Raw genomic sequence first — 144,179 nt, 5'->3', positions numbered from 1 at the left:
TTGGCCGACTCGAGGTTAATCAGATTCTTATGATCATTCAGGACCACAATGCGGTGCTTAGCTCCCTCAAGCCAATGTCGCCACTCCTCAAAAGCCCACTTCATAGCCAACAACTCCCGATTGCCGACATCATAATTGCATTCTGCAGGCGAAAACGTTCTGGAAAAAAAGCACACGGTTTCATCAAAGAACCATCAGATTCCCTCTGAGACAAAACGGCCGCTGCCCCAATCTCAGAAGCGTCGACCTCAACCTGAAAAGGAAGAGAAACATCCGGCTGATGTAACACAGGGGCAGAAGTAAATCGGCATTTAAGCTCCTGAAAGGCCTCAACAGCCGCAGAGGACCAATTCGTCACATCAGCGCCTTTCTTCGTCAAATCAGTAAGGGGCTTAACCACACTGGAAAAGTTGGCAATGAAACGGCGATAGAAATTAGCAAAGCCCAAAAATTTTTCAAGACCCTTCACAGATGTGGGTTGAATCCAGTCAAGAATAGCTTGGACCTTAACAGGATCCATTTCCATAGACGAGGGAGAAAAAATAAAACCCAAAAAAGAGACCTTCTTAACTCCGAATAGGCACTTAGACCCCTTCACAAATAAAGCATTATCACGAAGGATCTGGAACACCATCCTGACCTGCTTCACATGAGACTCCCAATCATCGGAAAAAATCAAAATATCATCCAAATATACAACCATGAATTTATCAAGATAATTGCGGAAAATATCATGCATGAAGGATTGGAACACAGATGGAGCATTGGAGAGCCCAAATGGCATCACAAGGTATTCAAAATGGCCTTCGGGCGTATTAAATGCAGTTTTCCATTCGTCACCCTGTTTAATACGAACAAGATTATATGCCCCTCGGAGGTCAATCTTAGTAAACCAACTAGCCCCCTTAATCTGAGCAAACAAATCAGAAAGCAAAGGCAAGGGGTATTGGAATTTGACCGTGATCTTATTAAGAAGACGATAATCTATGCAGGGTCTCAAGGAGCCATCCTTCTTAGCAACAAAAAAGAAACCCGCTCCCAATGGTGACGAAGACGGCCGAATATGCCCTTTCTCCAAAGATTCCTTAACATAACTCCGCATGGCGGCATGCTCTGGCACAGACAGATTGAAAAGTCGGCCATTAGGGAGCTTACAACCTGGAATCAAGTTAATAGCACAATCACAGTCCCTATGTGGAGGAAGGGAACTGGACTTGGGCTCATCAAATACATCCTGGAAATCCGACAAAAACTCAGGGACCTCAGAAGAGGGGGAAGAGGAAATTGACATCAAAGGAACGTCACTATGTACCCCTTGACAACCCCAACTAGTCACAGACATAGTTTTCCAATCCAGCACCGGATTATGTTCCTGTAACCATGGAAAACCCAGCACAACAACATCATGCAGGTTATGCAACACCAGAAAACGGCAATTTTCCTGATGTGCAGGAGCTATGTACATGGTCATCTGCGTCCAGTACTGAGGTTTATCCTTGGCCAATGGAGTAGCATCAATGCCCCTCAAAGGAATAGGGCTCTGTAAAGGCTGCAAGGAAAAACCACAGCGCCTGGCGAATTCTAAGTCCATTAGATTCAGGGCAGCGCCTGAATCCACAAATGCCATGACAGAAAAGGACGACAATGAGCAAATCAGGGTCACAGATAAAAGAAATTTAGGCTGTACAGTACTAATGGTAACAGACCTAGCGACCCTCCTAGTACGTTTAGGGCAATCAGAAATAACATGAGCAGAATCACCACAGTAAAAACACAGCCTGTTCTGACGTCTGAATTCCTGCCGTCCTGTTTTAGTCAAAATCCTATCACATTGCATAGGTTCAGGGCTCTGCTCAGAGGACACTGCCATATGGTGCACAGCTTTGCGCTCGCGCAAACGCCGATCAATCTGAATGGCTAGAGACATGGATTCACTCAAACCAGTAGGCATAGGGATTCCCACCATAACATCTTTAAGGGCTTCAGTAAGACCCTTTCTGAAAATAGCAGCCAGAGCATCCTCATTCCATTTAGTGGGCACAGACCATTTCCTAAATTTCTGGCAGTATAATTCTGCCACTTCCTGACCCTGACACAAGGCCAACAGGGTTTTTTCTGCATGATCCACAGAGTTAGGTTCATCATACAATAATCCGAGCGCTTGAAAAAATGCGTCTACATTCAACAATGCCGGATCCCCTGATTCAAGGGAGAATGCCCAGTCCTGAGGGTCACCACGTAGCAAGGATATGATGATTTTAACTTGCTGAATGGGATCACCAGAAGAACGGGGTTTCAAAGCAAAAAACAATTTGCAGTTATTTTTAAAGTTCAAAAACTTGGATCTGTCCCCAAAAAAACAAATCAGGAGTAGGAATTTTAGGCTCCAGAGCCGGAGTCTGGACAACATAATCTTGGATACTCTGTACTCTTGCAGCAAGCTGATCCACACGAGAAAACAAACCCTGAACATCCATGCCAGAGCACAAATCCTGCACCACCCAAAGGTCAAGAGGAAAAAAAAGGCAAAATAGAGCACAGAAAAAAAAATGGCTCAGAATTTTTTCCTTCTTTTGAGATGCATTTAATTCATTTTTGGCCACTTGTACTGTTATGATCTGGTGGTTTAGAAGCAACATGAAACGAGCTCTGAAGGAAGTGGTATCTGTACTGACCGCAGTCCCTAAGCTCAACACAACACTAGAAGTAGCCGTGGAATGCTCCTAACTCTCCCTAGGCACCTCGTCACAGCCTAAGAGCTAACTACCCCTAAAGATAGAAACAGGAAAACTATCTTGCCTCAGAGAAAATCCCCAAAGGATAGAATAGCCCCCACAAATAATGACTGTGAGAGGAGAGGGAAAAAGACATACACAGAATGAAACCAGGATGAGCACAGGAGGCCAGTCTAGCTAGATAGAAAGGACAGGATGGAATACTGTGCGGTCAGTATAAAACACTACAAAAGTCCATGCAGAGTTTACAAAAATCTCCACACCTGACTAAAGGTGTGGAGGGTAAATCTGCTTCCCAGAGCTTCCAGCAACAGAATTAAATCATACTGACAAGCTGGACAAACATAGCAAGCACAGAACGAATAAGTCCACAACCTGTAGACAGAAAAGAGCAAGCAAGGACTTAGCTTTGCTGAACTGGTCAGGATAACAGGGAAATCCAAAGAGATGTGAATCCAACCAGGAACCATATACAAGTGGCACTGGCAGAAGGAAAGAGCCAGGCATAAATAGCCGAGCAGAAAAGACAATCAGTGGAAGCAGCTGCTTACAGCTAAATCCAAGGAGCAGCCATACCACTTACAACCACCGGAGGGAGCCCAAGAGCGGAATTCACAACAGACTGAACCCTCAGTCACTCAGATGCCCCCTTGGAATCTGGATGCCCCACTGGGGGGATTGAATCTTCTTTTTATAACCCAAATACAGTTGCTTTAAACACCTTTGACTACCAGGTCATAGGCATTCTAGGAATCTCCCTGGGCAACCCAGCATTGAACCAGCCTTGACAGTGATTGGATGAACCGGTCCATAACCACTCGCTCCGCCATCTATACTGAAGCACAAGTCTTGGGCTGCAAGCATTTCTGCACCAAGTGCAGAAGGTCAAATATCTGAGATCGGTTAGGTTTATCCCTGAGATAGATCCAGTGGTGCCCTGACTGGCAGGGTTGCCAAGATTTTGCCATTGAGTTTGCTGTACTCTTTAGCATCCTTTAGAGCCAGGTCAAAGTACATCTTCTGTGGTTATCCAGGTAAATATGGTGCCAAATCCTCTGCCCACTGCTCCGAAGGCAGCTACTCCTGGTTTGCCACCCTCTAAAACCACATCTGGAATGTCTCAACAGTGTCACCCAGCATTATTTTCAGCAACGCCCCTCTTCCCATCTTTCTTTTTTTGGTTTGGGGAAGGTTCGGTTTGCCTGCCGTGAACCGACTCTGCCAGGATTTCAATAAGCTGATGATACTGCTGATTTTGCCGCTGTAATTATTGATGATGCAGCTGGAGCTGTTGTATAAACAATGTATTGGTTTCCTTCTGAGCTTGTTGCTCCTACTTACATTACTGTTGTTGCATATTGACCTCTACCAGCTGCTTAATCAGCTCATTCATGGTTTCAGACCATGCTTGCACTGATAGACCTGTCTTTACCCAGGACATACAGTCTTTCATTAATCGCCTGTACTTCTAGGGATTTACTGCTTGCATTCAAAACACCAATTGTAATGAATAGTGATGAGCCAGCACTAAAATGCTCGGGTGCTCGTTGTTCGGGTCAAGCAAATTGGAATACTCGGGTACTCGACCTGAGCAACGAGCCCAATATAAGTCTATGGGAAACCCGAATATTTTTACCGTGATCCCCCCGGGGTCTTTTTAAGGTCTAAAAAGTCTGAAAATGATGGAAACACTGCTCAAATGACATGGGAACATCATGGGGATTGCCTCTGAAAGCATTTCTGACTCCAAGGTCACAGCTGTAAGCAATGTTGTCAGAGTTTCACACCATATTTACAGGTGCACCAAAAAACATACAAAAATTAAATCAAAATGGATTTTGCTGGAAAATATGTTAAGGTACATCCTTTCCAGGATGATGACTTGTATATAAGGCAAAATAATTAACCCCAGACCAAAATGTTCCTCCACCATTTGGGCTATATTCCCACGCAGTGTTTTTGATGTGTTTTTCAACTTTTACATTGCTTTTAACCAATACAAATGCATTCACTGGGAAATGTCTTTGTGACTTTTAACTACTCTAGCTGGCCATGTGGTGTGTGACACATAAGGAGACACATCTTCTTTCATTTATGAAAGAGGGACTCAGTCTTAAAGTCTCAAAGCCTATTTTTAGAGGGGCATCAGGTGGCATTAATATTCTTAAAGGGCCATTATTAAACAGTGGGTCTTCTATGCTGTTAATGCCTATAAAGTGAGTGGCTGGGCTTCCAACAATTACAACGCACTCCAATACCCCCTTCACGAGAGGTACAGGAGGGTTTCCTAAAAAAATGTTGCATTGAATGCAAGGCCTGCTCTGCTATCAAGTTATATGCACCCTAATAAGCCTTTGAAACCAGGTACTGGATGGCCACAGGAAAACCCACTTCACATTCTTCAGTTGATCCTGCCATACTGTTTTCCTATGTATTACCTGCAAGTCCTGCCCTGCTATCAAGTCATATGCACCTCAATAAGCCTTTGAACCCAGGTACTGGATGGCCACAGGAAAACCCACTTCACATTCTTCAGTTGGTCCTGCCATACTGTTTCCTTATGCATTGAATGCAAGGGCCGCCTTGACCCAAATTTGCATGCACCCCAATTTCCCTTACAAGAAACATGGAGGAGGGCCTCATAAAAAAACTGTCCTATTACAAAGGAGTGGGTCTCCTAAACTCGCAATGCCCATACACTAATTGTACGGGCTGACAAACATTTCCCCATGGGGGTAAATTTTAAAAAATATTTAATGTCGATCACAGACACCCTTGCCAAAAAATGTAAAGGAGTATGTCTCCTAGACTTGTAATGCCCGTGGTCGCAGTGGACTGCCTGTAGCGGCACAGAGTACGTTAAGCCTGGTGATCTAGTGGTGGAGAATGAGGAGAAATGCTGAAGGCCTCATGAAAAATAGGCCCAATGTAAAGGAGTGTGTCTCCTAGTTTTGTAATGCCCATATACACAGTGCATGGGCTGACAAATATTTTCTCAAAGAAGATACATTTAAAAATATATACTATAGGCATCATAGACACCCTTGCCAAAAATTGGACTGCCTGTAGCGGCACAGAATTTTTTTAAGCCTGGTGATCTAGTGTTGGAGAATGAGGAGACATTGCCGAAGGCCTTATTTAAAATAGGCCCAATGTAAAGGAGTATGTCTCCTAGACTTGAAATGCCCATACACCCAGTGCATCAGCTGAAAATCATTTACCCAAAGGGGATACATTTTTAATAATATACTATGGGCATCATAGACACCCGTGCCAAAAATTGGACTGCCTGCAGCGGCACAGAATACCTTAAGCCTGGTGGTCTAGTGGTGGAGAATGAGGAGACATAAATCTTTCGGAAATAAAAAAAAAAGGATGTTAATCCACCAATGAACGTAAATAACAAAAGGGAGGGGCGAACACAGGTTCATATATATGATGCCAGATTGTGTCCAATGAGATTTGTTTGTCCCTAGCAACAGCTAAGAGATAGGAATATAAAAAAGATATATAATAGTATTTCAATATTTTCATATTGTAGAGGTATACACTGGGTCATAAAAGGATGGTGCAGAGATATTAAAAATGGAATATATAAGAATATATGTGAAAAATATACGTACATCTCATTTTTATGACATTTCCCCCTGGGGGAGTTTATTTTGGTTTCTAATTTGTAATGGGCATCATAAAAACACCCTTGCACAAAAATTGAGTGACTTTTGCATCGCGGAATATGTTCACCCTGGTGATGTACTGGTTGCGGATGAATAGGATGAGAATAAGGAGGAGGATAACACCAATCAGAAAAAATCAGGAAGCGGATAGCCATGTGTGGTTGGGGAGAGGTGCATGACAATACACCTCCACAAAAAAGACAATGTATTACAGGTTATGTTTAGCTATTTTCATTTGGTGGTGTACAGAAATCTTGCCCAATCCATACCTTCTTCATTTTTATAAGAGTCAGCCTGTCAGCATTTTCAGTTGACAGGCGGATGCGCTTATCTGTTATAATTCCACCAGCGGCACTAAAAACCCGCTCTGACAGAACGCTAGCAGTAGAGCAGGCCAGGACCTTCAAGGCATAGAGAGCCAGTTCATGCCACGTGTCCAGCTTGGATACCCAATAATTAAAAGGCACAGAGGAATCACGGAGGACGTTTGTACGATCTGCAAGGTATTCCCTCAGCATCTTCCCAAACATTGCACTTCTTGTGACAGCACCCCTTGCCTCTGTGCCAGCACGATGGGAGGGTCAGAGAAAACTGTCCCAGAACTTTGCCATTTTTCCCCTGCCTGAGCTGAATTGTACTTCTGTCTCTCTCGCTTGGACTTCTTGGTTGTACAACAAACTCTGACGTCTGCTGCCAGCTTTCTCAAATGAGAATTTTCTAAGTAATTCTGCTACAACGGCCCTCTGGTACTGCAACATTTTAGTACACCTCTCTGCCTCTGGCAAAAGAGATTGAAAAATCTCCTTGTAGCGTGGGTCTAGAAGTGTCACCAACCAGTAATGACTGTCAACAAAAATTTTTATAATATGCATCTCAACATAAAGTCAGCCAATGCGTGCCAAAGACTTTCGTGTCCTTACCAACAGGATGACTCACCATGCTGTCTTCCTCCTCCTCATCCTCCTCCTCCTCCTCCTCACTGTCCTCAGGCCATCCCCGCTGAACAGACGGTATGACAGCTGTGCTTGTAGTACCGTCTATAGCGCAAATGAGTAGCTCCTGTTCTTCCTCCTCCTCCTCATTGCCTACCAATCCACGTTGGGAAGACATAAGGCTGAGCTGAGTGTAATCCCCCTGTATGGTTCCTTGGTCCATGCCCTCGTGCTCTGCCTGTAATGCATTATCTTTAATTGTGAGCAGAGAGATTTTCAGAATGCTGAGAAGCTGATGGTGATGCTAATTATGACATCATCGCCGCTCACCATCTTGGTGCAGTCCTCAAATTTTTGTAGGATGTTACAGATGTCTGACATCCATGTCCACTCCTGAGGTCTGATGTGTGGAGTCTGAACTGAATATCGACTGCCATGTTAATGCTGGTAGTCAACAACTGCCCATCCTTTCCGACATATGCAGCATAGAGTTCCAACATGTGGGGACATCACAAGCCAGTCGGTTAGCCGGAAGCTGCAAATGCTGCTGAAGCACGGCAATGGCCGCTGAAGATGTAGCTGACTTTCTAAAATGGGCAGACAGATGGCGTACTTTCACTAGCAGATCCAGCAGCTCCGGGTAGCTTTTCAGAAATCATTGAACCATGAGGTTAAGCACATGGGCCAGTCAAGATACATGTGTGAGCTCACCTTGCCTCAGAGCCGCCACCAGGTTCCGGCCATTGTCACACAACCATGCCTGGCTGTAGGTTCAGCGGTGTCATCCAAAAATCTGACTGCTGTTTCAGCACTATCCGCAACTCTCCTGCATTGTGTGGTTTGTCACCTATGCAGATAAGCATCAGCACAGCCTGTTGCCACTTGGCTGAGGCAGTGCTGCCTTGCTTCCAGCTTCTGACTGATGTGTGGATTTCAGAGATGGCGGCTGAAGAGGAGGAAGAGGTGCAGGAGCTGTAGACTGTGGGGGCAACCCTGGTTCATCAGGAAGTCGGTGTCTCCAGCTGGGGCTGGTTTCTTTTTCAACCAGAAAAAGAGTGGGGAATTATGTCCCTATATTGATTATAGGGGTTCAAACTCTATCACCACCAAAAACAAATATCCTCTGCCGCTAATCTCCGAGCTCTTTGATAGGCTGCAAGGTGCTAGGAAATTTCCAAAGGTAGACTTGCGTGGGGCTTATAATTTAATCTGTATATGTAAGGGGGATGAATGGAAAACCACTTTAATACCCAGGACGGTCATTATGAGTACTTAGTCATGTCATTTGCTCTCTGTAATGCCCTCCCAGTCTTTCAAGACTTTGTTAATGACATCTTCCGGGAGATGTTATCCACATCTGTAGTCATCTAATTGGATGACATACTTACTTTTTCTTCTGATCTGGATCCTCATTGTAGAGATGTGGCCAGAGTCTTTGAACTCTTGCGTGCCAACTCTCTCTATGCCAAACTAGAGTAGTGTGTTTGAGCAGGAGTCCCTACCATTCCTTGGGTATGTCATTTCAGCCAAGGGTTTGGCAATGGATCCTGCTAAGGTGGAATCGGTATTGAACTAGCAGGAGCCACATTCCCTTAAAGTGGTGTAGCGCTTTTTGGGATTTATTAACTTCTACCGCCAGTTCATTCCCCACTTCTCAACTCTTGCAGATCCATTGTAGCCCTCACCAAGAAGGGAGCTAACCTGAGGTTTTTAAGTGCCTTAACCTCCATGAATTCCCATTTCACTAGGGCCCCAGTTCTACGTTGGCCCAATGTGGATAAGCCTTTTATCTTAGAGGTGGATGCCTCTTCCGTTGGTGCTGGAGCAGTCCATTACCAAAAGGATGCTCAGGGTCGAAAACATCCGTGTTTCATCTTCTCCAAGACCTTCTCTCCAGCGGAGAGGAACTATTCCATTGTGGCAGGGATTTACTGCTCATTAAATTGGCCTTCTTTGAATGGAGACATCGTCTGGAGGGAGTTCGGCATACCTTTAATGTCTTCATGGACCACAAAAACCTTCTCTATTTGCGGACGGCCCAGCGGCTGAAATTCTCACCAGGCCAGGTGGTCTCTTTTCTTCTCCTGGTTAACTTTAACATCCATTTCATGTCTGGAGAGAGGAATTTATGTGCCGATGCCCTGTCCCATTCTGTAGTCGCATTCGAGGAAGGTGACGAGCCATGTCTCATAGTCCAGTTGGAGAGTCTTCGAACGGTGGCACCAGTGTCATTGGAGCAGGTACCTCCGGGCAAGTCTTATGTACCACCTAATTTGCAGCCGGAGCTTCTCTCATGGGTACACACCTCCAAATTGGGTGGGCATTTTGGCATTAAAAGGATCACTGAACTTTTAGAGAGGTCATATTGGTGGCCTCGGATGGCGCAAGATGTCATGGAGCACCTGCAAGCCTGTGTCTCGTGTTCCAGGAATCAGTCCTCCAGGCAGAGGCTTGCTCTATCCTTTGCCTGTAGCAGATAGACCTTGGGAGATGGTGGGGATGAACTTCATAGTGGGCCTGCCTAAGTCCCATAACAACACAGTCATTTGGATAGTCTCCGACCATTTTTCTAAGATGGTACATCTGATCCCCCTTCCGAGCATACCCCCGGCATGGGTTTTGGCAGTACTTTTCTTGAAGCATATTTTCCACCTTCACGGGATGCCTGAGAAAATTGTTAGTGACCAGGGTCCCAGTTCGCCTCTTGGTTCTGGAGAGAGCTTTGTCGCTTGCTCAGTATTGAGCTCAATCTCTCTATTGCGTGTCATCGCGAGACAAATGGGCTGGTGGAGAAAGCCAATCAGACTCTGCTCACGTACCTCCAGCATTTTGTCTCTGCCAGGCATGATGAATGGGCATCCTTACTGCCTTGGGGGGAGTTTACTCTAAATGACGCTGTCTCCAATTCCATAGGGCAGACGTGGTTCCTCCTTAACTACGGTCAGCATCCGGGTGTTGCCATGCCCATGACCGTCACATCTTCTGACCCTAGGGTGGTGGACTGGGCAGTGGAGGCTCGTAAAGTCTGGGTCCGCACACAGGATGCCATTAGGGCTTCTAAGGAGAGAATGAGGATCTCTGTCATCCCGCTCCAGTCTTTGACCCTGGCGATTTAGTGTGGCTCTCGGCTCATAACATCAGGCTGCATGTGGAGTCCACTAACTTTGCTTCCCACTATCTAGGTCCTTTCAAGGTCCTGGAACAGGCGAACCCGGCAGTCTATCGTATCAGCCTTCCACCACATCTAAACATCAACAACACCTTCCTTGTGTCTTTGTTGCAATCTATATATATGAACAAGGCTTCTGAGACTCCTGTTGGGAGCTTAGATGCATCCCGGATGAATTTGAGGTCAGCACCATTGCTGGGTCCAAAGTGGTGTGTGGCAAAAACATTTTTTTGGGTGGACTGGAAGGGTCGTGGGCCTGAGGATAGGACCAGGGAGGCTATAGAGCACATTCGTGCACCCCAGGTTTTTGCAGATTCTCCCACTGCACAGGGTAGATCCCAAGCCTTGCCTGCTTCAACGGTCTCCCATTCAGCTTTGGCCGCTGCAGGTGCTGCTAAGCATAGATGTTGGTCTCAGAGTCTTGCTCAGGCTCGTGCTGTTCGTCTGGCTACTGCTGGTTCTTCAGCCAAGCCTATGGTAACCAGTGGTAGGCAGCAACGAACTAATGCTCTGAATACTAAGTCCAGAGATCACCCTACTGAGCATGCTCATGATGTGGCGATGTCTCATTGGTGGTCGGTTGTCAGCTGCTCTGGGGATGTGGCAGCTCCAGATTTGTCCATGAGCAAGGCCTTGTCCAACTGGACTTGAGCTGGACATTGCAACAGTGTGGTCTTTATCAGCATGTGCTCAGGGTCGGCAGTAAGCTGTTAGATTTCCAGTTCTTCAGAGAGGTGATTGGCTGAATGAATTCAGGGCAGGTGTCTAGCCATTAGAATTCCGTCACCTCTGGAGAGGAGTTGGTCGAGTGACTTTGCTGACTGTGTGACCACTGTTTGCTTCTTATCCAATGAGCAGGCTTCGTTCCCCTGTGAGGTTAACAGGGATCATATCTAGCGTCATTCCTATTTCGTTACTGTGAGATTGACACAGCTCTATAGCAGAGCATCTATTCCGTTACTGTGTGCGAGTGACACAGCTCTATTGCAGAGCATCTATTCCATTACTGTGTGCGAGTGACACAGCTTCATGTGCTGTTCACTGAGTGACCTTTAACTTAGTGTGTGCAAGCAATCGCTCACTGTGTGTTCCATCATTTTTCACACTACCTGCAATTTTACATCTCTGCACAGTGAACCCCCGGTTGAGATTGCACTTCTCTATTAAATTTATTTATTGCAATCCCCCAACCCTAACATCTACCTTCCTTTCTCGACAACTTGACATATTCTGCAAACATAATCAAGGCACTACACTACTCTACAGCTATACTAATTGCATACTTAATGCTAACCTATATAAGTCTACCGACCCCTAACCCCCAGCCCCCTGGATATCTCCTCTCTCTACAGATTCAGTTGCTCTTAACAAACTTCTCTCACAGCACCAATGAGTGGACCTATGGAGAGAACTGCACCACTCGGTGAAAGACTACACTTGCATCTCTCCATGCCACGCAGTTTTCACCAGAAAAAATCATATATTCAGCAATCCATCGTTCATACCTAATTCATCAAGCATTTCTATTCAGTCATCAAGTTGGTAAAACCACTTCCCAATCCACCTCACCTGCTTCATTCTACAACCACAAGTCTGCTCATTCAATTGGACTCTAAATGACTCTTTACTCTCCTACCCTGAAATTTCTCTTAGACTAAAGAACCACCTTGACGACTATTTTTTTCTTAACCAACAGACAGCATATTCACCAATCTCCCTTTGGGAGCTCATAAAGCAGTGTTGCGAGTCATCTGCATCCAAGAAGTTTCTCGCAAAAAGAAAGATTGATGTGCAAGAACAGCTGATTTGGAGAAGAGTGTGTCAGTATTGGAGTCCTAAATGAAGAACTCTCTCTCCTACTCAACATACTGCGTCCTCACACATGTACGCTATGAAAAAGACCTCTGTCTCTCAGAAAATGCAGATTAAGCTTTTCATTCGTCTCGACAATGTTTTTATGCCCTTAATAATAAAATTAATTCCCATCTTGCCCGAAATCTCAATTGCCTTCCAGCACCTTGTACTCCAATATGTCTACATACTGCCACGAGCCTTACATCCAACCTGCAACAAATTACCTGACTTTTCCAACAGCAACTTGAACAGCTATATAAAGATACCAATAATATATAAAAAATAGAAGCTTTCCTAAATTCTGTTTCTCTCCCAGCTCTCAATGATGATTGAACTCCTAAATCAGGCCATCACATCCTTTGAAATAGAAACAGCAATCCAGCATTTAAAACTTAACAAAAAAACAGGCCTAGATGGATTCACAGACGTTTACTTTAAGTACTCTTTTGCCCTAATCCCCCATTTCACTAGCTATTTTAGCTCTTTAAGAGATGGACATATGTCAGAAGTAACCTCTTTAATGGCAGCAATATCCGTGATACCCAAACCAAACTCAGATCACTCATTATGCTCAAACTACAGACCAATATATCTGATCAGCATAGACCTTAAACTCTTAGCCAAAATTCTTTCTCAATTCCTAAACTTGGGTCTGGGATCCCTTATACATAGAGATCAGGCTGGCTTTACACCTCAAAGACAAGTGTCAGATAACATAAAGAGAATCTCCCACCCTTTGTACCACTGCAAACAACGTAGTTTAGCAAGTATGCTATAATCACTCGACATTAAAAAAGTCTTCAAGTCCATCTCTTGGCCATATTTATTTGCAGTCTTGTGGAAATTGAAGTTCCTTGATTAATTTCTGTCATGGATCCATGCTTTATACAGTTCCCCATCGGCTCATGTCGGTTATATTGGCTTTTCCTCTGCATTTTTCCCATCAAAAGAGGTACTCGTCAAGGGTGTCCCCTATCACCACTACTATTCCTGCTTGCTTGAGCCATTTGCAATCGACCTCCTCCTCAACGCAAATATACCAGGTATAAAAATTACGTTGTTTCCCCATAAACTTTTTATGCTTGCAGACGTTATCTTGCTCCTCTTAACTGCTCCACAAACCTCTTTGCCTGCCCTACTCCAATCCCTTAGCAACTTCGAACATATTTCCGGCCTACAGAAAAACCAAACAAAATTGTATGCCATGAATATATCCCTTCCTGTTACTATTATCCCACAGCTCAAACAAGATTTCCCTTTTCAATGGGTCACTAATCATCTAGAGTATCTAGAATTGTAATTAATGGCAAACTTAGATCCCTTCTTCTTAGCTAATTACCCTCAAATGCTTCATAAACATTGCTTGCTACTTCAGAAATTAGAGAAGCTGCACCTCTCCTGGCTAGGCTGTATTTGGGGGATTAAGATGACCTTTCTTCCCAAATTATTCTGCTTATTTTGAATTTTGCCAATCCCTGTCCCAACTCTAACACAAACCCTAACCCAAACCCTTACACAAACCCTAACCATAGCCCTAACACAAACTCTAACCCTAACCCTAACACAAACTCTAACCCTAACCCTAACACAAACCCTAACCCTAGGGATCCTAACCCTAACCCTAACACAAACCCTAACCCTAACCCTAGGGATCCTAACCCTAACCCTAACACAAACTCTAACCCTAACCCTAATACAAACCCTAACCCTAACCCTAGGGATCCTAACCCTAACCCTAACCCTAACACAAACTCTAACCCTAACCCTAACACAAACCCTAACCCTCACCCTAGGGATCCTTACCCTAACCCTAACCCTAACACAAACTCTAACCCTAACCCTAACCATAAAACACAAACTCTAACCCTAGGGATCCTAACCCTAACACAAACCCTAACTCTAACCGTAACCCTAACCCTAGGGATCCTAACCCTATGGGTTAGGGTTAGGATCCCTAGGGTTAGGGTTAGGATCCCTAGGGTTAGGGTTAGGGCTAGGGTTAGGGTTGGGGTTAGGGCTAGGGTTAGGGTTACAGTTTGTGTTACAGTTTGTGTTACAGTTTGTGTTTTAGGGTTAGGTTTTGTGTTAGGGTTAGGGTTAGGATCCCCAGGGTTAGGGTTAGGGCTAGGGCTAGAGTTAGGGTTAGGGTTTGTGTTAGGGTTAGGGTGAAGATCCCTAGGGTTAGGGTTAGGGTTTGTGTTAGGGTTAGGGTTAGAGTTTGTGTTAGGGTTAGTGTTAGGATCCCTAGGGTTAGGGTTAGGGTTTTTGTTAGGGTTAGGATTAGGATCTTCAGGGTTAGGGTTAGGGTTAGAGTTTGTGTTACAGTTTGTGTTAGAGTTTGTGTTACAGTTTGTGTTAGAGTTTGTGTTACAGTTTGTGTTACAGTTTGTGTTACAGTTTGTGTTACAGTTTGTGTTTTAGGGTTAGGGTTAGGGTTTGTGTTAGGGTTAGGATCCCTAGGGTTAGGGTTAGGGCCAGGGTTAGGGTTAGGGCTAGGGTTTTGGTTAGGGTTAGGGTTTGTGTTAGGGTTAGGGTTAAGATCCATAGGGTTAGGGTTAGGGTTAGGGTTTGTGTTAGGGTTAGGGTTAGAGTTTGTGTTAGGGTTAGGGTTAGGATCCCTAGGGTTAGGGTTAGGGTTTGTGTTAGGGTTAGGATTAGGATCCTCAGGGTTAGGGTTAGGGTTAGAGTTTGTGTTACAGTTTGTGTTAGAGTTTGTGTGTTAGGGTTAGGGTTTGTGTTAGGGTTAGGGTTAGGATCCCTAGGGTTAGGGTTAGGGTTAGGGTTTGTGTTAGGGTTAGGGTCAGGATCCCTAGGGTTAGGGTTAGGGTTAGAGTTTCTGTTACAGTTTGTGTTAGAGTTTGTGTGTTAGGGTTAGGGTTAGGGTTTGTGTTAGGGTTAGGATCCCTAGGGTTAGGGTTAGGGTTTGTGTTAGGGTTAGGATCCCTAGGGTTAGAGTTTGTGTTAGAGTTTGTGTTAGAGTTTGTGTTAGAGTTTGTGTTAGAGTTTGTGTTAGAGTTTGTGTTACAGTTTGTGTGTTAGGGTTAGGGTAGGGGGATGGCTTATAAGTGTGTATTCTTGTGTTTTTCTATAAAAACGCATGCGTTTAAAAATGCGTGCAGACGCATGTGCTTAAAAACGCATGCGTTTACATAGACATCAATGGGTTTTTTTACCGCGAAAAAACGCATGCGTTTTTTTCGCGGCAAAAAAAACGCTGCTAAATGCCGCTAAAATTACTACATGTTGCATTTCTGCAACAAAACGCATGCAGAGAAAAAACGCATGCATTGCAAAAACGCGTCCAAACGCATGCAAAAAAAGCATGCGTTTTTAATGTTAAGTATAGGGGAAAAAACGCAAAAAAAAACGCAAATGTGAAACCACCCTTACTTGCTTGTTAATTGTTTAAATTCTCAATAAAACTCTATTGTTTAAAAACAAGTTACAGAAAGAACGGAGGATTAAATGAATAAAGGTACCGTAACACTCAGCGACGCCGCAGCGATATAGACAACGATCCGACCTAAACTAGATCGCTGGAGCGTCGCTGTTTAGGTCGCTGTAGAGACGTCAAACACAGCAACTCCAGAACGATGCAGGAGCGATCCAGTGACGTAACGGCGACTTACTTATCGTTCTCGCTCCATGTAAAACGTTGCTGGTGTCGTTGCTTTTGATGTCAAACATGACGATACACGCCGATCTAGCGACCAAATAAAGTTCTGGACTTCTAGCTCCGACCAGCGCTATAACAGCGGGATCCAGATCGCTGCTGCATGTCAAACACAACGAGATCGCTATCCAGGACGCTGCAACGTCACAGATTGTTGTCGTTCTCGTTGCAAAGTTGCTGAGTGTGACGGTACCTTTATACAGAGGTTAAATTGAATTTATTCTCACACAAGACAGACTTTCCCATTACTGAGATAGGAGGTGGCATTTGCTGCTGATAAGCTTCTATCTCGAAAGAAGGGAGAGTAGGAGGGAGGACCTCTGCCTGTAGCACCTCTTTCCTCCAGTCTACACAGAATTGTATTCCTAGTAACTGCCATCTCCTATCTCAGTAATAGGAAAGAATGTTTTCAATTAATAAAGATTTTGCCTCGAAATTGATCATTTTCATAAAGACTGATCAATTTTGGCAGAGAAACAAAACAAATTTTCCTAACAAGATATATTACAAAGTTGCTTATTTTCATGTGTAATTTTGATTTATGAAATTAAAATTACGGTTACTCTTTAAGTGCCAGAGAAGCAGGATCCTCCTTCAAGTGACCCCATTTTGGAAATAATACCCCTATGAGAATTTATATGTAGGTGAAGTGATGATTTTCATGAGAGATTTCAAGAAATCAGTACTGAATGTTATTGAGTGAAAATTGCAAATCTGTCAGTGAAGTGTCCAGCACATTGTAATGCCCAGTACATTGTTATGCTCATTCATGATGCCCAGCTTATGCTTCAGAGATATGCACCTGTAAATTAAGCGTTCTCTCATAGCTACAGTAATGTCAAATATGTGAACAATATATGTGGTTTAAGCAGACTGTGGGTCTCAGAGGGGGGGGGGGGCAGAATTAGCTGGGTTTATTTGGGGGCAAGGAGTGCTACTCCAAAGCCTTTGTGCTACCAGTAATTTGGAAGCCCCATATATTTTCATAGACAGATGATGGACCTCAGTGAGAACTGGCTTTTTTGTGGCTTGAGTTGAAGCTTTTATTGGGAACATTTTACATAATATTTTGGATCACATTAATGTTGCACTCCATACTGAGCACTTACATTGGGTTTCTATCTAAATCTTCGAAGGATGTGATTCAGATGAAACCATGAAGGGATCCATTCACTACAATGAGGCTGCAGAGTTACTGTGGACTCTGTCATTCTTTCATTTTGTGTTTTCATTGTGTCACCAGAAATTTGTCATCCCCAGAACAGAACAAAGTAAATCCTTCAGCAATTAGTAACTCAGGACAAAGACTTCCAGAAAAATGCTTTGGCACCAAGGACAGCTCCTCCATTAATTACCTTGTTAAGGATCTGACAATCTTCAAATAAAATGCTGTGAGTGGAATTCTGTCCTCATTTAAAGAAATTGTCCTCTACTTTCTCATTGATGACCTATTCCTAAAGGTCCAACACCTGGCACCACCACCAATCAGCTGTTCTCAGTGCCTGTCGCAAATACACAATTGAGATGTTCCATCTTCTGATACCGGATGCGGTTGGGTACTGATTATTCAAATCAATAGGAGGCAAATGTGCAGTACCCTGCTGTGGCCACCAACAGAAGATGAAGCAGATCCACAATTGAGCATTTCCGGTCAACAGCTACTGCCGCCGATACTGATGACAGTTGATCGGCAGGGGTGTCATTTGACGGACCCAAACAAATCAGACATTGATCACCTATCCTGAGGATAGGTCATCAATGAGAAAATATTGGACAACCTTTTTAATGTGAGGAGTACAGTTGAGCGACTTTTACATTTTTAGGATTGAGTTGGGTTTCGCGAAACCCGACTTTCTCCAAAGTCGGGTCGGGTGAAATCGGCCGATTATTGCGAAAAGTCGGGGGCTGACTGAAACACGAAACCCAATGCAAGTCAATGGGGAATCAAAGTCGGCAGTGAGTGGAGGCCAGGAAAACACCTACAGTGGCCATTTTAATGCCAAAAACATCAATTCTTGTTTCTTAACCTTGGCAATCTTAATTTACTTTATAATAATAGTTAGGCATTGAAAACAGGGGCTTATTTGGCTAAAGTTGTGTGGGGGTAGGGCTGGCTCAAGACTTTCGTGGGCCCAGGAAATGCGGAATACGTCACGGCGTTGGAGCAGGTAGAGGTAAGTATTTCAACTATGCAAGTGCTGTGATCCTGAGCAAGCAGGGGGGCCCACTAGTTGGCACTGGCACAGGGCCCCTCATAGTACGGCGGTGTGTTTGACGGCGGGCAGCGCCTCCCACTGCCAGAGACACTTTTGCATACTATGAGGGGCCCTGTGCCAGTGCCAATGAGTATGCCCCCTCACCTGATGAAAGAACCTGCACTTTCATCTGCACCTTCCTCTTCGTCCCCGTGTAATGTGGTATAGTATGCGGGAAGGGGAACCTGACTTTCAGCAGGGTCAGATTCTGGCTGTGTAGAGTGCAAGGGGAATGTAGTGGTCTGGGTCAATGTACCAGCAGACTCATCTAGCAGTGGCTGTGCAATGGGCAGAATGAGGAGGAAACACAGATATAGGCCCAAAATGAAAAAGTAGGCTAAAAGCAGTTCAAAATTGGTAACATGACTAAACAGGCGGCATTGCTTTGTTCAGCGGAGGACAACTGTAATGAGAGGCTCACACAGACTTAGTAGGCCTAAAATAAAAAAGTAGGCTAAATGCAGTTCAAAATTGGTAACAGGAGTGCACAGGTGGCATTGCTTTGTTCAGTGGAGGACGACTGTAATAAGTGGCTGACACAGTTGGAAGGCCAAAATAATAAAGTGGGCTAAATGTCTGCCAAAAAATTGTTCATAAATAAACTGTTGGCATAGCTAGGTACAGGGGTGGGCTCCTCTGCTGAGTAGCAGACAGTGGTAGTTGGCGCAAAGTATTAACTGGTCTAAATGAAGGCCACGGCCCCTGTATATTTTTACTATCATCTATCATTTCAACAAATTTGTATTGGCAGTGCCATTGAAGGATTTAACAGCACAGACAATACAGTGGTGGAGCAGGGAGGTAAGTTTTGCAAGTGGTAGAGCACGGTTCGAGCTGGGGGGAACACTCTCTCGTGGGCGGCGGTACTGGCCCAGGGCCCCTCATGTTATGATGGTGTGTCTGACATTGGTTGTGTACCACCACCATCAGAGACACTTCACTGTACTATGAGGGACCCTGTGCCAGTGCCGTCGCCCAAGAGTGGGCACACCTACCTGTCCAGGCAAACGGCACTCGCACGGGTGCTTGCGCCAAGTGGTGACCACAGCCATGTGGGGGGAGTCAGCCCATTTAGGGAGGTATAACAATGGCCTATGGTGGACATTCAGCAGCTGCAAATGGAGGAATTGGAGCAGTCAGTAAGAGGAGGCCAAAAGCAAGACATTTTTCAGGCAAGATACGTGTCAGCAAGGGAAGGTGGGGCAAAATAATTTGAAATCCATGATTGGTTCATTTTAATGAAGGCTAAATCATCAACATTTCGGGTAGCCAGACGTGTCCTTTTTTTGGTCAGTATTGAACCAGCAGCACTGAAGACTCTTTCTGATAGCACACTAGCAGCTGGGCAAGCGAGATCCTGTAATGCCTATTCTGCCAATTCAGGCCAGGTGTCTTTTTTAGATGCCCAGTAATCAAAGGGGAATGACCTGTGAGGGAGAACATCGATAAGGGATGAAAAATAGTTGGTAACCATAATGGACAAATGCTGTCTTCTGTCACTTTGAATTGATGCAGCAGTACCTGTTGTGTCTGCGGTCATTGCGAAATCACTCCACAACCTGGTCAGAAAACCCCTCTGTCCATTGCCACTTCGGATTTGTGCACCTCTAACACCTCTGTCATGTTGCCCCCTATAGCTCGTGTGAGAACCATCACCGCCGCAGTGTGCTGGGAATGCCTGAACCAAACGGTCTACAAGAGTTTCTTGTTTGGTAGCCAATATTTGCTCAAGGTTCTCATGTGGCATGATATTTTTTAATTTTCCTTTGTATCGTGAATTCAGGAGGCAGGCCAACCAGTAATCGTCATCAGTCATCATTTTGATAATGCGGGGGTCCCTTTTTAGGATATGCAAGGCATGTGGGCCAATGTCCCAGGTGTCAATTCACTGCTTGTGCTGGGTTGAGGAGCACTTTCTTGCAAATCAACATCACTTGTGGCCCGCAAAACCCTGTACCTGACCTTGCAACACCACCAGTTTCTATTGCCCCCTGAGAAGCATCCTACTCCCATAAATATTCATCCCCATCATCCTCCTCCTCCTCCTCTTTGTCCGCCACCTCGTCCAGGAGAGTTCCCTGACCAGACAATGGCTGACTGTCATCAAGGCTTCCCTCCTCCTCGGCAGCAGATGCCTGCTCCTTGATGTGCGTCAAACTTAGCATCAGCAGATGCATTAGTGGGATGCTCATGCTTATGATGGCGTCATCTGCACTTAACAGCTGTGTGCATTCCTCAAAACACTGAAGGACTAGACAGAGGTCTTGTAGCTTTGACCACTGCACACCAGACAACTCCATGTCTGCCATCCAACTGCCTGCCCTTGTATGTGTATCCTCCCACAAATAAATGACAGCACACCTCTGTTCACACAGCCTCTGAAGCATGTGAAGTGTGGAGTTCCACCTTGTTGCAATGTCGATTATTAGGCGGTGCTGTGGAAGATTCAGCGATAGCTGATGGTTCAGCATACGGCTGGAGTGTACGGGCGACCGGCGGATGTGCGAACAAAGTCTTCGGACCTTCAGGAGCAGGGCTGGTAACTCCCGAAAATTTTTCAGGAAGCACTGCACCACCAGATTCAAGGTGTGAGCCAGGCAAGGTATGTGTTTCAGTTCTGAAAGGGCTATAGCAGCTGTAAAATTCCTTTCGTTATCACTGACTACCTTGCCTGCCTCAAGATGTACACTGCCCAGCCATGACATAGTTTCTTGCTGCAAGTACTTGGCCAGTACTTCCGCGGTGTGTCTGTTGTCGCCCAAACACTTCATTTGTAGCACAGCCTGCTGACACTTACCACTAGCTGTTCCATAAAGGGACACCTGGTATGCAACACTGGCAGCTGTGGATGGAGTGGTCTTGCGACTGCGCTCTATAGACGAGCTTTCACTTCTGGAGGAGGAGGAGGAGGGGTGGCAAATGCCTACAGCAAACTGTTTCCTAGACCGTGGGCTAGGCAGAACTGTCCCACTATGGCTGTCCCCTGTGGACCCTGCATCCACCACATTAACGCAGTGCGCAGTGATGGACACGTAACGTCCCTGGCCATGCCTACTGGTCCATGCATCTGTTGTGAGGTGCACCTTTCTACTGACTGATAGCCTCAGTGCATGGACAATGTGGTCATTGACATGCTGGTGGAGGGCTGGGATGGCTTTTCTCGCAAATAAGTGGCGACTGGGTAGGTCATAGTCTGGTACTGCGTAGGCCATCAGGGCTTTGAAAGCTTCACTTTCAACCAACCGGTAGGGCATCATCTCTAACGAGATTAGTCTAGCAATGTGGGCGTTCAAACCCTGTGTACGCGGATGACAGGATGAGTACTTTCTTTTCCTAACAAGAGTCTCCTGTAGGGTGAGCTGGACTGGAGAGCTGCATATGGTGGAACTAGCGGGGGTAGTGGTGGATATGGCAGATTGAAAGGGTTGGTGATGGTAATCTTGATGTACAGTGTTTCCTATCAAGCACCTTGTGATTCCCTGACTGCTTTGGCCTTGCGACGATACCTCCACATTTGCTGCTGGTGGTATCCTAACCGGTGGGCTTACTGTGAGGGAAGCAATGTAACATTGCTGACTACCTTCATTCTGAGCAGGTGCACCAACGGTACGGGAAGTTTGGTAGTTAGTCCAGTCTTGCAAGTGCATGCTGGTTAAATGTCTTGCATGCAAGTTCTATTTAAATTTTGGAGATTCTTCCCTCTGCTAAAGGTCTTTGAGCACTTCTTACAGATAACTTTGCACTGATCATTCGGATCTTGGTTAAAAAATGCCCACACTGCACTCTTCCTACTATGGATTACCTTTTCAGGCATTTCACGCTGTGCTACTTTCACCGGATGGCCACGCTGTCCTAAAACTGTTTTTGGTTTTGACAAACATTTTTTGGCCAGATACGGGCCTGCCAGTTGAAAGCTGTTGCGATGTAGATGGCTGCTGCGGATCATCCTCCTCCACTTCCGAGCTACTGGCAGCGGCACCCTCTTCCCCCAGTGGCTGCCAATCTGGGTCAACAACTGGGTCATCTATCACCTCCTCTTCAATGTCATGTGCACCTTCCTCTGTGTCACCGTGTAAGGTGCTATAGCGTTCGTGAAGGGGCACCATAGTCTCATCAGGGTCAGATTCTGGCTCAGCACACTGCGAGGGCAATGTAGTGATCTGAGTCAATGGAACAGCATAATAATCTAGCTGTGGCTGTGCATCTGTGCACTCCATGTCCGATTCATCTTGTAATGGGCTTTCAACAATTTCCCTCTCTAACCCAGGCACGGTATGTGTAAAGAGCTCCATGGAGTAAACTGTGGTGTCGCTTGCCGCATCCTTCACTTTTAGTTTGGGTGAAGGACACAAGGAAGCGACTTGTTCCTGACCGGAGGAGCATCCACTCATGAATCGCTGCTTTTAGATTTTGAACCTTCTGAAGAGGAGGCATAAGAGCTAGAGGCTGAGTCAGCAAGGAAAGCCAAAACTTCTTTCTGCTGCTCCGGCTTTAAAAGCGGTTTTCCTACTCCTAGATAATGGAGCCTTCGAGGCCTTGTGTAGCCAGACGTTGATGCTGGCTCAACACCTCGAGCCTTAGGTGCTATTTTGCTTTTCCCACTACCACCAGATGCTCCACCACCACCACCACCATCATTACCAGCTGGCAACGACCGCCCACGGCCTCTTCCACCAGACTTCCTCATTTTTGGGAAAATATAACCAAAACAACCGTTATATGGTACTGTAAAACAAGGTAGAAGGTGTATATAAACTTGTTGAGAATTTAAATCTCCCTTTTTTTTGGGGGGGGGGGTGGGCTGCACCAAAACTCAGGCCCAGTGTATTACACTACACAATGTAAGTGGCAGAAATTGGCTGGTTGATATACGACAAACTAACTGAACTGACGTAGATCCACTTAGGGCCAATTTAAATCTCCCTTTTTTTGGGGGGAGACTGCAACAAAACTCAGGCCCAGTGTATTACACTACACAATGTAAGTGGCAGAACGTGGCTGTAAGATATACGGCAAACTAACAGAACTGACGTAGATCCACTTAGTGCCAATTTAAATCTCCCTTTTTGGGGGGGAGACTGCACCAAAACTCAGGCACAGTGTATAACACTACACAATGTAAGTGGCAGAACGTGGCTGGAAGATATATAAAAAAAATACAAGGACTATAGTACAATTTCAATCTCCCTACAATGATCTCAGGAAAAGTATGGCAGCAATAAAAAGGACTGCTGCACATAAAAGTGTGGACTAGGGTTGAGCGAAACGGGTCGTTCATTTTCAAAAGTCGCCGACTTTTGGCAAAGTCGGGTTTCATGAAACCCGATCCGACCCCTGTGCGGGGTCGGCCATGCGGTACGCGACTTTCGCGCCAAAGTCGCGTTTCAATGACGCGAAAAGCGCCATTTCTCAGCCAATGAAGGTAAACGCAGAGTGTGGGCAGCGTGATGACATAGGTCCTGGTCCCCACCATCTTAGAGAAGGGCATTGCAGTGATTGGCTTGCTGTCTGCGGCGTCACAGGGGCTATAAAGGGGAGTTCCCGCCGACCGCCATCTTACTGCTGCTGATCTGAGCTTAGGGAGAGGTTGCTGCCGCTTCGTCAGAAGCAGGGATAGCGTTAGGCAGGGTCCATTAACCACCAAACCGCTTGTGCTGTAGCGATTTCCACTGCCCAACACCACCTTCGGTGTGCAGGGACAGTGGAAGCTACATTTTTTTTTTCCCCCTCAGCGCTGTAGCTCATTGGGCTGCCCTAGAAGGCTCCCTGATAGCTGCATTGCTGTGTGTACGCCGCTGTGCAAACCAACTGCTTTTTTCAAAGCACAAATCCTCTTGTTCCTTCCTTTCTGCACAGCTATCTTTTTGGTTTGTACACACTTTTTATTTAATTTGTGCATCAGTCCACTCCTTATTGCTGCCTGCCATACCTGGCTGAGATTACTGCAGGGAGATAGTAATTGAAGGACACTCCCTGTTTTTTTTTTTTTTTTGTGGGAGATTAAGATTGACATTTCTGCTAGAGTGCCATCCCTGTCTGTGTCATCTCTCACTCAGTGGGCCATAGAAAGCCTATTTATTTTTTTGCTTGATTTGGGTTATAAAATCTACCTGAAAAAATCACTACATCAATCAGTGGGAGAAAAATATTGGCCTCAGGGCTTGTGTGCCACTCTTGACTCCTGTGTGCATCATCACTCACTCAGTGGGCCATAGAAAGCCTATTTATTTTTTTGCTTGATTTTGGTTCTAAAATCTACCTGAAAAAATCACTACATCAATCAGTGGGAGAAAAATATTGGCCTCAGGGCTTGTGTGCCACTCCTGACTCCTGTGTGCATCATCACTCACTCAGTTGGCCATAGAAAGCCTATTTTTTTTTTTTTGCTTTATTTGGGTTCTAAATTCTACCTGAAAAAATCAATAAATCAATCAGTGGGAGATTAATATTGGCCTTTGGGCTTGTGTGCCAGTCCTAAGCGTGCCATCTCTCTCTCTCAGATAGTGGGCCATAGAAAGCCTATTTATTTATTTTTTTTTTTTATTGGGTTTATAAATTTTCCCTGGAAAAAAAAAAAAAGTGGGAGATTAATATTGGCCTCTGGGCTTGTGTGCCAGTCCTGAGCGTGCCATCTCTCTCACAAATAGTGGGCCATAGAAAGCATATTTATTTTTTTTTTTTTGGTTTTATAAATTCTCCCTGAAAAAAAAAAAGGGAGATTAATATTGGCCTTTGGGCTTGTGTGCCAGTCCTAAGCGTGCCATCTCTCTCTCTCAGATAGTGGGCCATAGAAAGCCTATTTATTATTTTTTTTATTGGGTTTATAAATTTTCCCTGAAAAAAAAAAAAAAGTGGGAGATTAATATTGGCCTCTGGGCTTGTGTGCCAGTCCTGAGCGTGCCATCTCTCTCACAAATAGTGGGCCATAGAAAGCCTATTTATTTTTTTGGTTGATTTGGGTTCTGATTTCTACCTGAAAAAATCAATAAATCAATCAGTGGGAGATAAATATTGGCCTCTGGGCTTGTGTGCCACTCCTGACTCCTGTGTGCGTCATCTCTCACTCAGTGGGCAATAGAAAGCCTTTTTTTGTTTTATTTGTTTTCTAAATTCTCCCTGAAAAAATCATTTTATTTTATTTGGTTTCTAAATTCTTCCTGAAAAAATCATTTTATTCTATTTTTTTTTCCTAAAGTCTCCCTGAAAAAAAACAAAAAAAAAAACAAATCAGTGGGAGATTAATATTGCCCTTTCTGCTTGTGTGCCAGTCTTGACTCCTGGGTGTGCCATCTCTCTCTCTCTCTCCAATTGTGGGCCATAGAAAGCCTATTATTTTTTTTAGCTTGATTTGGGTTCCAAAATCTACCTGAAAAAATCACTACATCAATCAGTGGGAGATAAATATTGGCCTCTGGGCTTGTGTGCCACTCCTGACTCCTGTGTGCGTCATCTCTCACTCAGTGGGCCATAGAAAGCCTTTTTTTGTTTTATTTGTTTTCTAAATTCTCCCTGAAAAAATCATTTTATTTTCTTTGGTTTCTAAATTCTTCCTGAAAAAATCATTTTATTCTATTTTTTTTGTTCCTAAAGTCTCCCTGAAAAAAACAAAAAAAAAAAACAAATCAGTGGGAGATTAATATTGCCCTTTCTGCTTGTGTGCCAGTCTTGACTCCTGGGTGTGCCATCTCTCTATCTCTCTCCAATTGTGGGCCATAGAAAGCCTATTATTTTTTTAGCTTGATTTGGGTTCCAAAATCTACCTGAAAAAATCACTACATCAATCAGTGGGAGATAAATATTGGCCTCTGGGCTTGTGTGCCACTCCTGACTCCTGTGTGTGTCATCTCTCACTCAGTGGGCCATAGAAAGCCTTTTTTTGTTTTATTTGTTTTCTAAATTCTCCCTGAAAAAATCATTTTATTTTATTTGGTTTCTAAATTCTTCCTGAAAAAATCATTTTATTCTATTTTTTTTTTCCTAAAGTCTCCCTGAAAAAAAAAAACAAAAAAACAAATCAGTGGGAGATTAATATTGCCCTTTCTGCTTGTGTGCCAGTCTTGACTCCTGGGTGTGCCATCTCTCTCTCTCTCTCCAATTGTGGGCCATAGAAAGCCTATTATTTTTTTTAGCTTGATTTGGTTTCCAAAATCTACCTGAAAAAATCACTACATCAATCAGTGGGAGATAAATATTGGCCTCTGGGCTTGTGTGCCACTCCTGACTCCTGTGTGCGTCATCTCTCACTCAGTGGGCCATAGAAAGCCTTTTTTTGTTTTATTTGTTTTCTAAATTCTCCCTGAAAAAATCATTTTATTTTATTTGGTTTCTAAATTCTTCCTGAAAAAATCATTTTATTCTATTATTTTTTTTCCTAAAGTCTCCCTTAAAAAAAAAAAAAAAATCAAATCAGTGGGAGATTAATATTTACATTTGTGCTTCAGTGACAGTCCTGCGTGTGTGGCATCTCTCTCATTTGTTGCCACCAACAACAGAGTGTGTAACATTGTGCCTGATTTTCGTTGTGGTCTCACTCACCTGTAAAGGGGTAGCTAAATCATACTGAAGTTATAGCTCACCGTGTAATTTGTGTGACAGCAACAAATACCGTTAGTTTGTTTACGTTTTTAAAACAATGAGGAAGTATGGTGGAAGAGGTCGTGGCCGGGGGCGTTCATTGTCAGCTGGTAATGAGGGTAGTGGTAGTGGTGGAGCATCAGCTGGTCGTGGGAAAAAAAATATTGCACCTAAGTCTGGAGCTGTGGAGCCAGGTTCGTCGTCTGGCTACACAAGGCCTCGAACGCTCCCTTTTCTGGGAGTAGGAAAACCGCTTTTAAAGCCGGAGCAGCAAGAGCAAGTTTTGGCTTATCTTGCTGACTCAGCCTCTAGCTCTTTTGCCTCCTCTCGTGAAACTGGTAAATGTCAAAGCAGCGCGTCGTTAGTGGATGTTCACGGTCAGGGACAAGTCGCTTCCTTGTCCTCTTCAGCAAAAACAACAACAGAGAAGAATGCAGCAGGCGACACAACGGGTTACTCCATGGAGCTCTTTACACATACCGTCCCTGGCTTAGAAAGTGAAGCAGTTAACAGTCCATGCCCATTACAAGTTGAATCTGACATGGAGTGCACTGATGCACAGCCACAGCCAGACTACTATGCTGGTCCTTTGACTCAGACCACAACATTGCCCTCGCAGGGTGCTGATCAAGAATCAGACCCTGATGAGACTATGTTGCCCCATCACGAACGCTATACCACCGACCGACACGGTGACACAGACGAAGTTGCACACGAGCTACAAGAAGAGGTAATAGATGACCCAGTTCTTGACCCCGATTGGCAGCCATTGGGGGAACAAGGTGCAGGCGGCAGCAGTTCTGAAGCGGAGGAGGAGGGGCCGCAGCAGGCATCAACATCGCAACAGGTTCCATCTGCCGGGCCCGTATCTTGCCCAAAACGCGTGGCAAAGCCAAAACCTGTTGGAGGACAGCGTGGCCATCCGGTTAAAGCTCAGTCTGCAATGCTTGAAAAGGTATCCGATGCTAGAAAGAGTGCAGTCTGGCATTTTTTTAAACAACATCCAATTGATCAGCGCAAAGTCATCTGTCAAAAATGTTCAACTACCTTAAGCAGAGGACAGAATCTGAAAAGTCTCAATACAAGTTGCATGCATAGACATTTAACCACCATGCAGTTGCAAGCCTGGACTAACTACCAAACGTCCCTTAAGGTTGTAGCACCCTCGGCCAATGAAGCTAGTCAGCAACGCAACAACCCTTCCGGCAGTGTAGGGCCACCATTTTCCGCACCACCTGCAGTATCTGTGCAGGTTTCTTTGCCAGGCCAAAGCAGTCAGGGTCAGGGAATCACCAGTTTCGTAGTAGGAAACACTGCATCTATGGCACCGGTGGCAACAATACCATCTCCCACCGTCTCTCAGTCTGCCATGTCCACCGGCACCCCCGCTAGTTCCACGATCTCCAGCTCTCCAGTCCAGCTCACCCTACATGAGACTATGGTTAGAAAAAGGAAGTACTTAGCCTCGCATCCGCGTACACAGGGTTTGAACGCACACATAGCTAGACTAATCTCGTTAGAGATGATGCCCTACCGGTTAGTTGAAAGCAAAGCTTTCAAAGCCCTGATGGACTACGCTGTACCACGCTACGAGCTACTCAATCGACACTTTTTTTCCAGAAAAGCCATCCCAGCCCTCCACCAGCATGTTAAAGAGCGCATCGTCCATGCACTCAGGCAATCTGTGAGCACAAAGGTGCACCTGACAACAGATGCATGGACCAGTAGGCATGGCCAGGGACGTTACGTGTTGTGAATTCTGTTGCTGAATTCACTCCTGTGGTCACAAGTGGTACTGCAGCTTCTGAGCTTCCTCCCTCAGGTGTTCTGGTGAGCTCGTTAACTGCTTCATTACTTAACTCCGCCTGATGCTGCTATCCTTGCTCCTTGTCAATGTTTCAGTGTTGGATCTGAGCTTCTCCTGATTGTTCCTGTGACCTGCTGCTCTGTATAGCTAAGTGCTTTTTGCTTTTTTGTTGCTTTTTTTCTGTCCAGCTTGTCTTTTGTTTTGCTGGAAGCTCTGAGACGCAAAGGGTGTACCGCCGTGCCGTTAGTTCGGCACGGTGGTTTTTTTTTGCCCCCTTTGCGTGGTTTTGCTTTAGGGTTTTTTGTAGACTGCAAAGTTCGCTTTACTGTCCTCGCTCTGTCCTAGAATATCGGGCCCCACTTTGCTGAATCTATTTTATCCCTACGTTTTGTCTTTTCATCTTACTCACAGTCATTATATGTGGGGGGCTGCCTTTTCCTTTGGGGAATTTCTCTGGGGCAAGTCAGGCCTATTTTTCTATCTTCAGGCTAGCTAGTTTCTTAGGCTGTGCCGAGTTGCCTAGGTAGTTGTTAGGCGCAATCCACAGCCGCTTTTAGTTGTGTTTAGGATAGGATCAGGTGTGCAGTCTACAGAGTTTCCACGTCTCAGAGCTCGTTCTTGTATTTTTGGGTATTTGTCAGATCACTGTGTGCGCTCTGATCGCTAAGCACACTGTGTTTCTGGATTGCCTTCATAACACCTGTCATTAGCAAACATAACAGTACAAGGAGCCTAACTAATGATTCTCAATAGAGGGAAAGAAAAAGTTCTGACATCATTTTTTTTTTTTTTTTCTGCTCTGTGTTCACTTTTTTTTTTCCCCTAGACATTTGGGTGATTCTGGACACAGGTGTGGACATGGATATTCAGGGTCTGTGCTCTTCAATGGATAATCTCGTTATAAATGTACAAAAAATTCAAGATACTATTGATCAGAAATCTACGTTAGAACCAAGAATTCCTATTCCTGATTTGTTTTTTGGAGATAGAACTAAGTTTCTAAGTTTCAAAAATAATTGTAAGCTATTTCTGGCCTTGAAACCTCATTCTTCTGGTAATCCTATTCAACAGGTTTTGATTATTATTTCTTTTTTGCGCGGCGACCCTCAAGACTGGGCATTTTCTCTTGCGTCAGGAGACCCTGCATTGAGTAGTGTCGATGCGTTTTTCCTGGCGCTCGGATTGCTGTACGATGAGCCTAATTCAGTGGATCAGGCTGAGAAAAATTTGCTGGCTTTGTGCCAGGGTCAGGATGATATAGAAGTATATTGTCAGAAATTTAGGAAATGGTCAGTACTCACTCAGTGGAATGAATCTGCGCTGGCAGCTTTGTTTAGAAAGGGTCTCTCTGAGGCTCTTAAGGATGTCATGGTGGGATTTCCTATGCCTGCTGGTTTGAATGAGTCTTTGTCTTTGGCCATTCAGATCGGTAGACGCTTGCGCGAGCGTAAATCTGTGCACCATTTGGCGGTACTGCCTGAGGTTAAACCTGAGCCTATGCAGTGCGATAGGACTATGACTAGAGTTGAACGGCAGGAATACAGACGTCTGAATGGTCTGTGTTTCTGCTGTGGTGATTCCACTCATGCTATTTCTGATTGTCCTAAGTGCACTAAGCGGTCCGCTAGGTCTGCCGTCATTGGTACTGTACAGTCCAAATTCCTTCTGTCCATTACCTTGATATGCTCTTTGTCGTCGTTTTCTGTCATGGCGTTTGTGGATTCGGGCGCTGCCCTGAATCTGATGGATTTGGATTATGCTAAACGTTGTGGGTTTTTCTTGGAGCCTTTGCGGTGTCCTATTCCATTGAGAGGAATTGATGCTACACCTTTGGCCAAGAATAAACCTCAATACTGGGCCCAGCTGACCATGTGCATGGCTCCTGCACATCAGGAAGTTATTCGCTTTCTGGTGTTGCATAATCTGCATGATGTGGTCGTGTTGGGGTTGCCATGGCTACAAACCCATAATCCAGTATTGGATTGGAATTCCATGTCGGTATCCAGCTGGGGTTGTCAGGGGGTACATGGTGATGTTCCATTTTTGTCGATTTCGTCATCCACCCCTTCTGAGGTCCCAGAGTTCTTGTCTGATTATCAGGATGTATTTGAAGAGCCCAAGTCCGATGCTCTACCTCCGCATAGGGATTGTGATTGTGCTATCAATTTGATTCCTGGTAGTAAATTCCCTAGAGGTCGATTATTTAATTTATCCGTGCCCGAACACGCCGCTATGCGCAGTTATGTGAAGGAATCCCTGGAGAAGGGACATATTCGCCCATCGTCATCACCACTGGGAGCAGGGTTCTTCTTTGTAGCCAAGAAGGATGGTTCGCTGAGACCGTGTATTGATTACCGCCTTCTTAATAAGATCACTGTTAAATTTCAGTATCCCTTGCCATTGTTATCTGACTTGTTTGCTCGGATTAAGGGGGCTAGTTGGTTCACTAAGATAGATCTTCGTGGTGCGTATAATCTGGTGAGAATCAGGCAAGGAGATGAATGGAAAACTGCATTCAATACGCCCGAGGGTCATTTTGAGTATCTAGTGATGCCGTTCGGACTTGCCAATGCTCCATCTGTGTTTCAGTCTTTTATGCATGACATCTTCCGTGAGTATCTGGATAAATTCCTGATTGTTTACTTGGATGACATTTTGATCTTCTCAGATGATTGGGAGTCTCATGTGAAGCAGGTCAGAATGGTTTTTCAGGTCCTGCGTGCTAACTCTTTGTTTGTGAAGGGATCAAAGTGTCTCTTCGGTGTGCAGAAAGTTTCATTTTTGGGGTTCATCTTTACCCCTTCTACTATCGAGATGGATCCAGTTAAGGTCCAAGCCATCCAGGATTGGATTCAGCCGACATCTCTGAAAAGTCTGCAAAAGTTCCTGGGCTTTGCTAATTTTTATCGTCGCTTCATCTGTAATTTTTCTAGCATTGCCAAACCATTGACCGATTTGACCAAGAAGGGTGCTGATTTGGTTAATTGGTCTTCTGCTGCTGTGGAAGCTTTTCAGGAGTTGAAGCGTCGTTTTTGTTCTGCCCCTGTGTTGTGTCAGCCAGATGTTTCTCTTCCGTTCCAGGTCGAGGTTGATGCTTCTGAGATTGGAGCAGGGGCGGTTTTGTCACAGAGAGGTTCTGATTGCTCAGTGATGAAACCATGTGCTTTCTTTTCCAGGAAGTTTTCGCCCGCTGAGCGTAATTATGATGTGGGCAATCGAGAGTTGCTGGCCATGAAGTGGGCATTCGAGGAGTGGCGTCATTGGCTTGAAGGAGCTAAGCATCGCGTGGTGGTATTGACTGATCATAAGAACTTGACTTATCTCGAGTCTGCCAAGCGCTTGAATCCTAGACAGGCCCGTTGGTCGTTATTTTTTGCCCGCTTCGACTTTGTGATTTCGTACCTTCCGGGCTCTAAAAATGTGAAGGCGGATGCTCTGTCTAGGAGTTTTGTGCCCGACTCTCCGGGTTTATCTGAGCCAGCGGGTATCCTCAAGGAAGGAGTCATTGTGTCTGCCATCTCCCCTGATTTGCGGCGGGTGCTGCAAAAATTTCAGGCGAATAAACCTGATCGTTGTCCAGCAGAGAAACTGTTCGTCCCTGATAGGTGGACTAATAAACTTATCTCTGAACTTCATTGTTCGGTGTTGGCTGGTCATCCTGGAATCTTTGGTACCAGAGAGTTAGTGGCTAGATCCTTCTGGTGGCCATCTCTGTCACGGGATGTACGTACTTTTGTGCAGTCCTGTGGGATTTGTGCTAGGGCTAAGCCCTGCTGTTCTCGTGCCAGTGGGTTGCTTTTGCCCTTGCCGGTCCCAAAGAGGCCTTGGACACATATTTCGATGGATTTCATTTCTGACCTTCCCGTTTCTCAAAAGATGTCAGTCATTTGGGTGGTCTGTGATCGCTTTTCTAAAATGGTCCATCTGGTGCCCTTGGCTAAATTGCCTTCCTCCTCTGATTTGGTACCTTTGTTCTTTCAGCATGTGGTTCGGTTGCATGGCATTCCTGAGAATATTGTTTCTGACAGAGGTTCCCAGTTTGTTTCAAGGTTTTGGCGAGCCTTTTGTGGTAGGATGGGCATTGACCTATCCTTTTCCTCGGCTTTCCATCCTCAGACTAATGGCCAGACCGAACGAACCAATCAGACCTTGGAAACATATCTGAGATGTTTTGTTTCTGCAGACCAGGATGATTGGGTGTCCTTTTTGCCGTTGGCTGAGTTCGCCCTTAATAATCGGGCCAGCTCGGCTACCTTGGTTTCTCCATTTTTTTGCAATTCTGGGTTCCATCCTCGTTTCTCTTCAGGACAGGTTGAGTCTTCGGACTGTCCTGGTGTGGATTCTGTGGTGGATAGGTTGCAGCAGATCTGGACTCAGGTAGTGGACAATTTGATCTTGTCCCAGGAGAAAGCTCAACTTTTCGCTAATCGCAGACGCCGTGTGGGTCCCCGACTTCGTGTTGGGGATCTGGTTTGGTTATCTTCTCGTCATATTCCTATGAAGGTTTCCTCTCCTAAATTTAAACCTCGTTTTATTGGTCCGTATAGGATTTCTGAGGTTCTCAATCCTGTGTCTTTTCGTTTGACCCTCCCAGACTCCTGTTCCATACATAATGTATTCCATAGGTCGTTGTTGCGGAGATACGTGGCACCTATGGTTCCATCTGTTGAGCCTCCTGCCCCGGTTTTGGTGGAGGGGGAATTGGAGTATATTGTGGAGAAGATTTTGGATTCTCGTGTTTCTAGACGGAAACTCCAGTATCTGGTTAAATGGAAGGGTTATGCTCAGGAAGATAATTCCTGGGTTTTTGCCTCTGATGTTCATGCTTCCGATCTTGTTCGTGCCTTTCATGCGGCTCATCCTGGTCGGCCTGGGGGCTCTGGTGAGGGTTCGGTGACCCCTCCTCAAGGGGGGGTACTGTTGTGAATTCTGTGGCTGAATTCACTCCTGTGGTCACAAGTGGTACTGCAGCTTCTGAGCTTCCTCCCTCAGGTGTTCTGGTGAGCTCGTTAACTGCTTCATTACTTAACTCCGCCTGATGCTGCTATCCTTGCTCCTTGTCAATGTTTCAGTGTTGGATCTGAGCTTCTCCTGATTGTTCCTGTGACCTGCTGCTCTGTATAGCTAAGTGCTTTTTGCTTTTTTGTTGCTTTTTTTCTGTCCAGCTTGTCTTTTGTTTTGCTGGAAGCTCTGAGACGCAAAGGGTGTACCGCTGTGCCGTTAGTTCGGCACGGTGGTGTTTTTTTGCCCCCTTTGCATGGTTTTGCTTTAGGGTTTTTTGTAGACTGCAAAGTTCGCTTTACTGTCCTCGCTCTGTCCTAGAATATCGGGCCCCACTTTGCTGAATCTATTTCATCCCTACATTTTGTCTTTTCATCTTACTCACAGTCATTATATGTGGGGGGCTGCCTTTTCCTTTGGGGAATTTCTCTGGGGCAAGTCAGGCCTATTTTTCTATCTTCAGGCTAGCTAGTTTCTTAGGCTGTGCCGAGTTGCCTAGGTAGTTGTTAGGCGCAATCCACAGCCGCTTTTAGTTGTGTTTAGGATAGGATCAGGTGTGCAGTCTACAGAGTTTCCACGTCTCAGAGCTCGTTCTTGTATTTTTGGGTATTTGTCAGATCACTGTGTGCGCTCTGATCGCTAAGCACACTGTGTTTCTGGATTGCCTTCATAACACCTGTCATTAGCAAACATAACAGTTACGTGTCCATCACGGCACACTGGGTAAATGTGGTGGATGCAGGGTCCACAGGGGACAGCAAGTTTGGGACAGTTCTGCCTAGCCCACGGTCTAGGAAACAATTGGCTGTAGCCGTTCGCACCCCCTCCTCCTCCTCTTCGTCCTCCTGCAGAAGCGAGAGCTCGTCCACAGACCGCAGTCGCACAACCACTCCATCCGCAGCTGCCACTGTTGCACACCAGGTCTCCCATTATGGGGCAGCTACTGGCAAACGTCAGCAGGCTGTATTGGCTATGAAGTGTTTGGGCGACAACAGACACACCGCGGAAGTTCTGTCCGAGTTCTTGCAGAAAGAAACGCAGTCGTGGCTGGGCACTGTAGATCTTGAGGCAGGCATGGTAGTGAGTGATAACGGAAGGAATTTCATGGCTGCCATCTCCCTTTCCCAACTGAAACACATTCCTTGCCTGGCTCACACCTTAAACCTGGTGGTGCAGTGCTTCCTGAAAAGTTATCCGGGGTTATCCGACCTGCTCCTCAAAGTGCGTGGACTTTGCTCACATATCCGCCGTTCGCCCGTACACTCCAGCCGTATGCAGACCTATCAGCGTTCTTTGAACCTTCCCCAGCATCGCCTAATCATAGACGTTGCAACAAGGTGGAACTCAACACTGCACATGCTTCAGAGACTGTGTGAACAGAGGCGGGCTGTTATGTTTTTGTGGGAGGATACACATACACGGGCAGGCAGTAGGATGGCAGACATGGAGTTGTCAGGTGTGCAGTGGTCGAAGATTCAAGACATGTGTCAAGTCCTTCAGTGTTTTGAGGAATGCACACGGCTGGTTAGTGCAGACAATGCCATAATAAGCATGAGCATCCCCCTAATGCGTCTGCTGATGCAAAGTTTGACGCACATAAAGGATCAGGCGTCTGCAGCTGAGGAAGAGGAAAGCCTTGATGACAGTCAGCCATTGTCTGGCCAGGGCAGTGTACAGGACGAGGTAGCGGGCGAAGAGGAGGAGGAGGACGAGGAGGATGATGGGGATGATTATATTTTTAATGAGGAAGCTTTTCCGGGGCCACTGGAAATTGGTGGCGCGGCAAGGCCGGGTTCTGGTTTTTTGAGGGACACAAGTGACGTGGATTTGCCTGAAACTGCCCCTCAACCAAGCACAACCGCAGATTTGAGAACTGGAACTTTGGCCCACATGGCGGATTATGCCTTACGTATCCTCAAAAGGGACACACGCATAACTAAAATGATGAATGATGACGATTACTGGTTGGCCTGCCTCCTTGATCCTCGCTATAAAGGTAAATTGCAAAATATAATGCCACATGAGAACTTGGAACTAATATTAGCAACCAAACAATCAACTCTTGTTGACCGTTTGCTTCTGGCATTCCCTGCACACAGCGCCCATGATCGTTCTCACACGAGCTGCAGGGGCCAGCAGACCAGAGGAGTTAGAGGGGCAGAAATCAGAAGTGGCGTTGGCCAGAGGGGTTTTCTGACCAGGTTGTGGAGTGATTTTGCTATGACCGCAGACAGGACAGGTACTGCAGCATCAATTCAAAGTGACAGGAGACAACATTTGTCCAGTATGGTTACAAACTATTTTTCATCCCTTATCGATGTTCTCCCTCAACCGTCATTCCCATTTGATTACTGGGCATCAAAATTAGACACCTGGCCAGAATTGGCAGAATATGCATTGCAGGAGCTTGCTTGCCCGGCAGCTAGTGTCCTATCAGAAAGAGTATTCAGTGCTGCAGGTTCAATACTAACAGAAAAAAGGACTCGTCTGGCTACCCAAAATGTAGATGATCTAACCTTCATTAAAATGAACCACAACTGGATTTCGAAATCTTTTGCCCCACCTTGCCCGGCTGACACCTAGCTTTCCTATGAAAAGGTCTTGCCTGTGGACTATTCTGAATGCCTTTTCCAATCTCGTAATTTTCTGCACCTGATTGTCCAGCATACGACATGTTTACACCTCACTAAATGGCCAAACTCCCCATACGGGGCCGTGGTATCGACACTTGGCGACAGCACCCGTGAGAGTGCAGTTTGTCTGAAGAGGTGGGTGAGCCCGCTTTTGGTCGACGGCACTGCCACTGGGTCCCTCCTAGTACAATAAAGTGTCTCTGGCGGTGGTGGTGCGCACCCAACGTCAGACACACCGTTGTAATATGAGGGGCCCTGGGCCTGTACCGCCGGCCACAAGACAGTTTCCCCCCACCCCAGCTCAAACAGTGCTCTACCACTTGCAAAATTATCTCACAGCTCCACCAATGTTTAGTCTATGCGCTGACATCCTTCAATGCCTGCCACTGACAATACCATTGTATTGACATTTTTGTTATGTTAGGCATTCGATGCCTGTCTGTGGTCACTCCTTCCACTAGGCCTCCACTGACCACACCACTGCTGCCCGTGTACCCCTGTAACCAATTTAAAATTGCCTACAGCCATGTGTTATTATTTTAGGCCTTCGATGCCTGTCTGCGGTGACTCCTTCCACTAGGCCTCCACTGACCACACCACTGCTGCCCGTGTACCCCTGGAACCAATTTAAAATTGCCTACAGCCATGTGTTATTATTTTAGGCCTTCGATGCCTGTCTGCGGTGACTCCTTCCACTAGGCCTCCACTGACCACACCACTGCTGCCCGTGTACCCCTGGAACCAATTTAAAATTGCCTACAGCCATGTGTTATTATTTTAGGCCTTCGATGCCTGTCTGCGGTGACTCCTTCCACTAGGCCTCCACTGACCACACCACTGCTGCCCGTGTACCCCTGGAACCAATTTAAAATTGCCTACAGCCATGTGTTATTATTTTAGGCCTTCGATGCCTGTCTGCGGTCACTCCTTCCACTAGGCCTCCACTGACCACACCACTGCTGCCCGTGTACCCCTGGAACCAATTTAAAATTGCCTACAGCCATGTGTTATTATTTTAGGCCTTCGATGCCTGTCTGCGGTCACTCCTTCCACTAGGCCTCCACTGACCACACCACTGCTGCCCGTGTACCCCTGGAACCAATTTAAAATTGCCTACAGCCATGTGTTATTATTTTAGGCCTTCGATGCCTGTCTGCGGTCACTCCTTCCACTAGGCCTCCACTGACCACACCACTGCTGCCCGTGTACCCCTGGAACCAACATCAGAAAATATAAAAATAAGTATTTTGCTTATAAAAAAGAAAATACTGGAGAGATATCAAATGCAGACATTTTAACATTAAAAACAAACACATACAACAAAAATCTGGTACAGTACTAAAAATGGCCACCAGCTACAATAACTTTCTCCTGCAAGTAGTTAACTGAAAGGTTTTTTCAATTTTAAACACAGATATGGCATCCACCGAGTGTTGTCCTGTCGCGTCTTCTTTATATTATTGCCAAGAAGATGCAAAACAATGAAAATAATAAAATCATTATTTACCAAAAAAATAGAGTAAGTCAAAACCACATTGCAAATAAACATTCATTACAAATAAAGAAGCAGGACGCGTCCGAGGGTGAGTATATACCTAATAAGAATATAATCACCCTCGGACGCGCCCTGCTTCTTTCCGACAGCCTTCCTTCCTAAGAATCAGCCCTTCCGTGGTGTAGAGAGAGGGTTTGTTACACTCCAAGGTGTTCCCCAGGTTGCCTTTCCTGAGCTTCGATCTTCCGGCTCTCGTTTAGTAGTTGTTGGAAACTACGCTGCATTGGGCCTACAAATTGGGTATGGGGTGTAGAGAGATGGTGTGTTCCACTCCAAGGTGTTCCCCAGGTTGCCTTTCCTGAGCTTCGATCTTCCGGCTCTCGTTTAGTAGTTGTTGGAAACTACGCTGCATTAGGCCTACAAATTGGGTATGGGGTGTAGAGAGATGGTGTGTTCCACTCCAAGGTGTTCCCCAGGTTTCCTCGCCAATGCTTCGATCATCATGCTCTCGTTTAGTAGTTGTTGGAAACTACGCTGCATTAGGCCTACAAATTGGGTGTGGGGTGTAGAGAGATGGTGTGTTACACTCCAAGGTGTTCCCCAGGTTTCCTCTCCATTGCTTCGATCTTCCGGCTCTCGTTTAGTAGTTGTTGGAAACTACGCTGCATTAGGCCTACAAATTGGGTATGGGGTGTAGAGAGATGGTGTGTTACACTCCAAGGTGTTCCCCAGGTTTCCTCTCCATTGCTTCGATCTTCCGGCTCTCGTTTAGTAGTTGTTGGAAACTACGCTGCATTAGGCCTACAAATTGGGTATGGGGTGTAGAGAGATGGTGTGTTCCACTCCAAGGTGTTCTCCAGGTTGCCTTTCCTGAGCTTCGATCTTCCGGCTCTCGTTTAGTAGTTGTTGGAAACTACGCTGCATTAGGCCTACAAATTGGGTATGGGGTGTAGAGAGATGGTGTGTTCCACTGTAGAGAGATGGTGTGTTCCACTCCAAGGTGTTCCCCAGGTTTCCTCGCCAATGCTTCGATCATCATGCTCTCGTTTAGTAGTTGTTGAAAACTACGCTGCATTAGGCCTACAAATTGGGTATGGGGTGTAGAGAGATGGTGTGTTCCACTCCAAGGTGTTCCCCAGTTTTCCTCTCCATTGCTTCGATCTTCATGCTCTCGTTTAGTAGTTGTTGGAAACTACGCTGCATTAGGCCTACAAATTGGGTATGGGGTGTAGAGAGATGGTGTGTTCCACTCCAAGGTGTTCCCCAGGTTTCCTCTCCATTGCTTCGATCTTCCGGCTCTCGTTTAGTAGTTGTTGGAAACTACGCTGCATTAGGCCTACAAATTGGGTATGGGGTGTAGAGAGATGGTGTGTTACACTCCAAGGTGTTCCCCAGGTTTCCTCTCCATTGCTTCGATCTTCCGGCTCTTGTTTAGTAGTTGTTGGAAACTACGCTGCATTAGGCCTACAAATTGGGTATGGGGTGTAGAGAGATGGTGTGTTACACTCCAAGGTGTTCCCCAGGTTTCCTCTCCATTGCTTCGATCTTCCGGCTCTCGTTTAGTAGTTGTTGGAAACTACGCTGCATTGGGCCTACAAATTGGGTATGGGGTGTAGAGAGATGGTGTGTTCCACTCCAAGGTGTTCTCCAGGTTGCCTTTCCTGAGCTTCGATCTTCCGGCTCTCGTTTAGTAGTTGTTGGAAACTACGCTGCATTAGGCCTACAAATTGGGTATGGGGTGTAGAGAGATGGTGTGTTCTACTGTAGAGAGATGGTGTGTTCCACTCCAAGGTGTTCCCCAGGTTTCCTCGCCAATGCTTCGATCATCATGCTCTCGTTTAGTAATTGTTGGAAACTACGCTGCATTAGGCCTACAAATTGGGTATGGGGTGTAGAGAGATGGTGTGTTCCACTCCAAGGTGTTCCCCAGGTTTCCTCGCCAATGCTTCGATCATCATGCTCTCGTTCAGTAGTTGTTGGAAACTACGCTGCATTAGACCTACAAATTGGGTATGGGGTGTAGAGAGATGGTGTGTTCCACTCCAAGGTGTTCTCCAGGTTGCCTTTCCTGAACTTCTATCTTCAGGCTCTCATTAAATTGTGGTTAAACGGAACAACTGCATTTGGCGTACTAGTTGGTTTGGGGCCTACTATCGGTGTCTGCCGCTCCTTGCTGTTCTCCTGGTTTCCTGTCCTGAAATTCCGTTTTCAGGCGCTCGTTAAGTAGTTGTTAATGTTAGACTGCATTTGGCCTACTAGTTGGGTTGGGGCCTACTATCGGTGTCTGCCACTCCTTGCTGTTCTCCTCCACTGAACAAAGCTGTGCCGCCTGTTTACTACTGTTGCCAATTTTGAACTGCATTTCGACTACTTACTGATTTGGGCCTACTCTCTGTGTCAGCCTCTCATTCCAGTTGTCCTCCACTGCAATGCCCCCTGATTAGTCCTGTGTTACCAATTTTGAACTGCATTTAGCCCACTTTATTCTTTGGGCCTATATCTGTGTTTCCTCCTCATCCTGCCCATTGCCCAGCCACTGATAGATGAGTCTGCTGGTACATTGACCCATAACGCAACATTTCCCGTGCACGCTACACTGCAAGATTGTGACCCTGCTGAAAGTCATGTCCCCCTTCCCGCATACCATACCACCTTACACGGGGACAAACAGGAAGGTGCAGATGAAAGTGCAGGTTCCTTCATCAGGTGGGGGGAGGAATACTAGTTGGCGACGTCACTGGCACAGGGCCTCTCATGGTACGCAAAAGTGTTGCTGCCGGTGGGAGGCGCCCCCGCCGTGCAAACACACCGCTGTACTTTGAGGGGCCCTGTGCCAGTGCCAATGCCAACGAGTGGGCCCCCCCTGCTTGCTCAGGTTCACAGCACTTGCAAAGTTGAAATACTTACCTCTCCCTGCTCCACTGCCGTGACGTGGTCCAGATTTCCTGGGCCCACTAATTACTTGAACCAGCCCTACCCACCACAACTTTAGCCAAATGACCCCCAATTTCAAATGCCTTCCAATTATTATAAGGTAAATTACGCTTGACAAGCTTCATTAAGAAGAATGGATGGTTTTGACATTAAAATTGGCACTCTAGGTGTTTTCCTGGCCCCCACTCACTGCCGACTATGCTGCCCCATTGACTTGCATTGGGTTTCGTGTTTCGGTCGATCCCGACTTTACGTCATAATCGGCCGATTTCACTCGACCCGACTTTTGAGATAGTCGGGTTTCGCGAAACCCGGCTCGACTCTAAAAAGGTCAAGGTCGCTCAACTCTAGTGTGGACAAATAAACAATATAACTGTGCAGAAAGGAGCAACAGGATTTTTGCTTTTAAAAAAGCAGGTGGTTTGCACAGCGGGGTACAAACAGCAATACAGCTATCATTGAGCCTTTTAAGGCAGCCTAATAAACTACAGAGCTGATGTAGAAAAATATAAACTCCACAGTCCCTGCAAAGAAAAGGTGGTGTTGGACAGTGGAAATCGCTACAGCACAAGCAGTTTGGGGGTTAATCTTCCCTCCCTAACGATATCCATTCTTCTGATGAAGCTGCAGCAACCTCTCCCTATGCTAAGATCGGCAGAAGTAAGATGGCAGTCGGTGTACACGCCCCTTTATAGCCCCTGTGACACCGCACAAAGCAAGCCAATCACTGTAATGCCCTTCTCTAAGAAGGTGGGGACCGAGACCTATGTCATCACGCTGCCCACACTCTGCGTCCTCCTTCATTGGATAAAAAATGGCACTGAAAATGTCATACGAAATGCGACTTTGGCACGCTGATCGCCGACCTCATGGCCAATCCCACACTAGGATCGGGCCGGATTTCACGAAATCCGACTTTGCCGAAAGTCGGTGATTTTTCAATTTGTCCGATCCATTTCGCTCAACCCTAGTGAGGAGCTGATTCATTTTGATAGTTTCAAGGTCAGGATAGCTACCCTGCTTGAGAAAGCATGACTATGGAAAGCACTGCACACATATGCGCTACCGTAGTGGAAAATTAACCTTTACATTTAAGAAGAAAGTATCTCTTATACAAACTTATTTATTTACATATGTGGCAGAAATGTATATGTAATGCTTTAATACTTATCACAGATTTTTATATAACCAGAGGTGTATCAAGGATTTCTGGCACCCAGGGCAAGAATTCAGTGATCAGTGAAGAACTGAGAGAAGCAGGAAGAGAAGCTCATTGTCAGGACCACTAGTATGAAAGTCGCATATGAGTGAAGTGTCCATGTGATGACTACTGGAACCTGCAGAGCTGAATCCTGACATTGCAGACTTCTGAACTCTCACAACTAATGCACTGAACACTTTTAGAATTCTCCCTTGCCTGTGGACAGTCATGTCAGCACAAGCATGCAATTTGTATACCTCTGGCCACACTCCGACTAGACGTGCCCGGCCTCACTCAGTTCATTTTCATAGAGTGAGGCCACACATGTCTTGTCAGTACGTGACCACATGTATCTAAATCGTCAGCACAAGAGACTCCTGACAATGTGCAGGGCGCACTGTGAGAATTCAAAATTCTGCAGTCACAAATAATAACTGCAGACTCATTACAAACCTGGACATCCCCTTAAAAGCTCCTAACATAAATAAAAACATGAGAGTTATCATCACACATAACATTTACATCGAGGTACCTTATACATGACGTCGTCTCTGGAATCATTCTCCTTCTTTTCTTCATCTTGTCCAGATCCCATGATGAGTTTTCTCATCCACAGCCGTCTCTGCAGACTTTCATCTTCTCCGCTCTTTCGCAGAAAATTTCCACATGATGCCCTTAAAGATACAAGTGTCATTAAAATGCTACTGAATAAAAAATTGCCCCTCACTATATTTTCTGCACAAAATATGACCCCCACACTGTCCCTCTTATGGTACATGCTCTTCACACTGATCTCTCCTTTCCATACCGGCCCCCTCTTCACACTGTCCTCTCTTATTGTGTCCCCCTATAGGTCCCAGCATATATACTGTACTCTATCATCACACTCCCCCTTCCTGGTATACTGTCCCCTCCTGGCTATGCCCTCACACTGTCCCTCCATGCTACACCCCCACTATTCAGTTTCTGTTCTGTGCCCATTCACTTTTGTCCCCCCATACTGTCTCCTCACACTATTCCCCTCCCTCCTCATACTGTCTCCTCTCTCATCTCTCTGTTCACCATACTGTCTCCTCATATATTTACCCCCTGGCTTTCTATACTACCTGCTCACCTAACTCCCCATACTGTGTCCGCACACATCCCCATCAGCCCCATCATTGCCCTCTTCTCCCCCACCATCCCCACCATTGCCCTTTCCCAGTCAGCCCCATCATTGCCCTCTCCACCCTCTCCATCCCCATCATTGCCCTCTCCCCATCAGCCCCATCATTGCCCTCTCCCTGTCAGCCCCATCATTGCCCTCTCCTCCCCCTACACACACACACCATTTACTTCTCTGCACATTCCCCTGCAGTGCATCACACACACAAGCAAATACACACGCACACACCCCCCTCTCACCTCTCCTAGAGCTCTGCCGCAGCATCTCCATCGCCTTTCTCTGACACAGCCGGCCGCTGAATGATGGCGGCATCTAGTGGCGCGTTTGTTTGAGAGGTAGCGCGGGCAGGAAGCAGGAAGACAGATCGCTGCAGCTCCGCTGCTAATTTCTCTTGTATGCAGCTGAGCTGCAGGGATTTCTCCTTGCCCGCTGCAGCCACCCAGCAGGGGCACCCCTCCACATCCACACATGTTGGAAGCCGGCGCTCTGCAGCTTCTCTGTGCCGGCTGTCAGCTTGACAGTTGGCACAGAGAACAGCGGACTCCCAGACTGGGGGCGGCAGAATGCAGCCACCGGGGGAGACACTGCAGACCCCCACATTAGGTGGCCCGACTGCGCCCCCCTGCCGGCTGCGCCCGGGGCACTTGCCCCAGCTGCCGCCCCTAGATACGTCACCATATATAACAATGCTTTTTTATGGAGTTACATGTAACTGCAGGTAAATATATTGAGTTATCACAATGCAAAAAAGATCTGCATCCTCATCTTATGTATGAATTTATGACAAAGTAGAGTTTTGAAGAGCAAAATATGTTTCCTGCAAGATAATATTTTTCAGATTCTTTTGCAATATACAGTATGCTTCTTATTGTCATTTTCTTTCTAACTATATATTAATTCCTGTTCCAAAAAGATTGCTACTTCCCATGCTCCATCAGTCCTCATATCAGCAGATGTGTGCATGGCCAATCATTCCTCCAGCTGTCTTTATACTTAACTGCACACATTGACCATCATGAGCTGTTAAAAATGTAGTAGTAATGTGTATCTCCCTATTCAGATGCTAATGTGATGACTACATGCACACATCACACAGCATGTTCTAGTCGCATTAGTTATGACTCTTAAGGTACCGTCACACTTAGCGACGCTGCAGCGATACCGACAACGATCCGGATCGCTGCAGCGTCGCTGTTTGGTCGCTGGAGAGCTGTCACACAGAAAGCTCTCCAGCGACCAACGATGCTGGTAACCAGGGTAAACATCGGGTAACTAAGCGCAGGGCCGCGCTTAGTAACCCGATGTTTACCCTGGTTACCATCCTAAAAGTAAAAAAAAAAAAACACTACATACTTACCTACAGCCGTCTGTCCTCCAGCGCTGTGCTCTGCACTCCTCCTGTACTGGCTGTGAGCACAGCGGCCGGAAAGCAGAGCGGTGACGTCACCGCTCTGCTCTCCGGCTGACCGACGCTCACAGCCAGAGCAGGAGGAGTGCAGAGCACAGCGCTGGAGGACAGACGGCTGTAGGTAAGTATGTAGTGTTTGTTTTTTTTACTTTTAGGATGGTAACCAGGGTAAACATCGGGTTACTAAGCGCGGCCCTGCGCTTAGTTACCCGATGTTTACCCTGGTTACCAGTGAAGACATCGCTGAATCGGTGTCACACACGCCAATTCAGCGATGTCTGCGGGGAGTCCAGTGACAAAATAAAGTTCTGGACTTTCTTCCCCGACCAGCGACAGCACAGCAGGGGCCTGATCGCTGCTGCCTGTCACACTGGACGATATCGCTAGCGAGGACGCTGCAACGTCACGGATCGCTAGCGATATCGTCTAGTGTGACGGTACCTTTAGAGATATTTAGCACCAAGGTTATAATCATAGGATACAACATAACTTGTTAACTATACCTTCTCAAGGAAAGATATACATTGGCTTGCAATCGTATTCATTCCCGCTTGGCATTTGTTTGTGTTTTGCTACCTCTCAACCGGGAATTTCACATCAGTTCATGTAAAGAACATGCCTACAATTGTGATTACTTGTTTTTCTTTTGATTGTGAAGCTAACAACAAATAGGACAAAATAACTAAACTTCAGTGTGCATAATTATTCACCCCATTAAGTTAGTACTTTGCAGAGCCTCCTTTTGTAGCAATTACAGCTGCAAGTCACTTTGGATAAGTCTCTATGAGCTTTCCATATCTGGTCACTGGGATTTTTGCCCATTTCTGATAGCAAAAATGAACCAGCTCCTTCCAGTTAGATGGTTTCCTCTAGTGACAGCAATATTCAAGTCTGACCACAGATTCTCAACTTGATTAAACTCTAGGCTTTGACTAGACCACCCCAGAACATTTGCACATTTTCCTTTAAACCACTTGAGTGTTGTTTTAGCAGTATGCATTGGGTCATTGTCTTGTTGGAAGATGGACATTTGTTCCAGTCTTAAATCAGTATCAGACTGAAACAGGTTTGCTCAAGAACATGCCTGTATTTTTCACATCCATCTTCCCCTCAATTATTTTCCCTGTCCCTACTGGGGAAAAACATCCCCACAGCATGATACCGCCAACACCGTGTTTTACTGTGGGGATGGTGTTCTTGTGGTGATTAGCTGTGTTGGTTTGCAGTCAGACATAGCATTTACTTTGATGGGAAAAAAGGTACATTTTTGTCCCATCTGACCACAGTACCTACCTCCATACATTTTGGGAGTCTTCCACATGACTGTTGGCAAACTCAAAACTAGCCTTACAATTTTTGAAAGTAAATGCTTTTTTTGTGCCAACTCTTCTAAAAGTCCATAGAGGTGGACTCTGTTTGGCTGTTGAATGTTTGGCTTTTTGTGGTAGTATGGAAAGATACTCAAGTCTCTGCTTGGTAACTCTGCAGCTCCTTCAGGGTTACATTTGGTCTGCCTCTCTGATTAATTCCCTCCTTGCCCGGACTGAGAGTTTTGGTGGGTGGCTCTTTCTTTGCAGGTATGTTGTGGTACCATGTTCTTTCCATTTGCTGATAATGGATTTAAACCCAACCCTGACTTGTACTGCTCAACTATATTTATGTTCTTGCACATTTTTATTTATTTCATTGCATAAATTTGATTTATGTCTATATTCCTTTCACTTCACGTCATCAACTTTGACTATTCAGTGCTGATGCATCACACCCAAATTGGATTACAAAAAATATTTAACCACTGGTTGTAATGTAGCAAAATAGGTAATATACCAAGGTTGTGAATACTTTAGCAAGCCACTGTATTGATTCAGGAAGTTGAACATGGACACCCAACGCAGCAAGTCACAGGTCAAGTTGCATGTTGAGATACCCTGTTCTGCAATAAGATATCTAGCAACATCATGATAGGAAATGGTAGAACTGTATAAATTCTTTTAAAAAATAATATTTCTCCAGAGAGATTTCTTGTAATTTCATTGTGACTCAGGTTTGTAGCATTCTCTTAATCTGAATAAAGTGAGGATCAGCTTTCTACAATACAACTCAGGTTCAGCTCATGGACCCAACATCCCTGTTATAAACCTTTCAATTGTTTAAATATACATTAGTTATCATCAGAAATCATGAAATTTGACAGTAAACTAATTCAACCTATTAATCTGTAATGTATTTCTGTTTTAGCATAGACTAAGTATGGGCCAAAATATCCCAGGGAAATCCACTTTTAGACTAAGTGATTTGACATTTTCCATCTAATTATTCAACTCACATTATCATAATTATTTCATTTTACATTTTTTCTAAGTAGATTTTCAAGAGTTCAGTGACATTTATCTGAGAATATAATACCAAAATGAACTGTGATATACTGTAATCTTGAGCCAGCATAATATTCATGTCTGAAACCCCTTCGATGATATTTGAAAACTCATAGATTAAAGGGAACCTGGCACCTGAATTTGGCAGGACCGGTATCCGGTCTTGCGCAGGCGTGTACTACGGAGGACAGATAATGAACTTCAATCCAATATTGCGGCCAGCATGCAGCCAGCGTGTAAGGAAAGGGTGAATCAAACACCTGAAAACTCTGCCCATATGACCAAAAACCGGTCCCGCCAAATTCAGGTGACAGGTTCCCTTTAATAATAAAATATATCAGTTAGTTAAATTGTCTCCAGTGTTGTAATTTGTAAAATCTTTTCTGTAGAGGTATGTGAATTGCTGACAACAAATGTACAGTAGGTAACACTTTCCACTTTCTTCAGATATGACGCAATCCCATTTTTCTCAATGGTTATAGTCATAAGTTGCATGTAAGGTTCTACTTATTGCAATTCTTCTGGTAAAAATGGCATAGCTATAAGGAAAGAGAGGCGTGATCTAATCAAAAGGCTGATACATAAGCCTTAAACTCGGACTAAAAATGCAAATGACTAACCTTGTCTCATACTTACTTCACTCATCAGTTCTAATGGATCACTACTATGGGGATCTTGGCTGTAGGTTGTAGAAAATCTCAGCTCTTAAGGTGTTAATTATGTCAATAGATCAAATTGCCCGGAAGTATGGTTTTTTGCAGCCAATTTCTGAAGGGCACGGAAGAGGTTGTGATGACATAGACAAGACAGGAAGGCATTACAGGTGATAAAAGCATTGAAAGAAGATTCCGTTCTTTATCAAATGAAAATGCATTAGAGTATACAGTTCCAGATTGTTACTGATATTGGATGTTATGTAACATGACTCCCCAGTGTTTTGGTTAGTTATCTCAGTACAAAATCCTATAATTGCATTTTGTAAATGTAGATTTGGAAGCCAAGCTGATTAAATCTTCTTGCCAATAGAAGGTACCGCAATGAGATACTTACAAATTAGAGAGTTGTCAGGGGACGGATCAAAATGCGTTTTGCAGAGGTTTAGAAGGATCCATACAGGAGAAATGATCTCGATATTTCTGTAATGTGGGTCAGACTCATGAAGCAGGGGGAGATTATAGGTGATGCTTAACACAGCCAGTGTTTTCCTACTGATGATAAGTACCTTTAAATTGCTGCTGAGGAAGAAAAGATTCCTTCTTTATTACACAAAATGTATGTATGAACAATGTGTATCAAGGGACAAAATATCTCATAAGAGAGGATAAACATTGTGGGTGTCTTTTACAGGTTTATGAGAATGTGGAGTTGGTTAGACGAATTGAAAACGAGAAATATTTTTTTTAACCAGAAACAGTGACCTTATGGCATGGTCACAAAACTAAGACAGGATTGTGGATAGCGGCACACATCATAGTTACCTAATGTAGCTGTTGCAAGTCATTATTCAAGCAAATTTATTTTGTTGCATCCATTTCCATGGGTTTTCACCTTTGTTTTTGCTTGAGACGCAACACGCCATTGTTGCTGATAGGGCAGCAGTTTTGGTTTAATCTTGGACTAGTGATACCTGCCAGTCTGAGAGCTTGAGGGATAACTCCTAATTTGTTAGCTAAATTGCTGCGGGGTTCAACACTATTTAATTTCCAGACTTTCACCACTAGTTGCCAGTTATAGGCTTCGCGTTCTTGTTGCTTGGGATCTACTGCCTCAACTCTGTTTTGACTTCTGGCCATATTTCATGACCTGTCTGCCCGACATTTCTATTCTTCCAAGTATTGATGTGGTCTCCCATCCATCCATTTTGAGCTTTTTCCAGCCATTAGTCTGTCTGTAAATCCCTTTTCATCATCCGCCTGGCTACCATGCGATGTCTGTGACATCTTTCTTTTGCAATATGTATTTGAGTAGCATGTTAATGATGCAGCTACTCCAATTTTATTTCTTTTGACATTTGGCGCCATGTTGCCTAAAAGTTGTAGTCATCTGACATTTTTTGGTAACAGCTTATTTATATTGCATATATTGAGTAATCTGAGTAATCCAATGCCAACCTGTGAAACATGACATTATACATGACATTATATAACAGCAGCTGTCAGAGAGCATTGCTGTATCCTCTACTCATTGTTCTCAGAATCCTTTCAGATAGTTTCTTTAAAATAACCTAATGTAGGCTGACTGTAATCTTTTTATCACTTCTAAAAAGTAAGCTATAGAATTCACACCAACACTGCAATGTTTCGTACTGTAAAGGTTTGGACAAAAGCACATTCATGTATAGTAAACGGAGAGTCATTTTTGGTATTGCCAGGATCTGTTCATTTTCTAATATATGAGTGGTATGAATAGTTTAGGAGTACTTGCATATAGAAATAATTTACTAGTAGATAAACGCAGACTTTTCTGTATTATTTGGATCTAATTGACTTCATTGGCTGAAGCTAATTTGCTCACAAATGTAAATGAGCAACAAAGTATATGGAAGCAGAGACTTTTACTGATGAGAGTGTCCTCTAATCAATGCTGCTACATAAAATGGGAGAGATTTTTTCTGGCTTATTCATTCCTAATTACGGCACTGTGCTATATTTCTTCAAGTATCACACTTAGGGCTATTCTTTTGCTTTCGGTTTGGCTTTTAGCAGAACATAAAGATTAATACTGTAATAACATAAAAAGCAATGGTGTAATGCAAACAATTATGGTAGAAATGGAAACAAACTTTTAAGAGAATATATATATATCTACTATATAATTGTCTAAGGGTCACTTCCGTCTGCCCTTCTGTCTGTCTGTCACGGATATTCATTGGCCGCGGCCTCTGTCTGTCATGTAATCTAAGTCGCTGCTTGGTCGTGGCAAAATGCCCATGACCATTGCCATGACCAATCAGCGACGGCCACAGTCTGGCGGCAATATGGCCGCTCTTTCCTCCCCGCAGTCAGTGTCCCCTCCATACTCCCCTCCAGTCATCCAGTCAGCCCTTACACAGGGTTAATGCCAGCGTTACCGGAGCACAGTGCAACGCACTCCGGTTACACAGTTTTAACCCTGTGTGACCAACGTTTTACTATTGATGCTGCATATCATGCTGTCATGCTGTCATGACCGCGACATCATCACAGGTCCTGCGCTCATACCAACCCTGGGAATGGAAGCTGCCGCGTGCACAGCACACAGGCGACAGGACTACAAGGGACCCTCAGGACTACAAGGGGCCCTCGGAAGGTGAGTGTATGCTTCTTTTTTATTTTTTAACCTGTTACATATGTGGCTGGGCAATATACTACGTAACTGGGCAATATACTACATGACTGGCCAATATACTACGTGACTGGGCAGTATACTACGTGTCTGTGCTGTATACTACATGGCTCTGTGCTGTTTACTACGTAGCTCTGTGCTGTATTCTACGTGGCGCTGTGCAATATACTACGTGGCTGGGCAATATACTACGTGTCTGTGCTGTATACTACGTGGCTCTGTGCTGTATACTACGTGGCTGGGCAATATACTATTTGGCTGGGCAATATACTACGTAGCTGGGCAATATACTACGTGGCTGGGCAATATACTATGTCACTGGGCAATATACTACGACGCTGGCAATATACTACGTGGCTGGGCAATATACTATGTAGCTGGGCAATATACTATGTAGCTGGGCAATATACTATGTGGCTGTGCAATATACTACGTGGCTGGGCAATATACCACGTGGTTGGGCAATATACTACGTGGCTGGGCAATATACTGCGTGGGCTGTGCAATTCTAGAATACCCGATGCATTAGAATCGGGCCACCATCTAGTGTGTGTGTGTATATATATATATATATATATATATATATATATATATATATATATATATATATATATATATAAAATCTCAAATATGTACTGTAAAAATGATATCAAGAGTTATTAAGTGTTGTATAAAAGCAAACAAAATATCAGCTTAGTTGGTTTACTAGAAGCTTTTTTTCCTTCAAACCTGGACAACAAGAAATAACACCATATTGACTATATTTCATGGCATTGTTCTCCAACGTGTGGATGTCCTACAAGCTATCCCAGTTATGGTGGGAGGTGTAGTAATTAACCATTAGTGGAGAATCACAGGTTGGAGCAGATGCATCTATCAATTGCAGCAAATAAAATGAATCAAAAGTTTCTGCTGAGGTGTAAATACCTATATATGTGAATTAACCCTGTGTTATTACATTTCATAAATATTATAAAGACAATAATAAGGTAATATAGCCCTAAGAGAGCAAAGCTATTTAATTTCCAGCAAAGCTTCCTGTCTGGATTTAAAGGGAACCTGTCAGCAGGATTGTGCACAGTAACCTACAGACAGTGTCAGGTCGGCGCCATTATACTGATTAAAATGATACCTTGGTGATGGAATCCATTTTGTGGTTGTTGTTTAATCTTTATTTTCACTTTAGAATTAATGATGCGCTCGTGCTCAGGGGCGGTCTCTGGCGGGTCTTCATGTGGTGCTCTGATTAGCTATTCATAATGAAGAAAGCTTACAGGTCACTGATCCCTCAGTAACCTGCCCCCTAGTTTACATAATGAATATTATATATACATTTTGAAAAAAAGAAAACCTTCTGCTGGAAGGCACCAGCCGTGGCACCTGCTCTGGAGCATAATCGCATATGTACTGTGTATAGAGTTAACATGGTTGAAATTATCCTGATATTCCAAAAAAATCCATTTGAAAATGGTGCCCACTGCGCCTGCGCAGTAGCAGCTATCGGTGATCGCCCATAGCTGCTACTGCGCAGGCAGCACCATCTTGGAGGAGGAGTTTTTTTTTCTCTAGCAAGATAGAGAAGCGCAGTACAATGCTACCGGATCACCTATAGCTGCTATTGCACAGGTGCCATGGCTGGCGCCTTCCTGCAGAATATTTTTTTTGTGCTATTTTTTATAAAAAAATAGTATTACTAAAAACTCTGTGTTATTTAAATGCACTTTTGCTTTTTTACTTAGTTACATCAGGGTTTTCATTTACTTTTTTCTCTTGTAGTTTTCAATGTTTTGTGGCCAATGTGAACATGTGTTTAACCTCTGCATGTGTACCAACTCAATTTAAGCTCAATTTTGTTTTTTGTTTTTTTTTTCTCTGTATTGCATTCTGTGCAACCCGGGGTGTGGCCTCCCTGTTTCTGAGCTAGAGACTATATAAGGCTTCCCCAGTCTAGTGTTTCACTGGTTGGGCCCAGTCCTTTTGTCTGCCCTTATTCACACTGAGGTCAACATTGACACAATGTAAGGTTTTAATATTAGACAGTGTAGGACTGTCCCGATCAGAGTTACCGTGACGAGGTGGGATGGCTTTTGTGCTATTTTTTTAATCAAAAAACAGTATTTCTAAAAACTCTGTGTTATTTAAATGCACTTTTGCTTTTTTACTTAGTTACATCAGGGTTTTCATTTACTTTGTTCTCTTGTAGGTTTCAATGCTACCGGATCACCTATAGCTGCTACTGCACAGGTGCCACAGCTGGCACCTTCCTGCAGAATTCTTTTTTTTAAATATGTAGATATATAATATTCATTATGTAAACTAGGGGGCAGGTCACTGAAGGGTCAGTGACCCACCAGAAGCCATACAGATGATAAGCTAATCAAAGCACCTCATGAAGCCCCCCCCCCCCCAAAGTCCTCCCCGGAGCACGAGCATATCATTAACTTAAAATTGAAAATAAAGAGTAAACAACCACAAGACGGATTTCATCAACCGAGGTATCATTTTAATCAGTATAACGGCGCCAAACTGACACTGTCTGTTGGTTACAGTGCGCAATCCTGCTAACATGTTCCCTTTAAGGTGCTATAAGAAGAGCTAAAATAGATTGTAACTCATTTTAGAAAGTATCTACACCCTGGACACAACATGAAAACCTCTTGTTGAAGAATCAAAATTGTATGAGAATAAACAGTATGTCAGGCTTATGGTCAGAAAGGGTCCATAGCCCCTTTGTCAGGTGTATTAATGCTTAGCTTAAAGGGGTTGTCCCAGAATCTTTTATTTTTTTTTATAAATTCCTTGTAGTCTAGAAACCTCTCTAAAATAATCCAACCATGTCTTGAGATACTGACTGGCTAATTTCTTACGTCTTTATCTGGCTTCAGGTCCTCCAATGCTGCCCATGTGACCACTTTAATTTACATTTCCCACCAACCCTCTGCTTTATCTCCAGGCTCCCTGCACCACCCGATTCACAGTTAATGTTAGATACTCCTCCAACTGATATGGGATCTGCTGATAGCCCCAGGATAGAGCTGAGAGTAGGAGACATGGGTTGTGCATAGTTTCAAATATTGTATCAATAAGTGACATTCTTCTCTGTCCCTACCACACTATATAAATCTTTCTAATCATTCATCCTCTAATTTGTATGTGCTTTAGACAAATCCCCCCTATGCATCCCCTCCTTGTTCCAAAACCAGTCTTTGTTGCCCATTGCAACCAATCACAGTACAGCTTTCATTTGACCAGAGCTGATTAAAAAATGAATGTTGCACTGCGATTGGTTGTTGTTTCTACATTAGATATTACAGATAAAGGTCCAGTTGGGTTTATATTGTATTGTATATACAAATGTGGACAGAAATATTCAGACTTTTAATGAGGAAAAAAAACATTGATGGTTTAATAGCTAGTGCTCTTGCAATGCTTGGTTTATCTCAAAATGATGGAGATGATGGCAGTGAGAGAGAAGTAGTAGTCCTATCCCTTTGCATAGTGCCCATGTCTACCTCGTGCAATAAGGATAATGCAATCACACATGTGCTGTGTCACTGCAAGTAATACAACATACGGAAAAGGTATTAAATTTTGGATTTTCCATGCTGCTGATCAGCAATGTAAATCCAAAAAATATGATGATGGTATAGCAGTTTCTATTGATGTTATTTGATGCATTTTGAAGTTATTCCAAGCTTTTTCTTCAGGACATAACCACATGTACAGGCAGAAACATGAAAACACATGTACACATGTGAGATTAAAAAAATAGGTGCCAAGAAGAGACAACCTTACCAGTTAAGCATGTGTGATCTCAACCTTACCAGTAGGGTTGAGCGACCTTGACCTTTTTAGAGTCGAGCCGTGTTTCGCGAAACCCGACTATCTTAGAAGTCGAGTCGAGTGGAATCGGCCGATTATTGCGAAAAGTCGGGTATCGCCCGAAACACGAAACCCAATGCAAGTCAATGGGGGAGCATAGTCGGCAGTGAGTGGAGGCCAGGAAAACACCTACACTGCCCATTTTAATGGCAAAAACATCCATTCTTGTTAAAGAAGCTTGTCAATCGTAATTTACCTTATAAAAATTGGAAGGCATTTGAAATTGGGGGTCATTTGGCTAAAGTTGTGGGGGGTAGGGCTGGTTCAAGTAATTAGTGGGCCCAGTAAATCTGGACCACGTCACGGCAGTGGAGCAGGGAGAGGTAAGTATTTCAACTTTGCAAGTGCTGTGATCCTGAGCAAGCAGGGTGGGCCCACTCGTTGGCATTGGCACTGGCACAGGGCCCCTCAAAGTACAGCGGTGTGTTTGCATGGCGGGGGCGCCTCCCACCGGCAGCAACACTTTTGCGTACTATGAGAGGCCCTGTGCCAGTGACGTCGCCAACTAGTATTCCTCCCCCCACCTGATGAAGGAACCTGCACTTTCATCTGGACCTTCCTCTTTGTCCCCGTGTAAGGTGGTATGGTATGCGGGAAGAGGAACCTGACTTTCAGCAGGGTCACAATCTTGCTGTGTAGCGTGCACGGGGAATTTTGCGTTATGGGTCAATGTACCAGCAGACTCATCTATCACTGGCTGGGCAATGGGCAGGATGAGGAGGAAACACAGATATAGGCCCAAAGAATAAAGTTGGCTAAATGCAGTTCAAAATTGGTAACACAGGACTAACCAGGGGGCATTGCAGTGGAGGACAACTGGAATGAGAGGCTGACACAGAGAGTAGGCCCAAATCAGTAAGTAGTCGAAATGCAGTTCAAAATTGGCAACCGTAGTAAACAGGCGGCCCAGCTTTGTTCAGTTGAGGAGAACAGCAAGGAGTGGCAGACACCGATAGTAGGCCCCAACCCAACTAGTGGGCCAAATGCAGTCTAACATTAACAACTACTTAACGAGAGCCTGAAAATGGAATTTCAGGACAGGAAACCAGGAGAACAGCAAGGAGTGGCAGACACCGATAGTAGGCCCCAAACCAACTAGTACGCCAAATGCAGTTGTTCCGTTTAACCACAATTTAATGAGAGCCTGAAGATAGAAGTTCAGGAAAGGCAACCTGGAGAACACCTTGGAGTGTAACACACCATCTCTCTACACCCCATACCCAATTTGTAGGCCTAATGCAGTGTAGTTTCCAACAACTACTAAACGAGAGCATGAAGATCGAAGCATTGGCGAGGAAGCCTGGGGAACACCTTGGAGTGGAACACACCCTCTCTCTACACCCCATACCCAATTTGTAGGCCTAATGCAGTGTAGTTTCCAACAACTACTAAACGAGAGCCGGAAGATCGAAGCTCAGGAAAGGCAACCTGGAGAACACCTTGGAGTGGAACACACCATCTCTCTACACCCCATACCCAATTTGTAGGCCTAATGCAGTGTAGTTTCCAAGAACTACTAAACGAGAGCCGGAAGATCGAAGCTCAGGAAAGGCAACCTGGAGAACACCTTGGAGTGGAACACACCATCTCTCTACACCCCATACCCAATTTGTAGGCCTAATGCAGTGTAGTTTCCAACAACTACTAAACGAGAGCATGAAGATCGAAGCATTGGCGAGGAAACCTGGGGAGCACCTTGGAGTGGAACACACCATCTCTCTACACCCCATACCCAATTTGTAGGCCTAATGCAGTGTAGTTTCCAAGAACTACTAAACGAGAGCCGGAAGATCGAAGCTCAGGAAAGGCAACCTGGAGAACACCTTGGAGTGGAACACACCATCTCTCTACACCCCATACCCAATTTGTAGGCCTAATGCAGTGTAGTTTCCAAGAACTACTAAACGAGAGCCGGAGGATCGGAGCTCAGGAAAGGTAACCTGGAGAACACCTTGGAGTGGAACACACCATCTCTCTACACCCCATACCCAATTTGTAGGCCTTATGCAGCGTAGTTTCCAACAACTACTAAACGAGAGCCGGAAGATCGAAGCTCAGAAAGGCAACCTGGAGAACACCTTGGAGTGGAACACACCATCTCTCTACACCCCATACCCAATTTGTAGGCCTAATGCAGTGTAGTTTCCAAGAACTACTAAACGAGAGCCGGAAGATCGAAGCTCAGGAAAGGCAACCTGGAAAACACCTTGGAGTGGAACACACCATCTCTCTACACCCCATACCCAATTTGTAGGCCTAATGCAGTGTAGTTTCCAAGAACTACTAAACGAGAGCCGGAAGATCGGAGCTCAGGAAAGGTAACCTGGAGAACACCTTGGAGTGGAACACACCATCTCTCTACACCCCATACCCAATTTGTAGGCCTAATGCAGCGTAGTTTCCAATAACTACTAAACGAGAGCCGGAAGATCGAAGCTGAGGAAAGGCAACCTGGAGAACACCTTGGAGTGGAACACACCATCTCTCTACACCCCATACCCAATTTCTAGGCCTAATGCAGTGTAGTTTCCAAGAACTACTAAACGAGAGCCGGAAGATCGAAGCTCAGGAAAGGCAACCTGGAGAACACCTTGGAGTGGAACACACCATCTCTCTACACCCCATACCCAATTTGCAGGCCTAATGCAGTGTAGTTTCCAAGAACTACTAAACGAGAGCCGGAAGATCGGAGCTCAGGAAAGGCAACCTGGAGAACACCTTGGAATGGAACACACCATCTCTCTACACCCCATACCCAATTTGTAGGCCTAATGCAGCGTAGTTTCCAACAACTACTAAACGAGAGCCGGAAGATCGAAGCTCAGGAAAGGCAACCTGGAGAACACCTTGGAGTGGAGCACACCATCTCTCTACACCCCATACCCAATTTGTAGTCCTAATGCAGTGTAGTTTCCAAGAACTACTAAACGAGAGCCGGAAGATCGAAGCTCAGGAAAGGCAACCTGGAGAACACCTTGGAGTGGAACACACCATCTCTCTACACCCCATACCCAATTTGTAGGCCTAATGCAGTGTAGTTTCCAAGAACTACTAAACGAGAGCCGGAAGATCGAAGCTCAGGAAAGGCAACCTGGAGAACACCCTGGAGTGGAACACACCATCTCTCTACACCCCATACCCAATTTGTAGGCCTAATGCAGTGTAGTTTCCAACAACTACTAAACGAGAGCATGAAGATCGAAGCATTGGCGAGGAAACCTGGGGAACACCTTGGAGTGGAACACACCATCTCTCTACACCCCATACCCAATTTGTAGGCCTAATGCAGTGTAGTTTCCAAGAACTACTAAACGAGAGCCGGAAGATCGAAGCTCAGGAAAGGCAACCTGGAGAACACCTTGGAGTGGAACACACCATCTCTCTACACCCCATACCCAATTTGTAGGCCTAATGCAGTGTAGTTTCCAAGAACTACTAAACGAGAGCCGGAAGATCGGAGCTCAGGAAAGGTAACCTGGAGAACACCTTGGAGTGGAACACACCATCTCTCTACACCCCATACCCAATTTGTAGGCCTAATGCAGCGTAGTTTCCAACAACTACTAAACGAGAGCCGGAAGATCGAAGCTCAGGAAAGGCAACCTGGAGAACACCTTGGAGTGGAACACACCATCTCTCTACACCCCATACCCAATTTGTAGGCCTAATGCAGTGTAGTTTCCAAGAACTACTAAACGAGAGCCGGAAGATCGAAGCTCAGGAAAGGCAACCTGGAGAACACCTTGGAGTGGAACACACCATCTCTCTACACCCCATACCCAATTTGTAGGCCTAATGCAGTGTAGTTTCCAAGAACTACTAAACGAGAGCCGGAAGATCGGAGCTCAGGAAAGGTAACCTGGAGAACACCTTGGAGTGGAACACACCATCTCTCTACACCCCATACCCAATTTGTAGGCCTAATGCAGTGTAGTTTCCAACAACTACTAAACGAGAGCATTAAGATCGAAGCAATGGCGAGGAAACCTGGGGCACACCTTGGGGAGGCAGACACCGTTAGTAGGCCCTACCAAAGTTGTACCCCCAATGCAGTTTTAAAATTCCTAGAGGCTGAAAACAAGACTATTGACGCTCAGCTTTTTTCAAAGGAACACAGCTGAATTGAGTGGCGCAGACAGACACAGGTAGTAGGACTTAACCCAAAAATGTGGCTCACTGCAGCTTAAAAAAGTTACAGGGGTACACAAGCAGCAGTGCTCTGGGCAGTGGAGGACAATTTCAATAGTGGACCGCAGACAGACTTTGTACGCCTACTATTAAAAAAAGGATGCTCTATGCAATTAAAAATAGGTTCCAGGGGTCCACGGGCAGCAGTGGTGTGGTCAGTGGACGAGTATTGGAAGGAGGGACCGCAGACAGGCGTAGTAGACCTAACATAACAAAATTAGGCTGTAGACACTGTAAAATTGGTTCCAGGGGTACACGGGCAGCAGTGGTGTGGTCAGCGGAGGAAAATTGGAATTAGGGACTGCAGACAGACTTTGTAGGCTGTCCCCTGTGGACCATGCATCCAACACATTAACCCAGTGCGCCGTAATGGACACGTAACTTTTTGTGGACATGCCTACTGGTCCATGCGTCTCTTGTCAGGTGCACCTTTCTACTGTTTGATTGCCTGAGTGCTATGACAATGCAGACTTTTTCATGCCGGTGGAGGGCTGGGATGGCTTTTCTCGCAAAAGAAATGTCGACTGGGTAGCTTGAACCGTTGCACAGCATAGTTCATCTGGGCTTTCTAAATATAAAACAAAGAAAAAAAGGAGGCTACATGCACTTTCAGCTGGGTTCCAGGGGTACACGGCCAGCATTGGTCTGGTCAGTGGAGAACTATTGGAAGGAGTGACCGCAAACAGGCATCGAAGGCCTAACATAATAACACATTGCTGTTGGCAATTTTAAATTGGTTCCAGGGGAACACGGGCAGCAGTGGCCTGGTCAGTGTAGTAGTAGTAGAAAGAACGGACCGCAGACAGGCATCGAAGGCCTAAAATAAAAAAATTGGGCTGGCTGTAGGCAATTTTAAATTGGTTCCAGGGGTACACGGGCAGCAGTGGTGTGGTCAGTGGAGGCATATTGTAAGTAGTGACCGCAGACAGGCATAGAAGGCCTAAAATAATAACACATGGCTGTAGGCAATTTTAAATTGGTTCCAGGGGTACACGGGCAGCAGTGGTGTGGTCAGTGGAGGCCTAGTGGAAGGAGTGACCGCAGACAGGCATCGAAGGCCTAAAATAATAACACATGGCTGTAGGAAATTTTAAATTGGTTCCAGGGGTACACGGGCAGCAGTGGTGTGGTCAGTGGAGGCATATTGTAAGGAGTGACCGCAGACAGGCATCGAAGGCCTAAAATAGTAACACATGGCTGTAGGTAATTTTAAATTGGTTCCAGGGGTACACGGGCAGCAGTGGTGTGGTCAGTGGAGGCCTAGTGGAAGGAGTGACCGCAGACAGGCATCGATGGCCTAAAATAAAAAAATTGGGCTGGCTGTAGGCAATTTTAAATTGGTTCCAGGGGTACACGGGCAGCAGTGGTGTGGTCAGTGGAGGCATATTGTAAGGAGTGACCGCAGACAGGCATCGAAGGCCTAAAATAATAACACATGGCTGTAGGCAATTTTAAATTGGTTTCAGGGGTACACGGGCAGCAGTGGTGTGGTCAGTGGAGGCCTAGTGGAAGGAGTGACCGCAGACAGGCATCGAAGGCCTAAAATAAAAAAATTGGGCTGGCTGTAGGCAATTTTAAATTGGTTCCAGGGGTACACGGGCAGCAGTGGTGTGGTCAGTGGAGGCCTAGTGGAACGAGTGACCGCAGACAGGCATCGAAGGCCTAAAATAATAACACATGGCTGTAGGCAATTTTAAATTGGTTCCAGGGGTACACGGGCAGCAGTGGTGTGGTCAGTGGAGGCCTAGTGGAAGGAGTGACCGCAGACAGGCATCGAAGGCCTAAAATAATAACACATGGCTGTAGGCAATTTTAAATTGGTTCCAGGGGTACACGGGCAGCAGTGGTGTGGTCAGTGGAGGCCTAGTGGAAGGAGTGACCGCAGACAGGCATCGAAGGCCTAAAGTAAAAAAATTGGGCTGGCTGTAGGCAATTTTAAATTGGTTCCAGGGGTACACGGGCAGCAGTGGTGTGGTCAGTGGAGGCCTAGTGGAAGGAGTGACCGCAGACAGGCATCGAAGGCCTAAAATAATAACACATGGCTGTAGGCAATTTTAAATTGGTTCCAGGGGTACACGGGCAGCAGTGGCCTGGTCAGTGTAGTAGTAGTAGAAAGAACAGACCGCAGACAGGAATCGAAGGCCTAAAATAAAAAAATTGGGCTGGCTGTAGGCAATTTTAAATTGGTTCCAGGGGTACACGGGCAGCAGTGGTGTGGTCAGTGGAGGCATAGTGGAAGGAGTGGCCGCAGACAGGCTTCGAAGGCCTAACATAACAAAAATGTCAATACAATGGTATTGTCAGTGGCAGGCATTGAAGGATGTCAGCGCATAGACTAAACATTGGTGGAGCTGTGAGATAATTTTGCAAGTGGTAGAGCACTGTTTGAGCTGGGGGGGGGAACTGTCTTGTGGCCGGCGGTACAGGCCCAGGGCCCCTCATATTACAACGGTGTGTCTGACGTTGGGTGCGCACCACCACCGCCAGAGACACTTTATTGTACTAGGAGGGACCCAGTGGCAGTGCCGTCGACCAAAAGCGGGCACACCCACCTCTTCAGACAAACAGCACTCTCACGGGTGCTGTCGCCAAGTGTCGATACCACGGCCCCGTGTGGGGAGTTTGGCCATTTAGTGAGGTGTAAACATGTCGTATGCTAGACAATCAGGTGCAGAAAATTACGAGATTGGAAAAGGCATTCAGAATAGTCCACAGGCAAGACCTTTTCATAGGAAAGCTAGGTGTCAGCTCCCTGGCTTTCTAGGTAATTTCCCACGATCTATGAACAGCCAACAGAGGGCGCCTCACCGCAAATGAAGCTAAATATAGATCATTGATCTATTTTTAGCCTCATTCCCTGGGGTTTTGCAGCGAGGAGCAGCCTGCATTAGCACAGCTCCTTGCTGCAAAATGTTTTAACCCCTTCAGAAGGATTTACATCGTTGGACGTTACAGATCTGCGGAGGGTAAGTATATTGTTGGTTTATTATGTTTTTTTACTCACAGAACGAGGGTCTTCAGTGACTGGATTGGGCGTTGAATAAAATACTGCAACAACCATTGTTTTTATTTCATTAAAATAATTTTAAAAAATGTGTTTGTGTTTTATTTAACCCTTTACTAGTATTGGATTAATAATGGATAGGTGTCATAATTGACGCCTCTCCATTATTAATTAGGCTTAATGTCACCTTACAATAGCAAGGTGGCATTAACCCTTCATTACCCCATATCCCACCGCTACACGGGAATGGGAAGAGAGTGGCCAAGTGCCAGAATAGGCGCATCTTCCAGATGTGCCTTTTCTGGGGTGGCTGGGGGCAGATATTTTTAGCCAGGGGGGGCCAATAACCGTGGACCCTCTCCAGGCTATTAATATCTGCCCTCAGTCACTGGCTTTACTACTCTGGCGGAGAAAATTGCGCGGGAGCCCACGCCAATTTTTTCCGCCATTTAACCCTTTATTTTAAGAGCTAGAACGGCCAAATTTTGCAGATACACACTACTGACATTAGTAGTGTGGAATCTGCAAAAAAAATGGAGAGAAGACATGGTTTACTGTATGTAAACCATGTCTCAAATCATGTCGGGTTTTAGGAAGGAGAAGGAAAAAGCCGGTAATTGAATTACCAGCTTTCAAGCTGTCTAGCGCTGGAATAAATATTAATATATATACATATATGTGTCTCACTGACATATGTGTCTCACTGACATATATATATATATATATATATATATATATATACCTATTCTATGTGTACACATTTATTCTACCTATTCTACTGTAAGCTGTCAGTGTGATTTTACTGTACACCGCACTGAATTACCGGCTTTTCTCTCTAACAGCGCTGCGTATTTCTCGCAAGTCACACTGCTTGTCCGTTTGTAATCCGTATTTTTCACGCTTCCATAGACTTTCATTGGCGTATTTCTTGCGCAGTACGGTGACAAACGCAGCATGCTGCAATTTTGTACGGCCGTAGAAAGCCGTATAATACTGATCAGTAAAATACGGCAAATAGGAGCAGGGGCATAGAGAATAATTGTGCCGTATTTTTTGCGAGTTTTACGGACGTAGATTCTGCGCTCTTACGTCCGTAAAACTCGCATGTGTGACGGCGGCCTTAAGTAATACAACATAACTACTTTATACAAATAGCCAGAACTTACTGTATGTGCGACATGCAGGACATATCCATGGGCAACTAGGTAGGTAAAAGGCTCTAACATGCTAGTTTGCAGTGGGTGATATTTGGAACAGCATGCACTTTTGGATATTGATTGCATTTGACAACTTCATTGTCGAGACATAGCGGGTCAGTGGGTGCCCTAGTCCGCTAGCTGAAACCACATGGACCGGTGATCATTCTACTGAGTGCCCGCTCTCCTTTTAATGTGGGGGTAATGCTACTCAGACAACACAGACTGAGCATAAAACTGTGTGGCAATACTTTATTGAACCACAGAACAGGCAGATAACAGATAGAACAGTCTCAGTAAAATACCCAAGATGGTGCAAATTACAGTCTGACCTTTCTGCTGACTCACTGGGGTAAGAAAAGCTGTTGCTTCAGAGCTTCCATAGCAGACTACCCCACCTGTGGCAATCACAGAGAGAGGAGGTAAAGAAAAGCTTAGGAAGATGACAGTCCATTAAAGCACAAGGCCAGTTGACTGGGGGGTCACAAACTGGCTTCTCCAAACATCTGCATGGAGCCAGGTGACGGTTGGGTCCCATTTCTGGCCCCCACAGACGTATCCATGGAGCTCAAGCGACCGGTGGGTCCAAATCCTGACTACCCCAAACGTATCCATAGATTAACGATGATCAATGGAGCAGATTTGTGTTCTTCCAGCCAAGGACGAGGTCCTCTAAGCTGGCATCCTGTAGAATGACAAATCTGTGTCTCTTGTGATGGAGCCATGATGTCTTGGCTGCTGTCCTGTAGAGATTCTCTGGTTCTTTGGATTTCTTTGCTGTCTAGAGGAATTGGCTGAATCTCTGTCTATGAAGGTATCTATCCTTTTTATAGTTAACTAATGTACTTCAAGCCAGCATTCACAGATAAAGGGGAAGAATGATGATGAGACCAACTCACATTGTTTGATTATGTAATGTTATTTGCATATTTTTTTCTCCTCTGTTTGTTTTGCAAGTCAGCAAACTAGCTGATCTTTAAGAAACACCAAAAAGACCCTTGGTGTAAGGTCTCGAGTTCTCGCTTCTGCACAGGGGGAATCTCGAGCCATCTCCGCTGCGGTCTCCCATTCTAATCCAGCCGCAGTGGAGTCTGCTCAGCAGGGACGTCGGTCCCAGCGGCTTGCTCAGTCTCACTCTGTACAGAGAGTTACTGCTGCTTCTTCAGCCTCTGCCATTAAAGCCAGTGCTGGTCAGCAGCGAGCGGACTTCTCTGGGACTAAGTCCTTGTCTGCACACACTGAGCATGCCCAGGGCAAGATCTCCCATTGGAGATCGAGGGTCATGTGCTCAGGCTCTGCAGCACATTCCATTGGTCCTCTTGGCAGGTCTTGGAAGGGCAAAGTTTCTGTGGCCACTTCCTGTGCTGCAACTATATAAACTGCGCATGACCGCACGGCCATGCGCTAGTGTACATTTGCATACGTGTGTTTGTTGTGAGTGCAAGTCGTCCTTGGATACCCCTACCCTATTGAATGTCTGTTCGCGGAAGGTGTATGTCTGCTATCTAGCGCCCGACTTAGCCTACAGCACGAATCACACATTTCAGCGTCCAGTTGCTGTGACCGCCAGTACGGCGCCGTGCACTTCCTCTGTGCTTTCCTTACCCAAGCCTGGGTGGTTAGTGGCGTTCGTCAGTGCGGCACCGCATGCACTCTTGTGCCTTAATATTGTTATTCAGTTTCCTTACACACCCAGTTGCGGTGTTGTGCCAGCAAGGGTCTAATCGGACTTCAATCCTAGTTGGGGTTGAGTTCGCTGACTACTTGCTCGCGCTCTATGTGCGGTACCGCGGTCCTGTGACGCAACAGGATCGCTTCCTTCACGCTGGGTGAAGTTTAACCCACGTGTGTATACTTATGAGTACCGCCATATAGTCCGTCATTACTTGGCAGCAGGTTCCATCTCTGCACGGTGGACCCCGGGCTGCGAACGCACCATACTCTATCTGTCTTATTATTTGGTGCGTTCCGCTAGCCCTAACACTTGGTCATATGTATCATAGAAAAAAAGTAATATATATTTTATTTTTTGCGAAAGGGTTAAATAGTACATTTTTATTATGATAAATGTAAAACACCACAAGGGTTATAAAAACCTGAAAAAACTAATTTTCAGAAAAGAACAAGAAAATATGGGGTGGGTATGGCTAGAAGTAAAAAGGCATATCTACTATATAAAGCTGAATGTGTGTGTGTGTGTGTGTGTGTGTATGTATGTATGTATGTCCGGGATTGGCATCTGCACCGTCGCAGCTACAGCCACAACATTTTGCACAGTCACACGTCTGGGCCCCGAGAGCGTCATAGGCTATGTTGTGAGGCGAAATTTTAACCCCGCGCTTTCCAATTCACCAAACAATTTTGCCCCTATCTACATAATGGGGAAAAAGTGAAAGGAAAAGTGTTGGAGGCGTCGCAGCTACAGCCACAAAATTTTGCACAGTCACACGTCTGGACCCCGAGAGCATCATAGGCTATGTTGTGAGATGAAATTTTAACCCCACGCTTTCCAATTCACCAAATAATTTTGCCCCTATCTACATAATGGGGAAAAAAGTGAAAGGAAAAGTGTTGGAGGCGTCGCAGCCACAGCCACAAAATTTTGCACAGTCACACGTCTGGACCCTGAGAGCATCATAGGCTATGTTGTGAGATGAAATTTTAACCCCACGCTTTCCAATTCACCAAATAATTTTGCCCCTATCTACATAATGGGGAAAAAGTGAAAGGAAAAGTGTTGGAGGCAAATTGACAGCTGCCAGATGTGAACAAGGGGGACTTAAAGAGTGAGAGCGATGGCGCCAAAGAGTATATACCGTACAGTTGCTAAGGTGGGGCCCCGACATGGGATACTCACCACACACGGGGATATGGACACACACAAAATGCGCCACACACTACCACGTGCTTGAACACATATACCACCCTCAGCACACATTTCACCACACATACACCAACCTCGCCACATAAAAGTCGAAACACAAAAGTCGCCGCTCAAAACTCGCCACGCGCAAAACTCGCCACATGCAAAAACTAGGCTCACGCAAAACTCGCCACATGTGCAAAACTCACCTTATGGAAAACTCGCCACACGCAAAAGTTGCACACGCGGAAAAATTGCCACATGTACAAAAGTTGCAGCACATGCAAAAGTTGCCTCACACACAACTTGCACATACTCAAAAGGCACCACACATAAAACTCGCCATGCGCAAAACTCGCCATGCGCAAAACTTGCTGCACACAACTTGCTACACTAACCTGTCACATGCAACTCGACACACAAAAAGTTGCTACATGCATGTTGCCACACAAAACTCATATCACAAAAGTCGCTACATGCATGTTGCCACACGCAACTCAACACACACAACTTGACAAACGAAACTCGCCCTAAAACACACACAAGTCTGGTATTATCCTTCAAAAATAAAAATTAGATTAATAAGCAGACAAACTACAAGAGCAACAAATGTACCATATAGGAAATACGGCAGCTGTCAGTCACATGACCTGTCTATTATGTGTATGTGTGAGCTAATATATACTGCTGGCTTCCTGTTGGCTGGGGATTTATCAGGCTGCCAATTTAGCTTACAAATACTGAGGTAAAAATACTGAGCAAATAATGTATGAACGAGGTCTAATACTGGAGGAGATGACACACAGGTATATACTATATACAGGGGAGATGACACACAGATATATACTATATACAGGAGAGATGACACACAGGTATATACTATATAGAGGAGATGACATACAGGTACATACTATATACAGGAGGAGATGACACACAGGTATATACTATATACAGGAGCAGATGACCTACAGGTATATACTATATACAGGAGGAGATGACATACAGGTATATGCTATAAATAGAAATGACATACAGGTATATACTATATACAGGAGGAGATGACACACAGATATATACTATATACAGGGGAGATGACACACAGGTATATACTATATACAGGAGGAGATGACATACAGGTATATACTATATATAGAAGGAGATGACATACAGGTATATACTGTATACAGGAGGAGATGACATACAGGTATATACTATATATAGGAGGAGATGACATACAGATATATACTATATACAGGAGGAGATGACACACAGGTATATACTATATAGAGGAGATGACATACAGGTACATACTATATACAGGAGGAGATGACACACAGGTATATACTATATACAGGAGCAGATGACCTACAGGTATATACTATATACAGGAGGAGATGACATACAGGTATATGCTATAAATAGAAATGACATACAGGTATATACTATATACAGGAGGAGATGACACACAGATATATACTATATACAGGGGAGATGACACACAGGTATATACTATATACAGGAGGAGATGACATACAGGTATATACTATATATAGAAGGAGATGACATACAGGTATATACTGTATACAGGAGGAGATGACATACAGGTATATACTATATATAGGAGGAGATGACATACAGATATATACTATATACAGGAGGAGATGACATACAGGTATATACTATATACAGGGGAGATGGCACACAGGTATATACTATATACAGGAGGAGATGACATACAGGTATATACTATATATAGGAGGAGATGACATACAGGTATATACTATATATACAGGAGAGATGACACACAGCAGGTATATTATATATACAGGGGAGATGACATACAGGTATATACTATATACAGGAGATGACATACAGGTGTATACTATATATAAGGGAGATGACAAACATGTATATACTGAGGTGAAAATGAAAAGGTGTGAGTGCAAAATGAGAGGAGTGAAGGAAAATAGTGGAGTGATCGGAAAATGACAGATGTGGGGTCGAAAGAGGAGTGAGGGAAAATAGTGGAGTGATCGGAAAATGACAGATGTGAGGTCGAAATGACAAGTGTTAGGGGGGAATGAGAGGAGTGAGGGAGAAAATGAGAGGTGTAAGGGAGAAAATGAGAGATATGAGGGGGAAAATGAAAGATGTGATTGGGAAAATGAGAGGTGTGATGGGAAAATAAGAGAAGTGAGGTGCTATAACTAACCACAGATATTTACTATGCCCAGGCAACGCCGGGCTCTTCAGCTAGTCTAATATATAAAGCTGAATGTGTGTGTGTGTGTGTGTATGTATGTCCGGGATTGGCATCTGTACCGTCGCAGCTACAGCCACACAATTTTGCACAGTCACACGTCTGGACCCTGAGAGCGTCATAGGCTATGTTGTGAGGTGAAATTTTAACCCCATGCTTTCCAATTCACCAAACAATTTTGCCCCTATCTACATAATGGGGAAAAAGTGAAAGGAAAAATATTGGAGGCGTCGCAGCTACAGCCACAAAATTTTGCACAGTCACACGTCTGGACCCTGAGAGCGGGAAAAAGTGAAAGGAAAAGTGTTGGAGGCAAATTGACAGCTGCCAGATGTGAACAAGGGGGACTTAAAGAATGAGAGCGATGGCGCCAAAAAGTATATACCGTACAGTTGCTAAGGTGGGGCCCCGACATGGGATACTCACCACACACGGGGATATGAACACACACACAAAATGTGCTTGAACACATATCACCCTCAGCACACATTTCACCACACATACACTAACCTCGCCACATAAAAGTCGAAACACAAAAGTCGCCGCTCAAAACTCGCCACGCGCAAAACTCGCCACATGCAAAAACTAGGCTCACGCAAAACTCGTCACAAGTGCAAAACTCACCTCATGGAAAACTCGCCACACGCAAAACTTGCACACGCGGAAAAATTGCCACATGCACAAAAGTTGCAACACATGCAAAAGTTGCCTCACACAAAACTTGCACATACTCAAAAGGTACTACACATAAAACTCACCATGCGCAAAACTCGCCATGCGCAAAACTTGCTGCACACAACTTGCTACACTAACTCGACACACAAAAAGTTGCTACACGCATGTCGCCACACAAAACTCATCTCACAAAAGCCGCTACATGCATGTCGCCACACGCAACTCAACACACACAACTTGACAAACGAAACTCGCCCTAAAACACACACAAGTCTGGTATTATCCTTTAAAAATAAAAATCTGATTAATAAGCAGACAAACTACAAGAGCAACAAATGTACCATATAGGAAATACGGCAGCTGTCAGTCACATGACCTGTCTATTATGTGTATGTGTGAGCTAATATATACTGCTGGCTTCCTGTTGGCTGGGGATTTATCAGGCTGCCAATTTAGCTTACAAATACTGAGGTAAAAATACTGACCAAATAACATGTGAATGCGGTCTAATACAGGCGGAGATGACACACAGGTATATACTATATACAGGAGAGATGGCACACAGGTATATACTATATACAGGAGGAGATGACACACAGATATATACTATATACAGGAGGAGATGACACACAGATATATACTATATACAGGAGGAGATGACATACAGGTATATACTACATACAGGGGAGATGACATACAGGTATATACTATATACAGGAGCAGATGACCTACAGGTATATACTATATACAGGAGGAGATGACACACAGGTATATACTATATACAGGAGCAGATGACCTACAGGTATATACTATATACAGGAGGAGATGACACACAGGTATATACTATAAACAGGAGCAGATGACCTACAGGTATATACTATATACAGGAGGAGATGACATACAGGTATATGCTATATAGAAGACGACATACAGGTATATACTATATACAGGAGGAGATGACACACAGATATATACTATATACAGGAGGAGATGACATACAGATATATACTATATATAGAAGGAGAAGACATACAGGTATATACTATATGGAAACAGGAACACATGGGCTACTTGCACAGTGAACAAGTCTGTATGATCATGTTCACACACCACCAAGAAACCTGAAGACACAAAAGAGAATAGTAAAACCAAAAACACTCAGTTTGAAAAAATGTTGCAGTAATCCACAAGTGCTAGTAAAAGATGTAAAAAACAGGGTATTTGGTTGATACGTTTTTTGCAAAAAATGTATACTAAGCTGCTCTACCAATCTTCACGGTATACCCTTATCAGAGCAGTCCTAACTAATGTATGCAATCCCTATCTGATGTATTTAAAAACCTGATCATCTGTATATAACTTGTGTGAACAGGGTTCAGAGAGGAAAAATCCATGTGTGCATACAGGGTAGAACAGCTTTTGTGCAGATAGCCCAAGAGGAGTGGTGGAACTCCCCAGTCTTGTAGACACAAGAGAACAATTATGGAAACAGGAACACATGGGCTACTTGCACAGTGAACAAGTCTGTATGATCATGTTCACACACCACCAAGAAACCTGAAGACACAAAAGAGAATAGTAAAACCAAAAACACTCAGTTTGAAAAAATGTTGCAGTAATCCGCAAGTGCTAGTAAAAGATGTAAAAAACAGGGTATTTGGTTGATACGTTTTTTGCAAAAAATGTATACTAAGCTGCTCTACCAATCTTCACGGTATACCCTTATCAGAGCAGTCCTAACTAATGTATGCAATCCCTATCTGATGTATTTAAAAACCTGATCATCTGTATATAACTTGTGTGAACAGGGTTCAGAGAGGAAAAATCCATGTGTGCATACAGGGTAGAACAGCTTTTGTGCAGATAGCCCAAGAGGAGTGGTGGAACTCCCCAGTCTTGTAGACACAAGAGAACAATTATGGAAACAGGAACACATGGGCTACTTGCACAGTGAACAAGTCTGTATGATCATGTTCACACACCACCAAGAAACCTGAAGACACAAAAGAGAATAGTAAAACCAAAAACACTCAGTTTGAAAAAATGTTGCAGTAATCCGCAAGTGCTAGTAAAAGATGTAAAAAACAGGGTATTTGGTTGATACGTTTTTTGCAAAAAATGTATACTAAGCTGCTCTACCAATCTTCACGGTATACCCTTATCAGAGCAGTCCTAACTAATGTATGCAATCCCTATCTGATGTATTTAAAAACCTGATCATCTGTATATAACTTGTGTGAACAGGGTTCAGAGAGGAAAAATCCATGTGTGCATACAGGGTAGAACAGCTTTTGTGCAGATAGCCCAAGAGGAGTGGTGGAACTCCCCAGTCTTGTAGACACAAGAGAACAATTATGGAAACAGGAACACATGGGCTACTTGCACAGTGAACAAGTCTGTATGATCATGTTCACACACCACCAAGAAACCTGAAGACACAAAAGAGAATAGTAAAACCAAAAACACTCAGTTTGAAAAAATGTTGCAGTAATCCGCAAGTGCTAGTAAAAGATGTAAAAAACAGGGTATTTGGTTGATACGTTTTTTGCAAAAAATGTATACTAAGCTGCTCTACCAATCTTCACGGTATACCCTTATCAGAGCAGTCCTAACTAATGTATGCAATCCCTATCTGATGTATTTAAAAACCTGATCATCTGTATATAACTTGTGTGAACAGGGTTCAGAGAGGAAAAATCCATGTGTGCATACAGGGTAGAACAGCTTTTGTGCAGATAGCCCAAGAGGAGTGGTGGAACTCCCCAGTCTTGTAGACACAAGAGAACAATTATGGAAACAGGAACACATGGGCTACTTGCACAGTGAACAAGTCTGTATGATCATGTTCACACACCACCAAGAAACCTGAAGACACAAAAGAGAATAGTAAAACCAAAAACACTCAGTTTGAAAAAATGTTGCAGTAATCCGCAAGTGCTAGTAAAAGATGTAAAAAACAGGGTATTTGGTTGATACGTTTTTTGCAAAAAATGTATACTAAGCTGCTCTACCAATCTTCACGGTATACCCTTATCAGAGCAGTCCTAACTAATGTATGCAATCCCTATCTGATGTATTTAAAAACCTGATCATCTGTATATAACTTGTGTGAACAGGGTTCAGAGAGGAAAAATCCATGTGTGCATACAGGGTAGAACAGCTTTTGTGCAGATAGCCCAAGAGGAGTGGTGGAACTCCCCAGTCTTGTAGACACAAGGGAACAATTATGGAAACAGGAACACATGGGCTACTTGCACAGTGAACAAGTCTGTATGATCATGTTCACACACCACCAAGAAACCTGAAGACACAAAAGAGAATAGTAAAACCAAAAACACTCAGTTTGAAAAAATGTTGCAGTAATCCGCAAGTGCTAGTAAAAGATGTAAAAAACAGGGTATTTGGTTGATACGTTTTTTGCAAAAAATGTATACTAAGCTGCTCTACCAATCTTCACGGTATACCCTGATCAGAGTAGTCCTAACTAATGTATGCAATCCCTATCTGATGTATTTAAAAACCTGATCATCTGTATATAACTTGTGTGAACAGGGTTCAGAGAGGAAAAATCAATGTGTGCATACAGGGTAGAACAGCTTTTGTGCAGATAGCCCAAGAGGAGTGGTGGAACTCCCCAGTCTTGTAGACACAAGAGAACAATTATGGAAACAGGAACACATGGGCTACTTGCACAGTGAACAAGTCTGTATGATCATGTTCACACACCACCAGGAAACCTGAAGACACAAAAGAGAATAGTAAAACCAAAAACACTCAGTTTGAAAAAATGTTGCAGTAATCCGCAAGTGCCAGTAAAAGATGTAAAAAACAGGGTATTTGGTTGATACGTTTTTTGCAAAAAATGTATACTAAGCTGCTCTACCAATCTTCACGGTATACCCTTATCAGAGCAGTCCTAACTAATGTATGCAATCCCTATCTGATGTATTTAAAAACCTGATCATCTGTATATAACTTGTGTGAACAGGGTTCAGAGAGGAAAAATCCATGTGTGCATACAGGGTAGAACAGCTTTTGTGCAGATAGCCCAAGAGGAGTGGTGGAACTCCCCAGTCTTGTAGACACAAGAGAACAATTATGGAAACAGGAACACATGGGCTACTTGCACAGTGAACAAGTCTGTATGATCATGTTCACACACCACCAAGAAACCTGAAGACACAAAAGAGAATAGTAAAACCAAAAACACTCAGTTTGAAAAAATGTTGCAGTAATCCGCAAGTGCTAGTAAAAGATGTAAAAAACAGGGTATTTGGTTGATACGTTTTTTGCAAAAAATGTATACTAAGCTGCTCTACCAATCTTCACGGTATACCCTTATCAGAGCAGTCCTAACTAATGTATGCAATCCCTATCTGATGTATTTAAAAACCTGATCATCTGTATATAACTTGTGTGAACAGGGTTCAGAGAGGAAAAATCCATGTGTGCATACAGGGTAGAACAGCTTTTGTGCAGCTAGCCCAAGAGGAGTGGTGGAACTCCCCAGTCTTGTAGACACAAGAGAACAATTATGGAAACAGGAACACATGGGCTACTTGCACAGTGAACAAGTCTGTATGATCATGTTCACACACTACCAAGAAACCTGAAGACACAAAAGAGAATAGTAAAACCAAAAACACTCAGTTTGAAAAAATGTTGCAGTAATCCGCAAGTGCTAGTAAAAGATGTAAAAAACAGGGTATTTGGTTGATACGTTTTTTGCAAAAAATGTATACTAAGCTGCTCTACCAATCTTCACGGTATACCCTTATCAGAGCAGTCCTAACTAATGTATGCAATCCCTATCTGATGTATTTAAAAACCTGATCATCTGTATATAACTTGTGTGAACAGGGTTCAGAGAGGAAAAATCCATGTGTGCATACAGGGTAGAACAGCTTTTGTGCAGATAGCCCAAGAGGAGTGGTGGAACTCCCCAGTCTTGTAGACACAAGGGAACAATTATGGAAACAGGAACACATGGGCTACTTGCACAGTGAACAAGTCTGTATGATCATGTTCACACACCACCAAGAAACCTGAAGACACAAAAGAGAATAGTAAAACCAAAAACACTCAGTTTGAAAAAATGTTGCAGTAATCCGCAAGTGCTAGTAAAAGATGTAAAAAACAGGGTATTTGGTTGATACGTTTTTTGCAAAAAATGTATACTAAGCTGCTCTACCAATCTTCACGGTATACCCTGATCAGAGTAGTCCTAACTAATGTATGCAATCCCTATCTGATGTATTTAAAAACCTGATCATCTGTATATAACTTGTGTGAACAGGGTTCAGAGAGGAAAAATCAATGTGTGCATACAGGGTAGAACAGCTTTTGTGCAGATAGCCCAAGAGGAGTGGTGGAACTCCCCAGTCTTGTAGACACAAGAGAACAATTATGGAAACAGGAACACATGGGCTACTTGCACAGTGAACAAGTCTGTATGATCATGTTCACACACCACCAGGAAACCTGAAGACACAAAAGAGAATAGTAAAACCAAAAACACTCAGTTTGAAAAAATGTTGCAGTAATCCGCAAGTGCCAGTAAAAGATGTAAAAAACAGGGTATTTGGTTGATACGTTTTTTGCAAAAAATGTATACTAAGCTTCTCTACCAATCTTCACGGTATACCCTTATCAGAGCAGTCCTAACTAATGTATGCAATCCCTATCTGATGTATTTAAAAACCTGATCATCTGTATATAACTTGTGTGAACAGGGTTCAGAGAGGAAAAATCCATGTGTGCATACAGGGTAGAACAGCTTTTGTGCAGATAGCCCAAGAGGAGTGGTGGAACTCCCCAGTCTTGTAGACACAAGAGAACAATTATGGAAACAGGAACACATGGGCTACTTGCACAGTGAACAAGTCTGTATGATCATGTTCACACACCACCAAGAAACCTGAAGACACAAAAGAGAATAGTAAAACCAAAAACACTCAGTTTGAAAAAATGTTGCAGTAATCCGCAAGTGCTAGTAAAAGATGTAAAAAACAGGGTATTTGGTTGATACGTTTTTTGCAAAAAATGTATACTAAGCTGCTCTACCAATCTTCACGGTATACCCTTATCAGAGCAGTCCTAACTAATGTATGCAATCCCTATCTGATGTATTTAAAAACCTGATCATCTGTATATAACTTGTGTGAACAGGGTTCAGAGAGGAAAAATCCATGTGTGCATACAGGGTAGAACAGCTTTTGTGCAGATAGCCCAAGAGGAGTGGTGGAACTCCCCAGTCTTGTAGACACAAGAGAACAATTATGGAAACAGGAACACATGGGCTACTTGCACAGTGAACAAGTCTGTATGATCATGTTCACACACTACCAAGAAACCTGAAGACACAAAAGAGAATAGTAAAACCAAAAACACTCAGTTTGAAAAAATGTTGCAGTAATCCGCAAGTGCTAGTAAAAGATGTAAAAAACAGGGTATTTGGTTGATACGTTTTTTGCAAAAAATGTATACTAAGCTGCTCTACCAATCTTCACGGTATACCCTTATCAGAGCAGTCCTAACTAATGTATGCAATCCCTATCTGATGTATTTAAAAACCTGATCATCTGTATATAACTTGTGTGAACAGGGTTCAGAGAGGAAAAATCCATGTGTGCATACAGGGTAGAACAGCTTTTGTGCAGATAGCCCAAGAGGAGTGGTGGAACTCCCCAGTCTTGTAGACACAAGAGAACAATTATGGAAACAGGAACACATGGGCTACTTGCACAGTGAACAAGTCTGTATGATCATGTTCACACACCACCAAGAAACCTGAAGACACAAAAGAGAATAGTAAAACCAAAAACACTCAGTTTGAAAAAATGTTGCAGTAATCCGCAAGTGCTAGTAAAAGATGTAAAAAACAGGGTATTTGGTTGATACGTTTTTTGCAAAAAATGTATACTAAGCTGCTCTACCAATCTTCACAGTATACCCTTATCAGAGCTGTCCTAACTAATGTATGCAATCCCTATCTGATGTATTTAAAAACCTGATCATCTGTATATAACTTGTGTGAACAGGGTTCAGAGAGGAAAAATCCATGTGTGCATACAGGGTAGAACAGCTTTTGTGCAGATAGCCCAAGAGGAGTGGTGGAACTCCCCAGTCTTGTAGACACAAGAGAACAATTATGGAAACAGGAACACATGGGCTACTTGCACAGTGAACAAGTCTGTATGATCATGTTCACACACTACCAAGAAACCTGAAGACACAAAAGAGAATAGTAAAACCAAAAACACTCAGTTTGAAAAAATGTTGCAGTAATCCGCAAGTGCTAGTAAAAGATGTAAAAAACAGGGTATTTGGTTGATACGTTTTTTGCAAAAAATGTATACTAAGCTGCTCTACCAATCTTCACGGTATACCCTTATCAGAGCAGTCCTAACTAATGTATGCAATCCCTATCTGATGTATTTAAAAACCTGATCATCTGTATATAACTTGTGTGAACAGGGTTCAGAGAGGAAAAATCCATGTGTGCATACAGGGTAGAACAGCTTTTGTGCAGATAGCCCAAGAGGAGTGGTGGAACTCCCCAGTCTTGTAGACACAAGAGAACAATTATGGAAACAGGAACACATGGGCTACTTGCACAGTGAACAAGTCTGTATGATCATGTTCACACACCACCAAGAAACCTGAAGACACAAAAGAGAATAGTAAAACCAAAAACACTCAGTTTGAAAAAATGTTGCAGTAATCCGCAAGTGCTAGTAAAAGATGTAAAAAACAGGGTATTTGGTTGATACGTTTTTTGCAAAAAATGTATACTAAGCTGCTCTACCAATCTTCACGGTATACCCTTATCAGAGCAGTCCTAACTAATGTATGCAATCCCTATCTGATGTATTTAAAAACCTGATCATCTGTATATAACTTGTGTGAACAGGGTTCAGAGAGGAAAAATCCATGTGTGCATACAGGGTAGAACAGCTTTTGTGCAGATAGCCCAAGAGGAGTGGTGGAACTCCCCAGTCTTGTAGACACAAGAGAACAATTATGGAAACAGGAACACATGGGCTACTTGCACAGTGAACAAGTCTGTATGATCATGTTCACACACCACCAAGAAACCTGAAGACACAAAAGAGAATAGTAAAACCAAAAACACTCAGTTTGAAAAAATGTTGCAGTAATCCGCAAGTGCTAGTAAAAGATGTAAAAAACAGGGTATTTGGTTGATACGTTTTTTGCAAAAAATGTATACTAAGCTGCTCTACCAATCTTCACGGTATACCCTTATCAGAGCAGTCCTAACTAATGTATGCAATCCCTATCTGATGTATTTAAAAACCTGATCATCTGTATATAACTTGTGTGAACAGGGTTCAGAGAGGAAAAATCCATGTGTGCATACAGGGTAGAACAGCTTTTGTGCAGATAGCCCAAGAGGAGTGGTGGAACTCCCCAGTCTTGTAGACACAAGAGAACAATTATGGAAACAGGAACACATGGGCTACTTGCACAGTGAACAAGTCTGTATGATCATGTTCACACACCACCAAGAAACCTGAAGACACAAAAGAGAATAGTAAAACCAAAAACACTCAGTTTGAAAAAATGTTGCAGTAATCCGCAAGTGCTAGTAAAAGATGTAAAAAACAGGGTATTTGGTTGATACGTTTTTTGCAAAAAATGTATACTAAGCTGCTCTACCAATCTTCACGGTATACCCTTATCAGAGCAGTCCTAACTAATGTATGCAATCCCTATCTGATATATTTAAAAACCTGATCATCTGTATATAACTTGTGTGAACAGGGTTCAGAGAGGAAAAATCCATGTGTGCATACAGGGTAGAACAGCTTTTGTGCAGATAGCCCAAGAGGAGTGGTGGAACTCCCCAGTCTTGTAGACACAAGAGAACAATTATGGAAACAAGAACACATGGGCTACTTGCACAGTGAACAAGTCTGTATGATCATGTTCACACACCACCAAGAAACCTGAAGACACAAAAGAGAATAGTAAAACCAAAAACACTCAGTTTGAAAAAATGTTGCAGTAATCCGCAAGTGCTAGTAAAAGATGTAAAAAACAGGGTATTTGGTTGATACGTTTTTTGCAAAAAATGTATACTAAGCTGCTCTACCAATCTTCACGGTATACCCTTATCAGAGCAGTCCTAACTAATGTATGCAATCCCTATCTGATGTATTTAAAAACCTGATCATCTGTATATAACTTGTGTGAACAGGGTTCAGAGAGGAAAAATCCATGTGTGCATACAGGGTAGAACAGCTTTTGTGCAGATAGCCCAAGAGGAGTGGTGGAACTCCCCAGTCTTGTAGACACAAGAGAACAATTATGGAAACAGGAACACATGGGCTACTTGCACAGTGAACAAGTCTGTATGATCATGTTCACACACCACCAAGAAACCTGAAGACACAAAAGAGAATAGTAAAACCAAAAACACTCAGTTTGAAAAAATGTTGCAGTAATCCGCAAGTGCTAGTAAAAGATGTAAAAAACAGGGTATTTGGTTGATACGTTTTTTGCAAAAAATGTATACTAAGCTGCTCTACCAATCTTCACGGTATACCCTTATCAGAGCAGTCCTAACTAATGTATGCAATCCCTATCTGATATATTTAAAAACCTGATCATCTGTATATAACTTGTGTGAACAGGGTTCAGAGAGGAAAAATCCATGTGTGCATACAGGGTAGAACAGCTTTTGTGCAGATAGCCCAAGAGGAGTGGTGGAACTCCCCAGTCTTGTAGACACAAGGGAACAATTATGGAAACAGGAACACATGGGCTACTTGCACAGTGAACAAGTCTGTATGATCATGTTCACACACCACCAAGAAACCTGAAGACACAAAAGAGAATAGTAAAACCAAAAACACTCAGTTTGAAAAAATGTTGCAGTAATCCGCAAGTGCTAGTAAAAGATGTAAAAAACAGGGTATTTGGTTGATACGTTTTTTGCAAAAAATGTATACTAAGCTGCTCTACCAATCTTCACGGTATACCCTGATCAGAGTAGTCCTAACTAATGTATGCAATCCCTATCTGATGTATTTAAAAACCTGATCATCTGTATATAACTTGTGTGAACAGGGTTCAGAGAGGAAAAATCAATGTGTGCATACAGGGTAGAACAGCTTTTGTGCAGATAGCCCAAGAGGAGTGGTGGAACTCCCCAGTCTTGTAGACACAAGAGAACAATTATGGAAACAGGAACACATGGGCTACTTGCACAGTGAACAAGTCTGTATGATCATGTTCACACACCACCAGGAAACCTGAAGACACAAAAGAGAATAGTAAAACCAAAAACACTCAGTTTGAAAAAATGTTGCAGTAATCCGCAAGTGCCAGTAAAAGATGTAAAAAACAGGGTATTTGGTTGATACGTTTTTTGCAAAAAATGTATACTAAGCTGCTCTACCAATCTTCACGGTATACCCTTATCAGAGCAGTCCTAACTAATGTATGCAATCCCTATCTGATGTATTTAAAAACCTGATCATCTGTATATAACTTGTGTGAACAGGGTTCAGAGAGGAAAAATCCATGTGTGCATACAGGGTAGAACAGCTTTTGTGCAGATAGCCCAAGAGGAGTGGTGGAACTCCCCAGTCTTGTAGACACAAGAGAACAATTATGGAAACAGGAACACATGGGCTACTTGCACAGTGAACAAGTCTGTATGATCATGTTCACACACCACCAAGAAACCTGAAGACACAAAAGAGAATAGTAAAACCAAAAACACTCAGTTTGAAAAAATGTTGCAGTAATCCGCAAGTGCTAGTAAAAGATGTAAAAAACAGGGTATTTGGTTGATACGTTTTTTGCAAAAAATGTATACTAAGCTGCTCTACCAATCTTCACGGTATACCCTTATCAGAGCAGTCCTAACTAATGTATGCAATCCCTATCTGATGTATTTAAAAACCTGATCATCTGTATATAACTTGTGTGAACAGGGTTCAGAGAGGAAAAATCCATGTGTGCATACAGGGTAGAACAGCTTTTGTGCAGATAGCCCAAGAGGAGTGGTGGAACTCCCCAGTCTTGTAGACACAAGAGAACAATTATGGAAACAGGAACACATGGGCTACTTGCACAGTGAACAAGTCTGTATGATCATGTTCACACACTACCAAGAAACCTGAAGACACAAAAGAGAATAGTAAAACCAAAAACACTCAGTTTGAAAAAATGTTGCAGTAATCCGCAAGTGCTAGTAAAAGATGTAAAAAACAGGGTATTTGGTTGATACGTTTTTTGCAAAAAATGTATACTAAGCTGCTCTACCAATCTTCACGGTATACCCTTATCAGAGCAGTCCTAACTAATGTATGCAATCCCTATCTGATGTATTTAAAAACCTGATCATCTGTATATAACTTGTGTGAACAGGGTTCAGAGAGGAAAAATCCATGTGTGCATACAGGGTAGAACAGCTTTTGTGCAGATAGCCCAAGAGGAGTGGTGGAACTCCCCAGTCTTGTAGACACAAGAGAACAATTATGGAAACAGGAACACATGGGCTACTTGCACAGTGAACAAGTCTGTATGATCATGTTCACACACCACCAAGAAACCTGAAGACACAAAAGAGAATAGTAAAACCAAAAACACTCAGTTTGAAAAAATGTTGCAGTAATCCGCAAGTGCTAGTAAAAGATGTAAAAAACAGGGTATTTGGTTGATACGTTTTTTGCAAAAAATGTATACTAAGCTGCTCTACCAATCTTCACGGTATACCCTTATCAGAGCAGTCCTAACTAATGTATGCAATCCCTATCTGATGTATTTAAAAACCTGATCATCTGTATATAACTTGTGTGAACAGGGTTCAGAGAGGAAAAATCCATGTGTGCATACAGGGTAGAACAGCTTTTGTGCAGATAGCCCAAGAGGAGTGGTGGAACTCCCCAGTCTTGTAGACACAAGAGAACAATTATGGAAACAGGAACACATGGGCTACTTGCACAGTGAACAAGTCTGTATGATCATGTTCACACACTACCAAGAAACCTGAAGACACAAAAGAGAATAGTAAAACCAAAAACACTCAGTTTGAAAAAATGTTGCAGTAATCCGCAAGTGCTAGTAAAAGATGTAAAAAACAGGGTATTTGGTTGATACGTTTTTTGCAAAAAATGTATACTAAGCTGCTCTACCAATCTTCACGGTATACCCTTATCAGAGCAGTCCTAACTAATGTATGCAATCCCTATCTGATGTATTTAAAAACCTGATCATCTGTATATAACTTGTGTGAACAGGGTTCAGAGAGGAAAAATCCATGTGTGCATACAGGGTAGAACAGCTTTTGTGCAGATAGCCCAAGAGGAGTGGTGGAACTCCCCAGTCTTGTAGACACAAGAGAACAATTATGGAAACAGGAACACATGGGCTACTTGCACAGTGAACAAGTCTGTATGATCATGTTCACACACCACCAAGAAACCTGAAGACACAAAAGAGAATAGTAAAACCAAAAACACTCAGTTTGAAAAAATGTTGCAGTAATCCGCAAGTGCTAGTAAAAGATGTAAAAAACAGGGTATTTGGTTGATACGTTTTTTGCAAAAAATGTATACTAAGCTGCTCTACCAATCTTCACGGTATACCCTTATCAGAGCAGTCCTAACTAATGTATGCAATCCCTATCTGATGTATTTAAAAACCTGATCATCTGTATATAACTTGTGTGAACAGGGTTCAGAGAGGAAAAATCCATGTGTGCATACAGGGTAGAACAGCTTTTGTGCAGATAGCCCAAGAGGAGTGGTGGAACTCCCCAGTCTTGTAGACACAAGAGAACAATTATGGAAACAGGAACACATGGGCTACTTGCACAGTGAACAAGTCTGTATGATCATGTTCACACACTACCAAGAAACCTGAAGACACAAAAGAGAATAGTAAAACCAAAAACACTCAGTTTGAAAAAATGTTGCAGTAATCCGCAAGTGCTAGTAAAAGATGTAAAAAACAGGGTATTTGGTTGATACGTTTTTTGCAAAAAATGTATACTAAGCTGCTCTACCAATCTTCACGGTATACCCTTATCAGAGCAGTCCTAACTAATGTATGCAATCCCTATCTGATGTATTTAAAAACCCGATCATTGGTGGTGTGTGAACATGATCATACAGACTTGTTCACTGTGCAAGTAGCCCATGTGTTCCTGTTTCCATAATTGTTCTCTTGTGTCTACAAGACTGGGGAGTTCCACCACTCCTCTTGGGCTATCTGCACAAAAGCTGTTCTACCCTGTATGCACACATGGATTTTTCACACATTTTTTGCACACATAAGAACAGTGCACGGCATACACTAAGAACAGAGCAGAAATAAAATTAGCAAACAGTGGATATGAACTTATTATCAAAATCACAGTGTACTCCTCATTTTTCCCTCAGCGCTGTAGCTCATTGGGCTGCCCTAGAAGTCTCCCTGATAGCTGCATTGCTGTGTGTACGCCGCTGTGCAAACCAACTGCTTTTTTCAAAGCACAAATCCTCTTGTTCCTTCCTTTCTGCACAGCTATCTTTTTTGTTTGTCCACACTTTTTATTTAATTTGTGCATCAGTCCACTCCTTATTGCTGCCTGCCATACCTGGCTGAGATTACTGCAGGGAGATAGTAATTGTTGGACACTCCCTGTTTTTTTTTTTTTTTTGTGGGAGATTAAGATTGACATTTCTGCTAGAGTGCCATCCCTGTGTGTGCCATCTCTCACTCAGTGGGCCATAGAAAGCCTATTTATTTTTTTGCTTGATTTGGGTTATAAAATCTACCTGAAAAATTCACTACATCAATCAGTGGGAGAAAAATATTGGCCTCAGGGCTTGTGTGCCACTCTTGACTCATGTGTGTGCCATCTCTCAGTCAGTGGGCCATAGAAAGCCTATTTATTTTTTTGCTTGATTTGGGTTCTAAAATCTACCTGAAAAAATCACTACATCAATCAGTGGGAGAAAAATATTGGCCTCAGGGCTTGTGTGCCACTCCTGACTCCTGTGTGCATCATCACTCACTCAGTGGGCCATAGAAAGCCCATTTTTTTTTTTTTGCTTTATTTGGGTTCTAAATTCTACCTGAAAAAATCAATATATCAATCAGTGGGAGATTAATATTGGCCTTTGGGCTTGTGTGCCAGTCCTGAGCGTGCCATCTCTCTCACAAATAGTGGGCCATAGAAAGCCTATTTATTTTTTTGGTTTTATAAATTCTCCCTGAAAAAAAAAAGGGAGATGAATATTGGCCTTTGGGCTTGTGTGCCAGTCCTAAGCGTGCCATCTCTCTCTCTCAGATAGTGGGCCATAGAAAGCCTATTTATTTATTTTTTTATTGGGTTTATAAATTTTCCCTGAAAAAAAATAAAAAGTGGGAGATTAATATTGGCCTCTGGGCTTGTGTGCCAGTCCTGAGCGTGCCATCTCTCTCACAAATAGTGGGCCATAGAAAGCCTATTTATTTTTTTGGTTGATTTGGGTTCTAAATTCTACCTGAAAAAATCAATAAATCAATCAGTGGGAGATAAATATTGGCCTCTGGGCTTGTGTGCCACTCCTGACTCCTGTGTGCGTCATCTCTCACTCAGTGGGCCATAGAAAGCCTATTTTTTGTTTTATTTGTTTTATAAATTCTCCCTGAAAAAATCATTTTTATTTTATTTGGTTTCTAAATTCTTCCTGAAAAAATCATTTTTTTTTTCTTATTTTTTTTTCTAATGTCTCCCTGGAAAAAAAAAAAAAATCAAATCAGTGGGAGATTAATATTGCCCTTTCTGCTTGTGTGCCAGTCTTGACTCCTGGGTGTGCCATCTCTCTCTCTCTCTCTCCAATTGTGGGCCATAGAAAGCCTATTATTTTTTTAGCTTGATTTGGGTTCCAAAATCTACCTGAAAAAATCACTACATCAATCATTGGGAGAACAATATTGGCCTCTGGGCTTGTGTGCCACTCCTGACTCCTGTGTGCGTCATCTCTCACTCCGTCGGCCATAGAAAGCCTATTTTTTCTTTTATTTGTTTTCTAAATTCTCCCTGAAAAAATCATTTTATTTTATTTGGTCTCTAAATTCTTCGTGAAAAAATCATTTTATTCTATTTTTTTTTTTCCTAAAGTCTCCCTGAAAAAAAAAAAAAATCAAATCAGTGGGAGATTAATATTGCCCTTTCTGCTTGTGTGCCAGTCTTGACTCCTGGGTGTGCCATCTCTCTCTCTCTCTCCAATTGTGGGCCATAGAAAGCCTATTATTTTTTTAGCTTGATTTGGGTTCCAAAATCTACCTGAAAAAATCACTACATCAATCAGTGGGAGATAAATATTGGCCTCTGGGCTTGTGTGCCACTCCTGACTCCTGTGTGCGTCATCTCTCACTCAGTGGGCCATAGAAAGCCTTTTTTTGTTTTATTTGTTTTCTAAATTCTCCCTGAAAAAATCATTTTATTCAATTTTTTTTTTTCCTAAAGTCTCCCTGAAAAAAAAAAAAATCAAATCAGTGGGAGATTAATATTGCCCTTTCTGCTTGTGTGCCAGTCTTGACTCCTGGGTGTGCCATCTCTCTCTCTCTCTCTCTCCAATTGTGGGCCATAGAAAGCCTATTATTTTTTTAGCTTGATTTGGGTTCCAGAATCTACCTGAAAAAATCACTACATCAATCAGTGGGAGATAAATATTGGCCTCTGGGCTTGTGTGCCACTCCTGACTCCTGTGTGCGTCATCTCTCACTCAGTGGGCCATAGAAAGCCTTTTTTTGTTTTATTTGTTTTCTAAATTCTCCCTGAAAAAATCATTTTATTTTATTTGGTTTCTAAATTCTTCCTGAAAAAATCATTTTATTCTATTTTTTTTGTTCCTAAAGTCTCACTGAAAAAAAAAAAAAATCAAATCAGTGGGAGATTAATATTTACATTTGTGCTTCAGTGACAGTCCTGCGTGTGTGGCATCTCTCTCATTTGTTGCCACCAACAACAGAGTGTGTAACATTGTGCCTGATTTTCGTTGTGGTCTCACTCACCTGTAAAGGGGTAGCTAAATCATACTGAAGTTATAGCTCACCGTGTAAGTTGTGTGACAGCAACAAATACCGTTAGTTTGGTTACGTTTTTAAAACAATGAGGAAGTCTGGTGGAAGAGGTCGTGGCCAGGGGCGTTCATTGTCAGCTGGTAATGAGGGTAGTGGTAGTGGTGGAGCATCAGCTTGTCGTGGGAAAAAAAATATTGCACCTAAGTCTGGAGCTGTGGAGCCAGGTTCGTCGTCTGGCTACACAAGGCATCGAACGCTCCCTTTTCTGGGAGTAGGAAAACCGCTTTTAAAGCCGGAGCAGCAAGAGCAAGTTTTGGCTTATCTTGCTGACTCAGCCTCTAGCTCTTTTGCCTCCTCTCGTGAAACTGGTAAATGTCAAAGCAGCGCGTCGTTAGTGGATGTTCACGGTCAGGGACAAGTCGCTTCCTTGTCCTCTTCAGCAAAAACAACAACAGAGAAGAATGCAGCAGGCGACACAACGGGTTACTCCATGGAGCTCTTTACACATACCGTCCCTGGCTTAGAAAGTGAAGCAGTTAACAGTCCATGCCCATTACAAGTTGAATCTGACATGGAGTGCACTGATGCACAGCCACAGCCAGACTACTATGCTGGTCCTTTGACTCAGACCACAACATTGCCCTCGCAGGGTAATGATCAAGAATCAGACCCTGATGAGACTGTTGCCCCATCACGAACGCTATACCACCGACCGACACGGTGACACAGACGAAGTTGCACACGAGCTACAAGAAGAGGTAATAGATGTCCCAGTTCTTGAGCCCGATTGGCAGCCATTGGGGGAACAGGGTGCAGGCGGCAGCAGTTCTGAAGCGGAGGAGGAGGGGCCGCAGCAGGCATCAACATCGCAACAGGTTCCATCTGCCGGGCCCGTATCTTGCCCAAAACGCGTGGCAAAGCCAAAACCTGTTGGAGGACAGTGTGGCCATCCGGTTAAAGCTCAGTCTGCAATGCCTGAAAAGGTATCCGATGCTAGAAAGAGTGCAGTCTGGCATTTTTTTAAACAACATCCAATTGATCAGCGCAAAGTCATCTGTCAAAAATGTTCAACTACCTTAAGCAGAGGACAGAATCTGAAAAGTCTCAATACAAGTTGAATGCATAGACATTTAACCACCATGCATTTGCAAGCCTGGACTAACTACCAAACGTCCCTTAAGGTTGTAGCACCCTCGGCCAATGAAGCTAGTCAGCAACGCAACATCCCTTCCGGCAGTGTATGGCCACCATTTTCCGCACCACCTGCAGTATCTGTGCAGGTTTCTTTGCCAGGCCAAAGCAGTCAGGGTCAGGGAATCACCAGTTTCGTAGTAGGAAACACTGCATCTAGGGCACTGGCGGCAACAATACCATCTCCCACCGTCTCTCAGTCTGCCATGTCCACCGGCACCCCCGCTAGTTCCACGATCTCCAGCTCTCCAGTCCAGCTCACCCTACATGAGACTATGGTTAGAAAAAGGAAGTACTTAGCCTCGCATCCGCGTACACAGGGTTTGAACGCCCACAAAGCTAGACTAATCTCGTTAGAGATGATGCCCTACCGGTTAGTTGAAAGCGAAGCTTTTAAAGCCCTGATGGACTACGCTGTACCACGCTACGAGCTACCCAGTCGACACTTTTTTTCCAGAAAAGCCATCCCAGCCCTCCACCAGCATGTTAAAGAGCGCATCGTCCATGCACTCAGGCAATCTGTGAGCACAAAGGTGCACCTGACAACAGATGCATGGACCAGTAGGCATGGCCAGGGACGTTACGTGTCCATCACGGCACACTGGGTGAATGTTGTGGATGCAGGGTCCACAGGGGACAGCAAGTTTGGGACAGTTCTGCCTAGCCCACGGTCTAGGAAACAGTTGGCTGTAGCCGTTCGCACCCCCTACTCCTCCTCTTCGTCCTCCTGCAGAAGCGAGAGCTCGTCCACAGACCGCAGTCGCACAACCACTCCATCCGCAGCTGCCACTGTTGCACACCAGGTCTCCCATTATGGGGCAGCTACTGGCAAACGTCAGCAGGCTGTATTGGCTATGAAGTGTTTGGGCGACAACAGACACACCGCGGAAGTTCTGTCCGAGTTCTTGCAGAAAGAAACGCAGTCGTGGCTGGGCACTGTAGATCTTGAGGCAGGCAAGGTAGTGAGTGATAACGGAAGGAATTTCATGGCTGCCATCTCCCTTTCCCAACTGAAACACATTCCTTGCCTGGCTCACACCTTAAACCTGGTGGTGCAGTGCTTCCTGAAAAGTTATCCGGGGTTATCCGACCTGCTCCTCAAAGTGCGTGGACTTTGCTCACATATCCACCGTTCGCCCATACACTCCAGCCGTATGCAGACCTATCAGCTTTCTTTGAACCTTCCCCAGCATCGCCTAATCATAGACGTTGCAACAAGGTGGAACTCAACACTGCACATGCTTCAGAGACTGTGTGAACAGAGGCGGGCTGTTATGTTTTTGTGGGAGGATACACATACACGGGCAGGCAGTAGGATGGCAGACATGGAGTTGTCAGGTGTGCAGTGGTCGAAGATTCAAGACATGTGTCAAGCCCTTCAGTGTTTTGAGGAATGCACACGGCTGGTTAGTGCAGACAACGCCATAATAAGCATGAGCATCCCCCTAATGCGTCTGCTGATGCAAAGTTTGACGCACATAAAGGATCAGGCGTCTGCAGCTGAGGAAGAGGAAAGCCTTGATGACAGTCAGCCATATTCTGGCCAGGGCAGTGTACAGGACGAGTTAGCGGGCGAAGAGGAGGAGGAGGACGAGGAGGATGATGGGGATGATTATATTTTTAATGAGGAAGCTTTTCCGGGGCCACTGGAAATTGGTGGCGCGGCAAGGCCGGGTTCTGGTTTTTGGAGGGACACAAGTGACGTGGATTTGCCTGAAACTGCCCCTCAACCAAGCACAACCGCAGATTTGAGAACTGGAACTTTGGCCCACATGGCGGATTATGCCTTGCGTATCCTCAAAAGGGACACACGCATAACTAAAATGATGAACGATGACGATTACTGGTTGGCCTGCCTCCTTGATCCTCGCTATAAAGGCAAATTGCAAAATATAATGCCACACGAGAACTTGGAACTAATATTAGCAACCAAACAATCAACTCTTGTTGACCGTTTGCTTCTGGCATTCCCTGCACACAGCGCCCGTGATCGTTCTCACACGAGCTGCAGGGGCCAGCAGACCAGAGGAGTTAGAGGGGCAGAAATCAGAAGTGGCGTTGGCCAGAGGGGTTTTCTGACCAGGTTGTGGAGTGATTTTGCTATGACCGCAGACAGGACAGGTACTGCAGCATCAATTCAAAGTGACAGGAGACAACATTTGTCCAGTATGGTTACAAACTATTTTTCATCCCTTATCGATGTTCTCCCTCAACCGTCATTCCCATTTGATTACTGGGCATCAAAATTAGACACCTGGCCAGAATTGGCAGAATATGCATTGCAGGAGCTTGCTTGCCCGGCAGCTAGTGTCCTATCAGAAAGAGTATTCAGTGCTGCAGGTTCAATACTAACAGAAAAAAGGACTCGTCTGGCTACCCAAAATGTAGATGATCTAACCTTCATTAAAATGAACCACAACTGGATTTCGAAATCTTTTGCCCCACCTTGCCCGGCTGACACCTAGCTTTCCTATGAAAAGGTCTTGCCTGTGGACTATTCTGAATGCCTTTTCCAATCTCGTAATTTTCTGCACCTGATTGTCCAGCATACGACATGTTTACACCTCACTAAATGGCCAAAATCCCCACACGGGGCCGTGGTATCGACACTTGGCGACAGCACCCGTGAGAGTGCTGTTTGTCTGAAGAGGTGGGTGTGCCCGCTTTTGGTCGACGGCACTGCCACTGGGTCCCTCCTAGTACAATAAAGTGTCTCTGGCGGTGGTGGTGCGCACCCAACGTCAGACACACCGTTGTAATATGAGGGGCCCTGGGCCTGTACCGCCGGCCACAAGACAGTTCCCCCCCCCCAACTCAAACAGTGCTCTACCACTTGCAAAATTATCTCACAGCTCCACCAATGTTTAGTCTATTTGCTGACATCCTTCAATGCCTGCCACTGACAATACCATTGTATTGACATTTTTGTTATGTTAGGCCTTCGAAGCCTGTCTGCGGGCACTCCTTCCACTATGCCTCCACTGACCACACCACTGCTGCCCGTGTACCCCTGGAACCAATTTAAAATTGCCTACAGCCAGCCCAATTTTTTTATTTTAGGCCTTCGATGCCTGTCTGCGGTCACTCCTTCCACTAGGCCTCCACTGACCACACCACTGCTGCCCGTGTACCCCTGGAACCAATTTAAAATTGCCTACAGCCATGTGTTATTATTTTAGGCCTTCGATGCCTGTCTGCGGTCACTCCTTACAATATGCCTCCACTGACCACACCACTGCTGCCCGTGTACCCCTGGAACCAATTTAAAATTGCCTACAGCCAGCCCAATTTTTTTATTTTAGGCCTTTGATGCCTGTCTGCGGTCCGTTCTTTCTACTACTACTACACTGACCAGGCCACTGCTGCCCGTGTACCCCTGGAACCAATTTAAAATTGCCTACAGCCATGTGTTATTATTTTAGGCCTTCGATGCCTGTCTGCGGTCACTCCTTCCACTAGGCCTCCACTGACCACACCACTGCTGCCCGTGTACCCCTGGAACCTATTTATAATTGCATAGAGCATCCTTTTTTTAATAGTAGGCGTACAAAGTCTGTCTGCGGTTCACTATTGAAATTGTCCTCCACTGCCCAGAGCACTGCAGCTTGTGTACCCCTGTAACTTTTTTCTGCTGCAGTGAGCCACATTTTTGGTTTGAGTCCTACTACCTGTGTCTGTCTGCGCCACTCAATTCAGCTGTGTTCCTTTGAAAAAAGCTGAGCGTCAATAGTCTTGTTTTCAGCCTCTAGGAATTTTAAAACTGCATTGGGTGTACTACTTTGGTAGGGCCTACTAACGGTGTCTGCCTCCCCAAGGTGTTCCCCAGGTTTCCTCTCCATTGCTTCAAAATTCATGCTCTCGTTTAGTAGTTGTTGGAAACTACGCTGCATTAGGCCTACAAATTGGGTATGGGGTGTAGAGAGATGGTGGGTTCCACTCCAAGGTGTTCCCCAGGTTTCCTCTCCATTGCTTCGATCTTCATGCTCTCGTTTAGTAGTTGTTGGAAACTACGCTGCATTAGGCCTACAAATTGGGTATGGGGTGTAGAGAGATGGTGTGTTCCACTCCAAGGTGTTCCCCAGGTTTCATCGCCATTGCTTCGATCTTCATGCTCTCGTTTAGTAGTTGTTGGAAACTACGCTGCATTAGGCCTACAAATTGGGTATGGGGTGTAGAGAGATGGTGTGTTCCACTCCAAGGTGTTCTCCAGGTTGCCTTTCCTGAGCTTCAATCTTCATGCTCTCGTTTAGTAGTTGTTGGAAACTACGCTGCACTAGGCCTACAAATTGGGTATGGGGTGTAGAGAGATGGTGTGTTCCACTCCAAGGTGTTCCCCAGGTTTCATCGCCATTGGTTCGATCTTCATGCTCTCGTTTAGTAGTTGTTGGAAACTACGCTGCATTAGGCCTACAAATTGGGTATGGGGTGAAGAGAGATGGTGTGTTCCACTCCAAGGTGTTCCCCAGGTTTCCTCTCCATTGCTTCGATCTTCATGCTCTCGTTTAGTAGTTGTTGGAAACTACGCTGCATTAGGCCTACAAATTGGGTATGGGGTGTAGAGAGATGGTGTGTTCCACTCCAAGGTGTTGTCCAGGTTGCCTTTCCTGAGCTTCAATCTTCATGCTCTCGTTTAGTAGTTGTTGGAAATTACGCTGCATTAGGCCTACAAATTGGGTATGGGGTGTAGAGAGATGGTGTGTTCCACTCCAAGGTGTTCTCCAGGTTGCCTTTCCTGAGCTTCAATCTTCATGCTCTCGTTTAGTAGTTGTTGGAAACTACGCTGCATTAGGCCTACAAATTGGGTATGGGGTGTAGAGAGATGGTGTGTTCCACTCCAAGGTGTTCCCCAGGTTTCATCGCCATTGCTTCGATCTTCATGCTCTCGTTTAGTAGTTGTTGGAAACTACGCTGCATTAGGCCTACAAATTGGGTATGGGGTGTAGAGAGATGGTGTGTTCCACTCCAAGGTGTTCCCCAGGTTTCCTCTCCATTGCTTCGATCTTCATGCTCTCGTTTAGTAGTTGTTGGAAACTACGCTGCATTAGGCCTACAAATTGGGTATGGGGTGTAGAGAGATGGTGTGTTCCACTCCAAGGTGTTCCCCAGGTTTCCTCTCCATTGCTTAGATCTTCATGCTCTCGATTAGTAGTTGTTGGAAACTACGCTGCATTAGGCCTACAAATTGGGTATGGGGTGTAGAGAGATGGTGTGTTCCACTCCAAGGTGTTCCCCAGGTTTCCTCTCCATTGCTTCGATCTTCATGCTCTCGTTTAGTAGTTGTAGAAAACTACACTGCATTAGGCCTACAAATTGGGTATTGGGTGTAGAGAGATGGTGTGTTCCACTCCAAGGTGTTCCCCAGGTTTCGTCCACATTGCTTCGGTCTTCCGACTCTCGTTTAGTAGTTGTAGAAAACTACACTGCATTAGGCCTACAAATTGGGTATGGGGTGTAGAGAGACGGTGTGTTACACTCCAAGGTGTTCCCCAGGTTTCGTCCACATTGCTTCGATCTTCCGACTCTCGTTTAGTAGTTGTTGAAAACTACACTGCATTAGGCCTACAAATTGGGTATGGGGTGTAGAGAGATGGTGTGTTCCACTCCAAGGTGTTCTCCAGGTTGCCTTTCCTGAACTTCTATCTTCAGGCTCTCATTAAATTGTAGTTAAATGGAATAACTGCATTTGGCGTACTAGTTGGTTTGGGGCCTACTATCGGTGTCTGCCACTCCTTGCTGTTCTCCTGGTTTCCTGTCCTGAAATTCCATTTTCAGGCTCTTGTTCAGTAGTTGTTAATGTTAGACTGCATTTGGCCTACTAGTTGGGTTGGGGCCTACTATCGGTGTCTGCCACTCCTTGCTGTTCTCCTCAACTGAACAAAGCTGGGCCGCCTGTTTACTACGGTTGCCAATTTTGAACTGCATGTCGACTACTTACTGATTTGGGCCTACTCTCTGTGTCAGCCTCTCATTCCAGTTGTCCTCCACTGCAATGCCCCCTGGTTAGTCCTGTGTTACCAATTTTGAACTGCATTTAGCCCACTTTATTCTTTGGGCCTATATCTGTGTTTCCTCCTCATCCTGCCCATTGCCCAGCCAGTGATAGATGAGTCTGCTGGTACATTGACCCATAACGCAAAATTCCCCGTGCACGCTACACAGCAAGATTGTGACCCTGCTGAAAGTCAGGTTCCTCTTCCCGCATACCATACCACCTTACACGGGGACAAAGAGGAAGGTGCAGATGAAAGTGCAGGTTCCTTCATCAGGTGGGGGGAGGAATACTAGTTGGCGACGTCACTGGCACAGGGCCTCTCATAGTACGCAAAAGTGTTGCTGCCGGTGGGAGGCGCCCCCGCCGTGCAAACACACCGCTGTACTTTGAGGGGCCCTGTGCCAGTGCCAATGCCAACGAGTGGGCCCCCCCTGCTTGCTCAGGATCACAGCACTTGCAAAGTTTAAATACTTACCTCTCCCTGCTCCACTGCCGTGACGTGGTCCAGATTTACTGGGCCCACTAATTACTTGAACCAGCCCTACCCCCCACAACTTTAGCCAAATGACCCCCAATTTCAAATGCCTTCCAATTATTATAAGGTAAATTACGATTGACAAGCTTCTTTAACAAGAATGGATGTTTTTGCCATTAAAATGGGCAGTGTAGGTGTTTTCCTGGCCTCCACTCACTGCCGACTATGCTCCCCCATTGACTTGCATTGGGTTTCGTGTTTCGGGCGATACCCGACTTTTCGCGATAATCGGCCGATTCCACTCGACTCGACTTCTAAGATAGTCGGGTTTCGCGAAACACGGCTCGACTCTAAAAAGGTCAAGGTCGCTCAACCCTAGTCACCGCTCTGCTTTCTGGCCGCTGTGCTCACAGCCAGTACAGAGAAGCAGAGCGCCGAGGACAGACAGCGGAAGGTAAGTATGAAGCGTTTGTTTTTTTTACTTTTAGGATGGTAACCAGGGTAAACATCGGGTTACTAAGTGCGGCCCTGCGCTTAGTAACCCGATGTTTACCCTGGTTACCGGCATCGTTGGTCGCTGGAGAGCGGTCTGTGTGACAGCTCTCCAGCGACCAAACAGCGACGCTGCAGCGATCCGGATCGTTGTCTGGATCGCTGCAGCGTCGTTTAGTGTGAAGGTACCTTAAGACATACAAGTGCAAAACAAGAAAAGGAGACTGTAATGTGGAATAAAACCTCAAAACACCACAGATGAATCGCCATCCAGATAAAGTTATTCCTTCCGCCTCAGCTATATAGTGATCCACTGTACAGGGTGAAATAAGCAGATTTTGGCACAAATGACATAAAATCAACCTACCATATGTATGAGGAAAGATTAAGGAACAGTGATATAATTAAAACTAGCCATCAATCAGTCGAAGATCAATATGTGACATATATACAATTTTATAATATCACTACATGGAATAAGAATTTACCATATGAGAAAAAATAGTGGCCTTATTGTTAATGAGTATAAGGGCAGAGTCAAAATACTCCAATCTTTGCATTCCAGTCCGTGATTTTGTTGTGGTATTGCTGCTTTGTGTCAAACAAGTTAGACAGTCTAACTTACAGCACTACTGAGGGGGTGCATTGTCACTGGGTTTTGTCCAGATGTTTTGGGGAGCCTTACCCAGTGATTGTGGATCCGAGGAGGCAGAGATGAATGTGGGTACATCCGCTTTTGATGTGACGGCTGACTAAAGGTAATTTCCACTGTCTGTATGCTTCTCTGTGCAACCATCTTGACAAGATCTACCAATATTGTCGGATGAGCGTGCCCACATTTGACATTCTGCTGGCGACTGTGCACCCTGGGATGACCTTTAAGGACATCAAGATGCGCAAATGTATTTTACATAGTAACATAGTAACATAGTTAGTAAGGCCGAAAAAATACATTTGTCCATCCAGTTCAGCCTATATTCCATCATAATAAATCCCCAGATCTACGTCCTTCTACAGAACCTAATAATTGTATGATACAATATTGTTCTGCTCCAGGAAGACATCCAGGCCTCTCTTGAACCCCTCGACTGAATTCGCCATCACCACCTCCTCAGGCAAGCAATTCCAGATTCTCACTGCCCTAACAGTAAAGAATCCTCTTCTATGTTGGTGGAAAAACCTTCTCTCCTCCAGACGCAAAGAATGCCCCCTTGTGCCCGTCACCTTCCTTGGTATAAACAGATCCTCAGCGAGATATTTGTATTGTCCCCTTATATACTTATACATGGTTATTAGATCGCCCCTCAGTCGTCTTTTTTCTAGACTAAATAATCCTAATTTCGCTAATCTATCTGGGTATTGTAGTTCTCCCATCCCCTTTATTAATTTTGTTGCCCTCCTTTGTACTCTCTCTAGTTCCATTATATCCTTTCTGAGCACCGGTGCCCAAAACTGGACACAGTACTCCATGTGCGGTCTAACTAGGGATTTGTACAGAGGCAGTATAATGCTCTCATCATGTGTATCCAGACCTCTTTTAATGCACCCCATGATCTTGTTTGCCTTGGCAGCTGCTGCCTGGCACTGGCTGCTCCAGGTAAGTTTATCATTAACTAGGATCCCCAAGTGCTTCTCCCTGTCAGTTTTACCCAGTGGTTTCCCATTCAGTGTGTAATGGTGATATTGATTCCTTCTTCCCATGTGTATAACCTTACATTTATCATTGTTAAACCTCATCTGCCACCTTTCAGCCCAAGTTTCCAACTTATCCAGATCCATCTGTAGCAGAATACTATCTTCTCTTGTATTAACTGCTTTACATAGTTTTGTATCATCTGCAAATATTGATATTTTACTGTGTAAACCTTCTACCAGATCATTAATGAATATGTTGAAGAGAAAAGGTCCCAATACTGACCCCTGCAGTACCCCACTGGTCACAGCGACCCAGTTAGAGACTATAACATTTATAACCACCCTCTGCTTTCTATCACTAAGCCAGTTACTAACCCATTTACACACATTTTCCCCCAGACCAAGCATTCTCATTTTGTGTACCAACCTCTTGTGCGGCACGGTATCAAACGCTTTGGAAAAATCGAAATATACCACGTCTAATGACTCACCGTGGTCCAGCCTATAGCTTACCTCTTCATAAAAACTGATTAGATTGGTTTGACAGGAGCGATTTCTCATAAACCCATGCTGATATGGAGTGAAACAGTTATTCTCATTGAGATAATCCAGAATAACATCCCTCAGAAACCCTTCAAATATTTTACCAACAATAGAGGTTAGACTTACTGGCCTATAATTTCCAGGTTCACTTTTAGAGCCCTTTTTGAATATTGGCACCACATTTGCTATGCGCCAGTCCTGCGGAACAAACCCTGTCGCTATAGAGTCCCTAAAAATAAGAAATAATGGTTTATCTATTACATTACTTAGTTCTCTTAGTACTCGTGGGTGTATGCCATCCGGACCCGGAGATTTATCTATTTTAATCTTATTTAGCCGGTTTCGCACCTCTTCTTGGGTTAGATTGGTGACCCTTAATATAGGGTTTTCATTGATTCTTGGGATTTCACCTAGCATTTCATTTTCCACCGTGAATACCGTGGAGAAGAAGGTGTTTAATATGTTAGCTTTTTCCTCGTCATCTACAACCATTCTTTCCTCACTATTTTTTAAGGGGCCTACATTTTCAGTTTTTATTCTTTTACTATTGATATAGTTGAAGAACAGTTTGGGATTAGTTTTACTCTCCTTAGCAATGTGCTTCTCTGTTTCCTTTTTGGCAGCTTTAATTAGTTTTTTAGATAAAGTATTTTTCTCCCTATAGTTTTTTAGAGCTTCAATGGTGCCATCCTGCTTTAGTAGTGCAAATGCTTTCTTTTTACTGTTAATTGCCTGTCTTACTTCTTTGTTTAGCCACATTGGGTTTTTCCTATTTCTAGTCCTTTTATTCCCACAAGGTATAAACCACTTACACTGCCTATTTAGGATGTTCTTAAACATTTCCCATTTATTATCTGTATTCTTATTTCTGAGGATATTGTCCCAGTCTACCAGATTAAGGGCATCTCTAAGCTGGTCAAACTTTGCCTTCCTAAAGTTCAGTGTTTTTGTGACTCCCTGACAAGTCCCCCTAGTGAAAGACAGGTGAAACTGCACAATATTGTGGTCGCTATTTCCTAGATGCCCAACCACCTGCAGATTTGTTATTCTGTCAGGTCTATTAGATAGTATTAGGTCTAAAAGTGCTGCTCCAATTGTGAAAGATAATTTTTCTTGGTTATTAGCAGAAACCTGTTGCCTTTATGGGTTTCACAGGTTTCTGTTTCCCAGTTAATATCCGGGTAGTTAAAGTCCCCCATAACCAGGACCTCATTATGGGTTGCAGCTTCATCTATCTGCTTTAGAAGTAGACTTTCCATGGTTTCTGTTATATTTGGGGGTTTGTAACAGACCCCAATGAGAATTTTGTTACCATTTTTCCCTCCATGAATTTCGACCCATATGGACTCGACATCCTCATTTCCTTCGCTAATATCCTCCCTTAAAGTGGACTTTAGACAAGACTTTACATAGAGACAAACCCCTCCTCCTCTCCGATTTTTACTATCCTTTCTAAACAGACTGTAATCCTGTAAGTTAACTGCCCAGTCATAGCTTTCATCTAACCATGTCTCGGTTATTCCCACTATGTCAAAGTTACCTGTAGATATTTCTGCTTCTAGTTCTTCCATCTTGTTTGTCAGGCTTCTGGCGTTTGCGAGCATGCAGTTTAGAGGATTTTGTTTTGTTCCAATCTCCTCGCTGTGGATTGTTTTAGAAATGTTCTTACCTCCCATCTGAGTATGTTTTCCTGGGTCTTCTTTGTTCAACTCTAATGTTTTTCTTCCCGTCCCCTCTTCTTCTAGTTTAACGCCCTCCTGATGAGTGTAGCGAGTCTTCTGGCGAATGTGTGTTTCCCAGGTTTGTTGAGGTGTAGTCCGTCTCTGGCGAGGAGTCCATCGTACCAGTAATTCACACCGTGGTCCAGGAATCCAAATCCTTGTTGTCTGCACCATCGTCTTAGCCAGTTGTTTGCATCAAGGATCCTGTTCCATCTCCTGGTGCCATGCCCGTCTACTGGAAGGATAGAAGAAAAAACTACCTGTGCATCCAGTTCCTTTACTTTCTTCCCCAACTCTTCAAAGTCTTTGCAGATTGTCGGTAGGTCCTTCCTTGCCGTGTCATTGGTGCCAACATGTATCAGAAGAACTGGGTGGACGTCCTTGGAGCTGAAGAGCTTTGGTATCCTATCGGTCACATCCTTGATCATCGCACCTGGAAGGCAGCATACTTCTCTTGCAGAGGAGCGCCTTTTACTTACATTACAGTATGTCTTCATCATCTATGTTGCGGACATGTTTATGTTATTTTTCAAAATCTTTAATTCTTCCATTATGGGTCAGCACAATAATGAGTTGGACCTCCCACCCCCACATCAGCTACCAGGTTCACTATGTAAGAGGTGCCTTATATGCTAGTTTCAGATGAGGCCTTTCAATTAACACGCAACATCATGAGGCTCTATCCACGTAGAGTGCTGGACCACCGGCGCAGAATATTTAATTACCGCCTATCCTGAGCACGATGATTTAAGGAGTGTTCCTTTGGCATATTCTGTGCAAAATGGCGGGTCCTGCAGTCAACCCTTCAACTTAGTGAAGGGAATGTGAATGAGGTAATAAAAGCCTGTGTGATACTTCACCACTTCACCAGAATCCATGACTGTGCATCATGTGATGGTGATGAAGTTGTTGTTGGAAATGTTGGCAGGGCTAATGCACATGTCATTCATCCATGTCGTCATCCCTCTAGACTTAAAGTCCGGGATGTGTTTACAAATTATTTTGTCTCACCAGAGGGATGTACTCCATGGCAAGACAATGCAGTTTTGATTTTTGTTTGTTGAGTTGTTCAAAATAAACTAATGTTAAGTTTTGAAGTGTGTGTTGTGTTTGCTTAATAATGTGTTAAATATGTAACTGTACACATCATCTAGCTCGATTTAACATCACATACACACTTACATTGATATAACTTTTTTTAATCAAAATACTTTTTTGTTTTAAAGAAAAATACCATATTGTAGCCATATGGCATATTGGGCCTGGATAAATTACCCTATATCAAATGTAAAAAAGTAAAACACACACAAAAGGACAAAGGGCAAATCAAACTACAAGCTATGGTAGGTTGGGGTGGTGATGGCGGGACAACAGCCTGTGAGGTTTGCCTTGTTTGTTGGCCAACCTAAGTTTCCCCCTGTCGGATGGCAGATGCTGTGCCAGGACGCTGTAACATGGAGGGATGAGGTTGTGTAGGATAGTAGTGTGAAGTTGAGTATTATAGATGGTACTTCTGGGTTGGTGGGTGCACAATTTGCTCATACCCCATGTTGACCATACCCATGTTGGGACCAGCCTCCAACAGTGGGTCTGATCAAGTGGCCATTTTGGGCAGGTTCAGTAGGTTCATAAACTTGAACCTGTGTAGGCAAATGTTGGGTTGGGGGGGGGGGCTGTGGCTAAGGTGTAGGCATCCAGGGAAGAGGTGGCTCAGATCCTGATTGAGCCTGCAATTCTGGTTCTCCCTGCATTTGCAGTATGTTACTGCTTGACAGCTGCCACCTTTCCAAAATTGCAAATATAGGGATTGGGTTATTACGTGGCGTGCAGGCATCAATCAGGATCTGAATGATCCCCTTTGGCGCACAGCCTCATTTCACGGAGAATTGGACGTAGGTACCAGGCCAGACTGTGAGCATAAGCCTCTTCCCCTTCATCATTGACAGTCCTGGCCAGATAGTCCAACACCCCCTGTCCACTTGCTTTCTAGTGCCTGTGGCTGGTAGCTGCCTGGGGTGAGGTATCCAGAGGCAAGGTAGGGCTGCCCCTGTCCTCCTCTTGATTTTCCTTCTGTGCTGCAGATGCTGCTGGTGGTGTTGGTGGTTGGGTGCAGCTTGAAGGTGCAGAAGATGGGCCAGCCACTTCTTGAACTTCCCCCACTGGATCAATATTCACCTCGAAGTCTGATGCAGTCTCCCTCTCTGTAAGGCTTGACTCACTTTTGTATGTATGATTAAAAAAAAAAATCTGTATTAGGACGTAAGAGCTTGTGTAAAATGGGGTGTCATGCATGTACTTACGGTCTCAGATCCATAGCCGGAGCTAGAAAATTGAGCTAGTCATAGTGTACAACATATTTTCTTTTTTTTTGAGCTGCATCTCCACTCCTGGCCCGCTGCTATTGCTCCCGCCGATACTGGTTCCAGCAGCTGCGCCACCGTCTTGTGACATCAGTGACTGGAAAGTAACACAAAACAAGTTTAAACATTCAAGCAATGTTTTTGTACAGCAAAATGTAGTTAACACTGTAATGTGGCCTGCTACTTGGCAAATGCAGAAAACGAAAAAGAGAAAAAGGCCACGTATTTGAAATCAAACATCACAGATATTCTGCTCATATTTGAACACATGTGTAACTTTTATTACTATTACTTTAGAAACACCCTGGTTTAGGGAAAGAGGAAAAAGACACAAGTGCGGTGCTTCCTCTGAGCGTAATACGTTTTTACCAACAGTTAAAAAAATATTATTTTAATTGTGGTTATGCTCACCTTTTATCGGTAAGAAATGCATGTTGAGATTCTCAAGGAATCAATTCTTTAGACAACTCTTCTCTGTATGTTGTATAATCCAATAAGGTGTGCAGCTCACTTTGGAGAACTATGTGTTGATCCTGCTTCCGATCCACATAGGTGGCGACTTCAAAGGAAAAATAAACTCCAAGCAAGTGTAGCGCTAAGCACCTACGGATTTTTCGAATGCATCCACTTCAGATCAGAGTGAATCATATTTATAATTATATGTATACCTTTACCTATACTTATAATGTTATGTTTGTTCGTAACAATGTAACAACATGTATTTAAAAGCTCATTTTGGATAGAATAGAAGTACTAAGTTGCTCATATATATATATATATATATATATATATATATATATATATATATATATATATATATATACTAGATCGTGGCCCGATTCTAATGCATCGGGTAATCTAGAATATGCATGTCCCCGTAGTATATGGACAATGATGATTCCAGAATTCGTGGCAGACTGTGCCCGTCGCTGATTGGTCGAGGCAACCTTTATGACATCATCGTCGCCATGGCAACCATTATGACATCTACGTCGATTCTGTGCCCGTCGCTGAATCAGAAACGTGAGATGTCTACGTCCTTTATGACATCATCGTCGCTGTGCCCGTTGCTGATTGGTCGAGGCCTGGCGGCCTCGACCAATCAGAGACGCGGGATTTCTACGTCGATGCTGTGCCGGTCTCTGATTGGTCGAGGCCTGGCAGCCTCGACCAATCAGAGACGCGGGATTTCCAGGACAGACAGACAGACAGATAGAAAGACAGACAGACGGAAAAACCCTTAGGCAATTACAGTATATATATATATATATATATATATATATATATATATATATATATATATACTAGATCGTGGCCCGATTCTAATGCATCGGGTATTCTAGAATATGCATGTCCCAGTAGTATATGGACAATGATGATTCCAGAATTCGCGGCAGACTGTGCCCGTCGCTGATTGGTCGAGGCAACCTTTATGACATCAACGTCGCCATGGCAACCATTATGACATCATCGTCGCTGTGCCCGTTGCTGATTGGTCGAGGCCTGGCGGCCTCGACCAATCAGAGACGCGGGATGTCTACGTCCTTTATGACATCATCTTCGCTGTGTCGGTCGCTGAATGGTCGAGGCCTGGCGGCCTCGATCAATCAGAAACGTGGGATCTCCAGGACAGACAGACAGACAGAAAGACAGACAGACAGACAGAAAGACAGACAGATGGAAAAACCCTTAGGCAATTATATATATATATATATATATATATATATATATATATATATATATATATAAGAATAATGAGTCTCTTTATATGCTACCATGTAGTTATTCATCAGGAAAGGAGGACATGATCCCCGGTACCACCCTGCTTATCCCTTCTAGGAACCCTCATAAATAAGAAAACTTGGAGGTTGTAACATCATTTTATAGTGCTTATTGTATGTCTGTTTTTTTTTTGTTTTTGCTACCTGATGAAGGCTGCACTGTAATATTAGCAGCCGAAACGCGTTGTACTGTATTTTAAAAATATTTTACAAATATATTTTATTTTTTTATTTTGAGAAAATAAATTAATTTTTATTAACATTTTTTCACTCGAAGTGGATGCATTCGAAAAATCCGTGCTTGCACTTTATTAACCCCTTAGTGACAGAGCCAATTTGGTACTTAATGACCGAGCCAATTTTTGCAATTCTGACCACTGTCACTATATGAGGTTATAACTCTGGAACGCTTCAACGGATCCCGCTGATTCTGAGATTGTTTTTTCGTGACATATCGTAATTCATGGTAGTGGTAACATTTCTTCAATATTACTTGCGATTATTTATGAAAAAAACGGAAATATGGCGAAAATTTTTAAAATTTTGCAATTTTCAAACTTTGTATTTTTATGCCCTTAAATCAGAGAGATATGTCACAAAAAATAGTTAATAAATAACATTTCCCACATGTCTACTTTACATCAGCACAATTTTGGAAGCAAAATTTTTTTTTGTTAGGGAGTTATAAGGGTTAAAATTTGACCAGCAATTTCTCATTTTTACAACACCATTTTTTTTTAGGGACCACATCACATTTGAAGTCATTTTGAGGGGTCTATATGATAGAAAATAACGAAGTGTGACACCATTCTAAAAACTACACCCCTCAAGGTTCTCAAAACCACATTCAAGAAGTTTATTAACCCTTTACGTGCTTCACAGGAACTGAAACAATGTGGAAGGAAAAAATGAACATTTAACTTTTTTTTGCAAACATCTTAATTCAGAACCATTTTTTTTATTTTCACATGTGTAAAAACAGAAATTTAACCATAAATTTTGTTACGCAATTTCTCCTGAATACGCCAATACCCCATATGTGAGGGTAAACCACTTTTTGGACGCACCGCAGAACTTAGAAGTGAAGGAGCGCCGTTTGACTTTTTCAATGCAGAATTGGCTGGAATTGAGATCGGACGCCATGTCACGTTTAGAGAGCCCCTGATGTGCCTAAACAGTGGAAACTCCCCACAAGTGACACCATTTTTGAAACTAGACCCCTTAAGGAACTTATCTAGATGTGTGGTGAGCACTTTGAACCCCAAGTGCTTCACAGAAGTTTATAACGTAGAGCCGTGAAAATAAAAAATCGCTTTTGTTTACACAAAAATGATCTTTTCGCCCACAAATTCTTATTTTCACAAGAGTAACAGGAGAAATTAGACCACAAAAATTGTTGTGCGATTTCTCCTGAATACGTCGATACCCTATATGTGAGGGTAAACCACTGTTTGGGCGCACCGCAGAGCTTGGAAGAGAAGGAGTGCCGTTTTACTTTTTAAACGTAGAATTGGCTGGAATTGAGATTGGACGCCATGTCGCGTTTGGAGAGCCCCTGATGTGCCTAAACAGTGGAAACCCCCCACAAGTGACACCATTTTGGAAACTAGACCCCTTAAGGAACTTATCTAGATGTATGGTGAGCACTTTGAACCCCCATGTGCTTCACAGAAGTTTATAACGTAGAGCCGTGAAAAAAAAAATCACATTTTTTCTACAAAAAATGATCATTTTTCCCACAAATTTTAATTTTCACAAGGGTAACAGGAGAAATTAGACCACGAAAGTTGTTGTGCAATTTCTCCTGATTACGTCGATACCCAATATGTGGGGGTAAACCACTGTTTGGGCGCACCGCAGAGCTTGGAAGAGAAAGAGTGCCGTTTTACTTTTTCAATGTAGAATTGGCTGGAATTAAGATCGGACGCCATGTCGCGTTTGCAGAGCCCCTGATGAACCTAACCAGTAGAAACCCTCCACAAGTGACCCCATTTTGGAAACTAGACCCCCCAAGGAACTTATCTAGATGTGAGATGAGAACTTTGAATGCCCAAGTGCTTCACAGAAGTTTGGAATGCAGAGTTGTGAAAATAAAAAATATTTTTTTTTCCACAAAAAAGATATTGTAGCCCCCAAGTTTTTATTTTCACAAGGGTAACAGGAGAAATTGGACTGCAATAGCTGTTGTCCAATTTATCCCGAGTACGCTGATGCGCCATATGTGGGGTAAACCACTGTTTGGGTGCACGGCAGAGCTCGGAAGGGAAGGAGTTCCGTTTTGGAATGCAGACTTTGATAGAATGGTTTGTGGGCATTATGTTGCGATTGCAGAGCCCCTGATGTACCTAAACAGTAGTAACCCCCCACAAGTGACCCCATTTTGGAAACTAGACCCCCCCAAGGAACTTATCTAGATGTGTGGTGAGAACTTTGAATGCCCAAGTGCTTCACAGAAGTTTAGAATGCAGAGTCGTGAAAATAAAAAAATTTTTTTTTTCACAAAAAAGATATTGTAGCCCCCAAGTTTTTATTTTCACAAAGGTAACAGGAGAAATTGGACTGCAAAAGTTGTTGTCCAATTTATCCCAAGTACGCTGATGCACCATATGTGGGGGTAAACCACTGTTTGGGCGCACGGCAGACTTCGGAATGGAAGGAGCGCCGTTTTGGAATGCAGACTTTGATAGAATGGCCTGTGGGCGTTATGTTGCGTTTGCAGAGCCCCTGATGTACCTAAACAGTAGTAACCCCCCACAAGTGACCCCGTTTTGGAAACTAGACCCCCGAAGGAACTTATATAGATGTGTGGTGAGAACTTTGAATGCCCAAGTGCTTCACAGAAGTTTAGAATGCAGAGTCATAAAAAAAAAAAAAAAAAAAAAAAAAAATTTCCACAAAAAAGATTTTGTAGCCCCCAAGTTTTTATTTTCACAAGGGTAACAAAATAAATTGGACCCCAGAAGTTGTTGTCCAATTTATCCCGAGTACGCTGATGCCCCATATGTGGGGGTAACCCACTGTTTGAGCGCACGGCAGAGCTCAGAAGGGAGGGAGCACCATTTGACTTTTGGAGTGCAAAATTGGCTGTCGTGTTTGGAGACCCCCTGATGTACCTAAACAGTGGAAACCCCCCAATTCTAGCTCCAACCCAACTCCAACACACCCCTAACCCTAATCCCAACCTGATCCATAATCCTAATCACTAACCCTAACGATAATCACAACCCTTACCCCAAAACAACCCTAATGTCAACCCTAACCATAACCCTAATCAAAACCCTAAATCCAACACACCCCTAATCCTAATCTCAACCCTAACCTCAAACCTAACCCTAATCCCAATACACCCCTAATCACAACCCTAACCTTAACCCTAATCCCAAACCTAACCCTAATCCCAAGCGTAACCCTAATGCCAACCCTAACCCTAATACCAACCCTAATCCAAACCCTAACCCTAATCCCAACTCTAACCCTAACTTTAGCCCCAACCCTAGCCCTAACTTTAGCCCCAACCCTAACCCTAGCCCTAAGGCTACTTTCACACTTGCGTCGTTTGGCATCCGTCGCAATCCGTAGTTTTGGACAAAAACGGATCCTGCAAATGTGCCCGCAGGATGCATTTTTTGCCCATAGACTTGTATTGCCGACGGATCGTGACAGATGGCCACACGTCGCGTCTGTCGTGCACTGGATCAGTTGTGTTTTGGCGGACCGTCGGCACAAAAAAAGTCCAATGAAACGTTTTTTTGTACGTCGCATCCGCCATTTCTGACCGCGCATGTGTGGCTGTAACTCCGCCCCCTCCTCCCCAGGACATAGATTGGGCAGCGGATGCGTTGAAAAACTACATCCGCTGCCCACGTTGTGCACAATTTTCACAACGTGCGTCGGTATGTCGGGCCGACGTATTGCGACGGCCCCGTACCGACGTAAGTGTGAAAGAAGCCTAATCCTAAATTTAGCCCTACCCCTAACCATACCCCTAACCCTACCCCTAGCCCTAACCCTACCCCTAACCCTACCCCTAACCCTAGCCCTACCCCTACCCCTAACCCTAGCCCTACCCCTACCCCTAACCCTAGCCCTAACCCTAGCCCTAACCCTACCCCATCCCTACCCCTAGCCCTACCCCTAGCCCTAACCCTAAACCTACCCCTAACCCTAGCCCTACCCCTAACCCTACCCCTAACCCTACCCCTAACCCTAGCCCTAACCCCACCCCTAGCCCTAACCCTAGCCCTAACCCTACCCCTAGCCCTAACCCTAGCCCTAACCCTACCCCTAGCCCTAACCCTAACCCTACCCCTAACCCTAACCCTAACCCTAGCCCTACCCCTAACCCTACCCCTAACCCTAACCCTACCCCTAACCCTAATTTTAGCCCCAACTGCTGTTCTCCTGCCGGCCAGCAGATGGAGACAGATGGCGGGCGCACTGCGCATGCGCCCGCCATTTTCTTTTCCAGCCAGGAGGAGCAGCAGGAGGACCCAGGGACACAGGTGAGTATGCTAGGGTCCCCGAATCCCCCCATTTCTCTGTCCTCTGATGTGCAATCACATCAGAGGACAGAGAATTACACTTTACTTTTTTTTTTTTTTTTGCGGTCGCCGGTAAACAGTTAATTACCGGCGATCGCAAAACAGGGGTCGCACTGCGCATGCGCCCGCCATTTTGAAGATGGCGGCGCCCACCGGGAGCCACGAGGAGCACCGGGGGAGATAGGTGAGTATTGGGGGGCTACCTGGGACCCCTTTTCTCTGTCCTCCCATGTGCGATCACATCGGAGGACAGAGAAATTAAAAAGAGATCGCGTTTTTTTTTTTTTTTTTTGCGATCGCCGGTAAACGGTTAATTACCGGCGATCGCAAATGCGGGGTGGGTAAAAAAAACCCCGAATCATGTTCTCTGGGGTCTCGGCTATCCCCGGCAGCCGAGACCCCGGAGAAAATCCGACTCTGGGGGGCGCTATTTACTTTTTCCACAGCGCCGTTAATTAACGGCGCTGTGGTTTAAGTACCCTTAGCGGCCGCCGTTAAAAGGCGTATCGGCGGTCACTAAGGGGTTAATATTACTTTATAATTATTGCACTTACTAATATGTTGCTTGGGCTTCACGAGATGATTGCTCAAAGTCAGGGAACATCTGGGTGCATATTCTCTGCCATGCAGCCTCCTTGCATGCCTGGTCAGCATAATGTGCACCCTGTTGGTCGCATAGTTATGGCCTCTCCTGAACCAGAACTATGAGCATCTCCATGTCGATATATGTGGCCATGCTGCTGGACTTCATGGAGGCATGTTCCTAGATTTTTCTAGAGGTTGCCAGGGAAATTTTCATGCCAAGGCTTCCTGATAATGCCTGATTCAATTTCCTGTCACCTGGTGTTAGGAGTCGAGTTTCCTCTGCTGCACAGGGGGAATCTCGATCCGTCTCCGCTGCGGTCTCCCATTCTTCTCCAGCCGCAGTGGAGTCTGCTCAGTGGGGACGTCGCTCCCAGCGTCTCGCTCAGTCTGACTCTGTGCGAAGAGTAACTGCTGCTAGGGTTGAGCGAAACGGATCGTTCATTTTCAAAAGTCGCCGACTTTTGGCAAAGTCGGGTTTCATGAAACCCGACCCGATCCCTGTGTGGGGTCGGCCATGCGGTACGCGACTTTCGCGCCAAAGTCGCGTTTCGTAGGACGCGCTTGGTGCCATTTTTTTCAGCCAATGAAGGGGCGTGGGCAGAGTGATGACATAGGTCTTAGGGGCGTGGACGCCTATTGCCATGTTGTCGCTTGTGCGCTGTAGCGATTTGCACTGTGTAACACCAGCTTTTCAGTTCAGGGACGGAGAGAGAGAGAGAGAAAAAAAAAAAAAAATTCCCATTGGATTTGCATTGGGTTTCGACTCGGCTCGACCCTAAAAAAGTCAAGGTCGCTCAACCCTAACTGCTGCTTTTCCTGCTTCTGCCATTGAAGCCAGTGCTGGGCAGCGGCGAGTGGACGTTTCTGGATCTAAGTCCTGCTTTTCTCTGTCTGAGCATGCCCAGGGCAGGATCTCCCGTTGGAGATCGAGGGTCACATGCTCAGGTATTGCAGCACATCCCATTGGTCCTCCTGGAAGGTCCTGAAAGGGCAAAACTTCGGTAGCAGCTTCCTGTGCTGCAACTATATAAGCTTCGCATGACCGCACGGCCATGCGCTAGTATTGTCTTGATTATACGTGTGTGTGTTGTGAGTGAAAGTCGCTCTTTAAATAACCCTCCCTATTGGATGACTGTTCGCGGAAGGTGTATGTTTGCTATCTAGCGCCCGACTTATACAACAGCACGTTACACACATAACTGGGTCTAGTTGCTGTGACCGCCTGTACGGCGCCGTGCGCTTACCTGACCCAAGCCTGGGTGGTTAGCAGCGTCCGTTTGTGCGGCACCGCACGCACTCTTGTGCCACTTAAACTATATTATTTCTGTCACTCTGACACCCCAGTAGTGGTGTCGAGCGCATGAGGTCTTTATGAACTCAAATCCTAAGTCTTGGGATTGAGTTCTGAGACTCTTGGCTTGCGCTCTTTGTGCGGTACCGCGGCCCTGTGACTCAACAGGGTTCACTTCCTCCACACTGGGTGGACCTCGGACTGCGAACACACCTAGTATCATAACATCTTGTACTTGGTGCGTTCCGCCAGTCGTAACATAATACTAGCGCCAAGGTCTGGCTAGTAAATTATGGACGATCAGCGTTCTCAGTGGTACATCCAGCAGCTGGAGGGAAGGTTGGCGGCTCTTGAGCGTTCAACCTCAGCTGTGGATGTCACTGCTGTCACTGTTCAGGCTGCTAGTGTTGCTGCAGCCACCTTGTCCACTGCCGCTCCTGTCCTGACTCTAACCCGCCTCCCGCTACCAGAGAAATTCTCTGGTGACAGTAAGTCTTGTAGGGGTTTCGTGAGTCAGTGCTCTATCCATCTCGAGCTGCTGGCCTCTCGTTTCCCTACAGAGCGGGCTAAGGTGGGGTTTATTGTCTCTCTTCTATCGGACAGGGCGTTGCAGTGGGCTACGCCGCTATGGGAGCGTGGCGATCATGTGGTGCAGAGTGCTCCGTTGTTTCTGAGCACTCTGAAACAGGTCTTTTTAGGACCTCGTGTCACCCATGATACGGCGCTCCAACTGTTGGCATTGACTCAGGGCGCGTCCTTGGTCAGCCATTTTGCTATCCACTTCCGCACCTTAGCATCTGAGCTGGAGTGGTCGGATAAAGCCCTCATTCCTATATTTTGGAGGGGGCTGGCTGACCACGTTAAGGACGCCCTGGCCACTAGGGAGATTCCCGCCACACTGGAGGAATTAATAACTCTATCCACTCGTATTGACCTCCGTTTTCACGAGCGGAGGTTAGAGCGAGCCCAGTGTAGGCAGAGGTTTCGGCTGGCTCCCACCTTCGCCAAACCTTTGGAATCTCCAGACCAGGCTCCTGAGTCCCATGAGTCTGTGGTAGTGTGACGAGCGGGATCTAGGTCCCGGACCGCTCGTGCACCCCAGATTTGTCATCTTTGCCAACAGTCAGGACATCTTGCCTCCAGATGTCTCCAGCGGTCGAGGAAACGTCAGCGTCTAGTGGTAGTTGGTGGAGGTGCACTAGACACGGCGACGTTTGCCTCCAAATTGTCCTTTAAGGGGACAATAACATTAGGCTAATCCTCCCACTCGGTAGAACTCTGCGTGGATTCTGGGGCGGAGGGCAATTTTATGTCTTCTGCCTTCGCCCAACGTCACGCAATTCCCCTGGTCATGCTATCTCAACCGGTAACGGTACGAGTGGTGAATGGGTCGACACTGCCCACACAGATTACACATCAAACTATCCCTTTTACTCTGTCCATGTCACCATCTCATCAGGAGATTATATCTCTACTCGTCATTCCTGAGGGAATTGATGAGGTTCTCTTGGGGATACCTTGGTTACGGTACCACTCTCCTCACATCGAGTGGTCCTCAGGCAGAATTCTGGGATGGGGTGAATCTTGTGGGAACAGGTGTCATCGAGAGTGCGTTCAGGTTGCTACTACAGAGGTACCCGCAGATCTTTCCTCTCTCCCCAAGCAATATTGGTCTTATGCAGACGTGTTCTCCAAAAAGGCGGCGGAGATCCTTCCGCCCCATCGCCCCTATGACTGTCCTATTGATCTCTTGCCTGGTGCTGAGCCTCCCCGGGGTCGAGTCTATCCACTATCTCTCCCGGAGACGGAGGCAATGTCTCAGTACATTCAAGAGAATCTGGCAAGAGGGTTCATCAGGAAGTCAGTGTCACCTGCTGGGGCAGGGTTCTTTTTCGTGCAGAAGAAGAATGGAAAACTACGTCCATGTATAGACTACAGGGGTCTTAATGCTATCACAGTTAAGAACAAGTACCCTTTGCCTTTGATATCTGAGCTTTTTGATAGGCTTCGGGGAGCTAGAGTGTTTACTAAACTAGATCTGCGGGGTGCTTATAACCTGATTCGTATCCGTGAGGGGGACGAATGGAAAACGGCGTTTAACACCAGAGATGGGCACTATGAGTATCTGGTGATGCCCTTCGGGCTCTGTAATGCCCCAACCGTTTTCCAAGACTTTGTCAACGACATCTTCCGGGATATGCTTTCCACCTCAGTTGTAGTCTATCTGGATGATATTCTCATCTTTTCTCCAGAGATTGACTCCCACCGGAGAGATGTTGGCAGAGTCTTCGACCTCCTACGGGCAAACTCTCTTTATGCGAAGTTGGAGAAGTGTATGTTTGAGCAGGAGTCCTTACCTTTCCAGGGCTATGTCATCTCCGCCCAGGGATTGGCTATGGATCCTGCCAAACTACAGGCTGTGATGGACTGGCAAAAGCCCCATTCTTTTAAAGCGGTGTAGCGCTTTATGGGGTTCATTAACTATTACCGCCAGTTCATTCCCCACTTCTCAACTCTAGTAACTCCCTTGGTAGCCCTCACCAAGAAGGGAGCAAATCCCAAATTGTGGTCGGAAGAGGTCTCCAAGGCCTTCACTTCTATTAAGTCCCACTTTGCTAGCGCTCCCATCTTACATCGTCCCGATGTGGATAAACCATTCCTAATGGAGGTGGATGCCTCATCTGTTGGTGATGGAGCAGTCCTCTATCAAAAGGATGCTCAAGGTCGGAAGCATCCATGCTTCTTCTTCTCAAAGACCTTCACGCCAGCGGAGAGAATTTACTCCATCGGGGATAGGGAGTTGCTAGCAATGAAGTTGGCCTTTTCGGAGTGGAGGCATCTTCTGGAAGGTGCGCGGTTTCCCTTGCAAGTGTACACGGACCACAAAAATTTGGTCTATTTGCAAACAGCCCAGCGGCTAAATTCTCGCCAGGCCAGAAGGTCCTTGTTCTTCTCCAGGTTCCACTTTTCCCTTCATTATCTCGCCGGGGAGAAGAATATTCGTGCTGATGCTCTCTCTCGCTCCCTTATGTCAACTGAGGAGGAGGAAGAGGAGCCTCGGCTTATTGTCCCTTCTGAGAGCCTGGGAACTGTAGCGCCGGTTTCGATAGAGTCTGTGCCTCCGGGCAAGACTTTTGTGCCCATTAATTTGCGACCGGAGGTTCTCTCTTGGGCTCATTCGTCCAGGGTGGGTGGACACTTTGGGACAAAGAGGACATCTGAGCTACTGGCGAGGACGTACTGGTGGCCGCATATGGTCCGGGATGTCAGGGATTATATTCTGGCGTGTGTCTCCTGCGCCAAAAATAAATCTCCGCGTCAATGGCCAGCTGGTTTGCTCTATCCCTTGCCGGTGGCAGATAGGCCCTGGGAGATGGTCGGGATGGACTTTGTCGTGGGTTTACCCAAGTCTCGCGGCTGTACCATCATTTGGGTCATCACCGATCATTTCTCAAAAATGGTGCATTTGGTGCCGCTACCACGGTTACCTTCTGCACGGGCCTTGGCAGCGTTGTTCATTAAACACATCTTCCGCCTAGATGGTATGCCTGACAAAATTGTCAGTGACCGGGGTCCCCAGTTTGCGTCTCGGTTTTGGAGAGAGCATTGTCGTCTTCTCAGTATAGAGTTGAATCTCTCCTCCGCTTACCATCCCGCGACATTTTGTTTCAGCCAGGCAGGATGACTGGGCATCCTTGCTATCATGGGCAGAGTTTGCACTGAACAATGCCATAGCCGACTCCACTGGACAAACCCCATTCCTCCTCAACTATGGTCAGCATCCACGGGTACCTGTGCCTATGCCCGTGTCTTCCGCTGACTCCAGGGTGGCAGACTGGGCTGTGGAGGCACGGGATATTTGGGACCGCACTCAGGATGCCATTCGGGCCTCTAAGGAGAGAATGAGGTCCTCCGCCGACTTGGTGTGGCTCTCCGCCTGTAACATCAGGCTGCGAGTTGAGTCCACTAAATTTGCTCCTCGCTACTTGGGCCCGTTCAAGGTCCTCGAGCAGGTTAATCCTGTGGTCTATCGTTTGGCCCTTCCGCCACGCCTGGGTATCACCGACACCTTTCATGTGTCCCTCTTGAAACCCGTGTATATGTCCCGGTTTTCCGAGTCATCTGCTGGGACATCGGGTTCGTCTACGGACGATTATGAGGTGAACGCTATTTTGGGTTGCAAGGTGGTACATGGCAAAAAATTTTATTTGGTGGACTGGAAGGGTTATGGCCCCGAGGACAGGTCCTGGGAGCCTGTTGAGCACATTCGGGCCCCGCAGCTCATTACTGCCTTCGAACGTAGCGAGGCCCAAGGAGGGGGGGTAATGTTAGGAGTCGAGTTTCCTCTGCTGCACAGGGGGAATCTCGATCCGTCTCCGCTGCGGTCTCCCATTCTACTCCAGCCGCAGTGGAGTCTGCTCAGCGGGGATGTCGATCCCCGCGTCTCGCTCAGTCTGACTCTGTGCGAAGAGTAACTGCTGCTTTTCCTGCTTCTGCCATTGAAGCCAGTGCTGGGCAGCGGCGAGTGGACGTTTCTGGATCTAAGTCCTGCTTTTCTCTGTCTGAGCCTGCCCAGGGCAGGATCTCCCGTTGGAGATCGAGGGTCAGATGCTCAGGTATTCCAGCACATCCCATTGGTCCTCCTGGAAGGTCCTGAAAGGCAAAACTTCGGTAGCAGCTTCCTGTGCTGCAACTATATAAGCTGCGCATGACCGCACGGCCATGCGCTAGTATTGTCTTGATTATACGTGTGTGTGTTGTGAGTGAAAGTCGCTCTTTAAATAACCCTCCCTATTGGATGACTGTTCGCGGAAGGTGTATGTTTGCTACTAGCGCCCGACTTATACAACAGCACGTTACACACATAACTGGGTCTAGTTGCTGTGACCGCCTGTACGGCGCCGTGCGCTTACCTGACCCAAGCCTGGGTGGTTAGCAGCGTCCGTTTGTGCGGCACCACACGCACTCTTGTGCCACTTAAACTATATTATTTCTGTCACTCTGACACCCCAGTAGTGGTGTCGAGCGCATGAGGTCTTTATGAACTCAAATCCTAAGTCTTGGGATTGAGTTCTGAGACTCTTGGCTTGCGCTCTTTGTGCGGTACCGCGGCCCTGTGACTCAACAGGGTTCGCTTCCTCCACACTGGGTGAAGTTAACCCATGTGTGTATCTTTTTGTACCGCCATATCGTCCTCTCTACTAGCAGCAGGGTTTTCACCTGCACGGTGGACCTCGGACTGCGAACACACCTAGTATCATAACATCTTGTACTTGGTGCGTTCCGCCAGTCGTAACACCTGGAGAATCCTTGCGTATTTCTCGCAAGTCCCATGCATGGTCCGGGTGTTGACCGTTTTTTGCTTGTATCCATAGACTTGTATGATGGGAGCTGCCCCATAGATTAACATTGGTCCGAGTGCTATGTGATTTTTTTTCTCGCATAGCACTCATCCGTATTCCTCTCTAGTGTGACTCTGGCCTTACAAAGATAGCAGACAATAAATTGTAGGAGCTGATATAAGATGCAAAACAGTCGTCATTCATCCATTTAGAAATATCAATTTAACCTACAAGTAAAGTAAATTTTCAGACTTTTGACCAAGAAGAAAGAAAAACATACGTTCAAAAGTCAACATATAGATAACAGATAATGACTCTGTTAAAAAAATCGTTATTGCGCAAAAATATTTAATCAAGACTTAACCAGGTGCGTTGTTCTTAAAAGAAAAATGTCATGGTATTCTGATGAGAAGTATAGTGGTTTATTGAATAGTCCACAGAAAAACCAAATTGCAGAAAACATAAAAGTAAATGAAATAGTTACGAACAGAGTATCCATGTGTAGATATCAGCGCTTGTCTTGTTACTCATCTTTCCCAAGGTCCTGAATGGTAAACCCGTCTGTCTGTGTGAAGTTTGAAGGTCATCATGGCTTTCGCTATCAGCTGTTGCTTCTTCATCTGTTGCCCATGGAGAATGATGTGTAGGAAGGGAGGTGACTGTCCCACGTGACAAAAGGCCCCCACACCCTCCTAAGAGACGTTTATATATGTCCAACACAGATCACGTGTTCTCTGTATATGGTGTTAACTTATACTCTGAGCTACATACACAGAAATAGCTTTTCATAGTGTCAGCAATAAGCAATGTGCTTAGTACAGAATGATTCAATTACGGTAATATTTAACAATTCCCCCTTTTGAGGGTGACAGACATTGATTGGAACCCTCAAATTAAAATATTAATTAGATATTCTTTCTTCTTTGGCAAAATAATGTAATAAATTGTAATATCAATAATATTGTTCTATGCTCTCAATAATATAATGATATGTAAATTCATGTTATGGTAAGCCGTGACTAATATTCATATAAAATATATAATTATACTTCCCTATATCTACTTGAAGCATCTCAGGTCTGATGTCATCTGGTCTTCATCTTGGTTCTTCTTCTTGGTTCTTTTAAACAATCTTTAATATAAGTCTTTTGAAATAGATGGTAGCATGTAGATATGTAGAGACTGTGTGTCATGTGTCAATCAAAGTCCATAAAATCAAATGTTGATAAGAAAACAAAGTTCATAGATGAAATGTAGCTTTAATATCTGTGCAGTGTCACCTTTAGAAACCTGGACTTACATTGGCTCGCCTTCGAAATCATCTGGAATCCTCATATCATCCGCACTGGTCTTGGAACAGGTGTGACGTCTTTGGTCAGCACAGCAAGGGTTACATTGACTCTTCCTTGCTAAACATAGCACTATAACCAGTCATTAGTGCACAGGACACATGTCAGGGTTGTTGGTTATGACCTGGTGGTCAGGACAATAATGGACCTGGTGGTTAAGAGCACACGGAATGACCTGATAGTTACTGATAATAAAGGACGAGCTCTGGGACGTGGAAACTCTGCTGACCGCAATCCCTAATCCTATCAAACACACTAGAAATAGCCGTGGATTGCGCCTAACGCTCCCTATGCAACTCGGCACAGCCTAAGGAACTAGCTAGCCCTGAAGATAGAAAAATAAAGCCTACCTTGCCTCAGAGAAATTCCCCAAAGGAAAAGGCAGCCCCCCACATATAATGACTGTGAGTAAAGATGAAAATACAAACACAGAGATGAAATAGATTTAGCAAAGTGAGGCCCGACTTACTGAACAGATTGAGGATAGGAAAGGTAGCTTTGCGGTCAGCACAAAAACCTACAAAAAGACCACGCAGAGGGCGCAAAAAGACCCTCCGCACCGACTCACGGTGCGGACGCGCTCCCTCTGCGTCCCAGAGCTTCCAGCAAGCAAGACAACAATAAAAATAGCAAGCTGGACAGAAAAATAGCAAACCAAAGAAAATACAAGCAGGAACTTAGCTTCTGCTGGGAAGACAGGTCACAAGAACGATCCAGGAGTGAACAAGACTAATACTGGAACATTGACAGGTGGCATGGAGCAAAGATCTAAGTGGAGTTAAATAGAGCAGCCAGCTAACGAATTAACCTCGTCACCTGTGGAAGGAAACTCAGAAACACCCACCAGAGGAAGTCCATGGACAGAACCAGCCGAAGTACCATTCATGACCACAGGAGGGAGCCCGACAACAGAATTCACAACAGTTGTTGTAGCGTCCTGACAATTACCTGAGTGTTCACCAGCTTTCATGGAAGTCTTATAGGTGATAGGAAACCACTGGAACGTAATAAGAGCGTAATAACACAGTTCATCTTTGATACTGTACTCAGTTGTCAGTGATGGATGCTGTAGTTGTGAGTGGTGACATGAATTGTATTTGACACAGTCTATTATTACTCAGAAATCATAGCATTGTTACCTTGTGGAACTTCTGGATAACGGATTTTCTTCTTGCAACTTTTTAGAATCAATTGAATTTAGAAAAATGTAAAATCTTTATTAACGTCTTTAGTATCTTGATTGAAGTCTTCATTCCCTATTCTATACCAAATCTGGTAATTTTCCTAACCTATAATATCACAGCGTACCATTGCAATCAATAATATCCATATAATTATTAAATCAGAATAATAATATGGAATTCATATTTGGAAAAATAAAATAATAATAATAATAATAATAATAAAAAATTATTAACCATATTCTTCATGTGATTGGACATTTTTATGTTGTAGGTGTAATTTCTTTTTGAACCCATATATGTCAGTGTGTCTTTTATGTAACAAGTGCTGATATTTATTATTAAAACTTTATTAATTTATGTTCAGTAGACCAATAATATGTAAGTATGTATAGCCATGAACCAAAATAAGAATATATATATATGAATAAATGAATGAATGAATGAAAGAATTGTTGTATTTAACTTAGAATTGAAATATTTCCTATATAATGAAACCATATAATCACTATATTTGATAAAGCAATATGCTTGCAGACATTACTTTATTAAATATTGATTTTTTCTTGAGATGAAAAATAAAAATTAAGAATAAAAATTGAAGAAAAAGTGAAAAAAAATGAAAAATAAAAATGAGAATAAAAAATAAAAATAAGGCCTTTATATGTTGATGACAAATGCTGAAGTTATGTCTCAGTAACACATTCCCTTAATGTTTTTTTATTATCTAAATGTTGTAATGACCTAGGATTACCAAAATATTGAAATTATGCAGCTTTGCATATAATACCCTTCATTAGAGAAAAAAATGACATTTATAATATTTATTGTTATTATATCCAATAATACCTTATTAATGTTTCTTCTTTATTAAAATGTGTGAAGAAGAGGTATTGATGAAATGTGATGATGTGATCAAGATCAAAAACACATTTCCCCCTTAATACCAAAAAATATTATTTTGTGAAAAAATTAATTTGTAAAAACCCAAGTGAAAAATAATAATTATTATTATTTTTTTTTTTTTTTGACATACCATGAATCATAAGGCCTCTGTCAAACTGTGCATACACATTCCACATTCCACATACCACGCTCTGGTCACTCTTACAATACACACTTAGCATTAGGTTCACTCCCAGCAGCTGCCCATACACTTCTGTCATCTGTCACTCAGACGGTGACACACATAGAAGTTCACAATACATATTTCACATCCAAAGAATAAAAAACATGTATATTAACCCAAAATATTGTATCCTAATTATCAATCAATGCGCATTGTATTCTATTAAATTTAGTATTCTAATATTTTCTTTGAATATTCCCCAAATATTATGTAACAGTATGTTTTAACCTATAGAAAGGACTGGACCCATTCACAAGAAACCCGAGCTGAATGTTCCAACGCTATTTCGGTACAGGAATCCATTTGCATGTAAAGGCTGAGGAAAATTCCTAAAACTAAAAAACAAGGCTATATGATATCCCTTAACTCACAGCTGTCACGTCATGCACCATGCAGTGGAAAAAACATAATGTTACAGAAAAACATGTAGTACACACATTTTAGGTTGTTAGATATATTATTTATTTTTAAGTGTTAAATATATATATAAATCATGCAGTTAATATAGCTTCCTGTGTGAATAAGACATAAATTCATAAAAGAGGTGTTTTTTGTTCAATCCTTGCTTTGAAAGAAAAATTCTAAGGGAAAATGAAAGATAAAGGTTAATTTCATATTTATTTAAAAACAAAATAATTTAAATATCTTATACATATGTATATATTTAATAAATGTATTTAATTGTAATTCTAAATATTTTTACTGGAGTAAATTTTAATTATTTCACTATACATATAAAAATACAGTTAATATAATCTCTACTTATACAAATATGCTACAGTATTTACTGTATACTATATTAATATAAGTAACTGCAGAATTATATTGTAATAAAATAATTACATATTAATAAATAATACATTGTATAACTCATCATATAATATAATTACATTTTTAGCCAATCCCTATCCCAAAATTTACCTCTCTGTTGATAATTTGTTGAAAACCTAAAACTGCCATCTTTAGTCTTATGAGCTGTGAAAACGGAGTGTTCAGCTGAGCACCCCCTGAGATACTCACCTGCTTCCATTTGTCAATTTCCACCATCTTTACAGACAGATCTAGCCCTTCAGCTTTTAACCCTTTGTCGGGATCACACTCAGTCGGAGCAGCCTTTGGAAGTGGGGAATCACCAGAAATAATACACAAGACACGTCTTGTATAGTGTATCACTGGGAAGTCTCTGAAGCACGCCTGCCTTCAAGGTGCTATCCCTTCTTTATATAGTTGTTTCAGTAGGTTTAGTGGTTATACAAGTTTTGCATGTTTAAACAAAGAGACAAAACAGGAAAGAAAGAAAAGAAAAGAAAACAGTTTCGTGGGCGGCAGTTTCACAACAAACAGTACAAAGGCAATTCCGCAGACAAGAAAAACAGGATTTCATACTATAGCTAAAATGTCCTTGAATGGACAGGTCAATATTTATCACAAATTCTTTTTTTTTTTTTTTTTGTTCATTGAGGTAATCATTTTTGTTCTGCTCTTCACAATCCCCCCTTTGACATATTCCATTCAAAACCTTGTCGATCATTTTAGTCATTCTTTTTGTGATATTACAAAAAAAAACTTTATATTCTCGCATCCATTACACAAAATTTATTTGTGCATACCGAGATACCCTTGAGTACAACCTTGAATAATACATATATAATTACAATAACCATAACTGTATGTATTAGGCTTTGCATAATCCCGGTAACCCACCCACCGATCCCTCTGAACCAATTGGCCGGGTTAAGAAAAGAAAAGGTATCTGACCACCAGCTATCCTTATTTTGGTCATTGTCTTTGTCATACTGATCCCTGAGTCGTTGTACGTCTTTTAATTTAAATCTCATACTAATAGTACTATTCGGGTCTATATAATGACAGCAGGTGGGTCCGATGATTTGACACATACCCCCTTGTGAGGCAGTTAGGTAATCCAATACCAGGGTATGTTGGTTAGTGACTATTATAAGCTGATTCTGTACAGCTATACTAGTATTTAATATGTCCAATATATCCCAAATCTGATCATCTAGATAATCCGTGGCTCTAACTAATTTATCCCACATCTGTGTTAACATAGGATAAATAAAAATGGTACTAGCAATTTTGTTGGGAATTCCCATTTGTACTATATGCGGCCTCCCCGAGGGACGTGGTGAGTTATCTGCAGCTCTTTTATACAGTGTGTGCTTGGGCACGGCTTGCATATTCACTTGTTTATTTGAAATTATGAAAGTAGCCGGGGTTAGGCGTCCTAATGTACAAGTACCCTTTATACCTACGGGAAGCCATTTATATGCTCCTTCTCCGCATATCCAAAATGTACCCTCAGGCAGATCCCACAAAGCTGAGTGCTGCAATACCAATCTGTGAGCCAAATCCACAAAACTAGATACATTCTGAAGCATACACCAAGAGGGTTTTTGTCCCAAGGGGCTACAGTACCCGGCTGCGGGATTCCCACATACATGCATTCCGTTGACATACTCATTGGATTCATTACAAACCAGGTTCCCCGGCTTACTTGTACAACTGTCTGCATCACCTTGGGGGAACAACTCAGAATGTTCCCATTTTCTATTATGTATGTATCTTTCCAATACTGTAGGTTTGAAAGCATCAGAGGAAGGGGTGGTTGTACTGAAACTGAGGTGTAGATTTTCAGTGGGGACCTGTCCTAAATCAGTTAATCCAGTCTTATTCCTAGGTACCCATTTTCCTCCCTTGAATGCTAAATATTGTAAGTTGTCTATTTTTCCTGTAAGATTGCCCTGCCACCAAGGAAATTCTACCCATCCCACAATTGGTATGGCGATTGTAGTATTCCATAGTCTATTATTGCCAGGTTGGTTGTTGGCCAGGTTGTCTGAACAATTAGGCCAAGCGAATATTTCTTCAGCTGACACGGGAACTGCTAGAAAAGGTATACTTGTGGCTGATACTGGTGAATGGGTACAGATCCAACAATCTGCCAGGGGTTGCGTATTATTTAACAAGTCATGCACTAATTTTCTATGATGTTGTACGAATCTATTGTTCAAAGGGGCTAGAGAATTCAGTCTTTCCCATGCCTCCGTTGAGGTTAACATTATTAACATCAATATCATGAGTCTTATACTGCTTTTTTGCAATGGCTTGCATGTATCCATGATGCCTTTCCTTCAAGCTTGACTGCTGTTGGAGTTGTTAACAGGACTTGGAAAGGTCCGTCAAATCTCGGTTCCAGAGTCTTTCTGGTGTGTCTTTTCACGTAGACTTGATCACCAGGTTCCAACTTGTGGCCTCCTTCGAGATTTTCTGGATCTGGAAGGGAAGCAAAAAACTTGCGAATGCACTTTAGTTAAACGTTTTTGTAATTCTTGTACATAAGCAGTTAAAGTCTCAGTATTCAACATCAGTTGTTGTGGAAAATAACAACCCAAATTTGCTGCTCTACCAAAAAGAATCTCATGTGGTGACAGCTTAGCCTTCCCCCTTGGGGTGTTTCGGATGGAATACAGGGCAAGTGGTAGACACTCGGTCCAAGGCTTTCCTGTTTCTGCCATGGCCTTCTGGATTTTTAATTTTATTGTCCCATTTAATCTTTCCACTTTACCTGAACTCTGTGGATGATATGGAGTGTGAAACTGGTTTTCTACTCCCAACATTTTCATAACATTCTGGAATATTTCCCCAGTAAAATGGGTACCCCTATCTGACTCGATCACCTCAGGCATGCCGTAACGGGGTATCAGTTCATGTGCTATTTTAATGGCAGTAGTTTTTGCTGAGGCTTTACGAACTGGATAAGCCTCTGGCCACCCTGAGAACATGTCCACACACACAAGCACATATTCGTATCTATTGTACCTAGGAAGTTGGATGTAGTCGATCTGGAGTCTTTGAAAGGGATACAGTGGTCTTACATGATGCTTGGTTGGGGTTTTAATGGCCTGACCTGGATTGTGTGCCAGGCATATAGCGCATGCAGCACACATGTTCCGAGCAAAATTACCAAAGCCTGGAGCCAACCACCTTTCTTTTACCTTGAGCGTCATACCATTTGCCGACACATGCGTGGGTAGGTGGAGGTCACTTGCCACTGCGGGGTACCAGGCTCTGGGTAAACACAACAAAGTTCCTTTTTTCCATAATCCTTGCTGATCTTCTGCCCCTTTTTTCTGCCACTGCCCTCGTTCTTCGTCGTCTACCTGTTTCTGAGCTTCCTTCAATCTTTCCTCATCATCTTCAGAGCTATCTAGTGTGTGGGCATGATGTAAGGGTTTACGTGCTGCCTGTTTTGCTGCCTTATCGGCTTTATCGTTACCCCTGGCTTCCTCGGTGTCGAGTCTCACATGTGCAGCTACCTTTATCACCGCTATTTCTTTAGTTTCTTGTGCTGCCTCCAGAATCTGTCTAATGAGGGAGGCATGTTTAACAGGTTGGCCTGAAGCAGTCATATAACCTCTGGCTCTCCATATTACGCCAAAATCGAAAATAATGCCATGTGCATATCTAGAATCAGTGTATATGTTTGCTGTCTGATCTTTGGCTATTTTTAGAGCTTCAACTAATGCCGTAAGTTCTGCTTCTTGTGCAGACTGATTAGCAGGGAGAGGTTCTGCTTTCAGCACTTCATGCTGAGTTACTACCGCATAACCTGTATGAAATTGTCCATTCATATCTGCATATCTACTGCCATCTATGAAAAGTTCAAATGTAGCATTACAGAGTGGCTTGTCACGTACATTACATAAGCCCTGAGTCTCTTGTTCCATTAATTGTACACAATCATGCATTGACTTTGATGGGTCAAAGGAGTTGGAGAGTGCAGTTGCAGTTTCCTCAGGTATGGTACCCCCCTCAGACTCTAAAGGGAGCAAAGACGCGAGATTAAGAGTCTGAATCCTGGCAAAGGGAATGTTGGGCGGCAGTAGTAGGGAACATTGGAGACGGAGGTGTCTGGCCATTGAAATATGTTTAGGTTGGACCTGGTTAAGAATGCCATGTACATCATGAGTGGTCTGAACTAGAAGTGGGTGATCAAGAACAATCTCAGAAGCTTTATCTAATAACAGTGAAATTGCGGCTACTACTCTTACACAAGAAGGTGCGGCTCTAGCTACAGGGTCCAGATGAGCTGATATGTATGCCACAGGTCTCTGTTTGTTTCCATGTTTTTGTGTGAGCACCCCTGTAGCATGTGAGGATATCTCAGCTGCCATCAATTGAAAAGGTTTAGTGTAGTCTGGGAGTCCCAAAGCCGGAGCTGATACCAGTGCTGTTTTCAAAGAGGAAAATGACTGTTTAGCCTCTTCACTGAGTGAATATGGTGTGTTGGCAATACAGTCATATAAAGGCTGCATGAGTTGACTTGCATGTATGATCCACTGTCTACAGTGTGAAACAATACCTAGGAAAGCACGCAGCTGTTTGTGATTCCTGGGTTCATGCATGTTACGTATGGCTTCCGTACGTTGAGGTGTGAGGTGTCTGATGCCCTGTGATATGCAGTGACCTAAAAACACGACTGTTTGTTGACAAGCCTGGAGTTTCTGTCTATTTACTTTACAGCCTTCTTGCGCTAGGAAAATTAAGAAATTAACAGTTGAGGTAACTGCCGTCTGTTCATCAGGGCAACAAATAAGTAAGTCATCTACATACTGTAGAATGACTACTTCTGGTTCTGGGATGCAATTTTTTAGCACGGTCTGCATTGCTTCAGAGTACAAAATTGGTGAGTGTACCATACCTTGTGGCAATCTTGTCCATGCTAATTGTTTACCCTTGAATGTAAAGGCAAACAAATGCCAACAGTTCTTATGTAGTGGCACAGAAAAAAATGCGTTTGATAAGTCAATTACCGTAAAATATGCAGCAGTGCTGGGAATTTGAGACAGTAAGGTATGAGGATTCGGTACCACAGGGGTGACCGGTGCCAAAACCTTATTGATTTCCCGTAAGTCGTGCACCATGCGATATTTCACCATAGTTTCTTTGGAGGACACTTTCTTTTTAACAGGATATAAGGGTGTATTGGCGGGTGACCTGATTTCTACCAAAACACCTTGTAACACATAATCCTGAATTTGTTGAGAAATCGCCTGTTCTTGCTGGGCGCTGATGGGGTATTGCCTAAGCTGAGGTAATATGGTTCCCGGGGCAGTTTCTAACAGTATAGGAGCTACTGATAAAAATCCTACATCAGTGTCTCCTTTTGCCCATAGGCTGTCAGGAACCCGAGACAAGTCAATTTTTGCTTGTTGAGTGTAAATTTCGGGAAAATCCTCCATTGCCTGTATTCTAACATATGGTTCCAGAGTTTCTGCATCTTCAGGGATGGTCAGCATAACTGTGCCATCTTCTCTAAAATGGATGTTTGCATGCATTTTACTTAAGACATCAGTACCCAACAAGCAGGTAGGTGCACCTTTAGCAAATAAAAATTTGGATACAAAAGTTTTAGGGCCAAAGCTCACATTTAAAGGTTTTGTAAAGGGCAACGCCTGAATTTTACCATCATACCCTTCTGCATATGTAACCTTTGAGGATATATTGTCAGGATATGGTAAAAAGTCCTGATTTAAAATGGAGGATGTTGCTCCCGTATCTATCAGAAAAGGTACATTTTTACCCTCAACTTCAACTTGTATTATTGGTCTTCTAGAAGGAAGAGAGACCTGCATAACTTTCAGTCATTCTGAGCTGTCTGTTTGATCAGGCACTGGGTTATTTATCCTATTTTTGGGTACAAAGGTTCCTGAATCTATATCTGCTTTTCTCTTCCTACATTCCCTTTGGAAATGTCCTGGCTTCTTACAGTAATGACAAGTAAACTTTTGATTAGCAGAGCCAGTATTAGCCTGTGCAATTCTTACTGGCTTAGAATTTTCTCTTAAGTCCATTTCTATCCCTACAGCTTTCTGTCTAGCCAGGTGTGGGTCTTCCAAGGTTCTCCAATCAGGGGTTGCGGCCTTAAGCTTTTCCTTCACTTTTGGAGACAATCCATCTATAAAGGTTTTTGTAACTAACCTCATCATTCCTGGAGCGGTTAGATCCATGCCTTCATCTCTGAAATTATTTTCTACACTTAGATAATATTCGTCTACTGATTGTCCAGATTTCTGAGCCACCACTCCCGTTGTTCCTCTCTGCCTCTGTCTCTCCCTCATGAAAACCATTAAGTGATCTACAAATTGTGTACCTGATTCTATCGTTTGTAAGGCACCATCTCCTGCTTGGGGCCTATGTACCTGTAGATTTGCTAATAGCTCCTGGAAGAGTCCAGGAGTAATTTTCATTCTACATAATTCTTCTCCATCTGCCCAAACTCCAGCGTGAGTCTGCATAATTTGCTGTATATATTGTGCAAATCTAACTGGACACTGGGTGGGATCTGGTGCGTTATGCAAGAGAGACATGCCTTCAGCGGGGGACCAAGGGAAATATTGTCGAGTTTGGTGATATCTAGTTCCCATTACTCCGTCAGCACCAGGTTCCCTAAAGGGTCTTGGTACTACCCTAACAGGGGCAAGTACAGCGCCATGTCTAGGTGTACCACAGGCTAGGCAATCATTTCTCCAGTCTGGATTTTGTTGTCCACAGTGCGGACATACCCATCCTCCTGGTCCGGCTAAACTTTGAGGTGGTGTTTGGAGAAAAGATGGGGCATGTGGGTTAAGGTATGGGGGTGGGATATTTTTGGATTCCACATTTTGTTTTTCTCCACAGCCTGTGGGTCTAATACACCACTTTTTACTCTGTTGATTATATGTCCATCCCTCATTTTCTGCTACCCTAGAGACATCAATCAATGCTTGGATCTGATCTATCCATTTCTTGTCTCTGATTATGCCTTTTTTCCTTTCCTGAATTCCTTCCCATAGTTTTCTACTAAAAGCTTCTGCCCTAGTAACTCCAAACTTACTAAAAATCTTTTTCAGCCCCTTAGTGGCATCTTCACCACTTCTCTCCTTTATGATAGTATAGATATCTAATTCTTCTGGTTCCGACTTTGTTTGCTTATTCCCCATTTTCTTATCCTGAGCTTTCTTGCCCTAGGTGGCGTTTGGGTATGAGAATACCTCGTTACCTTCTTCCTAAGGAGCTAGGATGTCTTTTTCTTGCCCTAGGTGGCGTTTGGGTATGAGAATACCTCGTTACCTTCTTCCTAAGGAGCTAGGATGTTTAAACTGTGTTGATGTAAGAAAATCCTGATTCCTACATCTATAGCAAACAACACAAATGCAACCAGACAGAAAAAGAAAAAGAACATACAACGTATCTTGTCCCAGGCTAATTTATCTGTCCTGGGCTTATACTATCACATACAACGTATTCTTGTCCCAGGCTAATTTATCTGTCCTGGGCTCATACTATCATACACTTATCCGTCACCAGGTTTTTGCAAAGACAGGATCAGAGATTGAACATAGGCGCGGAGGTCTCCCCGAAAGGACGCAACCATGTTGCCCAGTGGGACAGTCACTTCTTCTGTTTCAACCCCCTAGGCGGCTTATAGGGCTATTCCCAACTTCCACACACCTTCTATTCACATTCACTCTCATTCAATGCCGTACTCCGTGAGGTGATCAATTCCTAAATAGTTCAAGAACCCGAGCTATAGGTATCCTCCTCTACTAGAACTACCCGCTAAAGAACACGACACAGAAAATCTTACGGACAGTGCAGGGCAGATATAAGAGATCTAACAGTGTCTCTTACCTGGCCAGGTTTTTGTTCATCTGCCATCCATTATCCCAGATTCTCTTTTCGTTCGTATTCTGCCGGTGTTCTTGAAGGAATACACAGACCTCGGGTCCCTGTTCGGGCGCCAGGAAATGTCGGGATCACACTCAGTCGGAGCAGCCTTTGGAAGTGGGGAATCACCAGAAATAATACACAAGACACGTCTTGTATAGTGTATCACTGGGAAGTCTCTGAAGCACGCCTGCCTTCAAGGTGCTATCCCTTCTTTATATAGTTGTTTCAGTAGGTTTAGTGGTTATACAAGTTTTGCATGTTTAAACAAAGAGACAAAACAGGAAAGAAAGAAAAGAAAAGAAAACAGTTTCGTGGGCGGCAGTTTCACAACAAACAGTACAAAGGCAATTCCACAGACAAGAAAAACAGGATTTCATACTATAGCTAAAATGTCCTTGAATGGACAGGTCAATATTTATCACAAATTCTTTTTTTTTTTTTTTTTTGTTCATTGAGGTAATCATTTTTGTTCTGCTCTTCACACCTTTCAGAGGAACTTCTTTGATAGACTCCTGAATCGTTTCATAGGGTTTGTAGCAAATATGTAATTTTCTTCGTACTTCATAGATTTGATTTTGGGTCAGTTTTGGAGATTTTGATTTTGGCTTTTGATAAGATTGAACTCTGCCTTGTTTCAAAAACTTAGTAAAATTTGTTTTCCTTTCAAGATTCTCGTGTTTTCTAGAAAAATCAAGGGATTTTGCGCATTCGTATAAGCAATCTTTCTGTGAAGCAATTACACGAGATACAGGATTTAAGAATTTAAACTTGTTTACAAAACAATTTATCATGGATTGTTGATTCAAATTCGTACAGACCAATTTATAAATCCTTTAAAAAATGGCCATAAAAGTAAACGTACATTCTTCCCGGCCAATCTTCAATTTTAGAAGAATATCAAGATCTGGATAATTTTCTTGTAATCCACAGAAAATCAAAATTTTTAATCTTTCTACATCAGTCATGTCTTCATGGAACTCCTCATTCTGCCTTTTTAATGAAAATCTCCTGATAAAATTTCCCGGAATCCAAATTTTAAACAATTGATTTCTCTGCACATTAGTCAAATTAAACTTATCAGCAAAACTCTCAAATATCTCTGAATTTCTGCACACATGGATTTTGTCATCATATGCAGGAATGGTTTTGCATAATTTTAGCAAGATTTTTCTAGAATTAGGTTGGGGGTGGGCCTCTGAGCCATCTATTTTTAAGGGCAATGGTACATCTGTCCCTCGTAGATCATCTTTGTCAGTTTCTCCTACGCTTCCTCCATCTTGTTTTTCATCTTGTGTCACAAAGTCAATGTCACTTTGGGTGGTCATCATCATCACAGATACATGTGTAACATCTTCCTCACTCTTCCCATTACAGTCAATCTTGGGAACATCATTAGTTTCCTTAGAAATTCTTTCTACACTGTATTTTTTTAACTTCTCTGTAACAAACTCGTTAAATACATAAACCATATGTAAAATATTTTTCAGTTGCTCTTTTTCTTTTTTCCTAGATACTAGCTTAGAATTTAACTTCAAATTCGCGATTCTGCATTCTGCAAATAAAGAGACCCAAAATATTTCTAAGCTAGATTTGTATAAACTTACAAATTTTGTCTGACTTGATTTAGCATATGAATTAATCAAATCCATTTGTCTTACCTTGAAATCTCAGCTTGTAGTTCCTTTGCTTTTACAACGCTGGGCTCCGGACTTCAGTACAGCTATTTTCAGCACATCTATCTTCAGCACATCCAGTGCTTGTGTCAATCCGTCTGACACCTGTTAAAGTCTCCGTAATTCGTAGGTTCTTGTGAGATCTTTGTGACTTGAAGTTTTGAAGTGAAATTTCTGAAAACTTGCACAATATAGCGGAACTCTTCTGTCTTCCCCCGTGTGCAAGATTGAAGGAAATTCACGCAAAAATAGCACAAAAAATCAAAACTGGCTGGCTTGACCAATGTTAAAAAATCGTTATTGCGCAAAAATATTTAATCAAGACTTAACCAGGTGCGTTGTTCTTAAAAGAAAAATGTCATGGTATTCTGATGAGAAGTATAGTGGTTTATTGAATAGTCCACAGAAAAACCAAATTGCAGAAAACATAAAAGTAAATGAAATAGTTACAAACAGAGTGTCCATGTGTAGATATCAGCGCTTGTCTTGTTACTCATCTTTCCCAAGGTCCTGAATGGTAAACCCGTCTGTCTGTGTGAAGTTTGAAGGTCATCATGGCTTTCGCTATCAGCTGTTGCTTCTTCATCTGTTGCCCATGGAGAATGATGTGTAGGAAGGGAGGTGACCGTCCCACGTGACAAAAGGCCCCCACACCCTCCTAAGAGACGTTTATATATGTCCAACACAGATCACGTGTTCTCTGTATATGGTGCTAACTTATACTCTTAGCTACATACACAGAAATAGCTTTTGATAGTGTCTGCAATAAGCAATGTGCTTAGTACAGAATGATTCAATTACGGTAATATTTAACAGACTCCTGCCTTGATGAAAATAGACACTTGGTTAATTAAGGTAAAATGATATGTAATCACATTTATAATTTCAGATTTTAAGTCACTGAGCTGTGATTGATATTGTGGGAAAAACCCTTTACAAAATGGATAGGGATTGTTACCAACCCTGCTCAAAGAATAAAGAGTACTTCCAGCATTTTTCAATATCTCTTTATTTACGCCAACTCATTTATGGGGTAAGTACCATAGCTGAGGTACAAGATCATTATTGTGATTTTGTTGGTTAACTGCACCTTAAAAAATAAATAAGCAAATGAAACAGATTAAAATTCTTAGTATAAATTATATGTACCCTAGACCAGTATTGCACAAAATAGTTGCCTTTCCTAGGTTTTCATTAAGCAACATATTGTTTTTAAATCAAGAAAATAGGAAATACAACAATATTTTGGCCGTATTCAGGATAACAGATCTCTTATTAAAATAATGTCTTGATGAATTTCAATGCTGGATGTCCAGATTGTCCACCTCCTTTTTAGCATAAAGTATAAACCACAGTAAGAAGGTCATTGGTGTATTCCAAGGTAACACATAAATCATGTTGTTATGACACTCTAAGTGAGTTCTAATGATATTCAGAAGGTGCTTATTGGATATTTTAATCCTCCATATTTTAATCAAAGCAAAAAGCGAGAACGCCAGGAAAATTAGGACTTGACAAATGAATGCTGCCTGAAGTGGCATTTTATTTTTACAGATAAGATGCATCAAAGTTACTATTTTCAATGTATCAAGCACTGTGAACTGGGCAAAATATTTTCTCACCCTTTGAGCTTGGACATAGTGTATTATTTTGAGATAATTTAATCCTATTGTGAATGATAGTAAAAAGTTAGATAGAAAAATCAGACAAATATAACTAGTCCAAGAGACTGATCCCCCAATTACCTGATTGATAGGTCATCGATATTGGCGCGCAACTTAACCCCCACTCACAGTGAGACACACACGTCAGCGAGACCTGTCAGTGTAGAGGCATGGGTGGGAAGAGGACATCTGGGTACAGACTTTTGGACTACTCGCATCATGTCTGGCTTTTACATTTTCTTTTTATGTTTTCTCTGTATTATTACAGCATTGAAGAAACATAAAAGATACCTGGGTACAGTAACAAAGCTGGTCTTTGATTCATGCAACATAAATCAGCAGTAAGACAAATTAATAAACTGAATTGAAAATTTGACTTGCAGTCAGGTACTCTCAAAGGAAACATCTGCCAGGAGTAGCTAAGTTCTTTCGAATCTACTATATAATTGTCTAAGGGTCACTTCCATGTTTCTGTCTGTCTTTCTGTTTGTCTGTCTGTCACGGAAATCTCAAGTCGCTTAATGGTCGCGGCAAGCTGGCCGCGACCAATCAGCGACGGGCACAGTCCGGCTGCGAAATGACCACTCCCTATTTAAATCCCATGCCAATGTCGTTGATTCGTCGTGCCGGCTGGTCACGCCATTTTGCGGCTGGACTGCGCCTGTCGCTGATCAGCGACAGGCATAGTCCGGCCGCGAATAGGCACGGGATTTGAACCATGCTTCAGGCCGGACTACGCCTGTCTCTGATTGGTTGCCGCCAGCGTCCCACGACCAATCAGCGAAGCGTGGTTCAAATCATGTACCAATTCGTGGCCAGGGGTGGGACAGGCCCAATCCAGCCGCGAATTGGTGTGGGATTTGAACAACGCTGCGGGCCGGACTGTGCCTGTCTCTGATTGGTCGCAGCACGCCAGCGGCGACCAATCACCAAAGCGTGATTTAAATCACGCGCCAATTCGCAGCCGGGGGTGGGACAGGCCCAGTCTGGCTGCGAATTGGCACTGGATTTGAACCAAGCTTCGCTTATTGGTCGTGCCCGCTGGCCGCGACCAATCAGCGATATTGGAGTGCAATTTAACCCCCACTCACAGTGAGACATAGTTCACTGAAGTTTACTGAATAAGTTCTGTCAGGTCAGTCACGGTGCCACATAGTTCAGTCAAATTTAATGAACACTTTCTGTCAGTCATATTGAGTAACAGTTCAGTTACGTTTAATGAACATTTTCTGTCACTCACAGTCACAATATGACATAGTTCAGTCAAGTTTAATGAACATTTTCTGTCACTCACAGTGCCACGTAGTTCAGTCACGTTTAATTAACATTTTCTGTCAGTCACAGTGAGTCATAGTTCTGTCACATTCAATGAACATTTTTTGTCAGTAACAATGCCACGTAGATCACCGACATTGGCGCGGGATTTAACAACACTGCGCGACCAGTCAGTGAAGCAGTTTTTAAATTCCGCGCCAATCTGCAGCCAGACTGCGCCTGTCGCTGATTGGCACGGGATTTAAACACTGCTTCACTGACCGGCCAGGCACAACCAATCAGCGACAGGCACAGTGAATTGGCAAGGGATTTGATTAACCAGACTGCACCTGTCTCTGATTGGTCGCGGCATGCTGGGCACGACCATTCAGTGAATCGTGATTCAAATCCCGAGCCAATTTGCGGCCGGACTGCGCCTGTCCCTGATTGGCGCGGGATTTAAACACCAGTTCGCTGATTGGTCATGGCCGGCCGCGAATAATCAGCGACAGGCGTGGTCCGGCCGCGAATAGGTGCGGGATTTGAACCACGCTTCAGGCCTGACTGCGCCAGTCTCTGATTGGCACGCCGGCGATGACCAATCAGCAAAGCGTGGTTCAAATCACGTGCCAATTCGCGGCCGGGGTGGGACAGGCCCAGTCCAGCCGCGAATTGGTGCCTGATTTGAACCAAGTTTCGCTGATTGGTCACGCCCGCCGGCTGCGACCAATCAGCGATATTGGTGCGCAATTTAACCCCCACTCACAGCGAGACATAGTTCACTCACGTTTACTGAATAAGTTCTTTCAGGTCAGTCAAGGTGCCACATAGTTCGGTCAAAGTTAATGAACACTTTCTGTCAGTCACAGTGCCACATAATTCAGTCATGTTTAACCCCTTCATGACCTTGGGATTTTTCGTTTTTCCGTGTTTGTTTTTCACTACCCTCTTCCCAGAGCCATAACTTTTTTATTTCTCCGTCAATTTGGCCATGTGAGGGCTTATTTTTTGCGAGACGAGTTGTACTTTTGAACGACATCATTGGTTTTAGCATGTCGTGTACTAGAAAACGGGAAAAAAATTCCAAGTGTGGTGAAATTGCAAAAAAAGTGCAATCCCACACTTGTTTTTTGTTTGGCTTTTTTGCTAGGTTCACTAAATGCTAAAACCTGCCGTTATGATTCTCCAGGTCAGTACGAGTTCATAGACACCTAACATGACTAGGTTATTTTTTATCTAAGTGGTGAAAATAAATTCCAAACTTTGCGGAAAAAAAAAAAAATTGCGTCATTTTCCGATACTCGTAGCGTCTCCATTTTTCGTGATCTGGGGTCGGTTGAGGGCTTATTTTTTGCTTGCCGAGATGACGTTTTTAATGATAGCATTTTGGTGCAGATACGTTCTTTTAATCGCCCGTTATTGCATTTTAATGCAATGTCGCGGCGACCTAAAAACAGTAATTCTGGCGTTTCAAATTTTTTTCTCGCTACGCCGTTTAGCGATGTTGGGTCTCGAGTTTCCGCTTCTGCACAGGGGGAATCTCGAGCCATCTCCGCTGCGGTCATTCTTATTCAGCCGCAGTGGAGTCTGCTCAGCAGGAACGTCGGTCCCAGAGTCTTGCTCAGTCTCACTCTGTACAGAGAGTTACTGCTGCTTCTTCAGCTTCTGCCATTAAAGCCAGTGCTGGTCAGCAGCGAGCGGACTTCTCTGGGACTAAGTCCTTGTCTGCACACACTGAGCATGCCCAGGGCAAGATCTCCCGTTGGAGATCGAGGGTCATGTGCTCAGGCTCTGCAGCACATTCCATTGTTCCTCTTGGCAGGTCTTTGAAGGGCAAAGTTTCTGTGGCCACTTCCTGTGCTGCAACTATATAAATTGCGCATGACCGCACGCTCATGCGCTAGTGTACATTTGCAGATGTGTGTTTGTTGTGAGTGCAAGTCGTCCTTGGATACCCCTTCCCTATTGAATGTCTGTTCGCGGAAGGTGTATGGTTGCTATCTAGCGCCCGACTTATCCTACAGCACGAATCACACATTACAGCGTCCAGTTGCTGTGACCGCCAGTACGGCGCCGTGCACTTCCTCTGTGCTTTCCTTACCCAAGCCTGGGTGGTTAGTGGCGTTCGTCAGTGCGGCACCGCATGCACTCTTGTGCCTTAATATTGTTATTGAGTTTCCTTACACACCCAGTTGCGGTGTTGTGCCAGCAAGGGTCTAATCGGACTTCAATCCTAGTTGGGGTTGAGTTCGCTGACTACTTGCTTGCGCTCTATGTGCGGTACTGCGGTCCTGTGACGCAACAGGATCGCTTCCTTCACGCTGGGTGAAGTTTAACCCACATGTGTATACTTATGAGTACCGCCATATAGTCCGTCATTACTTGGCAGCAGGTTCCATCTCTGCACGGTGGACCCCGGGCTGCGAACGCACCATACTCTATCTGTCTTATTATTTGGTGCGTTCCGCTAGCCCTAACATTACACTAGCGCCAGGGTCTGGCTAGTAATGACGGACAAACAGCAATCCTTGCGGTATATCTAGCAGCTGGAGGGTAGGTTGGCGGCTCTTGAGAGCGCAACCTCAGCTGTGGATGTTACCGCAGTTGCTGTACAGGCTGCTAGCATGGCTGCAGCAACCCTGTCCATTGCCACCCCTGCTCCGACATTTTCTCGCCTCCTGCTGCCAGAAAAATTTTCTGGTGATAGCAAATTTTGTAGGGGATTTGTGAGTCAGTGCTCTATTCACCTCGAGCTCCTGGCTGCACGTTTTCCCACAGAGCGGGCTAAGGTGGGATTTATAGTGTCTCTCTTGTCGGACAGGGCGTTGGAATGGGCTACGCCGCTATGGGAGCGTGGCGATCATGTGGTGCAGAGTGCTCCGCTGTTTCTGCGCACTCTGAAACAGGTCTTTTTAGGACCTCAAGTCACCCATGATACTGCGCTCCAACTGCTGGCATTAACTCAGGGTGAGTCCTTGGTCAGTCATTTTGCCGTCCAATTCCGCACTTTAGCTTCTGAGCTGGATTGGTCGGATAAAGCTCTTATCCCCATATTTTGGAGGGGCCTGGCTGACCACGTTAAGGACGCTCTGGCCACTAGGGAGATTCCTGCCACACTGGAGGAGTTAATAACTGTCTCCACTCGAATTGACCTCCGTTTAAATGAGCGGAGGTTAGAGCGAGCCCAGTGTAGGCAGAGGTTTCGGCTGGCTCCTACCTTCGCCAAAGCTCTGGAATCTCCGGTCCTGGTTCCTGAGTCACATGAGGCCAGGGAAGTGTCACAAGCGGGATCTAAGTCCCGGACCGCTTGTGCACTCAAGGTCTGTCATGTTTGCCAGCAGTCAGGACATCTAGCCACCAGATGTTCTCAGCGGTCGAGGAAACGTCAGCGTCTAGTGGTAGTAGGTGGAGGTACACTAGACACGGCGACGTTTGCCTCTAAATTGTCCTTTAAGGGGACAATTACTATAGGCTCATTCTCTCACTCGGTAGAGCTCTGCGTGGATTCTGGGGCGGAGGGCAATTTTATGTCTTCTGCCTAAGCCCAACGTCACGCAATACCCCTGGTTATGCTAGCTCAACCAGTAACGGTACCAGTGGTGAATGAGTCGACACTGCCCTCACAGATAACACACCAGACCATCCCTTTTACTCTGTCCATGTCGCCATCTCATCAGCAGATTATATCTCTGCTCGTCATTCCTGAGGGAATTGATGAGGTCCTGTTGGGAATACCTTGGCTACGGTACCACTCTCCTCATATCGAGTGGTCCTCTGGCAGAATCCTGGGATGGGGCGAATCTTGTAGGGGTAGGTGTCAGAGGGAGTGCGTTCAGGTTGCTACTACAGAGGTACCCGCAGATCTTTCCTCTCTCCCCAAGCAGTATTGGTCTTATGCAGACGTGTTCTCTAGGGTTGAGCGAAACGGGTCGTTCATTTTCAAAAGTCGCCGACTTTTGGCAAAGTCGGGTTTCATGAAACCCGATCCGACCCCTGTGCGGGGTCGGCCATGCGGTACGCGACTTTCGTGCCAAAGTCGCGTTTCAATGACGCGAAAAGCGCCATTTCTTAGCCAATGAAGGTAAACGCAGAGTGTGGGTAGCGTGATGACATAGGTCCTGGTCCCCACCATCTTAGAGAAGGGCATTGCAGTGATTGGCTTGCTGTCTGCGGCGTCACAGGGGCTATAAAGGGGCGTTCCCGCCGACCGCCATGTTACTGCTGCTGATCTGAGCTTAGGGAGAGGTTGCTGCCGCTTCGTCAGAAGCAGGGATAGCGTTAGGCAGGGTCCATTAACCACCAAACCGCTTGTGCTGTAGCGATTTCCACTGCCCAACACCACCTTCGGTGTGCAGGGACAGTGGAAGCTACATTTTTTTTTTTTTTTTCCCCTCAGCGCTGTAGCTCATTGGGCTGCCCTAGAAGGCTCCCTGATAGCTGCATTGCTGTGTGTACGCCGCTGTGCAAACCAACTGCTTTTTTCAACGCACAAATCCTCTTGTTCCTTCCTTTCTACACAGCTATCTTTTTTGTTTGTACACACTTTTTATTTAATTTGTGCATCAGTCCACTCCTTATTGCTGCCTGCCATACCTGGCTGAGATTACTGCAGGGAGATAGTAATTGAAGGACACTCCGTTTTTTTGTTTTTTTTTGTGGGAGATTAAGATTGACATTTCTGCTAGAGTGCCATCCCTGTGTGTGCCATATCTCACTCAGTGGGCCATAGAAAGCCTATTTATTTTTTTGCTTGATTTGGGTTATAAAATCTACCTGAAAAAATCACTACATCAATCAGTGGGAGAAAAATATTGGCCTCAGGGCTTGTGTGCCACTCTTGACTCCTGTGTGTGCCATCTCTCAGTCAGTGGGCCATAGAAAGCCTATTTTTTTTTTTTTATTGGGTTTATAAATTTTCCCTGGAACAAAAAAAAAAAAAGTGGGAGATTAATATTGGCCTCTGGGCTTGTGTGCCAGTCCTGAGCGTGCCATCTCTCTCACAAATAGTGGGCCATAGAAAGCCTATTTATTTATTTTTTTTTGGTTTTATAAATTCTCCCTGAAATAAAAAAGGGAGATTAATATTGGCCTTTGGGCTTGTGTGCCAGTCCTAAGCGTGCCATCTCTCTCTCTCTCTCAGATAGTGGGCCATAGAAAGCCTATTTATTATTTTTTTTATTGGGTTTATAAATTTTCCTGGAACAAAAAAAAAAAAGTGGGAGATAAATATTGGCCTCTGGGCTTGTGTGCCACTCCTGACTCCTGTGTGCGTCATCTCTCACTCAGTGGGCCATAGAAAGCCTTTTTTTGTTTTATTTGTTTTCTAAATTCTCCCTGAAAAAATCATTTTATTTTATTTGGTTTCTAAATTCTTCCTGAAAAAATCATTTTATTCTATTATTTTTTTTTCCTAAAGTCTCCCTGAAAAAAACAAACAAAAACAAATCAGTGGGAGATTAATATTGCCCTTTCTGCTTGTGTGCCAGTCTTGACTCCTGGGTGTGCCATCTCTCTCTCTCTCTCCAATTGTGGGCCATAGAAAGCCTATTATTTTTTTAGCTTGATTTGTGTTCCAAAATCTACCTGAAAAAATCACTACATCAATCAGTGGGAGATAAATATTGGCCTCTGGGCTTGTGTGCCACTCCTGACTCCTGTGTGCGTCATCTCTCACTCAGTGGGCCATAGAAAGCCTTTTTTTGTTTTATTTGTTTTCTAAATTCTCCCTGAAAAAATCATTTTATTTTATTTGGTTTCTAAATTCTTCCTGAAAAAATCATTTTATTCTATTATTTTATTTTCCTAAAGTCTCCCAGAAAAAAAAAAAAAATCAAATCAGTGGGAGATTAATATTTACATTTGTGCTTCAGCCACCAACAACAGAGTGTGTAACATTGTGCCTGATTTTCGTTGTGGTCTCACTCACCTGTAAAGGGGTAGCTAAATCATACTGAAGTTATAGCTCACCGTGTAAGTTGTGTGACAGCAACAAATACCGTTAGTTTGTTTACGTTTTTAAAACAATGAGGAAGTCTGGTGGAAGAGGTCGTGGCCGGGGGCATTCATTGTCAGCTGGTAATGAGGGTAGTGGTAGTGGTGGAGCATCAGCTGGTCGTGGGAAAAAAAATATTGCACCTAAGTCTGGAGCTGTGGAGCCAGGTTCGTCGTCTGGCTACACAAGGCCTCGAACGCTCCCTTTTCTGGGAGTAGGAAAACCGTTTTTAAAGCCGGAGCAGCAAGAGCAAGTTTTGGCTTATCTTGCTGACTCAGCCTCTAGCTCTTTTGCCTCCTCTCGTGAAACTGGTAAATGTCAAAGCAGCGCGTCGTTAGTGGATGTTCACGGTCAGGGACAAGTCGCTTCCTTGTCCTCTTCAGCAAAAACAACAGAGAAGAATGCAGCAGGCGACACAACGGGTTACTCCATGGAGCTCTTTACACATACCGTCCCTGGCTTAGAAAGTGAAGCAGTTAACAGTCCATGCCCATTACAAGTTGAATCTGACATGGAGTGCACTGATGCACAGCCACAGCCAGACTACTATGCTGGTCTTTTGACTCAGACCACAACATTGCCCTCGCAGGGTAATGATCAAGAATCAGACCCTGATGAGACTATGTTGCCCCATCACGAACGCTATACCACCGACCGACACGGTGACACAGACGAAGTTGCACACGAGCTACAAGAAGAGGTAATAGATGACCCAGTTGTTGACCCCGATTGGCAGCCATTGGGGGAACAGGGTGCAGGCGGCAGCAGTTCTGAAGCGGAGGAGGAGGGGCCGCAGCAGGCATCAACATCGCAACAGGTTCCATCTGCCGGGCCCGTATCTTGCCCAAAACGCGTGGCAAAGCCAAAACCTGTTGGAGGACAGCGTGGCCATCCGGTTAAAGCTCAGTCTGCAAAGCCTGAAAAGGTATCCGATGCTAGAAAGAGTGCAGTCTGGCATTTTTTTAAGCAACATCCAATTGATCAGCGCAAAGTCATCTGTCAAACATGTTCAACTACCTTAAGCAGAGGACAGAATCTGAAAAGTCTCAATACAAGTTGCATGCATAGACATTTAACCACCATGCATTTGCAAGCCTGGACTAACTACCAAACGTCCCTTAAGGTTGTAGCACCCTCGGCCAATGAAGCTAGTCAGCAACGCAACATCCCTTCCGGCAGTGTAGAGCCACCATTTTCCGCACCACCTGCAGTATCTGTGCAGGTTTCTTTGCCAAGCCAAAGCAGTCAGGGTCAGGGAATCACCAGTTTCGTAGTAGGAAACACTGCATCTAGGGCACCGGCGGCAACAATACCATCTCCCACCGTCTCTCAGTCTGCCATGTCCACCGGCACCCCCGCTAGTTCCACGATCTCCAGCTCTCCAGTCCAGCTTACCCTACATGAGACTATGGTTAGAAAAAGGAAGTACTTAGCCTCGCATCCGCGTACACAGGGTTTGAACGCCCACATAGCTAGACTAATCTCGTTAGAGATGATGCCCTACCGGTTAGTTGAAAGCGAAGCTTTCAAAGCCCTGATGGACTACGCTGTACCACGCTACGAGCTACCCAGTCGACACTTTTTTTCCAGAAAAGCCATCCCAGCCCTCCACCAGCATGTTAAAGAGCGCATCGTCCATGCACTCAGGCAATCTGTGAGCACAAAGGTGCACCTGACAACAGATGCATGGACCAGTAGGCATGGCCAGGGACGTTACGTGTCCATCACGGCACACTGGGTAAATGTGGTGGATGCAGGGTCCACAGGGGACAGCAAGTTTGGGACAGTTCTGCCTAGCCCACGGTCTAGGAAACAGTTGGCTGTAGCTGTTCGCACCCCCTCCTCCTCCTCTTCGTCCTCCTGCAGAAGCGAGAGCTCGTCCACAGACCGCAGTCGCACAACCACTCCATCCGCAGCTGCCACTGTTGCACACCAGGTCTCCCATTATGGGGCAGCTACTGGCAAACGTCAGCAGGCTGTATTGGCTATGAAGTGTTTGGGCGACAACAGACACACCGCGGAAGTTCTGTCCGAGTTCTTGCAGAAAGAAACGCAGTCGTGGCTGGGCACTGTAGATCTTGAGGCAGGCAAGGTAGTGAGTGATAACGGAAGGAATTTCATGGCTGCCATCTCCCTTTCCCAACTGAAACACATTCCTTGCCTGGCTCACACCTTAAACCTGGTGGTGCAGTGCTTCCTGAAAAGTTATCCGGGGTTATCCGACCTGCTCCTCAAAGTGCGTGGACTTTGCTCACATATCCGCCGTTCGCCCGTACACTCCAGCCGTATGCAGACCTATCAGCGTTCTTTGAACCTTCCCCAGCATCGCCTAATCATAGACGTTGCAACAAGGTGGAACTCAACACTGCACATGCTTCAGAGACTGTGCGAACAGAGGCGGGCTGTTATGTTTTTGTGGGAGGATACACATACACGGGCAGGCAGTAGGATGGTAGACATGGAGTTGTCAGGTGTGCAGTGGTCGAAGATTCAAGACATGTGTCAAGTCCTTCAGTGTTTTGAGGAATGCATACGGCTTGTTAGTGCAGACAACGCCATAATAAGCATGAGCATCCCCCTAATGCGTCTGCTGATGAAAAGTTTGACGCACATAAAGGATCAGGCGTCTGCAGCTGAGGAAGAGGAAAGCCTTGATGACAGTCAGCCATTGTCTGGCCAGGGCAGTGTACAGGACGAGTTAGCGGGCGAAGAGGAGGAGGAGGACGAGGAGGATGATGGGGATGATTATATTTTTAATGAGGAAGCTTTTCCGGGGCCACTGGAAATTGGTGGCGCGGCAAGGCCGGGTTCTGGTTTTTGGAGGGACACAAGTGACGTGGATTTGCCTGAAACTGCCCCTCAACCAAGCACAACCGCAGATTTGAGAACTGGAACTTTGGCCCACATGGCGGATTATGCCTTACGTATCCTCAAAAGGAACACACGCATAACTAAAATGATGAACGATGACGATTACTGGTTGGCCTGCCTCCTTGATCCTCGCTATAAAGGCAAATTGCAAAATATAATGCCACATGAGAACTTGGAACTAATATTAGCAACCAAACAATCAACTCTTGTTGACCGTTTGCTTCTGGCATTCCCTGCACACAGCGCCCGTGATCGTTCTCACACGAGCTGCAGGGGCCAGCAGACCAGAGGAGTTAGAGGGGCAGAAATCAGAAGTGGCGTTGGCCAGAGGGGTTTTCTGACCAGGTTGTGGAGTGATTTTGCTATGACCGCAGACAGGACAGGTACTGCAGCATCAATTCAAAGTGACAGGAGACAACATTTGTCCAGTATGGTTACAAACTATTTTTCATCCCTTATCGATGTTCTCTCTCAACCGTCATTCCCATTTGATTACTGGTTATCAAAATTAGACACCTGGCCAGAATTGGCAGAATATGCATTGCAGGAGCTTGCTTGCCCGGCAGCTAGTGTCCTATCAGAAAGAGTATTCAGTGCTGCAGGTTCAATACTAACAGAAAAAAGGACTCGTCTGGCTACCCAAAATGTAGATGATCTAACCTTCATTAAAATGAACCACAACTGGATTTCGAAATCTTTTGCCCCACCTTGCCCGGCTGACACCTAGCTTTCCTATGTAAAGGTCTTGCCTGTGGACTATTCTGAACGACTTTTCCAATCTCGTAATTTGCAGCACCTGATTGTCCAGCATCCGACATGTTAACACCTCCCTAAATGGCCAAAGTCCCCACACGGGGCCGTGGTATCGCCACTTGGCGCCAGCACCCGTGAGAGTACTGTTTGTCTGAAGAGGTGGGTGTGCCCGCTTTTGGTCGACGGCACTGCCACTAGGTCCCTCATAGTACAATAAAGTGTCTGGCGGTGGTGGTGCGCACCCAACGTCAGACACACCGTTGTAATATGAGGGGCCCTGGGCCTGTACCGCCGGCTACAAGACAGTCCCCCCCCCCCAGGTCAAACAGTGCTCTACGACTTGCAAAATTTTCTCTCACAGCTCCACCAATGTTTAGTCTATGCGCTGACATCCTTCAATGCCTGGCACTGTCAATACCACTGTATTGACATTTTTCTTATGTTAGGCCTTCGAAGCCTGTCTGCGGTCACTCCTTCCACTAGGCCTCCACTGACCTGTCTACTGCTGCCCGTGTTCCCCTGGAACCAATTTTAAATTGCCCACAGCCAGCCCAATTTATTATGTTAGGGCTTCGAAGCCTGTCTGCGGTCCCTCCTTCCACTAGGCCTCCACTGACCTGTCTACTGCCGCCCGTGTTCCCCTGGAACCAATTTTAAATTGCCTACAGCCAGCCCAATATATTATGTTAGGGCTTCGAAGCCTGTCTGCGGTCCCTCCTTCCACTAGGCCTCCACTGACCTGTCTACTGCTGCCCGTGTTCCCCTGGAACCAATTTTAAATTGCCTACAGCCAGCCCAATTTATTATGTTAGGGCTTCGAAGCCTGTCTGCGGTCCCTCCTTCCACTAGGCCTCCACTGACCTGTCTACTGCTGCCCGTGTTCCCCTGGAACCAATTTTAAATTGCCTACAGCCAGCCCAATTTATTATGTTAGGGCTTCGAAGCCTGTCTGCGGTCCCTCCTTCCACTAGGCCTCCACTGACCTGTCTACTGCTGCCCGTGTTCCCCTGGAACCAATTTTAAATTGCCTACAGCCAGCCCAATTTATTATGTTAGGGCTTCGAAGCCTGTCTGCGGTCCCTCCTTCCACTAGGCCTCCACTGACCTGTCTACTGCTGTCCGAGTTCCCCTGGAACCAATTTTAAATTGCCTACAGCCAGCCCAATTTATTATGTTAGGGCTTCGAAGCCTGTCTGCGGTCCCTCCTTCCACTAGGCCTCCACTTACCTGTCTACTGCCGCCCGTGTTCCCCTGGAACCAATTTTAAATTGCCTACAGCCAGCCCAATTTATTATGTTAGGGCTTCGAAGCCTGTCTGCGGTCCCTCCTTCCACTAGGCCTCCACTGACCTGTCTACTGCTGCCCGTGTTCCCCTGGAACCAATTTTAAATTGCCTACAGCCAGCCCAATTTATTATGTTAGGGCTTCGAAGCCTGTCTGCGGTCCCTCCTTCCACTAGGCCTCCACTGACCTGTCTACTGCCGCCCGTGTTCCCCTGGAACCAATTTTAAATTGCCTACAGCCAGCCCAATTTATTATGTTAGGGCTTCGAAGCCTGTCTGCGGTCCCTCCTTCCACTAGGCCTCCACTGACCTGTCTACTGCCGCCCGTGTTCCCCTGGAACCAATTTTAAATTGCCTACAGCCAGCCCAATTTATTATGTTAGGGCTTCGAAGCCTGTCTGCGGTCCCTCCTTCCACTAGGCCTCCACTGACCTGTCTACTGCCGCCCGTGTTCCCCTGGAACCAATTTTAAATTGCCTACAGCCCAATTTTTGTTATGTTAGGCCTTCGAAGCCTGTCTGCGGCCCGTTCTTTCCACTACTACTACACTGACCTGGCTACTGCCGCCCGTGTTCCCCTGGAACCAATTTTAAATTGCCTACAGCCAGCCCAATTTATTATGTTAGGGCTTCGAAGCCTGTCTGCGGTCCCTCCTTCCACTAGGCCTCCACTGACCTGTCTACTGCTGCCCGTGTACCCCTTGAACCAACATCAGAAAATATAAAAATAAGTATTTTGCTTATAAAAAAGAAAATACTGGAGAGATATCAAATGCAGACATTTTAACATTAAAAACAAACACATACAACAAAAATCTGGTACAGTACTAAAAATGGCCACCAGCTACAATAACTTTCTCCTGCAAGTAGTTAACTGAAAGTTTTTTTCAATTTAAAACACAGATATGGCATCCACCGAGTGTTGTCCTGTCGCGTCTTCTTTATATTATTGCCAAGAAGATGCAAAACAATGAAAATAATAAAATCATTATTTACCAAAAAAATAGAGTAAGTCAAAACCACATTGCAAATAAACATTCATTACAAATTAAGAAGCAGGGCGCGTCCGAGAGTGAGTATATACCTAATAAGAATATAATCACCCTCGGACGCGCCCTGCTTCTTTCCGACAGCCTTCCTTCCTAAGAATCAGCCCCTCCGTGGTGTAGAGAGAGGGTTTGTTACACTCCAAGGTGTTCCCCAGGTTGCCTTTCCTGAGCTTCGATCTTCATGCTCTCGTTTAGTAGTTGTCGGAAAGTAGGCTGCATTAGGCCTACAAATTGGGTATGGGGTGGAGAGAGATGGTGTGTTACACTCCAAGGTGTTCCCCAGGTTTCCTTGCCATTGCTTCGGTCTTCCGACTCTCGTTTAGTAGTTGTAGAAAACTACACTGCATTAGGCCTACAAAATGGGTATCGGGAGGAGAGAGATGGTGTGTTACACTCCAAGGTGTTCCCCAGGTTGCCTTTCCTGAGTTTCGATCTTCCGGCTCTCGTTTAGTAGTTGTTGGAAACTACACTGCATTAGGCCTACAAATTGGGTATGGGGTGTAGAGAGATGGTGTGTTCCACTCCAAGGTGTTCTCCAGGTTGCCTTTCCTGAGCTTCGATCTTCCGGCTCTCATTTAGTAGTTGTTGGAAACTACACTGCATTAGGCCTACAAATTGGGTATGGGGTGTAGAGAGATGGTGTGTTCCACTCCAAGGTGTTCTCCAGGTTGCCTTTCCTGAGCTTCGATCTTCCGGCTCTCGTTTAGTAGTTCTTGGAAACTACACTGCATTAGGCCTACAAATTGGGTATGGGGTGTAGAGAGATGGTGTGTTCCACTCCAAGGTGTTCTCCAGGTTGCCTTTCCTGAGCTTCGATCTTCCAGCTCTCGTTTAGTAGTTGTTGGAAACTACGCTGCATTAGGCCTACAAATTAGAGATGGTGTGTTCCACTCCAAGGTGTTCCCCAGGTTTCCTCGCCAATGCTTCGATCTTCATGCTCTCGTTTAGTAGTTGTTGGAAACTACGCTGCATTAGGCCTACAAATTGGCTATGGGGTGTAGAGAGATGGTGTGTTCCACTCCAAGGTGTTCTCCAGGTTGCCTTTCCTGAGCTTCGATCTTCCGGCTCTCGTTTAGTAGTTGTTGGAAACTACACTGCATTAGGCCTACAAATTGGGTATGGGGTGTAGAGAGATGGTGTGTTCCACTCCAAGGTGTTCTCCAGGTTGCCTTTCCTGAGCTTCGATCTTCCGGCTCTCGTTTAGTAGTTCTTGGAAACTACACTGCATTAGGCCTACAAATTGGGTATGGGGTGTAGAGAGATGGTGTGTTCCACTCCAAGGTGTTCTCCAGGTTGCCTTTCCTGAACTTCTATCTTCAGGCTCTCATTAAATTGTGGTTAAACGGAACAACTGCATTTGGCGTACTAGTTGGTTTGGGGCCTACTATCGGTGTCTGATACTCCTTGCTGTTCTCCTGGTTTCCTGTCCTGAAATTCCGTTTTCAGGCGCTCGTTAAGTAGTTGTTAATGTTAGACTGCATTTGGCCTACTAGTTGGGTTGGGGCCTACTATCGGTGTCTGCCACTCCTTGCTGTTCTCCTCCACTGAACAAAGCTGTGCCGCCTGTTTACTACGGTTGCCAATTTTGAACTGCATTTCGACTACTTACTGATTTGGGCCTACTCTCTGTGTCAGCCTCTCATTCCAGTTGTCCTCCACTGCAATGCCCCCTGGTTATTCCTGTGTTACCAATTTTGAACTGCATTTAGCCAACTTTATTCTTTGGGCCTATATCTGTGTTTCCTCCTCATCCTGCCCATTGCCCAGCCAGTGATAGATGAGTCTGCTGGTACATTGACCCATAACGCAACATTCCCCGTGCACGCTACCCAACAACATTGTGACCCTGCTGAAAGTCAGGTTGCTCTTCCCGCATACCATACCACCTTACACGGGGACAAAGAGGAAGGTGCAGATGAAAGTGCAGGTTCCTTCATCAGGTGGGGGGAGGAATACTAGATGGCGACGTCACTGGCACAGGGCCTCTCATAGTACGCAAAAGTGTTGCTGCCGGTGGGAGGCGCCCCCGCCGTGCAAACACACCGCTGTACTTTGAGGGGCCCTGTGCCAGTGCCAATGCCAACGAGTGGCCCCCCCCCGCTTGCTCAGGTTCACAGCACTTGCAAAGTTGAAATACTTACCTCTCCCTGCTCCACTGCCGTGACGTGGTCCAGATTTCCTGGGCCCACTAATTACTTGAACCAGCCCTACCCACCACAACTTTAGCCAAATGACCCCCAATTTCAAATGCCTTCCAATTATTATAAGGTAAATTACGCTTGACAAGCTTCATTAAGAAGAATGGATGGTTTTGACATTAAAATGGGCACTCTAGGTGTTTTCCTGGCCCCCACTCACTGCCGACTATGCTGCCCCATTGACTTGCATTGGGTTTCGTGTTTCGGTCGATCCCGACTTTACGTCATAATCGGCCGATTTCACTCAACCCGACTTTTGAGATAGTCGGGTTTCGCGAAACCCGGCTCAACTCTAAAAAGGTCAAGGTCGCTCAACTCTAGTGTTCTCCAAAAAGGCGGCGGAGATCCTTCCGCCCCATCGCCCCTATGACTGTCCTATTGATCTCTTGCCTGGTGCTGAGCCTCCCCGGGGTCGAGTCTATCCGCTATCTCTCCCGGAGACGGAGGCCATGTCACAGTACATCCAGGAAAATCTGGCAAGAGGATTCATTAGGAAGTCAGTGTCACCTGCTGGGGCAGGGTTCTTCTTCGTGCAGAAGAAGAATGGGGAACTACGTCCATGCATAGACTACAGGGGTCTTAACGCCATCACCGTTAAAAATAAGTATCCTTTGCCCTTGATATCTGAGCTCTTCGATAGGCTTCGGGGAGCAAGGGTATTTACTAAACTAGATCTGCGGGGTGCTTACAACCTGATTCGCATCCGTGAGGGGGACGAATGGAAGATGGCTTTTAACACCAGGGATGGGCACTATGAATATCTGGTGATGCCCTTCGGACTCTGTAATGCCCC

This window comes from Ranitomeya imitator, chromosome 3 (assembly GCF_032444005.1).
Source record: "Ranitomeya imitator isolate aRanImi1 chromosome 3, aRanImi1.pri, whole genome shotgun sequence".
In the NCBI taxonomy this organism is placed as follows: Eukaryota; Metazoa; Chordata; class Amphibia; order Anura; family Dendrobatidae; genus Ranitomeya; species Ranitomeya imitator.
This window is presented reverse-complemented; position numbering follows the sequence as displayed.